At 45.1% G+C, this 125,028-nt stretch overlaps 3 protein-coding genes across 3 annotated transcripts; 2 read left to right on the top strand and 1 right to left on the bottom strand.

Moving 5' to 3' along the window:
• The first annotated feature begins 24,287 nt into the window (after window positions 1-24,287).
• On the top strand, window positions 24,288-27,354 carry fzd10 (frizzled class receptor 10). Its single transcript, XM_041936729.1, has one exon. It carries the CDS (start codon window positions 24,880-24,882, stop codon window positions 26,629-26,631), a length of 1,752 nt encoding a protein of 583 aa, XP_041792663.1. The 5' UTR covers window positions 24,288-24,879; the 3' UTR covers window positions 26,632-27,354.
• A 19,165-nt stretch (window positions 27,355-46,519) lies between these two features.
• Window positions 46,520-55,519, top strand: piwil1 (piwi-like RNA-mediated gene silencing 1). The gene is made up of 20 exons (XM_041936733.1): window positions 46,520-46,588; window positions 47,760-47,862; window positions 48,179-48,307; window positions 48,417-48,631; window positions 49,142-49,263; window positions 49,506-49,586; window positions 49,964-50,161; window positions 50,361-50,469; window positions 51,182-51,302; window positions 51,455-51,572; window positions 52,021-52,135; window positions 52,243-52,430; window positions 52,601-52,673; window positions 52,767-52,967; window positions 54,058-54,161; window positions 54,318-54,388; window positions 54,485-54,638; window positions 54,870-54,995; window positions 55,079-55,226; window positions 55,403-55,519. The coding sequence occupies exons 1-20, from the start codon at window positions 46,520-46,522 to the stop codon at window positions 55,517-55,519; spliced, it is 2,562 nt and encodes an 853-aa protein (XP_041792667.1).
• Window positions 55,520-56,544: 1,025 nt separating this feature from the next.
• Window positions 56,545-124,055, bottom strand: rimbp2b (RIMS binding protein 2b). The gene is made up of 27 exons (XM_041936609.1): window positions 123,971-124,055; window positions 123,276-123,413; window positions 95,889-95,972; window positions 89,876-89,965; window positions 87,083-87,205; window positions 85,590-85,694; window positions 83,326-83,376; window positions 82,930-82,950; window positions 80,567-80,771; window positions 79,551-79,684; window positions 78,724-78,803; window positions 78,074-78,183; window positions 77,118-77,990; window positions 74,163-74,314; window positions 73,463-73,616; window positions 73,393-73,403; window positions 72,945-73,235; window positions 72,570-72,719; window positions 71,603-71,764; window positions 68,091-68,199; window positions 67,468-67,593; window positions 65,922-66,103; window positions 65,565-65,733; window positions 64,989-65,092; window positions 62,990-63,061; window positions 61,335-61,469; window positions 56,545-58,833 (listed from the first exon to the last, which is right to left on the bottom strand). The coding sequence occupies exons 1-27, from the start codon at window positions 124,010-124,012 to the stop codon at window positions 58,636-58,638; spliced, it is 4,071 nt and encodes a 1,356-aa protein (XP_041792543.1). The 5' UTR covers window positions 124,013-124,055; the 3' UTR covers window positions 56,545-58,635.
• Window positions 124,056-125,028: the final 973 nt, after the last annotated feature.

Below are 125,028 nucleotides of genomic sequence, written 5' to 3'. Positions count from 1 at the left end.
GCCTCGACCCAAATTTAATATGTTTGCCAAAAGGACATGTGCATACTCTGCATGAGGAAGTTGTTGGCTGCGCACCTTAACAGTGAGCGCGAACCAAGAATAGATGATAAAGTGATGTCTAGCCTTGTCTGTAATCGGACAAGCGAGCTAAAGGGCAGAGATGACAGGTTATTTAAGTGCAAGGACAGTTAAGTACAATGCAGGCAGGCAGCACAGATATTAATCCACTTTCAGAGTGGCCCGTAAATGCTGCCCAGAGGACCTATGAGGCTGATGAGGTTGATGGAGGGGTCAGCGTGAGTGAATTGTAACACCCCATTGGTTGAACATTAAGGTCATGAGGTAGACCTTGGTACAATCAGATTGTCAAGGATGAGAGGTGCCGGGGGCAACGTTCAATAAAACATGAGAGCAATCTTCTCACCAGGAGTAAAAGTGCTCTGCAGCTCAACTCCAGGCAGCCCAAACAGATTTCCCCTGTGAGCCAAAAGCACCGCAGCCGCTCATTCACCACGGCCGGCAATCCGAGCCGCCATCAAATCGACAGCCGTTGCCAGAAATAGTGCTGAAAATTGGTCAAACTATCACACAGTATCTGACCTCTGACAAAGCTTATCTTGCACAAGAAAACGTATGGAGCTGAAATGATAGTGTCTGTCTGCTCCGGCTCCTCTTTCTGCCTCATTAGCTGCTGATATTGGATAGGTTATCTCAGCTTACAGCACATTTTAAGGTTGTAGCCAGCTTGCCTTATCCTGAAAACGCTGCAGCGGAAAGGTTGCATTTTTGTGAGAATATCACACCCAGAAGTGCTTTTGAATATGATGATTAAATGTATGCCTGCTGCCTCCCCTATATGTCTCCTGTGTAGCGATGAAGGTGCGTCAGTGATGGCTGCAGCCGGAGTTTGTTCCATCACTGAAGACTGCCTGCTACAGGGCATGAAATGAGCAGACAGATGATAAGCTTCTCCCTCACGCTCTGGGGAACACAGTCAGCCATGATGGATTGAATCATGACGTGCAGGAATCTCAGAGTCAGTAAGTATGTACACACCAATACCACGCGATGCGTTCACGACCCGTGGTGTCCCTGCTCGGACCTGGCCTCTGGATGCAGAAACACAAAGTGTGCATGTTTCAGTTCAGTAAATTCCTGCACGTGCACAGAAACAGCAGCCTAAGTAGTAAAGCAGTAAGTAGCTCACGCTGTAAACATCAAACTTCCAAGCCTTCCCCTTCAGCATGCTTAAAGACTCTCTGTGAGACCAGAGGGGCTCTACATCTTAAGCCCAATTTCCCTTTCACTGATAGAGTGCCAAGTTCCAGGAATTACCTGGCGAACTGCGATCGGGTCCAGAGGATTAGCAGGAATATTCTCTTCCAGAAGTCAGACTTTTTTCACATCCAGAGGGCGGTTTAGGAAAAGGCCAATAAGTTGATGTCAGAGCTCAACTTTAATTTATGTATATTTCTTTTCGTACAAGCTCACAACAGCATGACATGCCGGCTGAGCAGTTAGTCAGCCATGTTATTAGATTTTTTTTCCCCCTCTCTTTCTGGAGAGGACGGTAAGCACATGAGGAGTTTCAGGGCAGGCAACATGTCAATCTGACAGCAGGTGAATGGACAGATATGACGCCGTATGTAATCACGTTATGTCAAACAAATGATGGAGTGAAATGTGTGAATGTCTAAAAATTCAATCAGGAGGCGGCGCGACGGTGCAGTTGTGCTGCCATCTAGTGCTGCGAGGCTGCAGCTGCTCGGTGCTGTGGGACGCCAAATGAGTTCAGCTCTGGGCTGCATTCATTTTCTTTTCATTTATCTCCTGTGAGTGAGGTGTGTGTGTGTGTGTGTGTGTGTGTGTGTGTGTGTGTGTGTGTGTGTGTGTGTGTGTGTCACTGGGGACTTCACCGTAGCACACACTTTCATTCAGAGCATCTCACAGCGCAGGAGTGCACGTGTCTCCAGTAAAGGTGATCCCAGAGGGAATCAAAGCGTCGCCATGGCGCTGTTATTGCTGAGCTGCACCTGTTTATCTTCACAGTGTGAATCTGTGCTGCTGGTTTTGTGACTGGCTCAGTCTGACTGTGATGGTTTGTGGTTCACCCACATTTCTTCCCCAATATATTAAAATTACATTTAAGAAAACCTATTTTTTGACTGCTTGTTCTGTGGACTAATTGAATGTCATTCTTCTATGCTTTGAGCACCACTGATGAAATTTGCTTCACCTCATTGTTTTGCAATCTGGCTGCAGAACACTGGACATTAATGAGAAAGTAGGATTTCCTCTATTTTTTAAGAAATACATTAATAATAATGATAATAATCTGTATTTATAAAGCAAAATTCTTACATACAAGTGCTGAACATTAAAAAGTCTATCTGCTAGGCATTGATTAGTGTGGTGGCCAACAAACAATCCTCCCTCTAACTTCATGCATCTCTTAATGCGTGCTCACACTGGACCTGCAGCAGAACGTTGTTCAGTCACGTCAGGTGATACAGATGTCACCTCCAGTTTTGTTTTTTGCTCTCTGTCCTCCACCGGCTGCTGCTGTGCTGTGGCTCTACCCTGTGATCGGCTGCGCGTGCAGCTGGATGAGCCACAGCAGGACAGAGCCACTTATCACTCCGGGAGCAATGGATGACCCAGGAACAGAGACGCAGCCCGGACCGCACACTGCGTCATCTGTTAGCCGGCCGCCGAGGTGAGCCGGGGGATGAGGGGAGATGAGCAGGAGCGAGATTTAGAGCCGGCCCTCCTCAGATTATCTCCTCTCGCACCATTGCTCATGTTTTCGAACCTTCCTGGAGCTGAGAGCCACCTGAGCAGACTTTACAACCGGGGAATGACGGGACAGTTGAGGGATGGGGGGATGCGCACTGTTGTGGCTGTATTTCTAATGAGAATTAGACTCCAAACCACTGGATTCATCAGGTGCAGTGAGAGTCAGGGAGTTTGTCTTGTCAGCACTGATGCAAGGACACATCAACAACTCCTCACCGGTGCAAGCTGGACAAACCTCAGCATGTTTGTTCTCATTCAAGGACAGGAGGTTTACAGTTGGATTATAAAACATCCACTTCACCTTTAGTCTGAGCCTCCTCTGTGCTGCTGCATTGACTGCAGAGCCAACAGATGATGCGAGGGGGTTAAAGAAAGAGTGTGTGATGAAAATAACTCATTTATCCCCTCACACATAAAAAAACAGGCTCTTTCTGCACATGCAGTGCAGTCAGCTGCTCGGTCTGCTGTGCGGGAGGTAGCCGGCCACACAGACAGGCATCTTTCCAGGGCAGCAGAGCAGAGGGAGGGGTGGCGCTCAGTGGAGCTGACAGGTACCTACCTCTCATCCAATGTGATTTATTTCCACGCGGAGCTTGAACGTGGCCGGTGCACCGGCAGGTCAATTTGGTTTGGGTAGAAGAAGAGTTGTCTGATTGATGGAGTGGGGGCCGGCCATGTTCTCTACGCTCGGCTCCCCCTCCATCAGGGCCCCTGCTATGGCTGATTAATCCTCGGCACACAGAGCAGCAGCTCTGGCAGGGATTTTGTGTGTGTGTGTGTGTGTGTTTGGGTAAGCCTCCATCTTTGACCTAAGACTGCCTCCTTCTGGAAGCAAGCTGTCGTCTGGTTCATTCTGGCATCAGTGCATCTTGTTAGTTTGGACGTTTTTGAATATTTCCATAATATAAAGCCAAGAAAATTATCTGGAGTGCTCATTACCTGCAATGGTAATAAGAATCTGCAGAAATGGTAATTAATCAAATACCCTGTTGTCACCACTAGATGGCAATATCAGCTAAAATTAGTATGGTAGTTTTTACAGACATGAGTCAAACACTGCTCTGCCTTCATGAATTTAATGTCTCTGTAAATAAAAATTGGATGACAGCATTTGTTGTTTTCTCTCAGAGGCGTCACACACACACATTTTTAACCGTCCCTTCATTTAAATCATAGGCCTTTTTCGTCAGATGAACTCCTGCAGGCTTCTCCGTCACTGACCCTGCCCGTCTTCCTCTAAATCTGCTCATTTTCAAATTATTACAAAAGTTTTCATTCAACCCTTTATCAGACTGCTGGAGAAACTCTTTTACAGTGATGCTGAATTTACAAGCACATTTTTCAAGTGTGGAGAAGCGTGTGTGCAAGAGGTTGCATGAGTCTGCTGCACTGATACTAAAAACTGTCCTACCAAGATCAGTCCCGCATGAAGAGCCAAAAACAGTAGATTTAATAAAGCATTTTACAGTCTTTTTCACACAGTTTGACTCTCAATGTCAAGTTTCTTCAGTTGCATTTGCACTGCTTCCAGATGGAGAGGCAGAAACTGGGTGTTTAACAGCTAGTTTATTATTTATTATACCATTTTAACTGTTTATCCATCACTTTCAGCTGTCTAATCCGAGGATTCATGCATTACTTTTACTTAATGGTTTGTCCTCAGGCTGTAGGAAGGAAAATTGACTTGACTTGGACACATTTCTGAATCCAGTTGTAATTTCTGTTTTATCAAATTACTGAAGCTACTCCACTTGGACCCCCTGTGGTTGAAGCACTGCTGGTTGGAAATCACTGATCTAAATGTCAGCGTGTTTTTCAAACACGTGATCAATATCACGGTATCTTATAATGTGTGCTTCCATAAGACCACTCCATAGCCTCAAAAGCAGGCAAATGAAGGCGAGCAGAGCTGCTGACTCGCTGCTTTATCAGCCACAGCTGCACAGCCAGCCTGCCTCCCTGTAGTTCGCTTCAGTCTCACTCTCCTGGTGCTTTCTGTCAGTGCTCACCCGGAGCCTGGCTGTGTTGGATGAGACTTAACAGACCCTCGGCCCCTCACATCTTCAAGGCTCGCCGTGGTCAAAGTGCTGCCTGATGTCCCACTGACCCGGCCCACCTCTGAGTATCCGTCCGAGGCCTCCCTTTTCGCCTGAAACCCCCCAAAGGCTTTTTATCCCTTTATCCAGGCATGAGATCAGAATTCCAGATCAGGATTAGGGTCAGTGTCTGGATCAGTTGTATCAGATATCTATTGAAGCATATCTCTCCATCTCTCTCTCTCCTCTCTAGCTTTGCTGGTCCACCAAAAGGCGTTTTATCTCGTGTTCTCCTTCTCCTCTCTCCTGGAGATGAGTGACACATCAGAGATAGCCTTCAACTAATCCCATCCTTTATGCTCTGTGAAAGTAAGTTGCGAGCCTGTAGCCCTTTCGCACTTTATTTGTTGTCGTTTGAAATCATACTTAATGTCATGCTCTGCGCCAGATGGGAGCTCACTGCCTTTTTAAATTTCACTCAGTCAGTGATGTGCCTCTCAGAAACAGAGGAAACTTAAACATCAAAGCAAGACAAGAATTCTTCCAGTCAAGCTGCTGGTTATTGTTGGAGTTGCTCCAGAAAATGGCTGATTAACGCACTGGCAACGTGCCTTTCGAGCCTGCATTGTTTTTGGTTGGTTTTGGTTTTGAAAGCTTCCCACGCTGCTGTCATTACACAACACTGGACTCCAGACACCAGGGTGTGATGCACAAAGCCGTGATGGATAAAAATCAGACTCTCTCCTGCATCTGTCTCTGTAGCATCCAAGAGAAGCGCTTCACAGCTCCGCCTCGCTGATAAAACTTAAAGTTGAACGTCAGGCTTCTTCTTTGTTAACTTTTCTGTTTTGCCATCACCTGAGCTGCTGTGGCTCACGCTGCACAGCTGCGTTTGCTCTTCCGTCCAGCAGGTGGTGCTGGAGAGCTGGTGTTCCCGCAGACTGTGTGGAGGCAGGAGATGGTGTGCATGTGGAAGGCAGACCTATCCCCAGAGCTTTACCTGACCTCCCATTCCCCTCTGCTGCACACACCTTGTCAGCAGGTCGGCCCTTATCTCTCTGCGACTGAGCTGAGCCATTGAGCGCACACTTGACCTTGTCATTATCTTGTACCTGGCTTTGTTTCCACTCTCCTTTCTCCCTTTTGTGTGTTTCCTGACTTTCCCTTTCCACAGTATTTGACCAAAGATAAGGAGAGAGTCTATTTACACCACCCCCCATTACACACACTCACACACACACACCATCTCTTCTATCTTTCTGCTTTGTTTATGAAAAAAGCCTTGTGTTTATTACTGTGAGGCCCTGACCGTGAGCTTTCATGGCGGTTTGAGCTCTGCTAGTCAACACCACTAACTCCTCTTTCTCTCATTTGCAGTATAGAGGAAGGACACGGGATCATATTTTTGTATCCTGAGTACAAAGTGTATTTAATGCTTATATGGATGCTCTTCCTGTTAACATTAGAAACAGACTGCATACAATGAACTTAGACTATAAAGAAAGGCAGGAAGAGGAGGAGCACCTAGGCCGTTAATCTCACCAACTGTGCAGCATAAAGGCCAAATAAAGAGAAAAAAGTCATTTGAAGATCAGCGTGTAGAGCTGAAAAGAATAGAATGTGATTTTGGACAGGTAGATACTCACTCAGGTGTGACTGTAAATCCATTACAGGAGTTAAACAGAGAATATTACAGTCCTGATTCCAGAACAGTTTGGACGCTGTGTGAAACATAAATTAAACAGAATGTGATAACTTGCTTTTTGACATAAACTCAATTGAAAACAGCACAAATTCAATATATTGATGGTATCATGATTGAAAGGCTCAGTGGTTCACAGTGAGGATGGAGTGAGGTTCAACACTTTGTGAACACATGATTGGATAAAGCAGATTAATATCTGGACTCAGGAACACTTTGGGAAAGATTGCACTCTGCTCTTATTTGCCTTTTACGCAGCATCCAGACTTTTTTGTATTCCTCTATCATATCTGTCCGACAGCCGGGAGACTGTTAGCTTAGCTTAGCTCATCATAAAGGCAGGAGGAAACAGTCAGCCTGCACCTGTCTGAAGGCACAAAAAGAAATAATCCTGCACACAACACCTGTGAAATCACAAATGTTTTCACACTCTTGGGCTTTTTCACAGATTAAACATAAAAGATCTAACGTGTTAATCAGCAAGCTCACCTGTGGCTTTCCCGGCTCTGTGCAAAGGTACAGGTACTGTTGCCTCCATGTTAAGCTAATTGGCTCATATTGAACAAACAGTTAATGAACTGCTCCATTAATAGATAATATAGAGTAGAGTATAACTGTAGAGGAATGCTCTAACCTGAACTGAAAGCTGCTGAGGGATTATGAGAACATGAATGTCGGGCTGCAGTCGTCCATAGTTCATACATGCTGCTGCAGTTCATGCTTATTGTATGTAGTATATGTGTTTCTGAGATTTTTAATCCAAGTAGGTTTAACTTCCAGAATATTTAGAGAGAAATGTTGGAAGAACTGATGAACTGCTTTCCACAAGTAAAGTGAACAGTTTCCATCATGCACCAGTCTGATGCACCAAGCACACACATTTTTCGTCTGACATGAAGTGAACGAAGGAAAGCCGTGATGGTTCGCGCTCTCGCTGCAACCGAGGGATGCGGTCGTGTTTCAAAGTCGCTTTTGGAATTACAATACGCATATGTTACCCATAAAGCAAGCCTCAATATATCTGTCCATCAAAAGGCTCACTGACAGCATGAGGAGAGATGTTTGCCTTTGATTTTAATGCTAAGAGCATAATTTATGTAAGATGTTTGAATGGCTTTTTGAGTAAGAATAGATTAAAGGAAGTTTTCATGCTCGAGGAGCCAAAAAAAGTGCCTGCAAAGCACTGTTTTTAAAACTCCTGGGGATGCAAGAGGGTTGATGAGCAGGGCGGGTGCAAATGGTGATTAGCTGGAGCCATTTATTGCGCTAACAAAACAGTGTGCCAATCACGGCCGTCCCTTGAGTTTTCCTCTCTTTTCTGTAAATATGAAAGACCTTGTCCCGACAGTGACTTCAAACGTGGCAGCGGCAGGCCCCATACCAGGCCATGGCGTCTCCCTGAGCCCTTCCCCTCCACACATCAAACCCCAGCTGACAAAAGCAGCTCTAGGTGGCATAATGAGACGCATCGCTCCTTTCAACTGTGTGTGAAGTGTGACATCCTCTGTCTTCTCGTGTCATGTGTTGACACTGCGGCCTGCGTGCGAGGAGCCGACCGGACGGTCCAGACAGCCCCCGACTCCTTGGACGCTAGCTGCTGAGGGCAGCATCAAAGCCCTGCGAGCTGCTCAGGTCAACAGTCAGGCCTGTGTACACACTCGCAGCTCAAAGGGAGAGGAGAGCAGTTTTCATGTAGCCCTCCCCCTCGTAGCTTCCTCTGGAGCACAGAGGAAGACCTGCAGACCAAAACATTCAACTGATAACTCAATTTTCATGAAGCCTTCTTGGGAGGCTGCGCCGGCTAACTGAGAAGCAGTTTTAGGTTTATGTCTCATGCACATGTGCACCCGATCAGATAGGAGACCCTGGAAGGCGTGCTCCTGCCTTGTGACTGACTCTCTGGTATTTTCGGAGGTAATGAAGGCCATTATCAGTGGGTTAACAGAAACTAAGAGGGTGGGGGCTCACGGTGTTAGAACATACTGCCCTAATTCCCCCTCGCCTGCATCCCATGTATCGCCTGTGTCCACTGGCCAGCAGACAAGATCCTTGGAGAAGCTATGCGCCACTCGCCGCACCTCTCATATGACCATAATGCCAGAGCCAAAAGCAAAAGGCAAAGAAGGCCCAGCCCCCAATCCACAGGCAGCTTTTCACTAAAATAGAGCGAACCTGGGCTCCGAGTCCTCCGGAGGCACATAAAGTAAAGTAGCATTCAACATGTCACAACACAGCCAAAAAACAAAGACTGGTTTCTGCTCCCTGCAAGCACACACACAACAGCTGCATTCATATTCACCCGCCATTCATCCCGATTCATGCCATAATACAATTGGACAGGTGGATTGATAATCTAATATGGCTTAGTTTTTTTATCCTATTCCTCTCACTTTTCAAATAGTTTACTTGGAGCCCGAGGGTGTGAGCCATCCTGTTTTCTATGGCCGCCGAATTACCTCAGAGCATGCAGTGCCTAGCTCGCTGCCAGAGAGGGAGGCGAGTATTGTTTTCATGACAGAGATCAATGGGTGGGTGAATGTGCTTTAATTCTGCAGGAGCTCCTCTCCCAGGCTAATAAATGCAAGCCTCCCTGCTGACTGGGCTGTCGTGCTGAGCCCAGCGGGGGTCAGCCTTTTTGTGTTCCTGTGCCCAAATTATGGAACCATCAATACGCTCCCTGGAACCAGTCAATAGAAGCCCGCTTTGTGGCCGAGGGGAGACCAACTTCAAGGCTAATCAAAAAGAAAAAAAAAAGAAAAAGAAAAACCCTAAGCTCTGACACATTTACCAAATAAGATCAGGATCAGAACACAGAGATAGATTATACATTCAAAAATCCAGAATCCCTTGTATTGCTTGTGCAACAGATATTGGGTGTGTCTCCCTGCTTCATGCAGCCAAACCTGTTTTTAAACACTTTCTCTATAATTATTTACATGTTGCAAAGTCATTCGCAGTCCAGGCTGTCAGTGCACCATGAGCACTGCGGAGTCATTTTAGTTGTTTTCTGAGAGTCTACGAGGCTCACATATGATCACAAATGTTGACCTTTCTAAGCACAATTAACGAAATCCGTTTTCGAGCATTTCTTCGCTTTTCAGGATCCCCGAAACACGACTTTTTAACAAAACGGTACATTTGTGGTGCCTTAACCAGGGGTTGTGACACACTTTCTTTTGACAAGGCATGGGCAACGGAATCTGTTGTCATGCACGAGCGTGTTTCCATCCCGCCTTACTGCTGCTTGTAGCATCAAGTGAATTATTGAGCATCCAGCTTCAAAAAGCTTGTAAAACTCTGTCCTCCTCAAAATCTCAAACTTTTTTTTCTTCCCCTCTTCCTTTTTCTCTCCCTCTTTTATTTTTGTTGGCTTCTCGAACATCAAGTTGTCTCCGGATTTTCAAACGGGTTGAAAAATAAGAGTTTCCCCAGCTTGCAAGCGCATTCAAAGGGCGCGTTCTTCAGATGTGCCACCTTGCAGCGTGGTGGTGGCTGTGCAGGAACAGGATCATTCAGATATGCTAATGGATCAGCGGGGTAGCTCCGAGCGCGGCTTACCCCGCTTTAAAAGACAGCTGCCTTCTCCCTTTCTTTTCATGCCCTACTCTCAGCCTGCCTCTCTCTTTCCCACTCTACATTGATAGCAGGTTGAAATTTAATAACCATTAAATTTCCACTAATTAGACAGATAGAGCAATTAGCCGGGTGCATGTAAATCCAGGTTGTGAAATATGTTGGACAAAGAGAGTTCAGAGGATGAGTTTGGCCAGTCGTTGAACGCAGATGAGGTTAGAGTCGGCACGGTGTAATGATATCATGCTCAATGCGGAGAGCTGCAGATAATAGAGCCAATGCCCACCGGCCCTCCCCTTGGTAAAGTGGCCCTCTGTGTCAGTGCCTGTGTATGAGCCGTTGGCTGTGCCGCCGAAGCCCCAGTCCCACACTCTCCTGGGCTATCTATTCTCTCCAGCCAGAGTCATGCTGCGCAGGAATCCTGGGTGATTGGGTTTCTTTCAGGGGCCTTATAGTCAGTCATAAATCGGAGGGGATCCTGCCCGGCCCCTCGCTCTCGCCCCTAACCCTGGCTCCAGCTGGCAGGGGACGATTGTTGGAGAGCCGAGGTCATTGCAGGGTCACTCTCTGTGGCGCTTCTTAACTCCCCTTGCCTATTTTTTTCTACCCCTCCTCTCCACTACCCACCCCCCCCCCCCCCCCCCCCCCCCTCTTTTTTTCTCTGTCTCCCGGCTGAGGTTGCTAGGGCTTGGTATTTGCTTTTAAAGACCATGTTGTAATTACAGAGGAGCTCTACTCCCCTTGCCGCCTCTGGCTCCCTCTCCTCTTTTTTTATCACTGCTGATTGGTGGTAAGAAGCTATACTGGGGCCACCTCACCCCCCACAACGGGCTCTGGTGCCACCTCTTACCCGGGCACACAGACCTGATTCATTCACATCTCCTAACCTTTACAGGAGCAGAAGAAGACCAGGGTGGCCTCCTCACACCAACCTGAGGAGTGGAGGTGGAGTCACCTACAGACAGGAAATGGTAGCATCCCTGCAAAACAAAGTAGAAAACCAGTAGCTGCAGCCTAACCAGTGGTACACGTGCTGCTGGCTAAAAATCTGCTGCGTGTCAGAATCAGAGTGGACAAATGTCATTGCAAAACAATAAAACTATTAACTCAGTCAACAAAACAGGTTGTCACAGGCTCGGGCTGCATTTTTCTCCTGCACAGGCCGACGGCTGCTCGGGGTTTTCTGGAAGGAGGAGTCTGTGTTTGCTGTTTTAGGAGGACTGCACCACAGAGAACATCAGACGCAGCCCTACAGCGTCTTTTCTGTGGGATTGCACCCCTCTGCCAACATCTGGGACCATAAAACCAAGATCAAAAAGTGACAGTGAAAACAGTACCGCAATGACAACAAACAATCATGCCGTTGGACAATAAGTAGAGGAGGAGTTCCCTGAAACCGCACTTTGGCCCGGGGGGGTCCTCACAAAGAAGAGAGTAGTCACAAATCTATCCGGCAAAAAACAGGCTGTAGGTGCAAACTGCAAAACAACGCTTTAACATTTAGTGCAGCTGCTGCTCAGACTGTCCGGGCCTGCAGGACAGAGGCCTGAGATGCAGCAGCCAATCATAAATACGCTGTACGTATAACCACTGAAACACAGTCTGGAACTAAATGATTATATCCGCATCACAAATCCTTCAGAGTGAGCAAAAACATTTGATGCTATGCAGAGGCTTGTCTTTCCCCTAACACACTTCAAAGCAAACGCAACCAAAATATCACAAAAATGCGTACAGTGTATAGCTACAGAAGCATGGCTTGTCTTTCATGTGTATGGAAAAGTGCCACAAACTAAGCATTGTTCCCTATGAAATAGGATACAGGCTTGGAAGCGCCATTGTTCTATTTCAGTTTGCTTGAATCTCCTCGGCTGCATGCTGGCTCGCTGCTTCACCGTTCTGACTTCTGACAAACAGCATCTGCACCAGGGACGCCACTTCCTCCCACGAGGCAGATGGGAACAAACCCAGTATAATCACTTCAAATAAACAGGATGCCATTAATTGTTTGTCCCATCAATTGAAGTGTGTCCCTTGGTATTCGCTGAGAGCTTGATTAATCATTTTAATGGTTTGACTTATTGGATGCCAGTGAGGAAAGATAAATTGTCTGGCAAAGAACGAATCAGTGGTTGAAGCCTGCATTGCTCTGCAGAGGCCAGGCTTATTCATATCTATAGATGGTTAATCCATTTTTACTGTAACTCTACCATAAGCACGTAGACTATAGAGAGCCAAAGTGACCAGAACTTTTCTGTTCAACTGGCGTTTGTAAAGCTAATAACAGAAAACCAGCACAAGTCAGCGTGTTCAGGTTTGACTGTCACTGCTAAAAAGGTGGAAACATGATATCACAGGAGAACATAAGTGGATATCAGAAGCCAGGTTTCCATTCAAATGTAGCTTAAACTTCTGCAAAATTTCCAGAAAATCAACAAGAGAAAATGCAAATTAATGTGCGTCTCCATCCGCTACTGTTATGCAAATATTCAGGACAAACAACTCGTGTCATTAACCTTTTGAAGAAGGAAAGGGAGCAACGAGGTGACGCAATTTAAAATTCCACCTCAAAGTGTGAAAACAATGTAGAAAAAAAGGATATTTTTATGTTTGTTTCGTGTATTAATGAGAGGAGGGTCACAGTCTCCTCATCTCTCCACACGGATCTCGTCTGCTGTGATTTTCAGCCTCTTCACTGGAGCACAATGCTTCATGGAGGCTTATACATGATTTATTTGCCAATTCTGTTTCCTTTACCACTTTGTGGCATTTTGTTTTTGTTGATGCCTCGGCCAAGCTTTAGTACTCTCTGAGATTTTTTAAGATTTTCTTCAGGTTTTTATGTGCATCAAGGTTGCAGATCAGGGGACAGGACAATCCCCTTCAACTCTCTAACAGTTGTCCTCCAATAAAGTATTTCTGAATAAATTATGTATTTTAAAATATACATTTAATAGACATTAATTCATGATCCTGCTCAGTGGTCTGCAGCACTACATGCTCTGTATATGCATGCATGTATGTAAGGATGCCGAGCAGAAATATCTGCATATTTTCCAGCTCTCATGGCCTGCATTGCACTCAGGAATGACACTCGCACATGACAGATATGGTTAACACATATCAGATGTCAGCACCGAGCCATATGTCAACAGACATAAACAAACTCCTCCAGACAGCAGAGCAAACAATTATTAGAGAGGGAGCAAAGAGGAGTCTGCCTCGACGTCGTCACGGCGGCAGGTTAACAGCCCGGCCGTGGTCGGATCACAAGAGCTGCGACGGCCGGATGAAAGGGCTTCGCCAAAAGGTGTTAATGGAAACGTCCTGAACCTGAAACACCAGCCTCTCTGTCAAAACCACAGAGGCAGGGGAGGTGAGAGGGTGAGGGGAGGCAGAGAGGTGTTTGTCCAGACGGAGAGAGTCATGGTGGTGACAGCACGTCCTATTCTTTAGCTGGAGGGTAGAGGACAAGGGTGTCGGTCGTCACAAGGGAGGGGGCACCGACAAGGACGAGGGAAGCCGGGCCGGTGTTGTCTTTCACTCCTGCTGACCTGTGTGAACCACCATGGGCCGTTCAGACAGCGAACAGTCTGCTCGCTCTGCACCCAGACTGTCAACAGCTCTTCACACTCAAGACGACACTTTAGACACAAGTTCTGTTTACACTCCTTTTGGTCTTCCTCTCAGGTGAATGACGGCGCAGATCACCTGCGGGGAACATGAAACGGATAATAATTGCATAAAACTATTAAAAAGCTGCAGCTGTTCTTCTTGGGAGGTTCACGCAGACGTCTTCCTTGTTGTGGTAACAGTTGGTAGATGATGAGCTGCAGAGAGAAGTTACAACATGCAAAAACAAACACGTCTCAGCTGTAAAAGATTGTCCATTACGCAACAATATGGACAGTTAAAAGACGTCAGCCTGATGGGTGTGTCGAGTTTTCAGTGGCGTTCAGAGACCTGAAACAGTCTTGAACACTGAAGCAAAGTGCTTATTCAGATGGTTGTGACTCTAATTCATGAATGAACAGATATCACGAGTTGAGCCGTGTGAAATACCAGCATTAATGGAGGCAAAAATGTCCCTGAGAGGACACCTTCAGTCAAATAACTGGGTGTCAAAAAGGTTTCAGTGTGCTTCCAGCAAAATGGTTCGTACGAAGTATCACGTGATTGTGTTATTCTGCCTCGCCGTTCAGTATAAAACACACAGTGACAGCTGTTTGGTTCAGTCGGTTCAGTCTTCTGTTGGTGCAAAGGTTGCCAGATAGCTGCTGCTCAAAGGAACAGTGTGATAAGATAAGATAAGATAAGATAAGATAAGATAAGATAAGATAAGATAAGATAAGATAAGATATACTTTATTAATCACCACCAGGGGAAATTCAGGTGTTACAAGCAGCAGGTAATGGCAGTTGGATAAAAGAATAGCAACAGAAAAAGAGAAATACAAGATGCAAAATAAAAGCTGACTGTGTATATGTAGATTTTATACAAAGGGCTATGTCAGAAAAAAATATGTAAAAATCTATATATAAAAAATATATGTTGCTGCAAAGAACTGTGAGAAAAATTACCATAAAAATATACTGCCAAGAATCCTGCAGAAATACACAGACTATACACAGATTGCACAGCAAATGGATAAAGTGACTACAGCTTTAATGATATTGCACAAAAATGAATATGAATGTTACAGTAGAATGCTATTATGTATTGATATGTACAGTACTCAGTGGTGTGGTGCTTTCCTCCTCAGCAGAGGGATCGTGTTGAAAGCACTGGAGAAGTCAAAAACACGACCCTCACGGTGCTCCCACTGCTCTCCAGGTGGGAAAGAGAGCGATGAAGCAGGTAGATGATGGCGTCTTTCACGCCAATGCCTGGTAGATATGCAAACTAAATTAATAAATTAATGTAATGTACACTGACACTGTGTGATGTAAACTGGTATTTTAGGAAATATGATTATTCACTTTCTTGCAGAGTTTAATGAGAAGATACCAGATCTTATTTCTGTGCGGTCAATGTGCAGCAGGTTTAACTTTTTGAACTCTTGTTGTCTCCGTGAGGTTGCAGGTGACCAGGAAAGACAGGAAATCGAGATATACTGTAAGGACAGCTGGCTGTTTCCCCTGTTTTCTCTTTAGCTAAGCTAACTAGCTACTGGCTGTAGCCTTATGTTTACTGCACAGATAAGAGAGAGGTATCATCTCCTTTAATAAAAGTCATTTCTCCAAATTCCAAACTATTGCTTTAAGCCTCTTATCAGCAAATGTGTGGACTGTTTGGTTGAAACGTTCCCGCAAACATTCCAGTCAAATTAATTTCTGAACAAAACAAATCTGCATCTTTCTCGACTTTGGGTTCCTGTGATTGGTTGTAATGAGAAACTTTGTTTGGAATGAAATAAGAAAGACTCGAAAAGGCAGGAAAGAACTGCTCTGAGCTTCAGGCCACGAATGCTTTTAATAACGAGCTTAAAAGCTCAAACCTGTCCGGAGACTGTCACGCCCAGTCAGCTCCAGCCTCTCCTACATCGGAGCAACATTCATTTTGCTTTCTTATCAACACCACTGAAAGTGCGTTAAAACCCCTTCACCGAAGCCTCGACATCAGCGTCCTTTCCGTTAACAAGAGGCAGCAGCGGTCTCGTCTGCAGACACCGTGACGCAGAAGAGGAACGTGTGTGTTCGAGATGAACGCGCATCACTTCATGTTTTGTTTAATCGTAGGAAAAACAGCCCTTCCCCAAAGATAAAACCGAAGCGTATCAAACAGGATGCATGAAACTTGCATGTCAAACAGCTCCGACCGGGACGACGTTTGAGCGACTGTCGTCGTGGCTCTTGACAGTGTTGGATATCTCACCGGCTCCCTGTTCCGTCACTCAGGAGTTGCTGATGTGAGGTGGAAATCACCTGGTATTAAGTCTGATGTCGGTGTCTGGGACACCTCTTGAACACCAAAGGCGTAGAAGTCAAGCAGCCATTGCACTTGCTCAGACTGTAAGGGGAGGAAAAAGCCCACGGGCACATTCCATAACTGGGTTACCAGCAGCTGTCTCTTTGACGAGGCCTGAAATGTGTGAAAACAAGATATTTTTACGGCGACTATCATTTATTTTGTTTCCGAGTCATTTTACCGAGTTCCAGACATAAATCTAACTTGATAACGACACTCTTTTATCTCCGGCTTACTGCTCAACTTGCAATGCTTGTTTAAAGGTTAGACCATTGTAGCGTAATTTTCCCTTCAAAAACTGGACCACGGCGAAGTCCACGCTCTGTGGGGGGAGAGTGACGGGTTATTTAGCGCTGTTTTGATATTTGAGCCTGAGAAATTCCTGCAGATACAGTGATCCCTCTGTCTGAGGAGGAAGCTTCGCAGATGAGGTAAGACTGCTTACAGCTATGAAACAATATCTGAAACAGATTAAAAGACATTTTCCTCAGCTTGATTCATGTTCCTTTCAGCTCGCCCAGGTGTTACGCCTCACAACAGAAAGGTGAAGAGAGCATGAAAGGTGTGCAAATGCGCTCTTGCATGCGTTTGGTGGAAGCAGAAAACAAAGAGGGTTCATTTTTTTTTGTCACTTGCTCAAACCTCCAGTGTCACCTGACAGACATTTTAGATTTCTTATCAGCCTTTTCCGACATCTTTGCCACATTGTTCTGCTGTAGATAAAGATTGATGTGCAAGACTGTGTAAAGAGCCGACATGAGAAGAATTACATCAGAAGGAGAGGAACACTCTTGGTCTGCGGCGTCTGATTGTTCCAGCTTGTCTTCATACCTGCTCAGGTTTCACTGCGAGGCTTGTCAATCCCTCCACGGACTTCAAACGCAGCCTTGAATCCCTCACCTGCACCTTCACTCATCCCTTCACACCTCGCCGACAACCTGCAGCGCGAGTACAGCGGCGGTAAATTACCCATAATTACCAAGATTGGAGCTCAGCGTAACAAAGACATTCTGTTTGCTGTTGTGTGATTATTGGAACATCGCATTCGAGCGAGCTCTCTCTAATTAAAGCTGACATCTCTCCAGTGTGCAGTTATCTGCCGTGCAGCGCTGAGAAAACTTCATCTGTGCCTGATTCTTTGTGCTGAACATTAAAGCACATAAAAACGGCCAGAGAAACGTCTGTGCGAGGCGCTCTTCAAGAGTTCTTGCAAATCCAAATAAACTTCAGAGCCTCCACATGTGGTTCCTTAAAAAGGAGATCCACGCACAAGACAATGACAAAACTTGGCTGCACACGCCTGCTTCTATCCAGAGGATCACAGCTAATAACAGCAGAAGACAATGGCGTTCCCATGCTCGCTCTTTATGCCACTCTCATGCTTGCCATTAGATGTTCTCATTATTCTTCCCCATGTCTTAATGCAAAGTGAAAACAGATTTGGACGCCAATGAAAAGTTACCCGATCACTTAGATCTCCTGCGCCCTGCGAAATGCGTTCATCCCCGATCATTATGACGGCGTATTTCTGTCCGTATCGATAGTCATTTCCTCTCTCCCTGCAGCAGCCTTCGAGTCTCCGACGCTGGCGCTGAGCACAGCACAGCCAGCACAGTCCCACGGAGTGCAAGCAAAGGAGGAAATCAATGGAGAAAATATTGCTGCAGGCTCACACATTTTTATCTTGCTTTGAACGAGTCAGCTTTAATTTTGCTTTGATCTCAATTTGCTGCTTTTGGGATAGCTTGGCTGCACATTCAACCAGGAGGAATAAGCTTCCACCAGGGCTTTCTTACAAAGGACCCTTTCAACTGAGGCCTTTATTTTGCCTATATGCGTCAGTGTCCATTACTGCTTTGCACGGAATAAAGATACAAGGAATCAAAACAACTAATACTACAGGACTCCGACACACTGGTGCACATCTCACGCCGACACTTCGCCAACTGCACTTTATCTATTCCAGTCAGGGAGGATTTACGGCTGAGCAGAGCAAATGTTGGACAATGTTAGCGAGGGGCCACAATAGAGAGATCCTTAGTGTTGCTGTCAGAGAGGGCTCGGTGTTGTTGTGGGGTAACAGGTTGACAAGATGCACAGCTGGCGTTGTTCTCACTGCTCTGCCAGCCACACCGCCACACTGCTCTTCTCACCCACACATCATTAGAGCCGACACACCAAAGAGACGGCGATATTATGGCATCACCTAAGGTCTGCTAAAGATATCTGCCCTTCCCTCGTCCTTTTCCAAACCAGTGCATTCTTAGGAGGAGAGTTGTTTGGGAATTTGTTTCTCTTTTATAAAGCAGAGACAAAAGGGGAGGATAAATGACCGGGCAGAGAAAAGACCAGCGCCATGCTGGGGAGAAAGGGAAGGGTCTAATCTAATTTGGTTAGAGGAGGATATGTGTGTGTGTGTGTGTGTGTGTGCTGTGCGGGTGCGTGCACATGTGTGTGTGTGTGCACATGCATGGCCGCGATGCACAGTGTGAGGGGACTGTGGGAATGGGACAGGAGGGCTGTGCTGTTGAATGGAGCCTCCAGAGCCAGAAGCAGTGGGGAGTCTCCCCAGACGCGCTGATTCCAGGCCGGCCACTCAAAGAGGGATTAGACCAGAGAAGGCCTTCCTGATTAGCAATTCACACTCAAGTGCCCCCACGAGGACCTCGGCTAATAATATTGCCATCAGTGTCCTTTATCGATGCAGGCAATAAAATGTTCATCCCCTTTGTGGCTTTTTTTCCTCCTTCATCTATAACGTTTAATAATCGCTCTCATGGTTTTGAGAACTTCTCGATGTGACTTTCTAAAACAAAACCGCCTTTTGCAGGCAGTTTCAGTTCTTCACTCCGTCTCGAGCTGCTGAACTCCAACAACCCCCCCCCTCCTCTTCCTCCTCCTCCTCCTCCTCCTCCTCCACCACTTCTTCCTCCCCTCCTCTTCTCTCTGCTGTTAAACGACCACCACATGAAAGAGTGTGATGTAAGAACGCTAAGCTAATGTTGCTGTTTCAAAGCAGCCTCAACCCAGATGTTGCTGGGCTTCACAGCAAACAAAATTCATTACAGCGCTGTTTATTGCAGATTGGCTGACAGCTTTCCCGATCATATAAAGGTCCACCATGCTCATAATTATACTAATCTACTCTATAAACACTTGAAAGGTTACAATAACGCAGTGACTTCCTCTTATCGAGCACAATACACAATGAACGAGGTCAGAGGGTTAACCTTCAGCTGATGGGACTCAGCAGTGAAACAAAGCAGATTTTAATGGAGCAAAGTGAGAAGAAGAGCGAAACAAATTAGTTCTTATTAATAAGTTCTTTTATTGAACTATTTAACGCACACGAGCAAAGAATACTACAGGCTTTGATGTTGACAGGGCTCTTCAATAATTAATCGCTCGATTCATATGCATTTCCTCAAAACGTCTGACCCTTTGCTAAACTGCTGCTCTTATTCAGGCGCCGGCATTTCAAACAGGACAGAAAAATAGCATGTGTGATATTTAACAGAATTATCTCTGCCAGCAGTTCCAGGACGGACCCTCGCTTTAATATTCAAGCATCTCTCCTGTCCACGCTCGGATACTTTGCCGTCTTTTCTGGCTCCGGCCTCTTCACGAATCGTGGAGTGGCGATAAGAGAGAAAATAACAGATCGTGCTGATAAATAGGATCATCCCGAGCTAAACGCTGGATGCGTGCGATCGGGAGGGAGAACAGGATCCTCGGACAATGTGCAGGGCATGTGGACAAATAGTCTCACCTCCAGCTGAGTGTGTTGTTTCTTCTCATTGTGCCCTCTGAAAGAGAAGAGGAGGGCCTTGGTTAAGAAGATTATAGCCCTACCCCACCCGTACGTTTAATCAACATGCCCTTTCAACGCCGGCAACAATGCCAAACATGTCGAAAACGTCCCCCATTTCTCCCATAGCATACCTCACATGTTGGAACAGCATGCCAGTCATCTAACCACATTACTCTTACTGATGCAGAGCTGGTGTGAGTAGATCATATTTCCATCAAACTGATGCCATTATTTTAATTTATTTAATTTTATTTATCTTTTTTTTTTTTGAGAAATGTCGCCATCATAGTAGCCTGGCTGATACTCATCTAATTTCAGGCTACGCAAACAAAAACGTATTAGCTTCAATTCATTTTTACTGATCAAAATTCCCTGAAGGACCCGAGGAGCTTTGCTTCCTCGCCCTTCATTTCTTTCATCCATGGTTAAATATGTAAATAAAATGTCTAAAGTCATTCTTCAAAGGGGAACAAAAGAAAAAAGGGGGCTGAGGGAAAGACAGCCATAAAATTCCTCCGATTCTCCATAACATTAGCCAGAGGGGGGCCAGCTTCCAGCCAGAGCCTAGCAGCAGGGGAGCGAGCTCGCTCCATAGAATCACACATCGCAAATCCCACACACAAAAAAATAAAATATCTTTTCAGCTTCAGCCATCAAAGGGCCCCCCCCCTTTCACTTTATTAGTTACAGAATTATCTCACAGTTGCTGATTTCTCAGAGATGGAGCTGCGCTGCTTTTCTTCATCGCACTGTTATGGTTGCAAAGATGAGATAAAGTTGCCGTGTGTGTGCGTGTGCGTGAGTGTGTGTGTGTGTGTTCTGCACATGTGTGAGCAGAAATGAGCAAGGGGGGGGTATATGAAACAGGGTGGTAGACAAGGGGAGAAAAATCATAAAAGAGACAGTAGTAGCTGCAGAGGCTACAGATGCTAAAGACTGAACAGGCCTGATTCCTCCCCTTTTCTTCTCCTTTTCAAAGAGATATCATCACGACCAGCAAAACAATCATGAAAGAGAGGGAGGCAGGAGGAAAGACGGGAGCGAGAGCAGAACAAAGGCGACGAATTACAACAAACCAGCAGACTGTGTCTTCTTATTAGACTGTGTGACAGTATTATCATGTCAGCTTCATTACACCAAAGGCAGCGATAATAAGGGCAGATATTTGCTTTAAAATATGCCAGACGGGGTTTCCTGAAAGCCGGGTGATCGGTAAATGGAGAGCAGAACTGGCCCCGGCTCGGGGAACGCATTGATATTACATTATTCTTCTTCACATTAAAGCTGTCGTCTCTTTTTGTTCTACTCCTACACACCAGCTACATAATAAAAGTCTAGTGGCGGAGAGGGAGGGGAGAGCAGGCATGTCAGCTGTTGTCCTTGTCTTTGTGAGGGGTCAGGATATATGAAATGCATGCTGCTGCTGCTGCATCTGGGCCTTTTTCACAAAGGAAAAATGGTTTGCATATGATTACATTTAAACTCCACACAAACATACAAGCAGTTCAGAAGAAAGCGGACTAGCATGGCGGCTAAAGGCATCGCTCACAAGCTGGGAGAACATGAGCAGCTCTACATTTTAAACAGCAATTATACGACTTTCTGAAATGAAGCGAAGAACAGATATTTTCTCCTCAAGCTCCAACCAGACGTCTTCAAACGCTAACAGCTGGATAAGCGGAATATGAGAAGCGTATGTGCTGCATAGGAGCAGGGTATTGTGTTCAGAAGTGTATTCATACCCTATATTTACGCTCCCGCTCCACACACTGAGCGCTAACAGCTGAAAAGCCACCACTAAGATACGCTGCGCCTAAACCATTTAGGCACGCCGGTGCCAGGTTTCTCATCTTGCCCGGACACATTTCTGAAATACTCCTAAAAGCACTTTAGCGACTCTTGTAAAAACGTACTAAAAGCACTCCTGTTTACTTGTGATCAGTATTTCGCCCTTGATGAAGACTATGGCCGGGCGTGGGCATAAATCTCGCCGCCACGCACTTTTTACAAGGTAATGTGAGCGAGGTGTGGAGGCTCGCTCAGAAAAGACAGAAGGCCTCAGACCCTGTTCGTCTCTCAGGCCGTCCAGCTGCAGACAGACATGAAGCCAAGATGGATCTCTGACTCGCTGGAACAACAACACGTCATCAGGGTTTGCTCATGCCGTTTATTACAGCAGTCTATGTGCTGATGCGTGTACTCGCTTTGTTTTATGACACACTGCGACTTTATGTACCGCCGCGTCTTCTGCAGGCCGGCTCTCGAGGAATTGTTTCGCTTTAACAGGCTAATAAAAACCCATCGGTCCATTCATTCTATAAACCACTTATCCTGTCCAGGGTCACGGGGGGCCGGAGCCTGTCTCGTGCAGCAGACAGGAGATATTCTGGACAGTTTATCGCAGGGCTAGCGCACATGGAGAGTGCAGCGCATCCATTCGCCAGACCTGCACGGCTTTGCAGTGTGAGAGGAAAGCACGTGTGAGGTGAACAGCCAACGTGTCATCTTATAATATCTCTAAAGAAAAAACATCTATCCTTCAGGAAGCTGAGGCGAATCGATGCTGTTTATTAGTGCCCTTTTCATGGCTCTAAATGTAACACAGCTAAAGAAAAGGACACCCCATTAAAACGGTGGAAACCCAGATCTGGTGAGACTACATACAGATGTCACTGTGAGGGAGGCTGAGCAGTGTCTGAGTCACTGATGCAAACTCCTCTGAGCTTGACAGCAGAACAATATCAAGGCTTTAGGCTGACATTTGCTAAAGGAACACAGGCTTCTTATTTGTTTACTGCATCACTTCCCTCATTGATAAAGACAGGAAATGACCGCATGGTGCTGTTGAATTTTTTGCTAAGAACATTGTCCAGAACACGCTGACGGCTGCACGGCTAAACTCTAAACCTGGAACATGCTTGTATCACCAGCCAGCATCAGGTTTCATACAGCAAACAAGCACTCGTTTCAACTTTTCATTTTCAGTTGAACCGAATTGAGTTATAAGATGTGCTAAACTCATGTGCATCTTTTATTCACAATCAGTAGGTTCATCTGTCTCATTTACATACGGCCGTAAATACATCAGTGGATATATCAAAACATATTGCATGCATGTAATCGTTTTCATCTTAAACTCATCAGCATGCACTTTGCTGGCCTCATATTGAAGAGTCTGCTCTGTGAACGTCAAGTTTCAGTTTTTCTGCACTGAAAATCACTTTGGCTGATTCTAGTCGTTCCTAAATGAACTCCAGTTCTGTGCTCAGAGACGAATATGAGGTATGTGTACTGTACTGGAATATTTCAGTTTTATGCTGCTCTCTACTTGAAATGTTGTACTTTTTACTCCACTTCATTTAATTGTTTGACAGTGATGTTACAAGTTCATTCGCAGGTTCAGATTTTACACACAAAATAAAATCTGACACATTTTTTCTGAGTAAACAATAATATAGAAAGGAATATTTATAAAATGCAGAATAAATAATGAATTAAATAATAATATAGGCCTACTCCTGTGACAGGGCCCAGTCTGCATGAGTACTTTTGATACTTTAAGTATATTTTGCCACTAATACTAGTGTACTTTTACATTTGCATGCAGTTTTTACAGGTCACGCAGTATTTTAATGTTGAAAAGCATCATTACTTTTACTTTGGTAAAGGATTTGAGGACTTATTCCACCTGGTGAAAAGTGAGCTGCTGATTGTCTCTGGAGAACTGCATCCTCTCTGTTTTTGGACCCATGCATGTTCAGTCACGTCTGCCTGTGCAGCAGCAACATGAAGCTAGTATTGATTCCCTCATCATATTGTGGCATATCCTTAGTTTAAGTAAAGATATTCATTATGTGAAAGCTGTGATGCAAAAATCAAAGGTTGCACTGATCCAAAATGTGTGGAAAAAAAGGAGAAATGAAAGCGGAGCTTTAGTAATAGAAACTGTAAATATGTTGGTGGTTTTAAGAGTTTTTAAGGGAGTTGAGATGAATTCTAAAACTTGAGGAGAGCAATGAAAGAGGATAGAGAATAAAAGCGCAGCAGCTTCATGTGTGCAGTGTAAATGTGAGCTGGAAGCAGAGCTGTGGCCTCAGTGCGCCTCCGGACCGGTGCGCCTCGGAGCCAAATTGCGCAACATTTTGGGAAGCTCATAAAACGTGTCTGTGTCCTGTTGTAGTCGAAGTTTGTGGTCGAGCAGCAGCAAACAGAGCGAAGGAAGTTCGCTGTGAGCCTTTGAAACTGCTGTAATGAACAAGCTGTTCCGCACGATTTGAAAATAATCCGCGTGTCAGTGTCATCTTTCTTATGCAAAGTAGCTGTCTTTGAAGGCGGATCTCTTGGCAGGTTAGACCGGGACGGAGGCTCCGACCAGCTCAGACGAGCGCTGCCGCCAAACGCATCAGCTGCCTGCAGACGGGAGGAGCATAATCCTGCGTTTCTGGGACGCGTTTCTCACCATCAGCGTGGATTTTTATTTCCCTCATCCTGCTGACTGACTAATTGTTCCGGCGCCTCGCGACTGCAGGACATTTATTCTGCCCGTTTTTCCAACTTGTCGCACGAGGACTGAACCCGCGCTGCTGCACGGACAGGATCTCCGGAAAAGTGACATGAAACGCGAGGAGGGACAAGTGAGTCTCCTGGAAACAAGTAGGGGACAGATCGGAGCACAGAATCAGCGTGTTTTAACCTCAGAAGACTGAACAAGTCGCTCCAACAAACTGATCTGGGGAAAGCATGGACCTGAGCGCACGCGTCCCGCAGACACAACACGTTTTCGGACCATTGCGGGATTTATGTGTTCGTTAAACTGTCTGTAAACTGTAAACTAAAATGAGGAAACGGTCCTGCGACAGATAGTTCTGTGAGTTTTTCCACATTTATCTGACACAGGAAGACCAGCCAGGCTCCATCCGAGACTTTTTAATGAAAGAAACTTGTGTGTTGTGGTGAACATTTGGCTCAATTTTTCTTAAAATCGAGAGGAGAGGATGTGTTCAACTGTTCATCTGAGCCTGGTCTCTGTGCTGCTGGTCCTGTGGAGCGACGGGGGTTCAACCATTAGCTCCATAGACCTGGACTGGTCAGGGGAGGGGAGATGTCAGCAGATCAACATCCCCCAGTGTAAAGACATTGGCTACAACATGACTCGCATGCCAAATCTCATGGGCCACGATGACCAAAAGGAGGCAGCGATAAAGCTGCAGGAGTTCGCCACACTGATACAGTTTGGATGCCACAGTCATCTCAAATTCTTCCTGTGTTCACTTTATGCTCCCATGTGCACAGAGCAGGTGTCCAACCCGATCCCAGCGTGCCGAGTGATGTGTGAGCAGGTCAAGCTGAAATGCTCGCCCCTCTTAGAACAGTTTAACTTCCCCTGGCCCGACTCTCTGGACTGCTCCCGGCTGCCGACCAAAAACGACCCGAACAACCTCTGCATGGAGGCGCCCAACAACGGCTCCGACGAGCCCCCCAAAGTCTCCCACACCCAGCCTCCGGATTTCAGGCCACAGCGGCCTCTGAGCGGGCAGGACCTGCACCTGAAGGACAGCGGCAGCAAGCAGACGTGCAGCAATCCTGGCAAGTTCCACTTTGTGGAGAAAAGTGAGTCATGTGCCCCGAAATGCTACCCCAAAGTGGATGTATACTGGAGTCAGGGAGACAAGCAGTTCTCTCTGGTGTGGATGGCCATCTGGTCCATCCTCTGCTTCGTCTCCAGCGCCTTCACCGTGCTCACTTTCCTCATCGACCCGCAGAGGTTCAAATACCCGGAGAGGCCGATCATCTTCCTCTCCATGTCCTACTGTGTTTACTCTGTGGGCTACCTCATCCGACTTTTTGTGGGAGCTGACAGAATAGCCTGTGACAGAGACAATGGGGTCCAGTATATTATCCAGGAGGGTCTGGAGAGCACCGGCTGCACCATTGTGTTTCTCATCCTGTATTATTTTGGCATGGCCAGCTCCCTCTGGTGGGTTATCCTGACCCTCACATGGTTCCTGGCTGCAGGGAAGAAGTGGGGTCACGAGGCCATCGAAGCCAACAGCAGCTACTTCCACCTGGCGGCGTGGGCCATCCCGGCCGTGAAGACCATCATGATCCTGGTGATGAGGAAGGTGGCGGGCGACGAGCTGACGGGCGTCTGCTACGTGGGCAGCATGGATGTCAAAGCTCTCACCGGCTTCGTGCTCATTCCTCTCTCCTGCTACCTTATTATCGGCACTTCATTCCTGCTGTCGGGCTTTGTGGCCCTCTTCCACATCCGTAAGATAATGAAAACAGAGGGGGAGAACACAGACAAGCTCGAGAAGCTGATGGTTCGCATCGGGGTCTTCTCCGTGCTCTACACAGTCCCGGCCACCTGCGTCATCGCCTGCTACTTCTACGAGAGGCTCAACATGGACTACTGGCGCATCCTGGCCGGGGAGCAGAAGTGCGTGGACGGCAGCGGGCCGGAATCGAACGAGTGCGTCATGAAGACCTCCATCCCCGCCGTGGAGATCTTCATGGTGAAGATCTTCATGCTGTTGGTGGTGGGCATCACTAGCGGCATGTGGATCTGGACCTCAAAGACGCTGCAGTCGTGGCAGAATGTGTTCAGCAGGAAGCTAAAGAAGAGGACGAGGAGGAAGGCTGCCAGTGTGTTCACCAGCAGCAGGCCTTACATCAAGCCTCACCCGTCTCTCAAAGGCCACAGTACAAAGTATGAGCCTACACGGCCCCCTCCGACATGTGTATAAGCAGGCTCCCTTTGTTTAAACCCAAAAATACGTGTAAAGCCCTTAACTAAATGAGACCTTGTCATCAGAGTGCCATCTAAAGGTTTATGTTTTATTTATGCAAACTCCATTGAAGATCATGCAACATGGGTTTTTTTTTCTATCTTGAGCCATCTCATGCAACAAGAGCTGCCTTTGTTTGAGAAAAAAAATCTGCTTCTCCTGGATTCACTTATCCTATTGAGGAACTCGGTAGAGAAAAAAATCTCATTGTTCCCAAGACAAAAAGAGTGGAATAAACCATTTGGATGTGCCACGGGGTTACTTGAATTATGTGCAATAGTTGTTTTCCTTACAGGCAAAAAAGACACTTGTACTGTTAGTGACAGATTACAGACAATGAAAGGACCCCATGGACAATGGAGGCAAATGGTCAGAGAGATGAGTGTTTGGAAGCTTTTTAATGGAAATCGAGGCAGTGTCATATATGTTTGAACTGGACTGAGAGCAGCTGTTGAAACGCGCTCCAGACCTTGCGGACTGCCCATTGTGAGGCAAACCCACGCCATAAATTAATCAAGCACTCGTTATTGAAAAGTTATTTGTACACGCAGTTGAGCTTTCCATTTTTCTTTTTTTGTCTTCGCTGTTTTATAGCACAAGGGAACGTTTGTGTATATTTCTAAAAGCTTCAGATTTTATAGAAAAATTAATAAAACGTTCTAGTTTTAAATGTTTGTAAAAGCCGCAACTGTGTGCTGCCACTGTGTTGTTCTTCCCTGAGTGAGTCTCTATTCTGCATGAAGCTCCGGTTTTCAGGACTGCAGCTATTCATCTGCAGACAGTTCGTGTTGCATGCATTTTACCACAGCATAAAAACCTAAATCACTACACTTAATTTGTGAATGTGATGATAAGCAGAGATGGGTCCTAACAAAATGTTTGGTTCATAAGAGCTTTAGGAATAATTGATGGAGAGGCATTTTTATTCAAGTATAAAGTGACTGGTTTTATGACCAGTTCAGATCAGTTCACACACTGTTCATCTCTTTCTATGCACTTTCGCACATAAAAAAGGATGCTTGACATGTTGGTCCTGAACTCGGCAGACACAGGAAGCATAAATAACAGCATCTCCGCTCTCGTTTTTTAATTGTTCATCAGGAAACAATGGGACATTTATGTTTGTCCTGCTGCGGCTGCATCAAGCACAAAGCAAAGAAAGAAAGTGGTCGTCCGTTTTCCTCCGACTGCTGCTTACATTCAGTGCAATAAGTCAGTGAGCTCCACATATTTCATGTGTAGTGAGTGAATTTTAAATATGAAGTCTTGCTTTTAATATCTTTGCCTCTGAGAGGTGATCAGAACGTTCTCAGGTTTGGTTGCTTTTTGCAGGTGGAGCAGAAACATTGTGCACAGTTAATCAACATTTCAGCCAAAGTTCAGTGAGAGTCGATGCAAATTATCATTTGTGTTTATTTGAGCAACGTGTTTAATGTCTCATCAGAATTTTGATCATGTGTTAATGATTTTTTTATTCCTTCCTGCCTTCGTGGTGGTTGTTTATATTGTCATTTGTGTAGTTTTTCCTCTCAGCTGAAGCAGATATACAACTTCATTTTGGTCCAACCTCTCCCTCTCCCCCTCCTCTCCCCTCCTCTCCCTCTCCCTCGCTGTGTTGCATGTGTCGGTGCGTATCAATGAAGGGGTTATACAATAATCCAGCTCTCATTCAGGACAGGATTAGACTGTTTGAAGGGTTTGACTTTGAAAAGAGGATCTCTGCAAACCAAAAATACAGAATATCTGTCATCTCGTCTTATCAGCGGGGCATAGTGACATTTCTAAAGACGCATCTGGGCTGGATTTGAAGTAGTTACATGCCGACTGAAGCGGCTCTCTGAAGCACGAGCAATCTGAATGTGCCGTGTAGCATCCTGAGGCGTTTGGTGTTAAATGATCCGAGCCGTGTCGACAGTTTTCAGGTACATGCTCTGAGAGCCACAAGTCTAGTCTTGAGTCTGAGTAGCAGTGATTGACTTTTGTCATGACGGCGCTGTCAGAGCAGGAAAACGTGGAGACTGAGAAGTCATCGACTACATGTACGAGTACGGCAACCACTCAGCACAGAAACAGGAATATTGATAGATGAGTAAGCATAATGAGCACAAAGTTATCAGTTTTAATCTTTGAAACAAGCTGAGGTTTTGGAGTGTGAGACCTTTTCTGCCGTTATCTGCCTCACTTTCAAATCTTTTTTTTTTTGAGAGTAAAACCTATGGTAGAGAGCCCTCTCTGGCCTAATAAAGTTGCAGAAGTGTAGTAATGCTTTATCCCGCGGGGCATTCAAGTTCCAGCGTCAACCCAACCCGTTTTAACAGTCAAAAGCACATGACTCACAACCTTTATGTGGCTGAATCAAAGTCAGCCAGTGTCTATTGATACTCTGAGTTGCGAAAAAGGTGTGAGTGCTTCTGAGAGCTTCAACAGAGGCCACCTGGATAACAGCCCCCGAGGTGTCTGGGAAGGCTGTAAATATAAATGACAGTTACCACCCCCCTCCAGGGCTTCTTCAGCCAGGCAGGCTTCACTTCTCTTCTTCTCCTCTCTTCAAAGGGAAAAATCCTGCTCAGAGCAAGGGCAAAGTATTGCTGGCAAGAAAGTTTTTTTTTTTTTCTTTTTTTTTGGAAATCACACTCAGCTGTATGCATCGCTGGATTTAGGCTTTTAAAAGTATAGATCTGGCCTCGTCAGATCACAGGTTATGAAGCCAGGCGTGTCTCTCGGCGGAGTGAAACATCTTTCGTCTGGCGTTCCTCGTCATTAAATGTTGTTCCTTGTGATGACATGTTTTACAAGGCAGAGGGGGGAATCCCACCGCGGCCGTGTGACTAAGGCTGACGAATTTCAGACCCACGTATCCACAAACTCCACCGGGACGTAGCCGTCACCCTGCACTCACCCGCTTCCTGCCTCTCGCTCCGTCTGCTGTGCCATGCAGGAGATGGCGGCGTCCGCGTTGGCAGGACGGCGCCTCTGCTTGTGATCAGCGTTGTTGAAACGGCATCAAACCACTGATAATCGCTTGATTTAATTTAATCTGACTGGTTCGCCAGCAAGCCAGAATTTTCGGCTTTTCACGCTCTGTAATTGAGTTGATGTTAAGCGTCTTTGTGGAGCGGGGCCGTTTTGCAAACATAAAGTTGAAATGACAGAACAATTAAGCATGTCGGGTTCAGAGCGGCGAGGAAACATCATTCCTGGTCAAAACTTTAAAACCGTGCGTCCGTATCAGTAAAAGACTCCACCTTCCTCTCCACGCCATGCTGCTGCATGGGAGGAACCTGTGCGCTTTACTTTGTTTGCTGTTGTTGCAAGCAGTCATAAAGTTCTCTGACACAGTGACATAAATCAAGTTGCGGGGATGACTGGCGGCTGAGGCAGCTTCTCTTTGATCAGGCTTCGCGGAGACGCCCCATGTCCTCATCCTCAGCTGCTCCAGCAGCACCTGTTTACCAGTTCAGGCCTGTCTGTTTGGAAAGCGGCGCTTAGCCTCCCAGTGTCATCGGCTCGTACATGACGCGCTCACACAACATACACACAAAGGAATTTGGCTCGTGCTCGGGGGGGTTTCTTCCAACATGTATGCTCCTAATGCGCCAGACCCGTCCTGATTCTTAGCGCTTTGTTTCTCTTATTAGACAGCTGCTCTGCATGCAAATCTGTCGCCTTTTGGGGAGTTCTGCCTCCCTCGGCTGTACCAGAGGAGGAAAATAGTCGGTGCATCATGACAACTGAAACATCTTTGTTTTCCTGCTGAAGGAGTAACATGGAGTAAGAGGGTTATTGAAGAGAAAACTTTACAGAGAGAGCTGCAAGTTTCACACACCAAAGTGTTATCAGAGAATGCAATGAAAGCAGCCTTTCATCCCTTTAAGTTCTGTGGTACATAAATCCAGAGTTGTGAGGATCATGGTTGAAGGAGGTGTGGGTGGGCTTCATGTTCTGAATCGATCCATATAGCGAAGAATCTAGGGCAACGTAAGAGTGGAGTATATATGCCCGATCCGCAGTAACAAGCCATGCTAACAGCTCGCAGGCACACACAGAACTGTTCCCAGCCACCGCTGAAGGTGAGAGTAATTACATAAAAACCTGGCAACAATGAGTCGTCTGCCTGCAAGGCGGGGGCAGGGCACTTTTTCAGATGCATAATGAACTGCCTCGCAGGCCCTCTGCTGATCAAACAAGTGTTTGATAGTGGCTTTGGTTTGAAAGAGGACTGAATATGTTTATTTGCATGTGGAGAAGTGAGCGACTTTGAGGTGGAGATCAGGCAGATTAGTGTTAACTGACAGAGACCTGTGCAAACAGACACTCCCCCTGCATACAAGCAGGGCAGCGGCGCACTTCCTCGGAGGACTAGTTAGGCTGAACGCAACATCAGACAGACCAGAACGCGGCAACTCCTGCTACTTTTCAAACATTGTTCTCTTCGTGCCGGCCCCCTCCCTTAAGCCTGAATCTTCTTTATCCCAGAAATTTTGGCTTGTTTGGTTTGATGCTGGTGAAAGCACGCACACTGACAGCAAGCAAAGTATATGAGGGATGACACACCAGTCACCGGCAGCTACTCATCAGAGATATTTGAAACACACTGAGCACAGTGCATGCTGTGGAACACATGGAAATATGATAATAAGGTGCAAGGAGAGTTTCAGCAGACTGTAAATGATGATGATGTCTGCTGTTTATTATTGTTAACAGACCAATCCATCTGCACGGGCCGTGAATGAACTACAACACAGAACAAAAGCATTAAACTCCTCAAAAAAGTCCTCAAACATGCAACATTATGGGAAATACGCTCATTCACTTTGTTGCTGAGAGTTAGCTGAAAAGATCGATACCGCTCTCACGCTTGTAAATATGAAGCTTCATCTAACAGCGGGCTAAGTACAAAGACAACAAAATCTGCCCACCAGCACCTCTAAAGTTAGGATTTTCTTACTTTCAGACAGCCAGGCTAGCTGTTTGGACACACTGATCAGATAAGCTATGTTTATACATGAGTGCTATTAATCCTCTCCTGTAACCCTGCAAGAAATGCAATGAGCATACTTCCCAAACTGTTAAACTATGACTTTATTTTATTAACAACAGCAAGCAGAACATGATGCTGCACATCTACCATCACAGTGACGGACATGCAACATTAAACACGAAGCTGTCAGATGCGAGGAAGGAGTATCACGAGTCCGGCTGGCATCCGCTGGCTGCGACGTGACTGAGAAGGCAAGAGACGGTGTGGTTGGAGGGATGTGAGTAGCAAGGTTTTCGCCATGGTGATTTAGCAGCAGACTCTAATCTGCCACCTTCCTAATCCACACTGCAAAGAGCTCTGATCATTTTAAAACACAGCTGGATCACAGGGGCGGCCTTCCTTTGTCTCACGCACACACACACACACACGGCCTGTGTCTATCCTCATGCCATAGAAATTCAGATGCATCGATCTGTTTCAGAAGAGTAATGACACTCGCGCGGCATCACATGAGGCACATACAGGTGTTCGAGCGAGTGCACGTGCACACGTGTGTGCAGCCGCGCTCCTGTTTGTCACATGTAAGCTGCGTTTTTTCAGAGACGCTATGAAGGCGGTGACAGGATCCGTGCTGGAGTGGCGAGGACCTGAGACGCGACGGGAGACCGTCTACATGTGTATATATTTCTGTGAGTTTACAGACAGTATAGGAGCTATAGCGGGAGAGACGGAGGGAGAGGGATGATGATGGATCTGGCAGGGCTCATGAACACCGCTGGGAGAAAATGCCTGTGGTTCAAAGACACTCTCAGCAAACTTAACAAAGAAAGATGGCACAGAGGGGGAGAACATGAAAGGAAACTACACAATCATCTCTCACATAGACTCGGAGAAAACATCCTGGCCCTGCCGGCTGAAGAACTGTAAGCAGACATTTGACTATTTTTACATAAACTCAAGACAGCAAGACACACAATAGCACTGCTGCTACTACCTCTACTCATTTAATAATGACTTACCGACATCACTTCAGGTGTTACTTAAAATCCCCCAAAACCTCCCCACTGTTTTTGAATGTGTTTTCTCTTTAAACCTCACACATTTGCTAAAGAGACATTTGATCCTGTTTATTTCCTGTGCTGTCAGACATGCAGAGAACATCAACCCCGTCATTGTGAGCATGCAACTAGATTCATGATGAGAACCAATTACTGATTAATAATGGTTTATTATCCAATCATGAAGTCATTAATCACATGCGAGCTGTTTTCTAAGTATGCTTTAACGTTAAGAAGTGATGCTCAGTTATGTATGTTTGAAAAAAAAAGACATTCAGATTCAGTGTCTTGTGAGTTACAGGTGGCCTGACCTGAAAGCCACATCCTGCAGCTGGACGCCTGCAGAGCAGCAAGTGGTGAAGAAGTATTCAGATCCTTTACTGAAGTATGAGTAGCAGTACCACGATATAAGCACTGTATACAAGTAGAAGCCCTGCATTTAAAATCTTACTTACTTACTGTGTTAACATTCTGATATATTAATGTTTAAGTGTTATTTTACTGTTGTAGCTTGAAGGAATGATATGACATTTTGGTGAACGTGCTTTTTTGCCTTCTAGCTGTAGCTAAAAACTTAGCCTGTAGCCTAGCTTAGCATAAAGAGTGGACACAAAGGGGCACAGTTAGCCAGTTTGTGTCTAACAGTAACATATCCTCAGCTTTAGAGGTGCTGGCAGGTGTCGAGATGAAAGCGATGGCTGCGTTCCCATGGAAACCACGCTCATGCAGGTCCCGCGAAATATAGAGAAACTTGGAAAAAAGCGAAACGATTCACTGAATTAGATGAATTTACTGTTAATCAGACCAGAAATGAGAGAAGAATTAGCCGTCGATGCCTTCAGCACACAGAAGTAAGCATGATTTAATCTGAAGTGGGTTGTAAAAACGATAGACGCAGCCAAGCTAGCTGTTCCCCTGTTTCCAGTCTTTATGCTAAGCTCATATTAAACTGCATGTTTCCCGTACAGACATCTACAGTGGTGTCAATCCTCTTACTGAACGCTTGGAAAGAAAGTGAATAAACACGTCTGTCAAAATGTCATTTTTCCCCCCTTTAATTAAAATATCAAGCAAAAATAAAACTGAAACTCTCAGTACAAGTTTGTCAAACCTGTACTTCAGTACTGAGTAAATGTACTTTGTTCCACCAGTGAAAACAGCACACCAGAGAGGCTGCATTAGACATCTTAATTCCAGTCTACGAACACACGATGACAGCAGGAAGGAGCAAACAGAGAAACGGTACGGCGTCTGTTTTTGGATTTGGCTTGCACACAGTTGGCCGCGGTGTTCAGAGAGGCTACTCGCTATCCACACGATCAGAATTTGCAATTCAAAGTCTTGTTTATACAGTCGAAAAATACGAGGCAGCGCGACACTGTTTGTCAGCTGCTTTTGTTTTTACGGCTCAGGTTTTGGCCACATTCTCCTCGCCGTGGCAAGAGCCCGAGCAGACCATTTCTTTTTTTTTTCTGCAAGCATCAAGCTAATCTGAATGGGCACGCACAACACATAACATGTGTTGCTCTGCAGCGGCCCAGTACAATGTCCCATTTTGCTCCCGGCTCGCTTTATGCAGTGACAGGACTGGAAGCAATTTGGGATAAGTATCGGGGAACAGTTGAGGAGATGATAAATGACTTTATTGTTGGGTTTTGCAACTGTATCTGATACCAGTGCATGTGTTCCTTTCAGTAATCAAGCTGTAGCGTGGCAAAAGAATCTGGGTTTCCTGGACACTGGTGGCGGGCCAGATTGTCTGGTCCTGATAATAGTAATGGGAGTGATGGCAGCAGCAGCTAATCTGCACAGAGAAGGGGTCAGGACCCACTTATCTGGCCTGAGTGGAAAATAACGGCCCACTTAAAGGGCCAATCTGGGATTGTAGTATGACAACTGAAACACAGTGGCCCCTCTGCAGTCTTTGTTTACATAGTGACTGACCGGCTTTGAGACATTTTTTCACACTGAAATTCACCTCCTGAGCTTTTGATGTGAGTCTTGAGGCCGCTCGCAGTTCGTTTATGTCCGTAAACTTGTCAACACTCGAATAAAATGCGCTGGTATTTTTAGTGACGACGGGTTAGGAAAGTTTCCCAAAGATTTACTTCAATCTACACGTCAAAATCTTCAAGAACAGATGTGAGCGGAGCCGGGCTTTACGCGGCCAAATGAAAAGGACTGATTGTAGTCCGTGAAACAGCTGTCATAAGTACAAGTCAGGCCCGAGCCAAAGGCATGCCATTGCACTCTGTGGTAATGGATGTTCCACAAAAGCATGCAAACTATGCGTCCACATATTTACTGCACAACACCTGCACAGTACGCTTATGAATGTCCGCATTATAGTGTATCATGAGCAAGAATGGCTGACGTGGAAGTGAAGAACTAAGTTTAGCTCCCAGTTTGATCGTCGCCTCGGGTCACGACAACACTTTGAACCAACATGGCTCGATTCACAAAACAACATAAAGACAAGCCTCTGTTGTTCCGCTCTTCAAAGGGGAGAAAGGAGCAGCGCTGCAGACAACAAAACGTTCTATTAAGCAGGAAACACATGACTTGATGAATTGAAGGGTGGCGCTGCTGTAGGAATGCTGCTCTGGTTGCAGACAGTACCGGGAGTTTGCTCAATGTGTTCTCTTTGTTTGACTTAAATAACTCGTGGCGTCTGCCATCAGAAGGATTTCTACCACAGCGGCTCCGAACCTTTTTCATCTGATTCACCCAATCAGACCCCTTCACTGACCACATCCCTCATGTTCCAAATGTCTTCATTTCGGTTGAGTTTAAAGTGGATGTTGAGTGACGCTGCATGAAAGTGGATATTCGTGCAGTGTTTTTTGCATGCAATGGACTTGTTCATGTTTACTGGAACTTCCAATCATTTGTCTATTTTGATTCATTTTATGTTTGTTTTGCAATTTCTTTTCTATTTATTTCAAATGTTTATTTTTCGCTAACCATTCATTTCTATTAGTTCACATTTCTTCTCACCTGCTAACTAGTTTTCATGCAAACTCTCTGTCAACATGTGGCTTTAATGTGTGTCTCTATGACGAGTCCTGTGCAGTCAGTCTATTGCAGCTAGCGTTGTGACAATAAATTTATTAAAGATCACCAATTCCTAATCCTGTCCTATACGTAAAAAAAATGGATATCTTTTTATTTCAACTATTATTTAACCCTTCTTCTTTCTAAATTAGCAGAGGTATTCCAGAGTCCAGTGAGAGTCCGCCTGGTTTCTGCAGAATAATCCCCCCCGGGCTACAAATGTCTCTGGTTGGGAATCGGCAATCTCGCAGACAACAAAGTAACTGAGCCGACTTTAAACTGGAAGCAGGAATGCGTGTGCGCTGACTGAGTGTTGTTTAACCCTGTGGAATCAGTCTTTCTGCTCTGAATGCAGCGACGGGCTGGAAGCGGGTCAGGAGGGGTCAGAGAGGACAGCGAGAGCTTCTGATGTGAGGCGGACATTTTTGAGGACCACTGCAAGGGGCACTGAGTCAGTTCATTGATATTCAAGGATTTGACCCGCCGACAACAGGGATGTCTCCGAGGTTAAAACAGCCGCGCCTCTCCGTATTGTGCCGGCCGAAAAGCCTGGGGGTCCCCCGGCCCCCCCGCCCCCCTCTGCGCGGTTGTCATGGTGAGCAAATCGGTCCGGTAGCGCTATGTCACACTCATGTGGGCACATTCTCTCCTTCTTTTCTTCCTCTGACTTTCTATCGTGCTGCTTCACCGAGGGGGCTGCCAAAGAGAGTTTTCTGTCCGCTGACAATGCCCAGTGTGTCATGGACATCCCCGTACATATACAGTGCAAAGAAGAGCCCGCTCCGAAAATCCAGGGGCTTCCCTTCCCGAAGCACATGGCAACAGATAGACTTCCTCTCTGCTGTGGGATCTGAGTGGGTGTTTTGTATCCAAGGACGTGTCGGGTCAGGTGGTGAATCCACACCGCAGGTCACCGAGTCCAAGTAACCGCCAATCATATTTCACCCCACAGCTCGGGCGAAGGCCTGTTGCAGCAGTTACGTCTCACGCCGAGTGAGCTGGCGTCGCGTGCACTATTACTTTGAGCTGCTTTTGTATCCTTGCACTAGTCTGCTTAACAGCACGGAGCCAAAATAAAGCTCACCGATAAGAGCAAAAATCAATCATCAGAAATTCATTCGATTCACATTTTGCAGAGCACGCGTCCCCCATAACGTTACTGCGTCTGCTAATGGAAAACAATTGACTGATGTCTGGCGCTGCGGCGTCTTGTTGTCACACAAATATGTTCCTAGAGCCAATGTCAAGGAGATTAGGCTGAAGGGAAAATTGCAGCTGCATTGAGCGGCAGGGCTGGAGAGTCGCTGCTCTCAGGTGATGGGGCATGTCTGTGCTTCACCCTATCTGAACCTGATGGCTGCTGCGGTTGGCACTGTAATTACAGAGGTTAGGCATAAATCACAGAGCAAGAGGCTGGAGAGAGGAGAGAGAGGCAGTGTGAGAGGGGGGGGAGAGAAAGTAAAGAGAGCGAGGAGCACAGCCTCGGGGCCAGAGGAGGCCCTGACACTCAGAAACATACTGTTCCCTCCTAAACACCCCCCCCCCCCCCAGTCCCTTTTTTGACTTTCTTTCTGTCTTTTTTCTTCCTCTCGGCGCTCCCACACAGTCAAACACAAACACACACTTGTAGTCCGCCTCTCAGGGTTCACATCCTTCCTGTGGCTGTGGCAGTCGGACTACAGCGGGTCCTTTACTGGTCCAGTGGGTTCCTGATTACACCCCGCTCCTTCATCCTGTACACATTAAAGCAGTGAGCACCAGACCACAGGAAGTAACCGGCAAATTTTAGATTCTCTGCAAAATGTTTCACGACAGGCCAGATGAGTCCACGTTTTTATGTTTTATCTTCTCAGACCGCTTCAGGAGAGGAATACAGCGCATAGCATCCTATACCATACTACCATAGCACAGCAGTTATGTTTTAACATAATGTTTTGCTCCTTTGTCTTGAAGCAGGAGAGCAGTGAGCTGAAAAGGAAAATTAATGAAGAAAAAGAGAAGGGCATCAAAGGTCAGGCCAGAATCAAGCCGGCAATCTTGTGATCTGAACATCTTTACCACTCGGCCACCAGATCAGTTGTTTTATTACTTTAAAAATAGTTAAAAATAGTTAAAGATATGGGGCTGCACGGTGGCTCGGTGGGTAGGGTCCCAGTAAGGACGCCTGGGATCTTTCTGTGTGGAGTTTGCATGTTCTCCCTGTGCAGCGTGGGTCTTCCTCCCACAGTCCAAAAACATGCTAAGGTTAACTGATAATTCTAAATTGTCCGTAGGTGTGAATGAGAGATGTGAATGATTGTCTGTCTCTATGTGTAGCCCTGTGGTAGGCTGGCGACCTGCCCAGGGTGTCCCCTGCCTTCGCCCGAGACGGCTGGGATAGGCTCCAGCCCCCTCCCTGTGACCCTGCAGAGGATTAAGCGGCGTATAGATAATGGATGGATGGATGGAGTTAAAAATATACTTCATGCTGCATATCCTGACCTTTAACTTCTATTATGAGTCAAGTTCCAGAAGCACTGGATCCTGCATTTCCCACAATGCAGCTTTCATTAGACCAAAACATCATCGAGCCACAGGAGACATTATACAGCTGTTCATAAAACACTGCTCATGTGGTCCGTGCCCTCCAGACCGACACATACAAGCATCCGTATCTTCATCTGACGCCCGTATCAGCAGGACGACGCTGCTGTGGCAAAAATAAAGCTCTTTTATGATGTGGCGACGTTTAAAGGTGCCCTGTGGACTTGTAAACAAACAGAAGTTATGTTTAGATTCAGTGTTACTCACCCAAACACGCTGCGTGTATCCTTGAGGTCTGCCAAATGTGCTGAATTCATTTCCTTCCTCATAGCACATCTTCAAAGCCGGCTTTTAAAGTCATTTAAATCGAGCATTGTTAACGTGCGTGTTTACTCGCCAGCTTTTGAAGCATATCGTGCCATGACATCAGTGGAATAGAGTTAAACCATCGGCAGGACTGTGTCGGCGCCACCTGCAATACTGGAGGTCAAAATCTCTGCAATCAGCCTTTAACTGCTTAGATTTAAGTACAAACACAGCTTGGTCAGGGCGAGGGAAACAAAAAAACTGCTATGTAAAAAAATAAAAATACTGCTGTGTAAATGTTAGGGGACCTTTGTCATCACGGGCACAATAATAATCACGTGGTTACGGCCGTAAAATAAACCCACGCTGGCGGCCATTAGCAGACGGAAACAGGCAGTGGTCTTCTGTGTTTCGGTCTGATGACTTTTGCCCCCTCCATCCATCCCGACCTCCTCCCTCTGAACTCTAATGAACAACGTGACATCACTTCCTCCTCTGCTCCCTGCAGACAAGAGTCATAACTCCTGCGGCCGTCTCGTTTTCGGGCATTTGCTGCAACAACTGGTGCTCTTGTGTTCGTTGGGAGGGCAGCGTGCCTCGTGACGAGCAACCTGAGCCTCATGAGTAAATTCAGCGGCGTGCCCCTTTAAATGAAACAAAGCCGGAGAAGAACTGCAAAACTTCAAATGAAGAAACGTTTCACATATTATTACGATCATGGGAAGAAAAATCACTTTCATTAAAGTGTGTGCAGTAAAGATGGTGTGTGATCCTCATTGTATTCACAATGGAGCAGACCTCGTCTGAATACATCCCATAAAAGCGGCAAAAACGCTGGATCAGTCAAATACAGTGCGTTCAGAATGAAGGCTTTGATCTCGATCTCTTCCTGCTTTCCATAGGGGCAAAGACTTTTCAAGATATTTTAGAGGAACAATGAGAAAGAAGAAAATAAATTTCTTTACAAGCTCTAAATGTGAAGCGTTACAGACGCGTTCTGTATTTCAGAAACAATTACCGAACCGTTTCAGCGAACAGTAACTGCAACCCACCCCGAGGACACAGCCTGAGGTGTTTCAATAAGGCTTAATTGGTAATCGTGAGATCTGAATTTTCCTCACATTAGATATTTCTGAATATTTTGTTTGCCGGCCAGCTGTGCATTTCCTCTTTATTATCAGATTATGCGCTAGCCTTCTGTTCAACAAGCAATATCTGCAGCTGGAGGGAAAATCTATAGACTGTCACCGCAAAATCCACCGAGTCTGAATCATTTCATCCTCTGAGCTGTGAAATAGGAGTCTGCAGCCTGAATTAGGACATATGGAAATGAACATATCTCCGCCGCAGCTGCAATATGCTCCATCCATATCAGACAGAGATGCAGGCGAGACAGTCAAGGTCAACACTTCTCATGTAAGGATAACGTTGCTGCGAAGACAATCAACACTTCTCACTGCGTTTAGAGCCAAAGAGCGTTAATGTGGCTTTCACTGATCCATAAAATCATTACCGAGAAGCTTTTAACAGGTTCCAAGGACCACGGCTTACTTTTTGAATAAAATATAAACAAGGGAAAATATCAAACCCATTAATCTTTCATTAAGCTCGCCGGATAAAAAAGAATCGCTTAAAGTATCATTCGTTACCATCACTGCGAGTGCAAAAGCCCCCTGCTAACATCAAAGGCTTCTCAAAGAAACAGAGCGGGAGAGAGTCAGTTAGCTGAATTTGGCTGAGAACCAGCTTGTGGTTGGGTTTTAATTTCGACTGACTCATAATGGCACCGAGGAGGAAACGGGGGCCCGGTCTGTAATGGTTTTTGTGGCATCGAGGCCTTTTTGAGCAAACACTCGCATAAACAAAGTGCTGCTGTTATTGAAAGAGCCGCCGATTCAGACTGGATGCTGACAAAGGTTGAGAGCTCATCCTCATCTCGCACAAGTCTTTGTGTCACTGAGAGATCAGAGGCTTCTCATGGCCAAAGAATGGGGAGACTCCATTTCAAACACATATACTGCACACACACACACACACTTGTGCAGCAGCAGGAGGAGGAGGAGGAGGAGGAGGAGGAGTGGTTGGCGTGTTTGTGAGGGCGATGTAACAGCACTCTTTAGTAACAGACTTCTCCGGCTTCATATGTTTGGGTGGGGCATCTCGCCGCTGCAGCGGAGGGTCGTAAAATGATTTGGAAAATTCATGCTCTCGCTGAATTGTTGGAATTTATTTATCAAACCCGTTCGCAGACGCTGCCACTGTTTCCGCAGAGCTGCCCGCCGTGGCATGTGGGCTGAAACCGGCCAAACACTGTTCACCTGAGACAAACGCGATGATGCTCTTGCTGACATCCTGTCTTCTACATTCGCTCTCTCGCTGTCATTTCAAAGCACAAAAAAAAAACAGCCTGGCAGTAATGCCAAGTAGGTTAATAACATGCAGTGGATTAAGGTTTTAGACTAGCTCTGCACTGCTGCTACACTGAACAACTGATTTTGAAGGGAATAGAATAAACCCATCCCGACGTATTTTCCCGACCTGCATCCCGCCGCTGACGTGCATCACCGTCACGATACAGTGACACATTCGTTTCTGTCTCCAGTACACAAAGCGAGCGAAGACGACTTCAATGGACTTCAGAGGCCCAGTATATTACATGAGTTAGTCATGGCTCATACTGAATTAAACATGGGAAGAAGAGTTTCTTTTTATCTACAGCCAAAGTACTAAATCTGACCACTGCAACCGATACTCGCCCACTTCAAATCCTCCCTTTGATACTGAAAGCGTAGGAGCTTCAAATGTATCAGTTTGTCCTCATTTTTAATGGGTTTTAGATGCAAACACTGGTTGATGTTTGCAGCTGAAAACAAAATTATACAAAGCAGCCTTTTCTGCCTTATTCCCCGCAGAGCAAACGTGTCGCGGCTACGTTCTGGTTACTCTTTCATATCTGTGTTTATTCTTTGTTTCCTGCACAGGTAGATTTAATCAGCCAGCAGCAGGGTGACAGTTTCCCTCCAAATCATCCCTGTTAGGTGCAATAATAATTACACCGGACATGAAGAGGCGGGCTTTTGTGATCTCCCACTGTTCTTTGGAGTTGGATGATAGTTAGCTAATGCTCTGTTCGTCTCAGAGATGTCACAGACGCGTGTTTTTGGTTGTGCCGGGCTCATCTTTGCTGGTGTGGAGTTGTGTTATTTTTGGACAAGCAAGGATGAAAGCCTACGGTCCTGCGGCTAATGAGATACCGAGGCAGTGGGAATGATGGTTTTAATTACTGCCCAGCACTGGTCTAAAGGGGGTGATTGCTGAAGAGCATGCTGAGTGTCCTAGGTTGGGAGTTCAGACCGATGCCAGTCATGCTGTGCCTGGCTGCCTTTGATGCTCGCTCCCCTCTGCTTTATTCCCACATTGTGCTTATTAGATTCTTTGCTGCTGATGCTTCACTGCACCTTTGTTCAAACCAACGCTTCGGACAAAGAGAGGCATAACCACTGAGATTTCGACTTCAAACCCCCAGAAAGTTTCAGTGATGCAGAAGGCAACTTAATCTTTTGTGGAAATTAAATCTGCAGCGCTCCCTTTGAGCGGCGGCTCTCCGGCTCAGAGGAGACGCACTGTGGCGGACACGGCGTGATATTTATCATTCAGGAATCAAAACGCAGGCGTCAAAGGGTTCGAGTCCCACCACGTGGCTGAACTAAAGTGAGCTCTAAAAATAGGAATCGCCCCTGAAATGCTGGAAAATGGATTGGGGAAGATTCCTTCCTGCTGTCTGTTTCAGGGGGAGGAATCTACAGCAGATTCACGAGCAGGCGGTGAGTCCTCCATCTCCTCGGCTGCTCCCAGCAGGAGGGTGTTGCTACGTGTCTGCTCTCTGTTCTCCTGCAGCCCAGCTGTGGACCATCCCTTGTTGACTTTTCAGAGATCACATGGCATCCTCACTGTGGCCGGCTTCGAGGGAGCTCTGCCTCTGCAGGACTCTGCTGTGGTCAGCACGGGCCTCCTCCTCCTCCGCCTCCTCCTCCTCCGCCTCCTCCTGCTGCCTTTACCCCCTGCCGCTCCAAAAAAAAAGGAAGGTTGGGCTGGTTCATCAAGCATATTCACAAATACAACATTTAAATTTCTTCTTCATGCAGCAATCAATGTTATTATTTTACTTTTCACCGATGACTTTAATCTCTGGAGAAAATTCATGACTTCTGAATCAAATCTTTTTCTGCCCACGTTTCCTCCATCTGTTTGCACAAATAATCTTCAACAAGTCAAGGCCACCCGCCAGAGGTTTTTGTTATCAAACGAACAGGAAGCAGCGTTTGCCAAATAAATGGAACCTGAATGGGACATGTCCTTGGCGCTCAGGCTTGCAGGAAGTGTAGATAAGGGGGTTGAATCATGATGATGTGTGAACCCAGCTAATATTTTCTTCTTATATATTGTGATTCAGCCACAGAGTGTGTGGATTATTTTTACCTGTTTGATTTAATAGAAAGTGTTCATGGAAGAGGAAGTAGGACTCAAACGTGACAACGGTTACGAGTCTGGTTTTAACCGTTAACGTCACAGGTGCATGCTGGTCTCTAATCCTGACCTCGCCCCGGTTTAGGATCATTCTGAGCCACAAGCTCTTGTCATCTCTCCACTGCAAAATGCAGTTTAACAAAAAAATAAAACACAAATTGACAGTATTGCACATTTCTGTTGATGATTTTAAGATGAAACTAAATGTCCATTAGAAGCCCACTGCTGCAGAACATCTCTCTGAAGTCTTTTCTTTCTGACTCAGATATTTTCCTTTCTCACCTTGGCTGTGTTTAATGTAGATAGAGTAGAGTGTCTTATTAATCACTTAGGGCACATTTTCATCTATAAATGTAGGCCAAACCATCTCTCTTGGTATTTTTTCATTCAGAATGTGTTGCTGGAAGTGAACCTTCAGTGATTTTGATGATACCAGCTGTGCACCATCGCCAGCAAAGCAGGAAACTGTTACGGTGTTTTTCGCCTTCATTATAAATAGAGCACCAGTTTATTTTAGATGTAACCGACCGTCTGCTTGGTTTCACTGCTTATTCTGCATGGGCTTAGAAACCCACAGTGCAAGTGTGTGTGTGTGTGTGTGTGTGTGTGTTTGTGATGCAGTGCCTGCTTCTCTTTAAGGGGGAATACGCTGATGCAGAGCAGATTAGGTTCCACGGCAGGCGAGAGAATAATCTAATTTTCCTAATCCGCTTACTGATATCATGGCACGGTAGATCCTTATTATTCAGAATCCCCTCTTGTTCTAGTTTTGCAATCAGGGGTTCAAGCTTAATGGGACCACTGTGATCCGTGCAGAGCAAAAGCTTTCATCATGTTTTGTTTTTAGCGTTTCAAACAGGAAACACGAGGTCGAATGCCATGAATGTCACACAAATGCTATTTGTTAATACACAAACGTGTTCCTGACAGCGATGACGATGGCGACATTCTCAGGGCGTGATGACAATAATGTACGAATGCAGGGTGTGTGTTTTATGAAAGTGCAGCCGTTTTTGATACACTAACTGTGCTGCGTGTTCCCTTTCATCAGCTTTGGGCCGTAGCATCTCACCGAGCATGATTAGCGTAAGCATGGAATCCACACCGCTGGGGGCTGCAGGGCAAGCTTGAAGCCTGAAGCGCATTCATCAACGTCCCTGGCAGGGTGCACCTTTCTCAGCCTCACACGGCTCAGCTTGCGGCCCTCTCTCTGGCCACGTTTTCGCCTTTTTCTTTCATTTTTACTCTTTTTCAATGGCCTTTGTTGTTTTTTAAGAGATAGCGTGGTTTTTGAAGAAAACCTTTCTTCTTCTTTTTTGAATCAAAGCTTTCACAGCACTGGCCTGTTTGTGTCAGGTGAATGCTGTTCAGCATTTTGACAACATAATATTACTTTTGTGTGTGATGCTGAATTGCATCTGTAACAGTTCATATGACACACACACTCATGTGGATTTCTGTGTGTTGTGTGGATCTGGGTGTGACTTTCCCTTTTTAGGCCTCAATCAGGCTTGATGACACTGATGTCCCTGCCTTTTTCTTCATCTCCCCTCAGTCTTCTTCCAGCAGGTAAACAGTGACTGAAGCAGGTCCTCTCAGACTGGTCCCTCAGGTCTGAATCTGTAATCACTCTTAGATCTCAGACATGAAAGACTTGCGTACATCTTCCTAAAAAATGCCCTCTGAGGTGCCAAGTTCTTTTTCAAATGGTAGGATGTGGAGAAGAGAGGAAAAGTTTGGGAAGAAATAATAGGCCACGATCAGGTCTTAAAAGGAGTGGATAAGAGGAGTTTCTGACTTTGTGAGAGCATTCATTTAAACAACAGTTTTGTTTTTGCTTTGTTTTTGCCATTGTCATAATTAAAATTTAGCAAGAAAGGGAATGCTCAAGTCCACACACAAGGCCTTCCCAAGATCTTGGTGAAAGTTTCAGCCTGAATCCATGTAGGTCTTATTTACAGGCCAACAGTCCTGATCAAGAGTAAAGTATTCAGCCTCTATACCTTCACTTAATCTACCCACTGTTTAAACCTGACATAAATGTACATAATGAAAAATTACCATATTATTGATCATTAAGTTTGTTTCATAATGTTTACAAACTGGAAACCGAAATTAACTCATTTTACTTCTACATTACTATGATAATAGACAGGAAGTGACATTTTGGGTAAATATTCTTACTATTATTGTGGTTCACGCTGAGCTGTGGCCTGAAAAGCTGAACTGGACATTTGTCCGTTTGTTGTTGATTTATAAAACATCCACCATGTGTGTCAGATCCGTGAACTGATGAAATGAAATGAATGAAAAGTATGTGTTGGTAACTCAACACAGCCAGTCTGTCTATTCACTGTAGGGGCGGTGCTGCCATCTAGTGGTCAGAATTGAGATAGCTCCGTTTAAATAAAAAGACACAACGGCGCCAGGTCAAATGTATCACTGCGCTTAAAAAAGTAATTCTTTGGCTTTTACTGATAAATTATGTCAGCAACCCTTCAATAACGTGTTTATCAGATTGATTCTGAATAACTGTGCTCTTAATAGATGATTATGCCTTATGAAAACTGGAGAACTTTTTGATGAAAGCAAAAAACAAAATTTTCAAGCGTACTCATTTTCTCGGTGCAAAGGCCTATAATTAATTTGTCACAAATGGTCTTCCTCGTCTTCATCGTGGACTCAGCTGCTGGATTTTTTACTGAACAGTGTGTTGCAACAAACTTTCTTCAAAAGTGAGTATATCTATTAAAATTGATGCCACATATGTTAATACTGACATTCAATTTTGTGAATGAGTTTTATTTATTAACCAAGTTATGCCCCTTTCAACCAGCCAGTCATACCCATCATATCTGTAAGTTAACGCTAATTAACTAATCTAACGTTAATTATCTACATAAGAGTACTGTAAAGTCATGTCGAGTTTAATTTACTAGACATTTAAAATTCAATATACCAGCGTCATATCCTGTTAAAGGGAAAAAATTAAATTGGCGGTAACTTTTGTTAGCAGTTAGCTAATTACCATATTAGCTTACGTTAGCGTTAGCTAATGTTAACCTAGCTAGCCTGTTGAGCGCTGGGTGTGGCCGCACTTATCGTTAATTAGTAGCCATTATCTTGTCCGCAAGAGACAAACATTGGCAATTAGATTTAAAGGCTGTATGTACTCTTTCTAGAATTTTTGTACTATTGATTAATATGTGTGGAAATATTTCAATGGCGTACGTTTTTAGTGAGCAAATCGTAGGGGTTTAGCTTTCAAATCTTGGTTAAATTACAGGATTAGTGGTGTGAAAATAGTTTACTGTAGTTAATTGCGGTTAATATTGCATACATTTTAACATATGGAGTGTTGTTTTTAAACAGGTGTATCATTTGAAACTGTCTGAAAATGACTGGTCGGGCACGAGCACGATCAAGGGGCAGAGCTCGCGGGCAGGAGACTGCGGCACCTGGAGCGGTAAGAGCAGACCTCAACTTCCTGTAATCTCTGGGTGTCTTTACCTGCCAGTTAGCCATTTTATATCTCCTTGAGCCTTGTGTTAGTTTGAAATATCCAGGACCATGGTCAGGTCCGCTACAAAAACCTTTAAGTGTTTTTGGCTTTATTTGCACAGGTGTTGCGATACATCTTGGAGATTTCTATTACAGTCCAAATGAATGGGAGGTGAATGTTATTTCTGTTGTGATGCAGTGAAACGTCATGTCTAAGTGATTGTACCTGTTAGTGAAGATGATCTCACATTGGAAATACCCCATCAGGACGGTACCTTTCTGCAGGTTCTGACCTGTTCAAATAGCAAAACAGGGCAGACTTTAATGCTGCTTTTGGGTGTTCAACACTAAAGAAATTTCACAACCAAGCAACAGAGAATAACATGACAGGTGCAAAGTAATGTAACAATATTTTCCTGGACAAACATGTTGAATTTGATATCACAATAAATCATTCATATTTTAAGATAATATTACCTCTAAAAATACTAAGTTAAGTGAGTTTATGTCAGATAAAGTAAAGATTATCATTTTTTTTCAGTAAGATGCTGAAAATTATATTTATCAATCATCATTTGTATTATTTGATTAGAGCTAAATTTGTGTTTTTCATTTGTTGTATAACGTGCAGCCCCAAGTCATTTATTTTCAGTTGTACAAAACTTTAAGATCATTTTGTTATTTATATATATATATATATGTTTGTACATAATGTGCGACTTAAAAGATAAATGAGCAAAATCAGAATATTTCAAAAAAAATTATAGAATGAATAAAGTCAATAAAAACAATTAAAAGCAAATTGTGAAGCCTGTCAGGAGCTTACTTAATCTTTTTAATCAAGTCTTTGTTGTAATTATAGTTAAGTGTTCATTTATTTCCAAAATGATAAACACAGTTACAGCATGTCAGCCATGTAGTTTAAAAAAGAGCTTTTTAAATATTATAGAAATGTTATTATTGCTGTCTATGTAAGATAAAGTGTTTTGGTATCTTGTTGTTCCAGTGCAAAATCTTTGGGCAGACACTAATGCACGTGTGTAGTGGGCCACAAAATGCAGCAAGCCAAGATGAGAAAAAAATCTGTTTCCATAATGCTGTTTTCCAACACCGTTATTTTTCCTTCTTTCTTGAAGAGCATGGCTCAAGAGCCTGCAACAGCAGCTCCCCCACCTGCAGAGGGAGAGCTGGTCGGTAGAGGGAGGCAGAAAGGTGCTCCAGGAGCCTTTTCTGCAGAAGGTAACAGTCAAAAAGTCATGACATACATATGATCTTGGCTATTCCTTGCTTTTCCAAGTCCATGTGAAAATGTAATTTGAGATGTGGATTGACAGAAAAGTTTACCAGAGTGCTGCAATTATGAATGAACAGTTTTTCATTTGATTGTTTACAACTTCCTCATACCCAAAGTAAAGTCACATATGGACTCAACCTGCACTGTGGTGATTGGTTAATTTTACTTACCAGTCCCTAAAAGATTACCACTTCATATTGTAGCAATATGCATCACAATGTACGCAAACTGGTCCTGACAGTTTTCATTTGTTTTTATTAGCTGCTCTGCAGATTTCAGTTGGGTTTCAGCAGGTGAAGCTGGGAGAAAGAGGTGGACGCCGGCGTGATTTTAACGATGCAGGGGTTTTCACCAGGCAGGCTATGGAGCATGTTAAGGACTCAAAGACTGGTCTGTCATCATTTTAAACCTATGTACACTAATACATTCAACAAATGTACGTCTTCTAGTTGGTCGAGAGGATCGCAGATGCTCTCTAAAATTGCGTGTACTTCCTCAGGAACAACTGGTTCTCCCATTCAGTTGACAGCAAACTTCTTTCGCATCCTGTCCCGCCCTGAGTGGGTTCTGTATCAGTACCATGTGGACTACAAACCACCGATGGAGTCTCGTCGCCTGAGATCTGCCCTCCTCTTCCAGCATGAGGAAGCACTCGGCTCAGTGCGGAGCTTTGATGGAGCTGTACTTTTTCTGCCCTGCAGATTGCCCAACAAGGTGATCTGATAATTCTAACGTCAAACATTTAGAAGCGCTAACAAAATAAAGCCACGCTTTGTTTTCAACAACTGTTAGAATAAAGAATTGAACAGAAAAAAAGTATCAGTGCTAATCACACCGCTGGCCAGTTACCTATGTTGTGCGATCGCTTGAGAAGAGTTGCTTTGCTCTCTATTTTGATCAGTTAACTCTGACATTTTAAGTGAGATTGCCATCACTAGAGCCTCCATACTGTCACTTGCAAAGCTAAAATCATTACCTTACAGTGAGTTTTTGTATACCTTTCAAATCAGCAGTTATCACATTGTGACAGATCGCCAGGCAGGGAACGTGAGTACGAGTAAATAGCTTTTGGAAGCTAAATTTGTATTGTAATGTGTTCAACCTGCCCCTCTTACAAAACTTCTACTTGGGATTTGAAGGTTCAGTTGCCACTTCATTGGAGAGAAAGTGACAGACAAATGTTGGTGTCCTGACTTGTGCTGCAATGTTTAACCTCATGTTTAGGAGACTGTGCTGCACAGCGAGACAAGGAGTGGAGAAAAGGTTCAGATAACCATCACCCTGACCAATGAACTGCTGCCCACATCTCCAGTGTGCATTCAGTTTTACAACATCATACTCAGAAGGTACATTTTCCAGTTTTCAGGTCTTTTAAAAAGTAAGTCATGCTCAGTAAGTACTGAAATGTGTTATGCATCAGCCAAATTAAATGAAACATCCTCCAATAATCAGATTTGCTTGTTACTGTTGTCTTTGTGGCTATGGGTGTTACATCTGATAACAAAGGTTCAGGCGCCAAGACAATTCACCATTTTTAATCTTTTGAAACTTCAAAACTTCTCATTAATGATGTTTTTTTCATTTAAAGGATCTTGAGAATTCTCAACATGCAGCAGATTGGACGCAACTACTACAACCCCGGTGATCCACTCAACGTCCCACAGCACAGGTACACTCATTTACCTCACTGTGGCTTTCTTTCGTACATCATGCACAAAGTATTGCGTTTTTATAAGGTGTATTTTGAAAATGTGATTATTGGTTAGTGTCTAAAATAAGCTCTAACTTCTCAAAAATGAACACTAATGATGCAAAGCAAACTATTAACAAAAGTAAACACCGAACATTTTAAATGACGTGTCACTAGGAAGCTAGCGGTACGGTCAGATGATTGTGTGACTAAGTCTGTGACTAAGGGTTTTGATTTTGAAGCGTTATCCTGACATATAAAAGCTAACAATATTGTCTCACACGTTTAAATTCAGAGAGAAGATGAGGCAGAGTTCAGTTGTCTGAAGTTGTGTTACTGTGACTTGTTTATCCTAGACTGATCATCTGGCCGGGCTACGCCACCAGCATCTTGCGCTACGAGTCGTCCATTATGCTGTGTACTGACGTGAGCCACAGGGTGCTGCGTAGTGAGACAGTCCTTGACTTTATGGGCAACCTGAGGCAGCAGTGTGGAAATCAACGCTTTGCTGAGATCTGCACTAAGGAGCTCATTGGACTCATAGTCCTCACCAAGTAGGATCCACATTTTATGCACACATTCTTGGATTAATGTTCAGAAGGCTTGCATCTTTGTGACACTCGTCTCAGAAGGGACGTTTATCCGCCCCCCAGATGCATCTGATTCAAAGTCCCTCTATGTGACTTCACCTAATTTAATACCCGTACTGATCTGGACTTTCACTCTTCTCTCGCTACCTCTAAATTTTTTTAGGTACAACAACAAAACCTACAGGATCGATGATATTGCATGGGATCACACTCCCAGCAACACATTCAAGAGGGGAGACACAGACATTTCCTTCAAGGACTATTACAAGACTGTAGGTGTCATGCACTCAACACAAGTATTGTTGTAGCAGGGGCAGTAAGGACTTGTTCAGGCTGCCAGCCCAAATCTTTTTTAACTGTTGGCATATCCAGATTGATTTTTTCAAATCGCGATTCCTATTGGATTTCACGACGCACTGGCCGCTCAGATCGGATTTCAGAGTGTCTTTTGCATCACTCGCAATGCGAGATACAGTGACGACATCAAATCCAGAGTGACAGAAGTGCGTCAGAGCTGCCGAGCAGAATCCATATTGCTACTAGCAAAGCAGAGGGTGAGATGATGGATCTCAATTTCTCATGCTTCCGTATTGGAAAGCCTTTTGCCAGTGTATGTAGTTACTGACACCTACGTCGTTACCACAGCAACCAATGCAGATAGGTTGGTAATGTCTACAAGCACAAATCTGATCTGACCAGTTACATATAACATTGTGTACGGTTGGTCTTAAAAATCTGACTTGAGCAACAAATCTGATTTGCCGGCAGTCTGAACAGATAATAAGTGTTGCTGTGAACTCTGTATTGGCACATACCCACTCTGAGTATTGGGATTGGGCCAAGAGCGACAGACATGTGTTGAAATAACTCTTCTTGAAGTTTAAGTTGAATACTTTATCTTTAGGCTGAATATTGTAAGACAGCGCAGTGATAGACCTGCATATTAATCTTATTCGTGGACTTGTTCATGCTTTCTATTTGAAGCAATATGGTCTAGACATCATTGATGGGAACCAGGTACTGCTGATCAGCCACGTAAAGAAGTTTGCTGGTGCAGCTCCTCTGGGCCCGGCCATGCTCGTCCCAGAGCTGTGCTACCTCACAGGTTACCGTCTTATTCTCCAGTGTGTTCATGCAGATTGAACTTGTTGCAGACTCTGAAATTCCTTATGTGGTTCTTGGTGACAGCAGGTAATTGCCATAAAACCTGTGACTATTCAAATTTGTCTTTACATGCATACTCATTGTGTTTGACAGGCTTGACTGACAAGATGCGGAAAGACACAACCATCATGCGATCCTTGAGCGGCTTTACCAGACTGGCCCCAATGCAGAGGGAGGAACGCCTCAACAGATTTGTCACAAACATACAGAAGTAGGTGATAATCAACGTGTCGCTAAGTTAGTCAGTGAGTGTCGATGTGTTTTATCTGTGTGGCCAAAAGTGTCTTAGTCAGAAATGCTGCAAGCCCCACTCTCGACAGGCGACGTCGCATTTCAGGTGTGAGTTCAAGGCCTTGAAAATCTTAATTACTCTCTATTGCCTCCTCCTTGATGGTGAAGTTGTAAATATCATAAATGCTGCTTGTCAGATGATAATATTGACCCTGTCTCTACTGTTTTTCCCTGCCTCTTTAAATAGTGTGATTTATCTAAATATTAATCTTTTAATCAATTATGAAGGCACCGTTTTCCCTTATCTCAGCAGCTTGTGTGACTCGTCTGTTCATATGCAGAGAAGTTAAAAAAGCAACTTTTTCTGTCAACGTCTTCAGGCATTATAATCCCAGGCTTTGATTTAAATCCTAAAAATGATTTCATAGGAATGCTGACACACAGTTGGAGTTGGATAAGTGGGGACTCAACTTTGATGACAAACTCCTAACTCTGAAAGGCAGAGTCCTCCCAGGGGAGAGGATTTTCCAGGGATCAAGATCGGTATAATGCGCTCGTGGTTACATAAATTTGCTCTTTTGAATTCATTAAAATGGATTTATACATATGATCTTAATTGAGAGATTAACATAATTGTTTGTGTCACCCAGTTTGAGTGCGACCTCCGGAGCGCTGGCTGGTCCAAAGAGATGCGTGGGCTGCCTCTGATCAGCAGCCCCCCGCTGAATAACTGGCTCGTGTTTTTCACCCGTCGCAACAGCAGCGAAGCCCAGTCCTTCCTGCAGGCCCTCGTCAAGGTCTCAGGTCCACTCGGCATCAAACTGCAGAGACCTGGCATGTGAGTACCAGCACGAGGACAATATAACCCCCAGTCAACGACAGGATTTCTGTTCTGCCCAACCTCAGTCACTTCATTACTGGACGTAGTAAATTGTGGTTATGTTTATGCCCTGATTGTGTGATAAATGGTTAAATTATTTATTTATTGTAAGCTGTCCTTTTATTCAGGGTGGAGTATGAGGATCGTCAGGAGTCTCTCCTCAGAGCCCTGCAGCACAATATTGACCCCCACACACAGATGGTTAGTGGCTGAATGTGTGATACACTAACACACAGGAAAAGGTCATCTTCTTCTGAAGCAGCATTAACCCTGCCGGCCACTCCTGTTTGTTAGGTGGTGGTTGTCCTCCCCAGCAGCAGGAAGGACAAGTACGACAGCATCAAGAAGTACCTTTGTGTGGACTGCCCCACTCCCAGCCAGTGTGTGCTCGCCGGCACTCTCGGCCAGACTCGGCCACTCATGACTATAGCCACCAAGATTGCACTGCAGATGGCCTGCAAGATGGGGGGAGAGCTGTGGAGTGTGGAAATCCCTGTAAGCCATGTGCACTCTCAGGGTTTTCCCTGTTGTGTATTTTTTTTGTGTTTAAGGTGGCAAAGGCTGGAGAACGTGCGCTGCATGTGCAGCTTGCACAGTTAGCATCACAGTTTCACCTTTTGCTCATCAACATGAGGGCAGACAAAAGGGACAGAAAGGGGCAGCAGAGCCTGCTGTGAACAGTGAGGACAAGAATGGTGAAGGAAAAGAGCTTTTCAGAGCGACCAGTGAATAGATAATTACAGCTGAGCCACAAAATGCATAATTTCTACAAAGATGTCACAGATAGTTAATATGGAAGAAGCATTCTAAATTGGTGAGTCCTATTTGTCCCTTGTGGAGGTAAAATTACAATCTGCAACCTCACAGCTGGATGCCACTAAACCCTGCACACTGATCCTTAAAGCAAGGCTAGCTTTCATACGGTCGCCTCACCAATAACAGCCGTTCATTGATGAGTTAAAAATTACCTTCACACTCCTCAAGTGTGAGATGTAAAATGCAAACGTTTGGTATAAGCACATCAGAGGTTGACAATAAAAGGCACAATAGTTTTGAGATAAAGTAAAGCGTTTTTCTACTTGTACTTGAGCTATGGGAAACGGGTTGAGTGGTTCTCAGGTGGATTAAGCTGTCAGATGTTTTGGAACCCAGAGAACAAAAATGGCATCATGTAATGTTTCACTGATTTTAATCATGATTTGAACAAGACACTGAACAGCATGTCAGAAGTGGATGAATCAAAGTCTGTTCGTTTATGGCTCGTATGGGCCTGGTTGCACAAATCCAAAGGTCTACATCCAGAGCTCCAGCTGGCTCCAAAGTGGCAAAGAATCCTTTTCTTGCCTTTTTCTTCTTCGCCTGATCTGCTTCGAGGGCTTTATTTGTGCTTGCGTCACACATTTGAGACATTCATATGCGACATTTGCTTTGTCTCTCTCAGGTTTCTAATGTGGAAACGAATCAGTGTTTAGTCTGAAATGTTTTGTGTCCCCTGCTGACGAAGCTGGAGAGGCAGACGATGCTTTGAGTCTGACAGAACAGGAAGATAACACTGTACCGCTCAATGTCCCATGTGTTTGTGCAGCTCAAACATCTGATGATTGTGGGCATTGACTGCTACCATGACACTGTTGCTGGGAAACGGTCCATTGGATCTCTAGTGTCCAGCCTCAACCAGAACATGACCAGGTTAGTTTCTACAACAGAGACGGTATGTGTGTCAGTGTTGGCACAGTTTCTTGTCCTTAACGTGCACAGGTCTGCTTTACAGTAATGGTTTTGATGACCTCCCACTCTTTGATTTGTTGCTGTAGTACAGCTGTTTCTTCCAATTTCTTGGTAAAGGTGGTTCTCAAAGTGTGTGCTGCAGCCTAAAGGTCAGGAAGTCATGGACGGCCTGAAGGTCGCCTTAAGTGGCAAGTCGCTTTCCTTAATCTCACAAATGTCTTATTTGATTATGTGTGTTAATTCTCTATCGAGCTCCACATAACTGTGACAACTTTGTTTTCCAGCTGCGCTGAAAGCCTATCTGAAGTTCAACAGCTGCCTGCCCTCACGCATCGTCATCTACAGAGACGGCGTCGGGGACGGTCAGCTGCACAGCGTGGTCAACTACGAGGTCTCGCAGATCAAGGACTCCATCAAGTCCATGGGGCACGACTATGTGTGAGTTTTTGTCTTTTACAGCTCTCTGGGAAAGCTTCTGCTCTGCTGGAAACGTTTTAAACACCTCCGTGTCCTCTGATCCGCGAGACGTGCGCACACAGATCAGCAGTGTGTGCATGAATCTCCTGCTCGGTGCAGGAGCTCGCTCACCAGAACAACCTTGAATAAATCTTGTATTCCAGCGTAATTTGCCAGTTTTTGATGTTGAGTTCGTCCATCTGCTCTTTGTAGGCCCAAGTTGAGTGTGGTGGTGGTGAAGAAGCGCATAAGCAGCAGGTTCTTCGCCCACATCAACGGCAAGATAACCAACCCTCCCCCAGGCACCATCGTTGACACCGAGGTCACCCGTCCAGAGTGGTGAGTCTTCTAGCTCTTCCTGCATCTCTTCATTTATTTCTGTAGTCATGGCAGCAGTTCACTGCTCCGGTCTGTTTTCCCAGGTATGACTTCTACATCGTGAGCCAGGCTGTCAACACTGGAAGCGTCTCGCCAACCCACTACAACGTTGTGTACGACACCAGTGGACTGAAGCCTGATCACATGCAGCGGCTCACGTACAAGCTGTGCCACATGTACTACAACTGGCAGGTAGGCTGACGTGGCTGCGTGAAGTCTGTCAACTTAAACTTTAACTGTGATACTTGTACTGAGCATTTCCTGATATTTAAGAGTCAACAATCAGAGCCAACATTTAGTGCAGTGTAGTAGTAATAAAGGTCGCAGTGAGTCACTTTGGAAATGACATTTCTCTATCTGTGCTTTAGGGGATCATCCGAGTGCCCGCTCCCTGTCAGTACGCCCACAAGTTGGCTTTCCTTGTGGGTGATAGCATCCACAGGGAGCCCAATGTGCAGCTGGATGAGTTACTCTTCTACCTCTGAGGATAGAAAGATGAGCAGTTTGTTCCCCTCCGACTCAGATTTCCTTCTAAAAACTGTATTCATGTAAACCTTTGTTAGAAAAGTTCTCCTCAGTTTCAATTAATATGAGTAAGATGAGTTACGATGATGCTAACCCATAAATCCCACCGGGCACAGCTGCGTCAGAGCTGATCGCGCCAGGCATTCAGGCTGCACGGAGCAGATCGAGCACGAGCCAGACAGGAAGTCAGACAAAGAAAAGGCGAGAATCCGGCCGACTTTCAAAATAAAACACCCTCTGCAAACTCCCGATCATGTCTCCACAATAAAACACAAAAGAGAAAAAAAGAGAGAGCATTTAAGTATGAAGCCCACCTCCCAGAGGTAGAAAGAAGCAGAACGTGACACATCTGTGCCCGCTGGAGCCTCCGGGTGAGAGTTTGTTTACTTTTCTAGAGCCAGACTGAGTCAGAAGGCCCTGCAGCCCCGTTTAATCACTTTCTGTTCATGTTGAATCAAAAAAAGCCACAGTTCAAAGGTGAAGATCAAGTGTGTGCTCAAATGATCCTGGCTACTGTTGGAAATAAACTCGAGGTTTGCAAGCTAACGTGGATGAAGATGTTCAGAGCGAAATGTCACGTGTAGTTTGATCTGTGAGCGTTGATGGAAGCAGTTTCCCGATTACAAATATGTGAGACTGCAAGTAATTGTTCACACTTATCAGTTAATGTTGGCTTTTAGGAAAAGAGGCTTTTTTTCAAAGCGGGACCTGAAGTCTTTACATGTGTGATTCATAGTTTCTAGCAATGGCTGTCCTCTATAGTGGGGAGTAAAAATTAAGCTGAAATGTCCATTTTTTTTGTTGAAGAGGCTCGGGGGTCGACACCTCGGTCCTCTCACCGCTGTGATTGAAATGGTTCCAATAAACGTTTGTGTGATTCATGTCGTTCCTGGCGTTTTGAGTTAAATCACACATGCAAACATTACAAAATATCAAATTTATTTAGATTTTTTTTTTAAGAAAAGATTGCACATGCACACCCACACAATAATTTGTAACCATCAATATAGGCTGATAATTCTTATCATAAAGCTAGCACACAACTGCAGACTTTTAAACAATATGGTCTTCAAGACACCATGGGGAAAGCTTGCACTGTTTGATTATAAAGTTAAATGTACAAAAAAGGCAGTTTGAAAATCAAGTATAAACATTTAAAAACAATTTTACAAATGGATTAAGTACAAAAAGAGCAACAGTCACTCAAAATGAACAGAAGCAATGTCTGAAGACGTGGTCCAGGAATAGGAAAAGATGTACATTAGTTTACCGTAGGTTGACATGGCTGTTGGCCGAGAATTGTACAGAAAGTATTACAGAATGTTTTGCATACATTCTTTTTTGGCAGTTTCAGTTCAACTCGTGTGTGTGTGTGTGTGTGTGTGTAGAAAAAATAGGCTCGATTTGAAAATACGTGAGGATGACATGGAAAACAGGATGATGTGAGGAAATAAAGGTGGACTGTTTCATTTCACGCACAAAGACGGACATCTGCACAATCCTTTTGGGCAGCTTTGAAAATACATTGGCTTTCAATTCATCATACATTCACTACTCTACATTAAGGTGTAGATAGATTTATATATATATATATTGATATACAGTACTTGTATCCTGCACCAACATAACTCGGGACACACTGAACAGGCATTGATGACAGATTGGCTTGAATAAACATATTTCAGATCAATAGATTTGGGGGTAGACGGGTAGAGGGGCAGCGTAGAGGTAGCCTTGTGTCTCACCATTAACTTCTGTGAAAACAGTCAAACCTTTAGTCTTCTAGCGAAGCCCAAAAGTGTTGCATGTTAGGAATCAAACGCAGTACCGCAGAAGTCAGTCTGCCGATGCTAAATCGCACAGATCGACCACTCGTTTTTTTAAAATCTGTTCGTGTAGCGTCGCTTCCTTTGTAGAGCAGGCTGCTTTAAATCAGATGTGCATCAGTGTGGCATCAAAAACAGTGAACTCAAATCAAAATAAAGTGCCTTCGTTTTCTCAGAGGCCCAAAAAACTGGTGCACAGGGAGAACTTTTGCCCTTTCTGGCTTTTTCAATATTTTCTAAAATAACAAATAACCATTTGTTTTTTGGGCTGAACTGTGGGCGACGGACGGTTAAATGTAAGCTCTGGTCCTATGGGGGAATCACGACAGTCACACGATACCCTGCACATCACGAGTCAGGATTAACATCTGCAAACAGATCTTGTTTTATGAAGTAACAACATAAACGAGCAGTAGGCATGGAAGTGCACGCTCTACCGGACGACGTACTAACCATTGTGCGATTATAAGGCAAATACATGGAGGTTGGATTGACTAGGCATTTCCATTCAGGCTGATTTTACTGCAGAGGCCCTGTAGTAGGTACAGCGTGTGCTTGTTTTGTAGGTGTCTGACATGTTTGCGGGGGAACTCTTGCCTCCGTCACAGTTGTTGAAATGGGGCAGAACAGGAGTTAACTGTTGATTTGTCACAGTATACTGCACAGCAGGTCAGCCACGCCGTTTTAAAGTACTGCACGCTCCAGGGTCCACGCCGAGCCCCTCGCGTGGCACGCACTCGAGGGATCAGGAGGGAATGTGCTGAAGTAAAGCATGCAAACCTCTCGCGTCATTAGCGACCGGCCGTTTTCGAGTCGAGGCCCTCCATGTCCAACTTTCTGTTCGGATCCTAAACGGACTCAGAGGTTGAATTGAGCCCTCTGTGTCTGGATGACATTCTGCTTTCTGTACGCAGAGACACTGGTCACACTCGTAATCTGGTGCATTAAGTGCCGTCAAACTTGACCAAGTGCGAAAAGGAGAATGCCCCGGGCTCGGTGTCTGTGCACGGCAAAACTTCATCAGCCAGAGCCTCGGAGGTAAGACGCTCACGACTACATCGGCCCGCACCGAGAGGTCTCGGGACCATAATATGAAATGTCTTATTGAAAATATGTAGTTGATACTGTTAACAAAATACAAATATAGTATACAACAGATGTAGAAGAATAAAGCATCTGCTAAGCTCACAAATGCCACCTGTCAACTGTTATCTTTTTTGTTTTTTTAACACAAAGTGGATGTCGAGAAATTATTTTACAGCGCCAAGTCTTTGCAAAAGTTTCTTCCCTTTGGAGAGCAGTCCCTTTTTCTTTTTGGAGGAGTACATGTCCAGTGGGGCCCTGATGGGACTGCCGGGCCCCACGGTGGCAGGGCCAGAGCCAGGGATGTGTGGACGCACTGTGGGAGAGGCTGCTCTTCTGGGCGGACCCGATTTTTCCAATGGAACCTAATGGGAGACCCGTAAGGGACAGTTGAGGGTGTTAAAAAGCCAGCCGTCTGTCACACCTCAGTCACTACTCCCCCGCTTCTCTTAAGTCCTTTCTGCCTCTGCGGGGTCACCATAGCTCTGCCGTCTACCTCCCTGGACGCTGTCCCGTGCACTCAGGTATAGATAGCCCCCCCTCCCACCACCCCGCCTCTCCCTCCCCCTCTGCCAGGTACAAACAGCGTTCGTCTTTTTTAATCAAGCTGCTATGAATAAGCTACAACAACACAGAATTAAAGCGTGACATCGACTAACTTCCACATCAATGTAAGGTGACAACATTTCCCAACAGTGAATATCAACGGCAGGGCAGCTTCTCTCACATCAACAGATACATTTGCATTTTGGGACAAGTGGGACATATTTATATCACATTCACTTTCCTTCTCGTATATAGAGACATTTACTGATACAGCTGGGTTACAGAGAAACTACAAGTCACTATTCCTTTTCTGTAATCATGAGCTAAAAGGCTCCTTTAAATTGCACTTTGGGAAGACGGATGGTTAAAGATTCCTTTAAATGAGGCTTTATTAATACACCAGAACATGTAAAATATCAAAATCATTGTGCTGCTTTTGGTTTTTTATTGAATTTAAAGTGAGACTCTGGAACTTTGGAGAGAACAAATAAAAACCTTATTCTTACAGAAGAAAAGCTGAATTGTTAAAATGCACCTCTGCTCAGTTCAGGACCCTCAGGGGGCTTCACTGCTGCAGCCTCACCTGGTCTGATGTGACCTGTAGCTTATGGTGGCTAATGTTAGCAAACTCTGGCTAAGTATTGCTGTGTAACGTTACTGAATGTGTTCTCTGATTGGATGACAGTCAGCATTTCAGTAAAATGCTAAAGTGGAGAAAGCAACTTTTAATAGCTGTCATTTGTAGCCGCTGTGTTTGCTGCAGTCTCACTTTAAATCAATAACTATTAGTTGGCAATTAATTGAGTTAATCTTGGTTCACAAAATGCGAACTGATCTGTTTTGTCTTTTTATTCTTTGCATACAAGAAAAAGGGTCTCAGATTTGGCTCGAACAAAAAGCCAACTTACAAACGAACATTTTGAAAAAGTTTCTGCTTTTCTTTGGGTTTTTGCATAGAATTGGTGGATTTTTCCGCACTTCTTTCGAGGATGCAGCACGTCGCGCCGCACTGAAAGTTACCTTAATGTCAGTGCATTCATTTTAACTGAACCTATTGAGAATTGAGGACAATCGTACAACTATGGCCTTTTAGCTTACCATGAGTTACAGCAGGAGACTTATTGCAGGAGACGGACATTGTCATGTACAACACTCAGAGAAACAACTGAAGATACCATACTTCTTGTCTAATGCATTGGCCAGGGTGACTGTCTCCGACCGACAAACAGCACTGAGTGTTTTGGCGGAACAAAGAAGATTCCTAAAAACGAGCTAAAGGCAGAGCAGCGCTAAAGGAATGTCATACAAAGAGTTCATGTTGCATACCAGAAACTAAGGGTACCCATGTCATCTGCATTAGACGAGGGGGGCGTAATCTTGGTATCCTCAGTTGCTCACTTACGTGACGGAAACAGAGCCTTTAAGGTGTGAAATGAACACTCTTCTTCTGTTTTGCCAAGCGGGTGAGGAAAAGAAATAAAAAAAAAATATGGTGATGGCATTTCAATAGTTTGCACTATGACAATGGCAAATTAGAACACAAGGAAAGAAATATCTGATGACACCTATTCATATTTCAACAGTTGCATTATTTGTTAAACATAAAAATAACATCACATATTTACATTTTAGGAAATAATTACTGGTGGAGTTATTCTCTGACGGGAACATAGGCTAAGTGACCTTTGCGTGCTACTTTACAAGAAAGCAATATACAAAACAAGGCGTTCAGGAGCAGATACAAAAGTTGTACTACACTAGACTTATCTTTATATAAAATGGTCAAGAATTCATGCATCTGGACTATAGAACATGCTGAGCTACAGACTACAGAGTTCATCTTTCAGTACAACAAAACTAGTTACTCTATTAGAAAGTATTTGAGATCAAACACAGAATATATTCATAAAGCATCTGTCAGAATGCTAAATATGCATGTGCAAAAAGTGTTAACTGCTGTTTTTCAAGACATGACAGAACAAGTAAAAAGTCACAGGAGACCCCCCCCCCTCCCATTCCACTCTCATTGAGAATGCTTTATGAATACAATATAACCACGTATTATACAATGCACAACTTCCCCCCTTTCACAGCAGTAAACATGAAAAATAAAAGTACCTCTGTCAAGTATTAGTCTTTAGGTTTTATTTTTTCGTTGATCTTAGACATCTATTTATTTACAGCGTAACGCTCCAAAGTCAGAAATCCAATTGTACTTCAATGAGACACACACACGCACAGACACAAAACTAAAGGAGGAAGAGGGAACTGAAAAGAGTAAATGGATGACAGAGGGCTAGTACTGCGAAGGAGCATGTACCCTTTTGGTCTTTATCCGTGCTGGAGTGTCCTGGGCGTAACGAGATGGTGAGTCCGTGAGAAAAACCTCTACATCATCAGGCACTTCTTCTAGAAAGTTGGAAGGAACAAGTCCCTTGTGTCCATTGAGCTCGCCCTGCAGAGGACACAAGCATTCGACTTTAAACTGTGGCCGCGGTCTGAGGAAGGGGACGGGTTCAGAGCTGCTGAAGGTGAGAGGCGGGAGAGGTCGCTGCGTTGTAGGATGGAGGTTTCTGTTACAGCCACTAATCATTTTGACCTGTCGTTTAGGCTTAGCGGACGGGTCTAAATACTGCAAAAGTCACGAGAATCGGCCAAATCAGAGGTGGAAATCAAAGCGGTGGCGAATCCAAAACGCAGGTGAGAGCGAGAGGTGGCACCATAGTTGAGGACTTCACCAACATTTGAACCAGAATTGAAGAGTGAGCTGATTTAAGCTGCTTCCACTCGCTGGTTTCTTTTCACGAAATCCTCGACACGGAAACATGAGAATCTAACGTGTTGAAATAGGTTTTATTATTTATGTAGTTTTAAAGGATAACTTTCATTTTTTACAACCTGGACCTTATTTGTAGCATTAAATACGACCATTTACTCACCCAGACAACTTTGGTGGCATTTGGAGTCGTTTTGAAGAAATTAGCCCCAGAGGAGCGGCGCGTATATCCATATAATGCGAGTACTCGGGGCATCCATGCGCAGCCTCTATATAACACATAATCTGCGGTGAAACTCGTTCATATTCCAATATTTTGTTATGATATGCTGGTGCTATTCCCCTCTGAGCCCGTGGTGGCATGTTATCAACATCCAGTGTCTCTAGACAACTACCTCTGACGTGGATGATGTCATTACTGAACGCCGCGCGCTGCTAGCAGCCAGCCACAACACGGCTAACTCTGCGGCGGTCGGCTACGAATACGCAATAACGAACCACAGCTGTGCCAAACTACAGCTAAACTAGCCGACCGCCGGCTCAGAGGGGAATAGCACCAGCATATCATAACAAAATATTGGAATATGAACGAGTTTCTGCAGATTATGCGTTTATAGAGGCTGCGCATGGATGCCCCGAGTACTCGCATTATACGGATATACGCGCCGCTCCTCTGGGGCTAATTTCTTCAAAACGACTCCAAATGCCACCAAAGTTGTCTGGGTGAGTAAATGGGCGTATTTAATGCTACAAATAAGGTCCAGGTTGTAAAAAACTAAAGTTATCCTTTAAGTTTTTGCCACCAGTTTTAACTACATCTTTGTTTCTCAAATGCATGTTTTGTAATTGTTAGAAATAAATCTGGTTGATCCACAATCCAAAAACTGTGGAAATACCAGCATCTATAAAGCAGAACTCAGGAGGCCGCTTCAAACGCGAACGTTTCAGCTGGGTGAAACTTAAACTTGCATGTACACTCTTTTTATCAAAGAAACACCTCCTCTCTCGAGCATTGACTCGACTCCTGGAAGTGCTCCAACTCAACTTTTATAGCTGCAGACAATGAACGACACTTTCACTTCCGGGAGCCTGAAGTGAATCCTCCCACCTCACACCTCCATGAGTTAGCCTGCACCGATGAGTTTCTGAGGATGCGCCGTGCTCTGAACAGTCAGGAAAAAGAAACATTCGGTACTCACATAGTAAAAGCCGTCTTCGTCTATTTCACCAAACACGTTGATGACGTCTCCGGCGCAGAAAGTCAGCTCAGCCTGTCGGAGAAGAAACAGTCTTGAGATTGGTTTGTCCCGCTGTTCGCGTCGTCTTGTTGTTTACAGCAGTTTGACTGTGCTGAAGACTTTCCAATATATCAAATGGACTGAGGCCTGATGAGTTTGATGCCGAATTCCTTCTCCAAATCAACGTGATGCATCTCAAACATTAGTTGAGTCTCGGCAGACATACTGCTGCAACTGCGAATGCATCAAATGTCGGAAGTTTGAAGACAGGATTGCGACACAGTGGGCAAATCTGTCCTACAGGATTCTTGAGAACACACAAACCAGACAGAGCGCATGTACAGTACGTAGGAGACGGGTCGACACAAAAGACCAAACCGAGGAGGGGGACGCTGGCTCAGGCAATGAATGAGGGGCTGTATTCATGACCACCAGGGACAGAGGGCCGCGGCCCGTCAATCTGAAGCCCGCCTCCTCGTTTGCACTCCAACAAACGGGGGGAGGAAACACACACAGAGCAGACAGTACTGTACCCTCCTCACCCTCACTCACCTCCTCATTCAGCCTGCTGCCCTCATACTGTGTCGGTGGCAGCCAATAGAAAGGTGAGAGTAAGTGAACGGGGGGAGGGGCAAAGAAACAGCATGGGAAAGTAATTCAATCTTCTAGCTTACACAGTGCTAATGCTAACCCCTCATTCAAGCTCACCTGTGCACAAACTGCACTGAATCGCACTTAAAGGAATAGTTCAACGTTGTCTTGCTGAGAGTCACAGATCCACACGGTCTTACATCTGTCCTGCCTACCTGCACCTCTGACGCTCACCAATCAACACGTTACATCTCTTACAAACACCTGAAAAAACGCGGTCACATGTTGTAAAGTTGCCAGTTAGCCTTCTGTAAAGCCGCAAAGTCGCGTCTGTAGCTTCAGTCCCGATGAAACAAACATATCATACATCAACATACTGAGTTAAAGAGTGAGCTTCAGAGGTGCTGGCAGGGTTATCTGCCATCTTGCCATGAGTTAGATAAGACATGTCTGTCCATTATATACAAAGCTTGCTAGCAGCTAAGTAGCTATGCTTAGCATTTAGACTGGCTGTAGCTGAAAACAGCAGCTAGCTTGCTGTAACTGTAACAAGATAGAACATGCATCATCATTACGGAGCTTTACCGCTGCTGGCAGGTAGCTTATTGAAACTTTTCACAGCTAGCTTTTTCCCCCTGTTTCCAGTCTCTGTGCTAAGCTAAGCTAACCATCTTCTGGCTGAAGTGGTATCAATCATTTAAAGCATAACTTTCGTTTTTTACAACCTGGACCTTATTTGTAGCATTAAATACGACCATTTACTCACCCAAACAACTTTGGTGGCATTTGGAGTCGTTTTGAAGAAATTAGCCCCATAGGAGCGGCGCGTATATCCGTATAATGCGAGTACTCGGGGCATCCATGCGCAGCCTCTATGTAACGCATAATCTGCAGCGAAACTCGTTCATATTCCAATATGCTGTGCCAAACTACAGCTAAAGTAGCCGACCGCCGGCTCAGAGGGGAATAGCACCAGCACATCATAACAAAATATTGGAATATGAACGAGTTTCGCCGCAGATTTTGCGTTATATAGAGGCTGTACTACTCGCATTATACGGATATACGTGCCGCTCCTCTGGGGACTAATTTCTTCAAAACGACTGCAAATGCCACCAAAGTTGTCTGGGTGAGTAAATGGTCGTATTTAATGCTACAAATAAGGTCCAGGTTGAAAAAAACGAAAGTTATCCTTTAACTCTGCAACAAAGCGAATGAGCATCTTTCCCAAAACGTCAAACTATTCCTTTAAATTCGGACTAAACTACTAATCTTTATGTCAAAATATTTCGTTGTGACTGCGTTTCATGATGGTGGTGACAGAATGGTCAAGACAAAGCAAATATCTGGAGCCACAGGAGGACAGTACCTCTACATCAACGTTAGGGGAGCTCTCTCGGGGGTCGTAGTCATACAGAGCCACCATCCTCCGAGTCGACATCGGATGCTGACGGCCGCTCCGCCTGTTCCTCTCTACGGAGAAAAGACAGAGGACCAATCAGAGGGAATGACGTCCAAACTTTACTGAAGGATGTGATGACCGGTGACGCTACACAACAGCCTTGCAAGTCCGACAATCTTTGCAATCTGATCATCTGTCTCGCAAGGTCAACTATTCCTACGCTCATGGTGAGGGAAGGCTTACTGACAGCTAACACAGTGGAAATGAGCTAAAGCACTTCACAGATGAATGGTGAGGAGTGAAAAAAGCAGTACAGATGAAGCAGAAGAAGCATCTCACTGGACACAGACCTCTCTTGGACTTTCTGGACCTGCGATTTATTGAGCGGCCATCTTTGAAACGATCACAGTTCACTTTACAGGAAAGCAGAAAGACATTGTTAAGTGGAGAGAGTAGAGGAAAGAGGCGTGTCAGTGACAGACAGTTCAGATCGGCAAAGAGGAGGCAAAAAGGAAAAACAAGGCGAGGAAGATGAGGTCTCACCTAACTTCTCCACAGGAGTGTTGAGTGGCAGGAAACCCTGTTTGAGCAGCTGGTCCATCATTTCGTCATCCTCCGTTTGGATCTCGGAGACCATGTTACAGGGGATCAGACCCACCCGGTCTCGGATCTCTGCCCTGTAGAAGCCATCCGTGTCTTTATTCCCAAACACCTGAAGGGACAACCGAGCGTCAGCAGCCAGAAACCAACAACGGATGCCTGCAACTAGGAACTGGCAGAGATTCCTGCGATTTATCTGTAATTCTGCAAACATTATCTGAGGCGGCGTTTAAGTGGAGGGGGTTTAATTTAATCTAATTGCTCTACAGATAGACTATCTGTGAGTCCAGGAGCCACCACCTTGATGATCTGGCCCTCCTTGAACGGCAGCTCCTCGTCAGCAGCGTCGGGGTTGGGCGACATGGACATGGGGTCGTAGTCAAAGAGAGCCACAAACACGCGGGTCAGCTCCTCCGGCTCCGACTCCTCGTAGTAATCCAGGGAGCGCCGTCCCCGCCCGTGCCTGCGCCCGCCATAGCCGTCTGAAACATAGAGGAGGCCTCTGCTGCTACTACCAGCCTTATACAGCCACGCTGGCTGTAGAGGCAATGAGAGCAGAAGATGTCTCTCTGTTAGAGCTGACAGGGGAGAGGGCGATGAGATGCATGTGTGAAAAAAGAGCCGGAGATCAAATGCGATCATTTTACTCTCGGTTTTAATCTCTTCCACTTTGAAAAGGACACTCCTGTTGCGTTCACACGCTAAAAGCAAAGGGTGCTTTCACAATAAAGGCTCGGTACAGTCGTAGCACAGCAGGGTTCTTCGTTCACACATCTCTGCTTGCTGGCAGTGACAGTCACTAAACATCATAGACCACAGTACAACACAGCACAGAGGGGAAACACATCAAGCAGTTTTTGGGGTGCAAGGGAAACTGAATGACTGTGCACACCAGGAGGACACAAGTAACACTGCACTGTTGTTCATTGCTGTTTCACTGCCTTATCTCACAGAGGCTGATTAACATGCATGCTTTCACGGGATTGGACGCCATGAGGGAGGCATTCCTACATCAAATGCAGGTGTACCGTCATGCTTTTAGGCCACATTCGGAAACAAAGTGCAGCGAAAAAGGGCAAAGGAGGCACGTTCCCGAGGGAGATAACACATCAAATGCCCCGGCAGTTCCTGGTAACGCAGATATCAGGGACAGTGAGGGGGAAGGGATGAACCTGATATCAGTTTCCCATGCTTCTCATGGATCACCATGTTCAATGTTTCAATGGCAGATTCTGCGAGGCTCAGAGATGCTGAAACAAAAACTAACTAAGCAACTGAAATATGCTTTTTGGAAGGTGTGAAATGTGCTTCAACTGTGTGAAACGTGTTTGATTGTGATGGCAGCAGAGTTAATGAAAGTGCAACTGAGCGATACCAACGAGGCGAGAATGCACCGACTCATCCAGTCATGTGTCTTTCCTTCTCACTGTACTGTTAGCGGCTCATGCAAAATGAAGGAAGGAAACGGGCCGCTGGCTCATGGAGGCGGGGTGGCGGAGAAGCTGAGGAAGAGGAGGGCAGGCTAAGCTGCGGTGGAGTGGGAGAGAGGCCTGGATATGGAGGGTGAATGGGAAGAGTGGGTGAGTTGGGGTTTCTTGGGATTGAAGGTGTAGGAGTACATACAGGGAGGGGTTTTTCATTCTCCAGCAACGGGAAAAGTGGCCAGTCTTGTCTTCCCCCGTCAGCTTTATTCAGCTAAGCTAAGCTAAACTAAACAAAGCAGCTGACTGTCCAGCACAGAACAAAGACCACCATGACATCACTGCATGTGTTCAAGAACGATTCTTTGCCTTTTCTGACCTTGTCAAGGTGAATTGGCATCTTGGAGAGAAGCTGCACCACATACCATATTGATCCTCTGAGGACATAGATCGCCATATCCTGCGCCGAGCTACACTGCCATAGTAAACATCCTCCTTGACGGGTGAGAGGTTCCCCTCACTCCCCTCACTGTTACTGTCCATGGTGATCTCTACAGAAGACACCAATCACAGCGTTACGGTCAGAGATCCCCCGCACACACACTCTGCTCTACCCCATGGCCCATTCACTCATGCTGACACAGTAGGATGATGAGGTTGCCCTGAGGTGGGGGGTGTACAAGGCAACAGGTTTCACTCTGGAGTCACTGGGTGTAAAACAGCAATGCTTGCACTGTTGCGGGGAGGTCAAATTGGGTGGTCATGTAAACATGTTAACCCACAGTAAACACAGGCATCGGGAGTGTGTCTGGATAACTTTCCTGCAAAACTGCGTGTGAACATTTGGCGAATCCAGCTGGTGAGGATGGGCAGCTACAGGGGGTGCAAACACCCCACAAAGTAAGGGTCTACGTGGTTGTTTAAGCTCTATGGGAGAGATGTACAGCTCGGCTCACATGGGTAGGGAAACACATGGTATAAATAGCACAAACATCAGTGGCCCTGCAGGTGGGGATGAGGCGTCTCCTCATGTGGTGACCTCACTAACCAATGGATGGGATGGGCCGTTGCTGAGGGGGGGTGCCGATGTGAACCAGCCTCCTCCCTGAGTGGTCCAGACGATCGGCGCTTCCATGTGACGGCGAGTTCCCAATGATCTTTAGAGTGAAAAACAACAGATACGAGGTCAGAACAACCAACGCGCCTGCATTTTCAATATCAGTAAAAGCTTAAAATCACTTTAAAGAATCCCACAATCCTGTTAAAACAACTAAAAAACCATAAGAGCAAATGATGTAGCTTCCATTTGTCCTTAGGGAGGCAAAATAATAGTAAAAAAAAAAATCCATAAAACAATAATGAAACCCAACAAACCATCAAAACAAGTAAATCAAATCAACCCCAACACAACAACATGGACTGGGGGTTAGGAAGGGTCAGATGTTTAGCTAAAGACCATTTGTTTGGTTTGTTTTGTTCTGTGCATGTCAGCTCCTTGATGAGAAAAGAAAGCGAATGACGCCACATGAGACAGAAACGACGAGCGAAGAGCAGAGAGAAAGAGTGGACGAGGAGAAAAAGAGTGAAGGTGGAGGGCGAGTCTGATCGAGGATGGATAAAGATGTGGTTAGATGAGCAAAGCCATTATAGCCTTGGCCTGGGGGCTTTGTATTCCAACAATCACAACATTTAAAGCATAAAAACTGATGATGAACAGGAGATGTTTTTGCTGAAACAAGCGAAAGAGATAAGCGAGACGTGATGTGTATGGGTGGAAAGCTGAACGAATGGCCGCAGGCTGCAGAAGTCTTGATCTGGCCTGATTCTGTACGTGAAGCAATGAGAGGCGGGAGACGCTGAAATAAAGCTCCAAGCACAAGGTGGCGCTGCAGCTGCGGAGGGCGAGACATGGAGAGCGACAAATGAAGGCGGCGGCGGGCAGGGAGACGGCAGCACGTCCTCATGCACTGCACAGAGGCTTTCCCTTCAATGAACCTTTCCCCTCAAAGACATGAGAAGTCAAAACTTGGTTAAATGGCCTTTAGGTAACCGAAAGCTTTACTTGAATCCACCTGACATTTTGAGTACAAGCAAAGTAAGTCACACAAAATAAAACATCAACCGACCATGAAACGTGTGAGAACTCGTCACGAAATGAGAAACAAAATGCCAACTGAAAAAGGGGGGGGGGGGGGGGGGGGGGGGGGGGGCGTAAAGAAAAACAGACAACATTAAGGAAACAGAATGGCTGCAGCTTGCTGATGGAAAGTACAGCAGAAAGTCTGAATCACACACCAGCGGCTGGTCCCGGTTCAGCCTGGACAAAGACTGGGCCCTAGCCTCCCTGTGGGGGCTGTAATAGACCCTGTCCAGCTCGTTCAGCCTGCCCTCGCTCAGGGCCCCTTCCCTGGAGTAGTTTCGCGGCCCGGCCTCCCGACCAGGCCCAAAGTGGTCCCTGTTCCTAAAGTCACCCGTGTGTACCGACTTGGCAGCAGTCGCTGGGATATCCGAGAACTCCTCCTCCACGCTGCACTGACGGGTCAGGGTTCTTTTACGGCCCATAGCCAGCGCCCGCCTTTCTACCGGCCCTTCACAGTGGATGATGTGCACGGGCCCCCGCATGGGGCTCCCGTGAACGTAGTACCCTCGATGACCCCGGCCTAGAGAGCCTTCTTCCTCGCTGCCGCAGTCTAACCCGCTGTCAGGACTCTTGGTGTTCTGGCGGTTGGGGCGTCCCAAGCTGCGCTCCTCTGGGTTGTAGCAGTAGCGGCTGTCGGTGAAGCGAGGGGAGGAGCGCTGGCGCTGCAGGTGGCGGGAGTTCTTGCCGGGGGCGAGGTGATTGTGCACGTGCGAGTCCTGGGGGTACATCCTCCGCTGAGTGTGCGGCGTTCCCGGCCGGCCACCGTCTTCGAAGCACAGGCGCTGTCCCATGCCGTCCACGCCGTCCAACTCTTCCTCGGCCACCTCGGGGATGCTGTGGAGGCGCTTGCTGCGGAGCGACTTCTGCTTCACCACCTCCCTCTGGAGGTCCCAGCAGTCTCTTTCCTCGGCTAAGTCCTGACGCTTGTAATATGCCTTTAGTCACGACCAGGAGGCAAAGTTCCACAATGTCACAGTTCAGTTAGTCAGTTCAATTCAAAAGGTTTAGATTTTTGTGAGGGGGGGTTGCAAAGTTTTTCGAAGGTTTTAGAACAGGCAGGAAACAACACAGTATGTGAATAGAACAAATGGGGAGGAAAGACAAAATAAAGACAGAATTAGTTATTTGTGGCAATGTAGTAAGACATGCAGTCTCATTCCGTGAGAAGAAAATGACATGCTCTGAACAGGAATCTGTGAAGGCTCAGACATGGAGTGATAACTGAGGAACTGATGTGGCCGCGGAGGTTAAATGTGGAAAAGGGAATTTCGTTTGTGAGAAATTAGAAATATCCAAACAAAAAGGAAGTGGCAGGCTGCGTTAGCGCCACACTGAGGGATGCATGAAAACATCGACGTGGATGAAATGAATGAATCTTAAAAAAAGCCAAAAACAACAACGTGAAGCTGAGTGGATACAACAAGCAGCTGCTACGGACACACTGTGTTAAGACGCTTCCTTAGCAACAGTTTCACAGAAAACAGTAGCAGGCTTCATCTGGAAATTTTCCCTTCACAATATCAGATTCAAATGTTTACATCATTATTATACATACTGAAAATAATTAGTGTTTACAGAAATATAAGTGTGGTGGATAATGTGCAACAGTGATTTACAAGTAGATGGCGATGATGAGAAGGAGATGCAGCATTGGTGTGTTTAAAGAGTAAATATACACCAATGAATGCCGCTCAGTAACACAACATACTGTCACAGGTAACAGGACAAACCTCACAAAGCTGCAGTGATGCACTGACCTCTGATTGCAAATCTGCTGTAATACAGAGGACCAATCAGCCACTACAGCTGCTCTCGCTATCATAACATGGTGCTTTTTATCCTGATGGCAGACCGGCCTCACATCGCACATTTGCGCTGACAGACCGAATGAAGACAGGATCATGTACCGACAATGTTCTACACCGAGCACAGAAGAACTCAACATTAGGACATGACAGACGTAAACAAAAGTGAATATTTCCATTTAAGTACTCACTTAAATGAGATTCCCATATGCACTTCATATGCCATGACCCTTTGATACAGTACAGTATATTAAAATTTGCATTTAAATATCACATTATGCTTTTAGTTTACAGCCTTCCTCTCTCGCATGCTGTCTAGTTACGTATTCACAGCCATTCCCGTGAGCTCGGCCTCGAATGAATAAAGCGGTGCTGGAGGGGCAGGGTGGAGGAGCAAGGCTGGGGTGGGGAGGCTGATTTGGCTAACGCAAGGCAGGGGAGCTCAGCCAGGCAAAGCCACGACGGGCCTGGCTGTGGAGCCTGAGAGAGAGAGCAGGCGCTGAACCTCTGCAGGTGGCGAGATCCTCCCTCCGTCCCTCCCCCTAAAACTCTGTCTTCCCCACCGTCTCCTGTCCTCCCCCAGACCACTACCCACTGAAGGTGTGCAGTGCGTACCTTGAGAGTGTTGTGAGAGTTGATGCTGCGCCTGCGGCCTTCCTCCAGCTGCATCTCAGAGTACAGGTCTTCCTCGTCCTCCTCCATGATGTCAGACAGGTCAGAACCCCGGCTGCTCTCCGTGTGGTACTCCTCGCTGTGGCTGTAGTGGTGATGATGGTGCTGAGGAAAACGAGAGAGAAGGTGAAGTTAGGACGCCGTGTGAAACATGAATAAAACAGAATGTGATAGCTTGTTGATCCTTTCTGACATAAACTGAAAACAGCAATATAAAGTCAAAATTAATGTTCTCCCTCATCAGCTTCACTGCTTTTTGTAAATATCTGCTTATTCTGAATCTGACGCAGCAACACGTTTCAAACACGTTGTGACAGGAGCAACTAAAGACTGGGAAAGATGTGGAACGCTCCAAAAACATCTGTTTAGATCATTCCACAGGTAAACAGGTTGATTGGTAACAGGTGAGAGTATCATGATTGAAAGGCTCAGTGGTTCACAGCGAGGATGGAGCGAGGTTCAACACTTTGTGAGCACATGATTGGATAAAGAGATTAATACCTGGACTCAGGAACACTTCAGGAAGCTGATTTCAGTAAACACAGTTTGTTTGTAATGATTGATTTTGGTTTTATTTGCCTTTCATGCAGCGTCCAAACTTTTTTGGAATCAGATTTGTACAGAAGCAGCTTTAACCTCTGATTGGCTGACATACAGAATTTCCTTTGGCGTTCAGTACTGATTTATGTAAACAAGTGTATTGGCTGGAGGCTCCAGCTATTGGTTGATTTCCAATCCAAGCCAGACTGTGGTGCTAAAAATACTATACAGGACTCTAGAAAATAAAAGTCTACACTTTTGATGCAGTTCAGATACAGTATACATTCAGAGGTGATTTGATTCACTTTGCTCTTCCTAGAAACAAGTGATCACACTCATGATTGGCCAAGCACGGCTTTCTGTAAAGTACCTGTCTGCCCAGCTCGGAGCCTCTGAGGAATTCGTCCACCGAGGCTCCTCTCCTCCTCGCATGAGGAGAGTCATAGCCGTCCTCCTCCTCATCAGAGTTGAGTGGATGCAAGGCGTTACCTCGCTCACTGAAGATATTCCTTTTCTCAACCTGATGAGACAAATGTGAGACATTTACATTGAAAAAAGGAGCCAAATAAATTAGTGTAATATTCCTCAAATCATATTTCTTGTGAATCAAGTCAGAAAAATTTTGTGAGATATTTCAAATTTCCACTTTTTCCAGCAGCACAATGAAAGTCTGACTCTCAGGCTCCGCACTAGATCCTATCACGTGCTGAGATGACTGTTGTTCCATAATCAGATGCCCACTCACCCGGTTGCCCTCAGCAAACACTCTCTGGGCAGCTTCCCTGGCCATGGCCTTGGCAATGGTGTTGGGGATGGGGACTCCCTGAGGCTGCGGCAGGATCCTCTGAGGAGAGGGCGATCGCCGGGGCTGGAAGTGCGGCGGCTCCAGGTTGGATCCGTGCATGGCAGGCAGCGGAGAGGGGGATCGCTCCCAGGGCTGGGCCGATCGCAGGCCCACCTCATGCTCTTTGGTTTCTGGCTCTCTGGCACTTACTAACAGTTTGGACTTGGGCATGGGGTGGCGCTGGAAATGAGGCTGGGCCGAGGGATGAGGAGGCGGGTGGCAGACGGGCTGCGAGTGCGGCTGTGCATGGGGCAGCGTGTGGGGCTGGGCTCGAGGCAGAGGCTGCACCTGGGGCTGAGGGTGGTTCGGGGGGTACGTTGACGGGTAAGGAGGATGGGTTTGTGAGTGCACCGGGTGGGACTGCGGGTGCGGGATAGAATGAGGTGGTGCAGCGGTTCGGTGGGAGAGGCGTGGAGAGCCCAAGAGATTGTGCGGGATGATGGCCACGGGCGAGTCCTGGGACTCTCCTTGTGTTGACAACGTCCTTACAATGACTTCCCTGGCCTCCAGACACTGAATCCTGTTTAACTCCACGGTCACATAGTCTGCTGTGGGGTATAAGACCTCTGCTATCTGCATTCACAAAGGAACCAGAGAGTCCTTACCACAGGGCGACACAGAACGTCAGCATACAGAAGCACTCACTCTGCAACCCTGCCATCATTCAAACATATATATGCATCTGGGGCTGAGGACAAATGTCTGATTATTAAAAAAAGCCTAAAAATCTATTTATAGATGTTAGAGCTCACTACACTGATCATGTTTAAACTCTAACGCCCCCTTTAGGCAGGTTAGAAAATTGTCATTTTGTTTCTTTCTGTCCCTCCAGCTGATTTTTGGTTTAAAATGAATGGTTGAGTGACACATTTGCACAAACACAGACAACAAAAACAGGAAAGGGACGATCCTGGTGACACAGCAGCATGGAGCCTGTTACAGCTCTCTTTCCTGAAGTTACATGTTAAGTAATGCTTGTCCCACGGGGGGGCTGGATATCAGCATTATATCATTTCTCCAGGAGATGGCAACAGAGCACTACTCGTAGAAGTCGCCACCGAGGCAGGCAAAGTCTACCTTTCATAAGACAAAAAAAATAAATGTTCTGACATTTGGTACCTTTTGTCCCTTTGTGCACACGGCATAACCAATCACACTGGCCCCGTTGGAGGTCCCTGAAGACGTCAGAGGCGGCGGCTTCCATCTGACCTGCAGGACCCCGGGCGTCTGACCACACTGGACCTGCACCTCCTGGGGAGGGAGAGGGGGCCCTGGGGAGCACAACACACACACTGGATAAGGAGAGAAAAAAGAGACGGCTCAACAGTGGCTGAACCATTACTGTCTGTTTGATGAAAAAAACAACGTGCTGACCTCGGTACTACAGACTTCTCACATTCAATAACATTTCACAGTGCAGGGGTACTGCATTATAAACTGTAGTGTGTCCCACATCTGTATACTCAAATTCTAAAAAAGCATTTTCAATTCTACTGAATGAGCAGCTGGTATGCGCTGACTCAGTGAATGTGGTATTTATTATATTCAAATATTAAAAATTGTGGGATGATTTTGTTAAAGTTATGCTCATCTCTGCGCAGGTTCTGGTGTGCATCCCGAGATTCATTCATATCCACTGCTTGAACGAAAAAGCCAAGTTTGTCAGCATTCAGCCAGCAGCGTGCATGCAGCAATTTCCTGTTGACAGACTCTCGCTGACAATATTCTATAGAGCGTCAAAACCCCCCCCACACAGTTTGCTATTCCCACAGTCTGAAAGTGCTGCCTGCATGCTAAACAACAGACCCATCTGTGCAGTGCTGCTGCTCCCCTGCAGTCACACAGCGAGAGAGGGAGCAGATGCAGTCAGCAGTATCTCCGAGCTGCAACGTGCAGCTGCTTGTGCGTCCGAGAATCTGCATCAGTGCAATCTTAATCGCATCCTACGCCGACTGTCAGCAGACGCCACGCGCAGTCTTGGAGCAGTAGCGGTGGCTGTTTGCAGATTTCATTTCCTCCTGTCATTTTTAAACTATGCCGGACATGAACAAGCTCCTCTGAGAACTGAAATGAGTGCTTGAATTAATATTTTCACTGGAGCCACTTTCATTAATACTGGACACAAAGAGCAGACACTGATTTCCAGGCAGGGAATTTGACGCTGTGTGACTTAATACTAATAAAGATCGCTAAGAACTGATGAAGTCACTCGTTTCAAGAACACGTGCTGGGTGTAAAAGTCTAATTTAGTGCCTCCAGATACCGTCCTACTTATTGACAAGTCGTCCGCCACCGATACTGAGACTATTTCAGACGCCTCTAATTACCATGCTCAATAGATGGATCATTTAATGAACTCTCAGCATGTTAGCTCTTCAGCTGCCAATAGAAAATGTCAATTCAAACTTCAGCCTCTCACTGTTTGTTCCTCCCCTTTCACCCATTTTCCTCTTCGTTACTTGACTTCATAAACCCTCTTTTATGTCTTGTTTGTCTGTAAACTGCTGTTTTGGTCTCCTTTCCATGTTCAATAAAGGCTAAATAATCACAAACCCCCCCTGAGCGCTTAGCAACAACATGACGCGTCTGAGGCGTATTTTATCTGTGCCATATCTGGCCGACGACACTGTGCCTATACGCTTACACACTCCGAGCAGTGCTATAAATGTAGCTGGCTGTGGATAGAATCACTCTTATTACATTCTCACTTTCCCGTAGCAAGACAGTCGGGCTGTGAGACCCGAGTTAGTGCTGGCAACAGCAAAGCATCAATGAGCCTCATGGGAAAAGAAATCCCAGAGATCTGCGCTCACTATTTACACTCATTTGGCTCTGAGAGACTCTTGTTTCCAATGTTGTGCAAGCTTTATTCAGCAAATGCTTCTTCAATCATTGCACTTTTCTTTTTGTTCCTGTTTGTCTACCATGCATGTGTCTTATCGCAGTGGTACACGCACGAATCCTTGAGGGCAATCTGGAAGCGGCAGGGGACAAAAGAAAGTGGCTGAGATGTTTGTCAGGTTTGTAAGTGTAAAGGCCTTGAAGCGCGTGGCGTGTGAGTAAATAAAAAGATGTAAATTATCAGATGGCTTTCATTGTGAAATATCTGATGACTTTGAAACAGAATATTAGACGACAAGACCGACAATCACATTGAGGGGAACAAAGTCATAAATACACCTTTTACACAAAACTCACAAACTGACTGCATTTGCAGACGCTAACAAAACTAAGACTTCGGTTCAGTCTGAGCGCCGTCGTCAACTTCTTTCATCAACACTTGTTTTCAATGAAGAAACCCTGATAAACCCACTGCAGGTCTGCTCTACCTGCCCATCACCAAACAGCAGACAGACAAAGGTAGTGACTACGTTAGCTAGGAGGCACAATGGAGCACAGGTATTAAAAGAAAGCTAAAAGGAGCTAAAAAGGGACTGAATGTTTGACTTACATCTTGCTAACAAGGTCACCTCGACAACTTTAAAAATCTGATTAAGATCGAGACAAAGAGTCGAAGCCGCATGGACAACTTTGTGAGGCCGCACTTAGCTTTGAGCTAAATGCTGAATGCCTCATGCTAACATGCCCACAATGACAATAAACATGCTGATCTTGTCTTATCTCAAGCAGGCCTAATATTAACCAGGTTCAGCATCTTAGTTTAGTGTGATAACCTGCTAGCATTTGCTATTGCCATTAGCTTTGCAGGACAAATTAAAAATTGGCCCAATGATGGCGTTTGATGAAAACTGAGGGGATCATCAGGAATTCATCCTGAGGGGAATGTGAACGTTTGCACCAATCCATCCAACAGCTGTTAAGATAATTCAATCAAACCCACACATGTCAACCTCGCAGTGGCACTCGAGGAGAAGCCACAGGGTCCCCGGAGTCACCAGGATATCTTCTCTGGGCACTATGGACATCTGTACCAAGTTTAATGGTAATATTAGTGGACCAACCAACAGACCAACACTGGCATTCCTCTAGCCAAGTCAGCATGCCCAAAAATACATAAACCACCACACAACACATTGCAAAAGTGCTAATGTGAGTATTGTCCTGGAGGCTGACCTGCAGGCTGAGTGCAGAACTCCACAGAGATTTCCCTCTTCTCCCTTTGATCCATCGGAAGCTGCCAAGGCACCTGATGCGGCTGCGCCACAACCTTCACCTTGTAAACTGTCATGGGCTTCAAGTTGAAGAACTTGTACTTATAACCCCCCGCCTTGACCATGTCGTACTCTGCACCGTTGAGGAAGATGGTGTGACTGTAGTTGCTGTTGCTGGGCATCCAGGAGAGCTCAGCGGAGACCTGCGTGATGCTGTCCACCCGCAGGTAGTAAGGTGCCACCACCACATCCTTTCCCACGAGCATAGTGCACCGCAGCTCGTCCGACGGGCCACGGTCGGTGATGCTCTGCACTGAGATACGGTAGGTGTTGGTGGCCAGATTGAGCTTTTCAATAAGAGACTTTGTCCTGCCCCCGTAGGGGACACTCATGCGTAACTCCTTATCCACCAAGACATTGTAGCCACTGATGGAGCCCCAGCCCGGTGGGACCACAGGAGGATCCCAGCCAATAATCACACTCTTGGCAAGTTGTTTAATCAGGTTGATGCGGCGGGGATAAGGCACAATGTCTTCACCGACCTCGTCAATGCTGACATCCAAAGTTCCTGTCCCGTTGCTGGAGGAGCCCAGGAGGTCCATGCCCAAGCTGCTGGTGCTCAGACAGTCTAGTTTACTGTCAGACAGCAAGCTGCTTATGCCTGTTCCCGTCCCTGTGCCGACCCCCAGTCTCTGAGGCCCCAGGCTACTGTGGTTGAGGTAGCCAGGTTCTTTAGCTACTGTGTCCCTGTGTTGGACAGACGGCGTCTCCTCATCTTGGACAAAATCCACAAAATTGGATGGGACGAGTCCCCGCTGTCCGTCCAGCAGCTCTCCTGAGAAACAAAAAAAAGAGAGATAGTTGGTATTATGACGATATTAAGCACAAAAGATCAAACACTACCGAGGCAGGTCAGACCTTCGTAAAAACCGTCCTCATCCATCGTCCCGTAAACGTAGAGGTACTTCCCGGCCACCAGGGGGAGCTCTGCCTCAGGATGCTCGTTAGGCCCATCGTAAGGATTGTAACTACAGCGAAAAACAAACAATTCAGCTGCTTATTTATTTTGTTTTTTATAAAGATGAGGGAGCTGAGGATAGTGTGGGTTGAAAGCTTTGGCCCTGTTTCATACATTTGTGCTCTGAGGATTCCAATTATTTTTTGTGCTGACAGGTAATTTTCTTTAGAGATAGAAACACTGAATCATCTTTAAGACCACAGCCTAAAGCTCTGTGAGAGAAAGCAAATAATCTCAGCAAGATCTGTCCATGACTCGTCTACACCAGGCAGCCGGTTCAGTTTGCAGTGAAGAGCTATGTAAAGGACTTCTGGCCACCTCCCTTGTTAATCATTACCCTCTCTTAGGACGTTCAGTTGTTTCACTGTGGTTTCTCTACTGTTAGCACAAAGCTCCTGTTAAATGCATCAAAACCACTAAAAAACTTAAAGATTTATAAGGATGTTTTGGAAACAGTGACAGTTTAATTACAGCAAGAGGTTGCATTTTTTTTTTGCTCGTGAAACGAGACACACTGTGAATTAGCAGGTGAATCAGTAGTTGTACGTACCTGTACCGAGCGATGCACAGACGAACCTTCCCTGTGAACCTCGGCTTGGACCTGGTAGTTGAGCTGAGCTCTTTGTCCATCTACAGAAGGCAAACAAGGAACAAACGATCTCATTGTAAACACCCAGTGCTAACTGTTTTCACCTTTCACCTCGTATTCAGAAAACCAGAGAGGCAAGTTTCCTAAGATGGACTGATTGAGCATCTTATGGAGGAAGAAGCTAATAAACTCATTTGAACATTTAGAATAAAAATGACGTTCCAGGTGCCTGTGCTCTGTAATACATTGAAAATCTGAATCTCATTGTATTAATCAATAAGGACAAACAAACACATGTCTTTTAAGATTTTCACCCATGCACTAAAATATTTTGCTGAATCCCAAACAGCAACCAGGAAGCCTCGTGCATCCCTGCTGCTCAGCTCACACACATCAGATCACAACGAAGCAGCATTTTGTCCTGAAGTTGTTACAAAGTGCTGTCGACACCAAAGGATAACAGAGGTCTGAGAGAGGCAACAGATCTAACAATGGTGAGTTGAGCTTATTAAAGCGTTTTAGGAGACACTGTGAAGCCACTTGCTGCCGGCTGAAGTTCAGGTACCTGACAGCAGGATTTCATTGGTGTGAACAGGGAGGAGTGAAGCAATCACTCCTAAATCACTGGGGATTCATCTCTGTTGCAGCCCCTCATCATCATCAGTTAGGATGTTTACATGGTCTTGCTTTCTGCAGCTGTGTACAGATGTCATGCAAAGTGCAAATGGAGAAATGTGCAATAAATAAAAGCCATTTGGGATGCAGGTAGATACCTCGGAGAGGAAAGCCCGCGCCGGGCTGCGTGCTCGACTGCGAGTGAGGAATGTTGGCTTGACGGAGAGGAGCTCCGGCTTGTCTCCACTGATCTGGAGCGGTCGGATGAACTCAGATATCAAAGATCTGCTTGTTGGAGCCTCATTGCCTGTGGAACAAACAGAACGTCTCTCATCAGATCCTCACATCACAATAACACGACGGATACCAAGCTTCAGAACCTCACGGTACAAAAGAGTTCATTAACTAAACGTGTCAGAGAGACAGAAATCAGTCACTCTGCGTTTTAACATTGTGTAATGATACTGGAATTACACAAACATGTGTTTACGTAATGCCAGTAAATATAAAAATGTGAGGGAGCCATAACAGTGACAGTACACATCCTTAATAACATGCAGATATAGCTGATGTGATATATGCTGCAGTACTTTACCTATATGAGTCAGTCTCCTTTTAAAGGTGCTTTTACTTAAATAACAGTACATGCAACATTTGGTGGCCGTCTCACAGCACTAATGACACAAATTAAAACTTCAGAGCCAAACCTGAACAATACATATGACTGTAATTAGTGAAGCATTTGTACATTCCCAAAAACAAGTCAAAAACAAACAGAGAACAAGTTTAGGCAGCCAGAAGCCATTTCTCACTATGACTGATTCTTTCATTAACAGTTTATGTTTCCTGCAGATTAAGTCAGAAGCCTCCCAGACTTTCCCCTCAGCTGCGATTCTTCCACCTCGTCGTGAGGGAACGGACTCCTCGGCTAATATGCACGCTGTGGAGTCGCTGCCAGCAGCTCTCACATGGCAGAAATGATACATGAATTCAATTGCACAGCACTTCAGTAAGAGTGGGCTCCGTCAGGCCAAATTCATTTGTTGGCCTCTTATTTATTAACTTCAGTCAGAATGAGACACTTGAAAATATGACAATAAATCAATATTAGTATTTTCTTTGCTAAAAACACTTAAATACATACATATGAACTATAAGACACTGTTCATCAGTATGATCCTGCACGTACCTTTTCCTATGGGGGCAGCCAGTCCATTAAGGAGCTGTGACAGGGATTTGTTAGGTGACCCGGGAGATTCACATAAAGTTAAGGGTTCAGTGCTGAGGATGTCGAACTTCCCGGCCTGCAGCCGGAACTTCTCCAGCTCTTTTGACAGGAGGTTGAACTGCTCACTCTGAGTCCGACATTTTTCCTCCAGCTCGCGAACTTTGGCCTGATGACGGTGAGGGAGGAGAGTCATCGAGAGAGGAGTGAGAGACGCAGACAGAGGAGACAGACAGGGAGAGAGAAGATGGGAAACAAAGGAAAACAGCAGAAGAAGAAAATAAGGAAACCATGGGATGCAGGGCGGAACAGAGTGCACACATACTGTATGTACAGACGACATATGTCTACTGTCTACACACAAATAGAACACGGAATGAGATTTACTGCAGACATGTGGATCAGTCATTACAGAGAAAAACTTCTTGAAATGACTTTTTAACTACTACTGACAGTGCACTTTGCAAGTCACATGCACAGCTACAGCTAATGCTAATAACACTGAAAATAAAAAGCCTCTGGCTGCAGGGTAGTATGCGTACCCAGACTGCACAGTGTCTTAGACGATGAGGCTGATGACGTTCTTTCCTCTCATTGTCAAGTAATCCCTTGAAAAGACCAAAACCAACATTAATTTAATCATACTAACAAGTATTGTCTGTGTGAATCAAAAATCAAACGTAGCCTCGTTCCTCTGTGCCTCAGAGCTCCGCTGTTGTCCAAAAACTATTAAAAAACACGTCAATGAGCCACACTGCTGCACTGGGTGACATGCTGTGGTGTGTTTTAAGTCAATTCCACATACTTTACACCACTATGCTGCTGCAAATACTCAGTCGAGGACCAAATGTGTATTAATCCGTTCATGCACTTTTTACTGCACACTAGTTATTTCCTGTTTGAGAAACTACAGTCGCCTTCGTACAAATTAAAATATACACTTGTGAGTATTCAGATGATCTGTTTGTAAAGATTTACTCCTTCACTGGGACTGAATGGACCACAGACAGGTTAGAGTAGTAAGTATCGTTGGTAGAGGTCTTTTCATGGGATTTGATAATAACAAACATACAAATATAAAAGTAAAGAGTATCTTTTGAGAGCAGGAAACTTCATTGCACACACTACCACTGATAGACTGAACACACAGTAACTGTTTGGGCAGGTGTAAAGGAAATTCCAGGCGCTCGAGCGTCGTGTCTCAAGCTGAATGACTGATCATCCGAAATCACTGCTCAGTCTGAACCGGATGCTCTGCAGGACACTGAAGCTGCCGTGGAATTGTTTTAGCACCGCCCAACACCTCTGCTACCGCAGTACTCTGTGTACTGCTCTGTTCAGACACCCAGTCCGTTTCATGCAGACGGCTTGTTGCCGGATAAGACATGCTGTTAGCAGACAGACGACGAAGGAAGTCCTGCATTTGTGCGGTAGGATTAGTAAATCAAAGAGGTTTTGGTTTATTTGCATCATACAGTTCTCATCTGTATGGCAAGTAGTAGTTTCTAAAACACATGCTTGGTAACACACATGCACTGCTACAACGCAAAAGGATCACATTCAGTGTGGCGATGTGATCCTTTGTTAACAATACAAAATCTAATATCTACTATATGCATCAATATATAGATGTAATGGATATGTAAGCACTCACATAAAGACTTTTTATCGTAATTCGTTGATGAATTTAATGGATTTTTCTGCATTCACTCATTGTAATCTGATACTGTTGTTTGTTCACATTTAACAGGTGTTTGGTTTTCTAAAGTTAAATTTGCTTGCCTCAGTGTGTTGATGGGCTTTGATTATGTGGGACTGAGGTCGGTCAGTGAGCCCCCGGGCACTCGCCTTTAACTGAAGTCGATTCATATTCTGAAACTTGACTTCACAAGGAGAATCTTTTCATCAATTGTTAAGCGAGTGTAGCTGAATATTTCTTTATGATCAAGCAGAAAGACCTCCAGTTTATGCTGTCAGTCATGTTCCAGACTCCGCTTGTGAGGCTGCTTTGATGGGAAATGTGAAACAGAGCTGAGCGGGTAGTAAAACCCGACAAAAGGAAGCAGCCCTGAATGTTTTTGAAAAGCAAAAAGCAAAGATCACACATCAGATTAGCTCCTGAATGCTTCATGTTACCTTTCACCTTCTGAGTACCACCTGTACATTTATCGTGTTCATCATCAAAATGAAACTCAGATCGTAACGTGGCGTTACATCAACACTTCCTCGGCCAAAGTCTACACAGAGCCGCTGCATACCCTACTGACTATACGGGGAAAGGTGTAAAAAATATGTCAAATAAATAAATAAAAACAATTCTGAAATACCTGCATGCTGTCCAAGTGGTTCTGTATAAGCATAAACACACACCCATTCAGTAAAGAGATGTAGGAAAGAAATAAAGCACAATTACACATGTGATCACTCATACACATCTTGAAAACACAACACTCTTTGATCACGCTTTGACACTGTCTTGTTATGATTTATTCACCTTTCTGAAAAAGACTCAAGAACAATGTGAAAGGAAATGTCTACACTCAGCCCAGGATTCACATTTTAAAACATGGGAACTAAAAAAAAAAACAAAAAAAGAAGCACAAAGGTTCAGCTTGTGCGGTCAAGAAGAGCAGGAAATGGCTGTAGGTAAACACTCCCCCCCCAACCCCCAGCAGCAACCACATAAACACACACAGCAACCCCCCCAGAGTCCAGACGCTCACCTCTAACAGATGGACAGCGCCTTCATGTTCCTTTTTAGCCTCAACCTGAGCCTGGGAAACACAGGGCGCACCGGTTCAGTTCATTCATATCACAGTTTAGTGTCTGTTCAAAACACCAATGAAAGAACAGAAACAGCTTCTCATTCACTGACGCTCAGAGAGAAACGGCTGAAAAGAAAGCCGCCGCGATGGCCGCGATGAGGGATGAAACTGATCTGCCGCTTACTCACGTCTAACGTCGAGTCATGTGAGCAGACATCAGTTTTCAGGAGGGACGGGCGATTTGACCGAAGCGTCGGCGCTCGGCTGAGTTGGTTTTTTATTTTCCTAATTCAATGTCCTGCCTCCGAAGAAGGAGCGAGAGTGGCGGAGTTTATTTCAACCAAACAGAGCTGGTGATTGTAGGAACAACAGAAAGACGAACCAAGGCGCTCAGTGAGGGAGGGTTAGAACGTGTGCGGCTTATTTTTCTGTTTAATAAGAAAAAAGAACATTTTCCTTTCCTAATTTTTTACATTAACACAACAGGCTCAAGATATTGCAGCTTTTCTTCAATCATTTTCACCTTTTATATTGAAGTTTTTATAGTCGGTGTCCTTCTTTTACCTGTGAAGACCTCTCACTGGAGAGCATCTAAACCAGCGGTCTCACACTCAGCCTGGGGGTCAGATAAGGCCACAGATGAATCTGCATCAGGCCCACAAATACATGTTTGGTTTTGCCCAATCAAGAAATCATCATTACATTTTTTAGAGCTGAAACTGGCTCTTAATTCACCTTTAAAAGAAGAGGTGAAACTGATATTTTGGGAATTTGCTTATTTGCTTTGTGGCTGAGAGTTAAGATGAGAAGATCAACACAGCTCTCGTGTCTGTCAGTTAAATCTGGTCTTTGTGTATTTATATGTAAATCTAAAGGACAGACGTATCAGATGGCACCGATCCTCTCCTCTCACCCTCTTTGACATTTAACACTTCAGCATTGGCCAGCAGGGCTCTTCACAGCACACCTGACACCTACGTAAACCAGCGGCTGACCTGGGGGCAGAATTAATTCTAAGGATGTTGTAGGTGTTTTAGGAGGGAACAGCACGGCCACTGGCTCCCAGGTAAGTTGAGTTTGAGACCCCTCATCTATGTAAACTGTCCTGACATTATAATCCCAGATGCATCATCTGACTGAAAGCAGGTTTATTTGTGGCTGCTGGTCTGAACCTGGCTACTATTTCTCTTTTTATGATGACGGTCATTCAAACAGGGAACATGTTGCCACGGTGAGTGTTTGAATGGTTAAGTTATATCTCCAAAAAATGGGCTAAACTGATGCTCTGTGCAAGCAAACATTTAAAATTGCGTTCCACCTATAATAAATTTAGGAGGCTGGTGCATCCACGAGGACTAAGAGAAGCACTGAGCTGTGTAGAAACGTCGCATAATACACACCACTTTCCTTAGGAGAACTAGAAACATCTGTTGAGAAAAACAAGTGCTCCACGTGAGTATGAGAGCATCTGTGGGCTTTACAATTTCATAAATCTACTTTGCAGGCAATTAATTTGGGAGAATGCAGAGAGCAGCCAGTGTCTGAAGGAAGATAAGGCAGTAATGAGCTTCTGTTAATGAGAGAAAAAAGCCGAGAACTCTGCCTGTGAAAGGCTGACTGTGAAATTAGAGCAACGCTGCAGCAACAGCAACGCCGGGGTGTACACACTGTTTCTGGAGAAGGCAGTGGTGACAATTCCTATCACGTTCACACTATCAGCAATCTCAGCCACTGCCGGGCCTGCTCTGACATTACAGTCAGCTCCAGCGCACAGACGAGGAAGCCGGACCATCAAACGGCCCGGGCCGGCATTGTTTTTGTTTAAGCAAGCCTCGAAAAAAAAAAAAGTGTCATATCTACTCTGGGTTGTGCATGTTTGATTTGCTTGCCTGCAACAAACAAGAGGAGTGCTCCTGAAATGCTCGGCACTCAGAGTTTAGAGAGTGATGGACAGCTGAAGGACGGGGGTGAAGAGGATGCGCTGGGAGAGCTGTGGTGGTGCCAGTGATGAAAATGTTCAGAGAGGTGAGCGCAGAGAGCACTATTCTTTCCTCTGCTCTCTATAATACAGTCTCTGAGGCGACTTTCACCTTTGCTGGACAGTGTGTAACGCACCAGTGCTCGACAAAAAGCTCTATGACCCGGGACATGGCACAGGCCGGGCAAACAAGGAAGCTCAAACCTGCGGTGCTGTGAGTGTTAGGTAACCTGAGTTCCCTTACCTTCTGAAGAAGGTCAATCTCCTGCTGCTTTGCATTGAGTACAGCCAAGGCCTGCTCATGCTCCAACTCTAGCTGCTGCCTCCGCTCCGCAGCCTCGCGCATATGCTGTCCGCAGGGGGTGCAGGGGTGGAGAGCCAGGGGGAGGATGGCGAGGGTGGGGGAGCATAGAGAGGGCCGCTGTTAGTGGAACTAAAATCCAACGGCACTGAGCCAATACAAAATGCATCTCCAGTCTTCTCCTCCACACTCAGAGACAACACAGGTGTTACATGTGCACACACATCACACATACTGAGGCCGGTTAACAGTGTACTGACCTTTAAACCCGTTTAAAAACAAGAAAGACATAAACTGAGCCACAGCAAACGCCGCGTGAGAACAGTTTATGCCCAGTGATCTGCGGGAGAGGTCAGATCAAATTTTGCACAAAGGTGCTTATGGATGAGGACTTGAGATGCTTTGCTGTGTGAACAAAAAAAAACTAACATCAATCCACAGTCAGGTTTGCTGCCCCCTTTAGGTAACACAATACCTGTTAGACGTCTGGTTACTGGGACTGTTTGAAAAGCTGTCCTCAGCGACGTTGTCTTTGCGTGATCAATGCAGGGTTTTACGTTACATGAAAAGGGTGAGCAAACTCGGCAGCGTGCTCACTTATCTGTGGTCATCCATGACAACAAAAGAAGCCATACAATACGAGGGACTGAATGCTAGGCTCTTCATCACACAATATGCCCGTGTCATCCAGTCACATCACTGCTCCCGCTATATGTGAATATTTGTCAGGTGAAAGAAGCAAATGACATTTTCATGCCAGTAATAAATTGAGGTCTAAGATAGGTAATGTCATCACACTGTGTAGGTGACATTATCATCATGAAGGGTGACCCAGTGTCTCCGTCTCCTGCTTCCTCCCCCTCCCGTCATCGTAAAGCCAAACTCTTTGTCCTGCCTCATGCAAAGATCACATTCCACAGTGCTGTGGTCATAGAGCCAGGTGACCATTCGCATGTCTGGTAAGCAGCCCACGGATAAAGGGAGAGAGAAGCACAGCCGCTGAGGTGGACAGAAAGCATTCAGAATGGGACTGAATAGGACTGCTCCCTAACAGATGGACATAGCACTGATACCTTATAAATCTAGCAGGGGGACAGGGGGCAGGAGAGGCGGGGAGGGACAGGTCAGGGAGGGTGGGACAACATGAAAGGGCGGAATAGGAAAGGAAAGGGGGGCAGACTGCTCCAAGCTTCTACTCTTTCACAGCTCCTGGTCAGACCTCCCAACACGACACTGGAAGGCAACAGACATGTCAGGGACGTTAGACAGTACAGCTGCAGAGAACCAAATGGAGGCACAGGTAGGAGAAGGGGTACTGGCAAAGGGTTAGGCTCCACAAAAACACCTGAATTAGGCCCCCGGGATAGACGGACTACAAGAGCTAGTTATGCACGCAGTACTGACAGACAGTGGGGTCTCGGAGCTGGCTTCCTCACCTTGAGCACCTGCTCTAGGTTCTCCAGTTTGTCTTGGAGCTGGTTCCTCTCCCACAGGGCTAAATCTCTCTCCTGCGTCACAGCACCAAGGGTCTCTTTGAGCTTGGCATACTCAGACTTCACCTGTGCAGACACAACAAGCAAGGAGCACAGACACTGAGTTTCACAGTGCAGCTGGACAGTTTATCCCATCTGGGTGCATCCTAATATTTGGCTTTCACACTACGCTCTGCTGATTTTTTGCCTTTTAGGAAAACTAGGTTGATGTCATTCTTTGCAGATATGAGGGAAGTCGTTCTCTGTCTCCTGTATGAAAGACATCACCCTCTCAGGTCTCCCACTTCCTGCTGCCACCCTAAAGCTTCATGAGAAAACCCTCCACAGTCTCCACCCTCTTTGTTCAGTGCTAGAAAAAGGTCAGCACTCATGTTCACCCCATAAAACATTTGCAAAAGCCAGTTGTTTAATTTGAAACATGCATTCTTTACATCCATGTTAGATTCTTTTGCTTCTTCCACTCATTTCCCTCCCGCTCGTGCATTTCTATTTCATTCCGGCCACCTGATGATCAACCTAATAGTGCACAGCCATTAGCAGGAATGTGTATAGCGCCATCCAGATACAAATAAAACAGGGATCCACTCATCAAAACATTGTCAAAAGCACCACAGAGTACCTTTAAGGGTGACTCTAAATCCATGCCATCACTAGCTAACCATGCCATGATGCCATGCTCATTTCAAGAGCTTCACATTAAATGCATCATTGCAGACTATAATAACAGCGTAATCACTGCAGGGTGGTGGCAGGCAAAAGTCAATGTAGCAAAAAAGATGGAGGAGAGAGCGTAACAGAGTCAGCATCTCGCTGCTTGTTAGGTTGTGGTTTTACAACTCTTATAACCAGCTGTCATATCACTAAATAGCTGTGTTGTCTTAAGTTAATTAATGCAGCTAAAACAGTATCCAAGCTATTGCAGCAGTGGCCTAATTAACGGTTAACACTTGTTTCCTTTTTTCCAGCGTGGACAAAATGTCAGGAGCAGCATTCAGTATAATCCAGTCCAGTAACACCACAAAGCTTCAATCCAGGCCTTTTTCATAGAACATCAACAAAAACCGCACATGATTCATTTCATGAAGGTCGAGCTGTTGCTTTGGACTGAATTCAGTTGTACAGCTGTTCCTCTTTTTCAGGTATTCGCTGTTGATTTTAAGCACTATTCTGCTTCAATGTCACCCAAACATTCAAAGCTTTTAAAGCAGGAAGAAACTGTTACAGGTAAGATGTGAGCGCTGCCTGATCTCTGTGATAAAAACCTTTAATTGTTAGAATAATGCAGTAACAGTAACAGCTCATTCACTCCCATGGATGTAGACCAAAACATTAATAAATTATTCATGCTTCATTGTTAACCAAGCAGTAAGCATTCAATTGACTGCAGCAACTGCACATTATATTAACACAGCAGACCAATTCAACGCCAATGAGGTCTTCGCTGCCATTATGAATAAATATTCCACACGTTCTTCATAATCTCTTTTTAAAGGCCCCTAATCGGCAGCGAAACGGCTGGTTCCTGCAGCCGTAATGTGGCAAAGCCCCCTCCTCCGAGCAGCCATGAATGACTAATGATTCCTCGAGGAGGGCGTTTCAACAAACATCAGCAAAGCAAAACACAAACAGAAAGCGGTGAGCCGACCGGCCCGCCTCCACCCAGCAAAAACTCTGCGCATGGACGCCAGCGACTGTCAGGCCTAATGTAGACGGATCGGACGAAACTATATCGGATTCAGCAGAAGCGGGTCAATAGTCTATTATGAGCGGGAGAGGGAGGTGCCGTTCGGAGCCCCTCCTAGTTCATTCAGAGATGATAGAGATCAGAACACGGGGGTGTAAGCGAGGGCTAATATCCGCACTGCCCCGCAGAGTGCTGCTCTCATATCCGTCAGTGTGATAACAGTTCAGGATTGCTGCTCCGAGAGCCACCCCAGCCCCGATAAGACATCAATAACCAGCATCCCGCCCTTCTTCACCCCAACAGCAGCTACCTGCCAATCAGCTCCCTCAGGATATTGCCTTCCTGTCCACAGAGAGCGGCCTGGTGCTCTTTGTTTGTTGATCTGCTTTGACTTTGTGTTATCAGCTCTGAAGGCCTTTGAGGTCTCTGGGCTAAAAGGAAGGTGAGGCTGTTTTAATGGAACTGGAGGCTCGTCGCTTTCATTTATATGCTGGAAATTGGAAAAACAGCTCCATCCATCCAGCATCCTAAGGCAGTTTTGGCCAAGTTATAGTGTGACCCAGAAAGCCATCTGAAACAGTGTTAATATAAAGACCAAAGAGGCCGTGGCCCACAAGGAAACGCGACTGGGAGACCACAGCCACGTCAGCAGCTATAAGTGGACGCTCATGCAAGTGAGCTAACATGCTAAAAAAGACAACGCTAACATGCTTAGATGTAATGTTCAACCTCTGATTTAGCGAGCTAGCATGCTAGCATTTGAGGCGAATGTCATTTGTTTGTGCAAGTACATGTAATAAACAATAAAGTTTTAGCCTGAAGGTAGCGCTAGATGACCATGACAGTCCCTGGAAACTCATCCAATTTACATCAAGACGTGACACTAAAAACCACAATTGTCAACCTCATGGTGATGATAAGTGCCAGAAGGCCGTCTGTCTGATTTCATGCAAATTCATCCGATAATTGTTAAGTTATTTCAGCTTGGACCAAAGCAGCAGCATGGCTAAAAACACAGTGTGAATGGAGGAAATCAGTCAGAAATCTGTTACCTTCTCATACTCAGACGCCTTGTGGCTGCTGTTGAACAACTGGAGGTTCAAGTGCTTGTTCTCCTGGAGGAAATCTTGAAGCTCATTCTCCTAGGCAGAGAGAAAACAACGTTCAGAACCCAAGATTAGACCGGAGCTTAACACCCAAACCCAGCGTGCTGTTAGCGATAGCCCATGCATTATTCATCTGAGGAGACCGCTCGAGGTTTTCCAGTATGTTCTAGAAAGTGTGACTAAAAGATGCCGCCACTTTAGCCGCTACACCAGAACAATAACGCAGTCAGAATATTAGCTTTTGTGCCAGTGTCTTAAACATAATGGAAACGATGAGATGAGAAACCATGAGCATTTTCTTCTTCAATGCTCTCTGTGAATGGATGTAAAGCAAAGATGCATTCTGATTGCAACACACACACACACACATTAAAAGCCTCCTTTCCCCACTCTTTCCTACCAAGTGTGTTAAAAAAAAATCCCTTCATTGCAGAGGAGGAAAACTTAATTACGTTCAATCAGCAGTCGTGAGGCGCGCTGCAGATGCAATTTGCAGTGTCAACTGGAGACTTCTGTTGAGATGTGCAGTCCACTGCAGCTGCAGCAGCATGTAGGCCAAGTGTTGTTCTTGTCAGGAGCTGGCTCATGCATGATACATTTACAGTAAATACATTGCTTCTTAATGGCCAGTGATGGTGCGCCTGCTCCCGCTCCCTTATGTTTTACTTATGAAGGATGTTTCAGAGGGTAAATGCAGGCAGCAGCAAGCACAAAAAACTAACATGCATGCAAGGTTACACACGTCAACAGACTAGAATAATTTTCACATGGACATATAATGCATATATGCAGTGATACAACTGCACACCAAGGAGGAGAAATACTATCAAGGACAAGCAGCAGTTAGTGAGCAACGGCCTGACGACGGTAACAAAGTCACATCTGAGATCTGCTGCTTTTCTATTAATTTCATTTCTGTCACGTCCCCAAAAAAAAACTATTGGCATTTCAACCTGCATCAATTGTGTCCAGTCAATTTTAATGCTTCCCGTACAAGCACTAGATTGAATTGGAATTCCTATTCATATCCATTGATCCCTCAATTCAGAGCTAATGTGGGCTGGCTAAGCCTCCAGGTGTTCATTCTGAAGGACAAACAGAGAAAAACAGCTCACATTTGACTGTATGCACACCGGTGAGAACAACGGTCTGAAACACCTTTGAAATTCAAGCTCGTTGTTGATTTAAGCTTTTTCAACATGACTGCCATCCTCATTTAAAATCCTTTATGGAATTTGGACGTGACAGCACACACGAAGTGATGCAAACCAAATTGTCTTGCACACAGAGAATCAGCTGTTTCTCTGTCCTGTATTGTCAATGTGTTAACGCTTTAAACAGATCAGTATACGTCATAATCCCTTGGCAAGACACATTTTTGTGGCGAGCCTGTGAGCCCAGCGATGGGGAGAATTCCATGCAGAATGCATTGTGGCCTATACTGAGCTCTTTCCAGCATTATTCAGCCGAGGAAACCTGAGATTTTCTGCTGAGGTGTGATTTGCTATTTGAGATTTGCTTTGAATAAAGACATCTATGCACACAGCATAAACTCAGATTGATTAATGATTTGTGATGCTTTAGAGACAGGATAATAATAAGAAATATAACCAATTAAATCCTCCACGACATAAACAGTGAGTGTAACTGATGGAAAAAAAGAGCTCTTTGTTTTACTGTTATATACTGTTTGCAATTCTCATTTCTATATATAATAACACACTATGGGACACCACCACCAGGCCTGGGGTGGAGCACCTGAGTTAATCCCATGTATGAAAGCAGTGCAGAGGCAGGCGTGTGCTTTGTCCAGACATGGTCTGACTCAGCCTCGTGTGCCAGAGCTGTGTGTTTAATTCAACAAGCCTGACAGATGAATCAACTCTGCCATTTAACACGCGAGCAAAGCAAATATTTCACCCACTTCCTCTCTGCTCTGTAGACTCAGTGTAAGCAGCATCATTTGCTCTTGTTCAGTATAGACTACAGCCACTATCACTATTACACTAATGATCAGATAAACCTCTCCAGCCTCACTCTGACTGTATTTCTTTACCCAGACCATCTGCGCCAAGCACGGATGTATACGTATTACAGGTAGTATTGTATGAAAGCACTGAAGATCTGAACCTCCTGACAACTCGCTGCTTGTAACAATGATGACAGCATAATAGAAAAATCGTTAAGCGATGACAACAATAACTTCTGTTTGTATAGAGCCTTTCATTCAGGAGCTGCAGCTCAAAGAGCTTTACAACAAAGAAATCACCTGCACCGAGAGCTTCACTGAGAAAAGACAGAATGGACATAAAAACAGGGATAAAATATTAATGTAAAACAAGGTGGAGAATAAAACCCACTTGATAACGATAGTAAAAGTATGGAAATGAAAATAAAAACAATGAATAACATAAGATGGAAAATAAAACCAGAGAATAAAGTAATAAAATATAGGTAAAATAAATTACATAAAATGCATAAAATCAAGTAAATTCTAGAGCAAGCAAAGTGTGAGTGAAGTGAAGAGATCATGAGTGTAGCTTGGTAGAAATATGACTAAAACTGCTTTCATGTGTTGAAATGGAGTCAGGCTGCACTCCGTAGTGTGAAAGTCTACACTGCATTTATGGCCCCCTGCACCGTTTAAATGGTTAATACCTGAGTTCCCCTCCAGAACTGCTCACTGTGGTTTTACTGACTAATACAAACTGGAAAGAAAAACAAGACATTTCAGTGTTTTTCTTGCGATGCAAGCTGCGAGCCAGCCTTCCACAGAATGTTTGTCAAAGCCGAGCCGACCACAAAGTGTCACACCGAGACCTCGGGTCCACAGTCCGGTCCTTCGACTTGTTGAGTCTGCCTCAGCATCCATTTTCCATTAACGCTGCTTGTCGCCATAGTAACCGGCCTTAAATGCATACTCCTCCGATGGACTGTCGTTACATACACCCGATACCCAGGAAGGTGGAGGTGCCAGATGGTGATGGCGGTGTTTACTGTCACTCACACACTCAGTGTTTATATACACGACAGCTGAACTAACCATGAGGAGACGTGGCATTGATACTAGCTGGGATTTCAAAGATTTAGTAAGAAATCAACGTATACGTGGATCATTTTAAATAAATAAATATTCCCGTATACGTCGTCAGCGTCGTCGTAAATAGACTCCACCAGCAGAGCAGCTGCACCGAGTCGCTAACAGCTGCACCTGATTCTGTACGTGCACTCTTTACCTTAACCGGTGAAGGAGGAAAACAGAGGAGAGACAGAGAGGTGAGCCAGTTTAGACCAAACAGGGAGTGACATCACTGTCAACTCGCCGTCCCCTCACTCCAGCGTTCATCGGTCTTGTCTGTGTTTGTGTCTCTGTTCTCCGAGCTCAGCGCGGGAGGAGATAAGAGCTGTGCTGCAGTCTGTGGAGACCAGCCTGCCATTTCTGCACACCATTTGGGGACAGTTCGTCCTTCGGGTGGCGTCCCCAGGAGTCAGCAGGCTGACAATGGGTGAGGAGCGAAGTGCTGCTGTGGGCAGGGAACGCGAGAGGAGGGCGGCAGAGAAAACAGTACTAATGGAGTGTTTATTTGGGGCACAGAGCCACACACAAAGACAGCTCATCTAAAGAAGAGGGCTCGGGGGCATGAGGGAATGAATTCAAATAGTCCAGGACCAAACAGTGCCATTTAAATCACTGCTGAATCTCTCCAGCTCCTGCCTTTCATAGGAAAAATCTCACTCCGGGCCATCTGCACTACTCTGCGCCTCCTTCTGTTTCTACAGGTTACAAACCAACATGCATCATTTTCATGTAGTGCTAAACTTCAGCTTTCATGAAGAGGCTTTTATATCAGTCATTGCTTTTTCAAACTCCCAGGCCTCGCACCGTAGGCCTACAAACGTCTGTCTGCACTTACGCATTCCCTAAAATTCTAGTCAACTCAACTAAAATGAAACTCAACATTTTGCTGCTCAGCCCACGGGGACCCGTCTTTGACAACGACTACTGGAACATCACAGCAGTAAGATGTCGTTCTCTCTCAGAGTTAACTCCAACAGAAGCTGAGCAGGGCTCTCCATTCAGTATAACATAATATAAAGTCATTAGTCGTTCTGCTTAGTGGAGAAAACCCTCAGACCAGAAGCTTTCACTTAAGCTTTATTTGTGCTGTGATTTACAGCCCTGATGTCTCCCTGCTGTGAGAGACTGATAGAGCCTGACAACTCCTCTTATTTAAGGTACAGGATGTTTCCCTGCTAAAATAAAAACAACATAGCGGGGCCACCGATTGCCATTGCTGGTCGATGGTTACTGACTGTGCAGCACCACCTAACAATAAGTGTTGAATACACGCCGCCTTCTGGCCTTCTGTGACCTGTCAACATTGCATCATTTCAGGCAAACCACACTTAACATGAACACAACACAGCTACAGTGGCCCAAGATGGAAAATTGTTTAACCGCCCAAACCAACAGGAAACACTATCATCGTTGGCTTGTCATGGTAAACATCTGGTATCAGCACTTCACTGCAGTCCACCTTGAACTCTGGAAATGGTGAAATACATGTATTTCAACTTGTTGCAGCTAACAAGAAGCCCGGCGGTGAAACGGTCATTTGGGAGGCTCTGTTATGCTTGTTTGCTTCAGAGGTGCTGATTGGTCGAGTGTGCACGCGAGGTGAAATACTTTCAAATTGCTGACTGCCACTGTAGGAAAGGAAGAAGAGCTTGCAGACATTTGATGCTTCCATTTTCATCCTTAGTTTTATCTTATTTTTACTATTATTATTATCATTATCAAGCAGATTTTATTCTCCATCTTATTTTTCATTCATTTTCAGTTTTATGTTCGATATGTCATTTTTATGTGAAACAGTTGGTGCATGTGACTTCTTTGTTCTTCTTGTATAACAGGTGCTATACAAATAAAGTTTATTATTAGTAGTATTTTTACTATCATGATTATCAGCCATGCATCATTAACATCAGCTTCCAGACTTATTCTTTTCTTCTTGTATGTTGTATTACTATCATTTGTATGGGACCACTGCCACTATTACAGCCCTCTGCAGTTGGTAAAAGAGTGCACAAAATAGAAACACATCGAAACACTGCTTTACAGCTACAGTAGAGGTAAAAAAACGCCAGGTTTAACTAGCAGCGTGCTAACATGTCAATGCAGCATACCACCATTAAAAGAAACAAACATTGCACCATATGTACAACTTTAAATAAACATTGATTTTGATTAATTTCCCATATTATGAGCAATGATGAGCAAAGAAGACGAACATGGGACAAATCCACAGCTTTTAAATAACGCCTACCTAAAATGTCAAGACATGTAAGGAACAAAAAGCATGTTTTTCTTCCGCCTCAGCAGGTCCTCTTTCTTTTCCGTTTCTTTGCCTTTTGTCCTGAGTCAAGACCACTCCAGCAGACAGAATGACATTTCTGGGGCATTGTGAGAAAATGTCCTTCAAAAGGCACCAAAAACTATATGAAAATCCAAGTATTGTGTAATATATCTCTGACCTTTTTACAGCGGTGACCATCACATGAAAACATGCATGCTGTGTTCTGCTTAAACCACCTCAGTGTTGTATGAACTAATGTGTACACAACAGAAACCAACGGAGCCACAGCCTCACATTGTTTACATACATCACTCCTCTGTGCTGAAATCATTACTGCCACAACGTGCATCTCTCATTGGATAATGTATTCCCTGTGCTAACAAAACCAAACCCACAGATGCTGCAACTTGCAGTTAACTGCTCTCATTTTTCAATTTCAGTCATCACGTCCTGAGGAGCGGGCTATCATTACAGTAGAGCGCCACTCGTTTTCTCGGGGGACGTTCGTGCGTGATGATAGCAGGCGAGGCTCTCAGGTACAAATCAATTTTAGCCCCCGTCCTTTCGCTCGGAGGCCGGGGGTGTATTTTTGGAACACTTACCAAAGTCTGACATGTTTGATTCTTTTTCTTCACCTCTGCCTCGAGTGCTTCACACTCCTTCCTTCTGGTGCTGATCTCTGTCTCCTGGGGAGGGAAGAAAAAGCAGAGGACAGCTGCTATGGTTTGTCAGGAACACAAGCTTCGTCATAGAACTCAGTGAAACTCGGCAGGGAGAGAGGAAGCTGGTGCATTTCATTATTCAGCAGTATTTAGGTGTGTGCGTGTGTGTGTTTGTGTGTGTGTGCAACAGAGAGACTTCCAGAGATTATCTAACAGATATTACAAAATGTTTTTGCTGTCAGAAAACAGACAGGAGGCTGGAATGGTTCGAAGGTTCAAATGTTGAGGATGTAGGCTGCGGTCCTCCAGGAATCATGTGATGAAATGGATCAAACTAAAATCTGTTGAAAAAGCTTTAACTCAGTGCGTCCAGTCAAACTGTAGCTGCAAACGAACACGACCGCACAGCCGTGCTAGCAGCTCTGTGAGGCCGAACTCAGGTGATTTAACGTTTAGCAAGTAAAATGTTTACTGTGGGCTACGTGTTTTAGCATGCTAGCATTTGCTAATTAGGATTAATCACAGCTGAGGCTGAATGTCAGTAGATTTGCAAATATTTACCTCTACGCCAAAGTATACCACTAAAGTACCTCTAATGTGGCTAAAAACTTTACCTGGAGTCTCTTACATCTCCACCCTTGTCATATTGTTTTTGGTGTTATTAATGACATTAACGATGTAAGGCTGTAAAGCTACGCTAGCTGGGCAGCATGAGAGTCCTGGACCTGAATCTCCTAACTGGAACACAGAGCATTATTAACATTATTAAAAGTTCCCTGTAGAGCTGCTGACCTCTAGCAGCGCTCTGGAGCAGTTTTTTCTATAAGCGGGTCCCTGTTAGACACAGGAGCTCCACCAGCAACTAACTTTCCCTTTCAAGGTTTATTTAATCCCTATTACGAACAATATGAACCATAATGTGATAAAAGAAGAAAAAATACACAACTTCAACAAGGCTTGCCTTCAATCTGTCTTTTTCCACAGTGTTAGCTGTTGAGTCAGAGGTTTTGAGGTTTTTAGGAAAAGTGCAGGTGTAACTAATAACCTTAATAATGGCTCTGTTCCTTTTAAGGGTCCCAGGAAGGCAGCATGACCAAGAGCAGAGCCCTGACACTGATTCTTACATGGAATGGAGCCTTAATTAAAGTTATTAATTACACTTGCGTTTATCCTGCTGAAGTCTTCTGTTAAAAGCTCTATTCTGTCTCTCATAAACTGGATATAAGTGAACTGATCAAACTTAAAAGATTTAAATATGTTTGCACATGTACTGTAGATCTCAGGCTGTCAGTCTGTGCCCATTCGCTCCTGAGGTTTTTCAATGCTTGTTACGCTTCCATCAAGCTGCCATTTAACTGAGCTGACAGTTGGAGGCTGTGTTTGCTGGAATTACAATGAAAAGAAGTTCAGCTCTCCTCACAATGTGCGATCAGAGCCGGAACACGACTAAAGTCTGCCACAGTTTCCAGGAGAGGCAGACATCTATAAATGTGATCTGCCCGTCAAAGCAGCCCGTGAGTTCTGCTCTGCCGTGGAGATGCTGCATCTTTCTGAGGCTCCCCTCCAATCAGGAGGTTACACACCTTCTGTATGGGCATTCATTGCATAGCCACCTATTGTAGTGCTCTTACAGCATAAAAAACACGAGAGTGTTACATCACAGGCGGATCCTCTATTTATCAGCAGACTGAGCTCTCCATCAGTGTATGAAGAACATCCTGCCTATTGATGGGAGTGAATGTGCGGCTTGATGTTCAAAGCTTAGTGTATAGAATTAAACAGGATTTTATCTGTGTCAGTGTGTGCTGGCAGCGCGTGGACACACACACACACACACACACTCTGGTAGCATGGCACGTGTCCCTGAGCAAGACTAAAATAAGCATCAGTGGAGCAACCAGAAGCCCACAGCACACAATGCATGCTGCATGCATGAATGTGCACTTCATCACGGAAACGCTCACAGCTCGGTCTGACTTTGAACGTATATCGGAATCCATTCAAATGCAAGGCGCTTTTTGTTCTGCTACATCAGCGGGTTCCCCTCTTGATCCTCGAGTGCCGGCAATATTTAATAAGGCGGTGGGCAATGAGGTCAGAGAACAGGACGAGTGGAAGGAGGAGAAACAAGCTCTGACCCTCTCCAGTCCTGTAACCTTGTGCAGACATTCGTTGTGATTAAATCTTTGACCCCTGATCTGTTAGAGCCGGTCCACCAGTATTCCTGCTCAAGTGTACGTATGTGTTAGCATGTGCTCCAGCATTTCTATCCTTTCAAGGACTAAAACCCTGACACGGATGGAAAGATGTGGAAAATATATGTAAAGTCGTCTGAAGTGAGAATTTCATGATTAAACACCCGCTCAGGAGGCTGCGGTTAGGATTTTTAATTCAAATGATGCTCAAGGATTTTTCGAAATGTTTAGTTTCTTTTTAAAGTTAGGTCAAGTTAAAGTTGGTTGAGCATAAAATGGATAACGCTGAGGTTAACTTGCAAGAATGTGGTGGAGTCAACCTCTTAAGCAAACGAGGAGTCAACTTCTTAAGATCTCCAGCTTCCGGCCTTTTTGCTAAAAAGTGGGAAAACTGTGTTGTTTCAGATAAATAAAACAAATACTGTCACATTCATGCTTGACAGATGATACTTATTCAGCTGGGAGTCCACAGTTGTTGCTCACTGTACAGTCGACAGAAGCGCACGCAAACATGAATGAAGTGTTAAAAAGAGTAAAAAAAGATTGCTTGAAAAAAGTCCACATATGCACAACATACAGGAGCAGGTTGAGTGGAGATGATTTCCTTTGACTGAACCACACTGAGCCCCTGCTGACAGCTTGCCATCTCCCATGTGGGCTGGTATCTAATGCGTACAGTGTTCACATCCAGACGGCTACAACACACACGATGAATATTTCACTCACACACTTGCAGACACACACACACTCTCAGGCTTGCTGAGGCCCATTTGTTTGGAGCGCATTTGCCAATGTTCAATTAAAAATCCCTCTGATAAAAGATTCAAATGGCTGCCATTGTGAGTAATGAGCTCCTGTATAAGTGAAGAGGCGTTTACTGCACAGCAGATGAAGACAGATGAGAAAGACCATCCCCTTAGGCTCCATCTAGCATTCGTGCCTCAGTGGCACTAATGCAAATGCATGCAGAGAGGTGCATTCACAGCAACCTGTACTACCCCCATGTCTCTTATGTAGCATATGAGGCAGGAATTTCATGCTTTTATGGCAGAGCGTCGACTCAATATGTTGACTTTTTTCAGATTAATCTGTATTATAAGGTTGTTTGTTGTGAATATTGCCAGTAATTACATTTAGGCCTTTTACTGTATCTGAAAAGATTTGGTGTTTAATCCATAAGACAACTGACAGAACAGGAAAATATAGAAATATTATAGAAATATTCTCAACTGTAAACAAGACTCTCAGTCTTGTTAGTATTTTCCTGTCTGTTGCTAAATAATGATGGTATGTCTGCTACTACCTGAACTAGTCTCGACAACAAAGTGCTAATACACCACCAATGTGCACCTCTACAAATGGCTATTTGCTACTTTTCACACTTCTGTTTTTCCGTTTACAAATAAAAACCTGGCCTCACTTCTTATTCTCATTCACTACACGAGCATGAAATCAAGCTATAGCGGTCAGTAAATGTTTTGCAAAAGAAAGGCAGAGCTGAAAGCGGAGGAGCCTCAGCTGCGAGCTCTGAAAACAGCCGTCTTGGTGTTCAGCACCACGGAGAGTTCCCCCGGGACAACACAACAGCAGCACATGTGTACAGTATGTGCCATATACGGCTTACTTCACCGTTTTTATCGCTGCTGACTCTCCACTGAGACTTCAATGCACAGAAACATCTTGATGAAATGATGTTCTAATACTACAGCACTTTCCTGCAATGAGCAATTAACACAGAAGGCTTTCCCCATCCTATTCTCAGCATCCGGTCTTCTGATCTTTTGTAGTTGGGAAAGCTCTGTGTTTAATCTCTGACGAGCAGGGGTAACCTCATTACTCTCTCTCTTCCCGTCTTTCATCCCTTGTTGTGTTGAATATGCATGATGCGGAATGATGGGTAATAATCCCGCCTATGGCTGAGCAAAAAAAAAAAAAAACTGCTTTGTTTTCTACCAGGGGGTGCTTCTGTGCCAGCAGCAGATATCTGATGGAGATATCAAATAGGGACACATATGCATATATGAGTTAAACTAGCTGCAAGATGAGTTTTAAACCAGCCGCTGTTCTTCTGGAAGAATCATATAGGTTAACATCACATGTTAAAGATGATGCTGAATGCTAATACACAGGCATACAAGTGTGCTACGAATCAGCTGCGTACATTATAATAAAACTGATGGACAACCTGAAGAAGGAGCCCTTTTTTACTGGGAGTAGTAACGCTCAGACACAAACTGGACGTCACCGCTGACTGTGGCACATACTGCAGCTTTAAAGCCAATTTGCTGCCTCTCAAAATGTCAGCGGTGCTCCCAGAGATATGTATATATTGTCCTGAGACACCTTTTTCTTGTTATCACTGTATGTGTTCTTGTTCTCCTGTGCTTCTTTTCTCCAGCCAAGGCGCAGCATGAAAGGCCATTACGGAGGAAAGACTACCAACGCTGAGTGTTGTCGGGGTCTTTAAGAGAGGATTCCCCTCTGTTACTCAACACCCAAGCACTACTTCCACTTAGCATCATGTAGTATATGGATATACTGCATATACGGTGCTGCCAGCCCAGACACACAGTAATCTAGTCCAGCACAGCAAGCACTTGTGATTTCAAATCATTTGAAATGGCAGAGTAAGTTACATAACCCCTACAGCTTAAGTCTGTGCGCGCAGGCACAGATGCTTGCACTCCACTAATACTGTACTAGTCCGCCGCCTGCAAGTGTGTGTGTGTGTGTGTGTGTGTGTGTGTGTGTGCATGCATGTGTATGCACAGCAACGTGCAGACTGACTGCTGAATCACAGATTTACAGGAAAAACAAATGTAACTCCCAGAGGTCAACACATACACACACACATGCACGGACATGCACACAAACACACACACACACACATGCACACGCCCACACAAACACACACACACGGCAAAAGAAATGACAGAAGGAGCAGAAAGGAAAGGGTAAAGCGTGATAGTGAACGAACGTATGATCATGAGAGAGATATGCACAGGCGGCGAGGCCTAGACATGAATGCAAATGAAAAAGGAGGGAGAATGGACAAAATGAAAAATGGGATAGAGGCAGGATTTACCGTCTAAGCTCCTCAGCTCTGCAGCATTTTGTCCCGGGTATAAGACCTCAGCGAGGCGTCCTCTATCAGGCATATTAAGCATCATGCAGCAGTGGCAAAAGGAGTAGCCTAGTCTGGATTCCACTTCCTCTCTTTCTTTCTCTCTCTTTTTTCTCCCCACCAGCATCCACAAGCATCGGCGTGCTGCAGAATAAGAAATGAAGCTGCCACTATCACCGGGGTCTGACCTCGCTGAGCCTACACTGCCTGCCTGCTGATGTCGCACGAGTCGAGCACGCCGCTACCGAAGAGCACAGAGGGTGGAGACGGAGGAGAAGAAGAGGGGATGCTGTAGACAGAGGAGAGGAGAAGGAATGATGATGAATGAAAACAACAGACAGAAAAACAGAGAGAGGAACTCGTCTGCTACTGTCTCAGGCCTGTGTGATAAAAGGAGTGATGAAAGGAGGCTGACAGCAGCAGAACACAAATGATGGGACAGTGGAGTCCATCATGAAATGTAAGATTTTCAGAATATGGGGCCAATTTGAAAGAGCAGGCTCAGTGTGCATGGGAGGCTCCGGGGAGAGGACTGCAAATCTGATAATCCCACTGCATGAATACAAAGATGTCAGATGAGACTTTTACCTTAATGGAAACTAAACAATGACTCATGCAGCCACAACAGACTCCTCCAGAGACAAAGGAGGGTGCTGTGCAGCGTGCTGATATCTATCCATTTCCCTATGACAATGCTGGATTCAATAATGCACCGTTATATAGAGAAACTACTGTGTGATCGGAGAATAAACAGGTTTTATCTTCGTGTTTTGGCAGCTGAGACCATTTCGCTGACTAAAGGTCCACAGAGAACATCTGATGATTACTGCTGCAACCAAGCAAATGCTGGAAGCCCACTGCTGTTGCCCACTCAGACACAGAGGCTTACTCATCCCCAGCTGGCTTTGCTGGCCGAGCTTCTGCAGACTGTCATTCAGTTCGCATGGTAACCTTCATCTGTCACGGCAGTGCAGTCAACACCTGGTAACAAAAGACGGTCCTCGTGAACACAGATCACCTCTGCGGCTTTTACTGTGCTGTTGTCTGAAAACTCATCTGACCAAAACATCAATTGCACAGCACACAGCGTTAGATGATGTGCGTGTGGGCAGGAAGTTATTTTATGATATGAACCGTAAACTTTGGGGATCGACTCTCTGTGCCACAAAGATGAGGAGGTGTGTTGTCAAAGCTGTGTTATTCTTCTTCATTACAGATTGCAATACACATTGCTTTAGAGCTTCAGAGGTTCACAACGCGCTTAGTCACATAAACACACACACACACACGAGCTGAATGCTCTAAAACATAGAATAAAAATGCCAGGAGGACACCCAAACATCTACAAACTACATTCCAGAAAGGTTCAGACTCTGTGTGAAACAAATAAAAACAGAGGAGAAGTTTCCTGAAGTGTTCCTGAGTCCATGTAGTAATATCTTCTATCCAATCACGTGTTCACAAAGTGTTGAACCTCACTGTGAACCACTGAGCCTTTCAATCATGATACTCTCACCTGTTACCAATCAACCTGTTTACCTGTGGAATTATCCAAACAGGTGTTTCTGGAGCGTTCCACATCTTTCCCAGTCTTTAGTTGCTCCTGTCCATAAGCATTTTTTTTTACAAAAATCAATGTAGCTGATGATCTTTGTGCTGTTTTCAGTTGATTATATGTCAAAACGAATCCACAAATTATCACATTCTGTTTTATCTCTATTTTATACAGCTTTAAAACTTATTTTGAATCAGGGTTGTGTAATCCAGCATCTGTAGAGGAGATGAAGAATTAATGCAAATTCAACCAATCCCTGAATATTTGTGAGAGCCTGCAAATTTTTCCAATTCCTTTAACATTTCTGCAAAAACTGGTCACGATGGAAGAATGATTGCATGTTACAGCCATTTTTATCTAAAACTATTATACTACTATTTATTCTAAATTAAAATAAAACCAGCGCTCAACCTGCTCACTCCCAGAATGGGTACCACTCGTTCTCACAAGAAAAGCTGCACACCGCTTCCTGATTTTTCTGAACAGTCTCTGCTAAATCAATCGCTTGTGGCCTGATTCACAATAAGCACAATAAGCATGGCTGAAATAATATGCAGAACTACAGAACTAGACTCAGCTTGCATTCACATTAGAACATTATGACAGAGGTCATATCAGCCTCAGGTGAAGGTCTGTTAACAGTAAGTGCACTGAGCAAAACTAAAATAATGCTGAAAACCTTTAGAGACGTGCAGCATCATCTTCTACACAACACTGCCTCACGGCCGGCTCAGTCTCATTAGAGCAGCCAGTAGCCGTGCAGGTAGACGAGCTACTGAGATGATGGACGGTTCTCTGAGCAGCCCGGACAGAGCGTTCAAACCTCAGGAGGCAGAGTCAACGCTGGAAACTGAGCAGGAGAGCAAACAGGCGAGCAAATGAACCATAAATCAAGACCCACTAATACGATGCAACTGTACACACAGGAAATCAAGGTGCTTGTGGGACACAGCTAGCATATTAGCAGCAGCAGAGGCATCGGCTTATTCTTTTTTATACAGAGAGCACGACTTGGCAGTTACAGACTGTATTAAGGGGGTTCAAATGTCAAAATTACTTTTACTTTAATCTTGTATGGGGTGTACACTTAACATATGTCACAAATCTGCGAAAAAATAATATTGATCCAATGTTAAAAGCTTTATGAAGTACTTTGCTTTACCACATATTTGGGTTTTATTTTGCAATCATTATGCGAAAGGTTAACGGCTAGTGGCGCACAAAAATAAGGCAGATAAGAGATGTGAGTTAAAGGAGCAGCCATCTTTTCCCTCACGCCGTCATGACTCTGCCAGTATCGCTCACTCCCCGTCTGCAGGGAGCTGTGCTCTCACATCTGCGCCCCTCTCAGTCAGAAGCCAGCAGAGGAAGAGAATCTCACAAACCTGCCACGATCAAATTAATTCACATCGAAGCAGGCTGCCTGTTTGTCTGCGCACTTGGGCCTCAACCAGATAAGCTGATTATAACACAAAATATTACATGCTGTCCTATTTGTTCTGATCCAGTGTTATCCCGATGTCCCTGGTAATGCAAAATCACTGACCTATGAGATGTCAAGGTAGACTAAGATGGATAATTACGAGGTATATCCAGTGATCCTTCAGATCCAAACTGGTGCAGGCTTTGGCTCACACGGGACTGTTTACAATTAGCAGTGGCAATTATGCCCAATAACTTCATGTACACCTGTAATTAAAAAAATGATTGGGGAGTCACAGGAGCAGAGAGACTCCCTCTTCCAACCCACTGGATTCCCACCTGTGCTCTGCCGTATCAGACAGCAATAACACCTTTGTGTCGATGCTGGTGTGATTTTGTGATTCATAGCGTCAGCGCTACTTTGACATGCAGTCTCCACCAACCAACCAGAACACGCTCTCATGGTGCTTCCCCTTTCTTTGCCTCAGCTGAATGTAAATGATAAAAACTGCACAAACGCTAATTCTACGCTGGCTGCTGCTAATTTCAGCGTCCTCCTGTCCCGCACAGTGAGAGCTCAGGCCGTTACAGGGGAAGTGGCTGTCGCCAGCTGAGGTGGCTTGTCTCCCACTTTGATCCTGAGCCAGAGCCACACACATATGCTGCTCCATCCTGCAGGGAGGAGCTGTGCTGGATGCAGGGAAGATGCATCTCCATTGCCTTTCCATTCATTAACTACACTTCAACAGCTGGTGACCAATTAGTCTGCTCTCCAGATTGCAAAACTAATATAATGAGTACACCTTAACTTTTATATCCTTTGTCAAAGGGGAACAAACTCACTGCTGGCAAAATGTAGTTTGCACAATGTTGCTGTAAGAGCTGGCATGCATGTTTTCACACTGGGTGTAGTTCAGGTGGAGAGTAATCAGATCCTTGTTTTTCTAACCTGAACCTCGACACCAGGTTTAAACATCTCTCCCTCGGCCCAGTCCTCAATGCTTGCCAAGCAGCTGCTGTCAGCCGGGCCCCGCAGAGGTGTCCATTAATGGGTCTTAAATGCCAGAGAAAGAGGGAAATGGAGAGGAAGGTCGAACATGGCCTTCTGTAGAGCATCATCTGCTTGTAAGCGTAGGAGTTAGAAAGGCTGCCTGTCTGTGAATTGATTATCACGAGGTGTCAGACTTGGCTTTTGGCCTCAACAAAACCAGACAGACTCTGATGTGCGGAGTTTTCACATTAGGGTGTGGGTGAAGAGATCCCGTGTCCAGTAATGTTAGACAGGTGGTGCCCAGGAGGAGATAAAGAACGAGGCTCTCACCCCACAGGAGTCTGGCACAATCGCAGCCGAAACAGACGCCTTTGCCTCCCATCTGGGGGACACTCTCTAACCATCACTGCCAATTTACAGGACGCTCAATTACTGGTCATTACCTGAGCGAGGACTTACTGCCTACAGCGTCCAAGTGCCAAATCACACAAGTGGTCAGACGGAGAAGCTAAATAATGCCAGGACTGGATACAGACACATTTCATTCAGGTCTATTATCATCATCATGTTTGCAATACAATCTGCAGGGAAGGGATAGAAAAACACAACAGGCAAAGAGGTAAATACAAAGACGAGAGACAACAAATAGATCAGACACACATAGTAACAGTGCCGGAGCTTGCACGTGTGTGTGTGTGTGAGTGTGTGTGTGTGTGTGTGTGCATTTCATTGAGCCATCAAGGGCATTTTAGATGCAGAATTGATTGGTTAATTGAACATTGTTGTACATTCATAAATTCAATATATTTGTTTTGTCCAAATGAGAGAAGAGGATGCAGCCATGTGGCTCTGAAAGGCTGTACTAAATGCTAAATGCTAACACTAGCATGGAAACATGCTAACAATGACAACACTGACGTGCAGACACTGAGCAGGTGCAATGTTTAGCATGCTCATTCTCTTACTTCAGCGTGTTACTGTTGCAATCACCAAAGTTATTTCACTGAAATCCACAAATGTCAACCTCAAGGTGGCGCTGGAGGAAAAGTCATCTCAGAATTATGAAAGTCTGCCACAATTCATGGTAATCCATCCAATAGTTGTTATATTTCAGACTGGACCAAAGTAGCATTGCCATTCACAGAAGCGTGACCGAAGCATGGCTACAATCATTTTAATATTAAAAATATCCTTTACAGTCTTTTAATTGGTTTTAAATTTTATAGCAACAGCAATGCTTCGCTAATGGAGCACAACATACATGGAAATGTACACACAAATCTTCACATACACAGACAGACACTGTGGTCACACAGACATAGCAGCTTGGAACAAATGAGGAGGCGCCCCCGCTGAGGCCCAATTGAAAGCAAATTAGTTATTTTTACATCAGAGAGGCCTGTAACTTCAGGGTGAATGAGGACTGCAAATCTGAAACTAATTTTGTGCCTCCCCAGAAGCCACAGCGACGTAGATTTTGTAATCAACGGACCTTTGCTGCTAAACTAAATTTAGCAGGTATCGTGATCTCACAGATGCTCCAGACAGAAGATCATCACCGGTGACATTTTTGTCAAACTGAATATGAGTCAGGATTAATATGAAGCCCGCTGTGCACAACCAGCGGCATATCAGAAAGTGAGTCGGCCGTGCGGGAGACACAGAATACAACATTAGCATATAAACAACAGCCTGGAGTAGATGGCTGCTGCTGCACAAGGCTCGATTGTCAATATGCTCGATGGTCCTCATCCAGAAATCAGAGAGGGGCTGTCAGGACTTTGATTCCTGCACACAGGGGAGAGGATAAACAGCAGAAAAACAGCACTCAAACCTGCCAATCATTGGACTCTTCGTTTCTATCCCTATGAACTCCAATTTGAGCATTCGGGACAAAAAAAGAACTCCAATTTTGTTTTTCGCTTTGAAAAATTGACTCAGAAGGGTCCGAAACAGACGACTGGGTGGGCGACAGAGAGAGGTTAGTCATCAAGATGAATGGCCTCCACGATTTCATGCTTCCAGCCACAAAAGGTGACAGCGTTTACCTGCAGACCGCCAGACAAGAGAGGACCTGCGTGGCCTGTCCTCTTTCCAGGTCTCCAAGGAGAGGAGGTCATGTGGCTCAGGTCCTACCTATTTGACGACACCTGAAGTTGCTCAACATGCTCCTGGGTTGGTATTCTGTACAAACTGTTTCATCATAATCATAAATTGTGTTTACTGTGATGATTTCCTTTGTTGCTCTATTCAATACACATCACATCTATTGCATGTCTGTCCATCCTGGAAGAAGAAGGGATCCCTCCTCTGTTGCTCTTCCTGAGGTTTCATCATTTTTTCCCTGTTAAAGGGTTTTTTTGGGCGGTTTTGAATTAATGGTTGAAGGATCGGGGGTGTCATATGCTGTACAGATTGAGCTATATAAATAAAATTGACTTGACTTGACCTGACGGAGAGCAGTGTGGAATATGAGTGCGTGCTTCTCATTCGCTATCAATTTCTGCTGCCTCCAATCAGCAGGGGTTGGATGATGCTGGTTCAGAGGGAACAGAGCCAACCTGAGTACTGATCCAAGCAGTTTAGCTCACTGGAAGCCACTAAATAACATTCATACAATAACACCGCTAGTATGTTTTAAACGCCTGAACACAACAAGCCGGCCCACTTCAGACACTGCAGAATCCTCTTGCATAGCTGCTAGCATATGACAACAAACAACACAATGCAATGTGCAGCGTTTGATGGTTGCTTCTACCAAAATACAGCCCAATCAGTGAACACACAGTGCAGAATAAGCCATATTCCACCCTTTGTGTAACACAGGGCCACGCTGATTATCTCTCCGCTGAGAACACTTATGCAAATGCTCTGCTCTCAGCAGTTATCATTACATCTTGTGCTGGCAAAGCAAGAGTTTGTATTTGAAACTGAGGGGATGCTGTTTGGTTTTACATCCACATACGAGTTGATACAGAACTTGACTGTGCTGAGATTCTCAGAGTATAATGCCACATCAACAGCGTCTTAACGGGACACAGACTCCACTGATCGTACAGGATGTCTCCACGGCATGCATGCGTGTGTGTGATTATGTGTGTGAAAGACAGCATGAGAGGGTCAACATGACTTCTGATGTCCTCGTTCATTTAATTAAAACTCTGAACTACTTCAAATATCTCTCTGTGGCTCATTTACCACCGTAATAGAGTCTGAGCTAAACGCCGATGTCTGAGGTTCAGCTGGTGTGAGATGTCGAAGCAGACGTCCTCGACACTCTGAGGGGGCTTGAATGGGGCATAATGTGCTTTTAATTTGTGGAACATAATTTGCTTGTAGATTTTCTCTTTGAATTTCAAGGTTATTATGATGCGTGTTGCTTAAATTGCAGAAAATTACAGAGGACGTGGTTTACTTAGCATTTAGGTCATTACAACTTAAAGGAACAGTTTCAGACATTTTGGTAAATAAGCCATGAGGGGATGGATATCACTTCCATGTCTGTCCATTAAATACGATGCTACAACCAGCAGCCCATTAGCTTCAATTAGCACAAAGACTGGAAACGGGGAAGTAACTAGCCTGGCTCTGTCTGTACAATTTAGCATTTTTGCTCTTTGGTTTTAGTACAGATTAAACAAGCAACATACAATGTATGTATTAGTAGAGCTTTAAAGGTTCAGGTACAGCAGTAGTAGTAGCAGCAGCAGTAATAGTCATGTTTTTACTTCTGGACGGAGCCAGGTGGGGTGTTCCCATGACTGTCTTTGTGCTAAGCTAAGCTAACAGCTGCTGGCTGTAGCCTTATGTGTCTGCACACAGCATATAAATGTAGAACCAGCAGCCAGTTTTGCAGTATTTGTACAATCTACACAAACTCACAATCTCATTTTAGTATTATAATGGCATATTAATACTATTATAAACATGCAGTAGTTATGTGCATGGGGCAGCCGTGGCCTAGAGCTTGTGATCGAAAGGATCCCCGGTTCGATTCCCCCACGGACTGGCAGAAAATTTGGGTGTGGTGGAGTATCCCCTCCACCTCCATTAGCCGGCTGATGTGCCCTTGAGCAGGGCACTTAACCCCCCTATATGCTCCACGGGCGCCTGATGCGGCAGCCCACTGCTCCTGTGTGTTCACTGCATGTTGCATGTTGCATGTGTGTGTTTCAAAACAGTGATGGGTGAAATGCAGAGAAGAATTTCTCCGTTCGGGATCAATAAAGTAAATTTAAAAAAAAAAAGATTCACTCTCATGGCCAATAAGAAAATCATCACACGCTGACCTACCAAAGAAATCTACTTCAGTGACAGTGAATTCAAAGCTACAGTATATTTTTCATAAGATTATGATGATCATCTGTGTATTACACTTTATCATATAAATAGATGGGATATCAGGGATTCAAGGCGCATTCAAGGCCCTGTCCAACCTTCCAACAGCACGGTGCAGATCAAACAATTAGCCAAGTACTACGTCCATTCAGAGGTCCAGAGCTTCTGAAAATACAACCCACTACTTTGCATTAAGATAAGGCAGAGCACACTGGAAGGCCACTGACAACAAAGGACAGATCATCCTCTCTTTTTCCACTGGCCCCCATTGACCCGCCTTCACACTCCAGTACACCGAGAGAGAACCACGCTGCATGCCAGTGGTGATCCACAGCTTTTACCCACTCCCTAAAACACAGACTGCTGTAATTTGGTATACAAGCCAATCAGTGCACCATGCATTCTCCTTTACCTTGAGAAATAGGCACGGAGAGGAACAAAGAGGGGGTCGGGGTAACACAGAGCCGGAGAAAGACATGAAAACAGGAGATGAGAGGGAGAGTGATTGGTAGCTGGCTGCCATTCTGGCCCGGTGGCCCCACGGCTGATGCACGGGGTTGCGTAATGGGTCTGCATGCAGTGTGAAGCGCAGCAAACGGCGCTTCAGCACATGTAGCTGAAGAGACCACTCAGGCCTTCTGGGAAAGGGGGGTTATTTCAGCGAGCACATACATACACAGGATGAGACAGTCGTGTTTTGACACAGCGCGCTAAAAATAGCACATTCTTAATAGAAAAAAAGCAGAGTGCCAGTCAAATCCAGACCGGCACGAGAAGGGAGAGATAAAACATTTCTTCCAAAGACAGTCCTGAGAGCCCAGCTAGGGGGCATGGTAAATAAGAGGATCCGTTGCAGGGCAAACCACTCAGAATCTGAAACGGCTCGCATCTCACTGAGACTGTGATAACACCTGACACGCGTGTGTCGCGCCAGGCCACGCGGCCGCAATCGCACACAATAAACGAGCTGAAGCAATTAGGAATCAGCATGAGCAACTTCACAGATCTGTTATGCAATTCTCAGCCTGTGGGGCCGTGTGTTAGGAAATAGCGGCAGACAGGCCTGTTGTGTTTTCTGCTGCACATATATGGCCATTAATCACGCTCGGTCTCTTTGCTCTTTTTCTATTTGCAGAGAAGCGGGGGCCCGAGGCCAGCGGACCTACGGCACTGCAGCACGTGCAGGCTGGACTTCAGCATCACTGCAAATGTCACACAATGTTAGCTCGCTCACTGCAGGTCAGCCCACGGTGAGAGGATCACGAGAACAATCTATAAATGGCACCTTTGCACCTCAGTCTTTATGGATGCAACGTTTGCTAACGCTCTGCTCTGACACTTGACTCCCTCTGAGAAAATAATGACCTCAAATGTGGGCTCCTTTCTGCTTTTTCGAGGTATTAGATGCATCTGATGAATGTAAACACGCTCTTGAAGCCCCTCGGTTGCAGATAAGAGAAAGGGTCGCCCGAATAAATGCAAAATATATTCTAAGGTCTAGCAGTGTGAAAACACCAGCTGCATTTCCACCCTGGAGGGAACCACAGGGAATACTGATGAGTACAGGTATTTCTGTAAACAGACAGACAGAGCAGGTAGATCAGGACACATGAACAGGTATTGTGTTAGAGCCACATAAGAGAACACATCTCTCTCTCTCTCTCTCTCTCTCTCTCTCGGGTGCATGAGAAGAGATTTCTGCAGGGTGTGTTGGAGTGTGAGTCATCATCAGTGCAGGGAGAGGAAGAGGGGAGAGGCATTCTTTAAGTCGAAGGCAGTGCTTATAGCAGCAATGCAGCAAGGAAACACCAGACGCCCCGCCTCTTTAATGGGCTTAAAATCCAGCACAGATATCAAACAACAGCAGGTGAAGGACTCCCAGCTGGTAAATGTGTATGTTATCTCAGCGTTACGCAACAGGTCAGCACAGCAGCTCCAGTGTAGCACCTTGAATGATCAGAGCATCGAACACTGTTGGGCCGGGCCAAAGCCTAAGCTTAATGTTTGAATAATGAGCGACTTTCCAATGTGGTCGTGTTACTGTAATGAAGAAGGCTGTGCACGCACCACTGGAGTTCACAGGTGAAGGGTAAATGCAAAACATTCTTTACAGCAAATTCAGCAAATTACGTCTTGAAAGGTCATTTTTGAACGGATTAGTCGATTAATTGAACCAATTTTGACAATGATTTCATTGTTTAAGTCAATTATCAAGCACAAATTCTTAATTGTCTGGTTCATTCACATTGGACAGTTGGTCAGACAAAATAAGACATTTGAGTCATTAGTTGCAGCCAAGCTCATTTGCATAGAACCTGCACAAAATGCTGCACATTTCTCAAATATCATCAGAGCGAATAAAGAGACAAAACTTCTAAGTCTGCCGGAGGAACCCGCTCCTGTGTGAAGAAGTAACGATGCTTGTTTCTAGAAAGTTCCAGAGACGGAGACGGAGGAGGTGGAGCTGTCTCAGACCAATGGCAGAGCTTCTCAACAGTTTTATATCACAATTAAGAGTGAATTCCAGACTAAATGACCACATTTGCTGCAGACAACAGCTTGCATTAAAATAACCTGAAACCAAATTTTACAAAAAACAAATTGGATAAATTTGTTATCAATGAAACGTTGAATTGTGCAGGATTCCAGCTTTGAGTGTGATGAAAGAACAACTGCTCAAAAAGCAGGTCAGAAGAGCGTCTGACGCTGACAGAGTCTGGCTACTTGTCCCGACGCGAAAACATCAAACAGACACGAATCAATCCACTTGCCCGAACTCTCCACCGACCTCCGGAATTTTCTCACCCACAACGTACAAAGGCGACTTTTTCCAAAGGGCTCTCACTGGCCTGGCCTTACCTTCGCCCAAACAGAGACGGTGCAAGCCTTAAAGACTAGTTCCCTCATGTCCAGACACCCAGCGGGTAACGAACGGCAGGCTTCTGTCTCCACGACTCTGTCCGGACTGTGGCAGAGATGGCGAGATAGACGGATCTCTCTTCACAGAGCTCTGAAGTCTGCAACCTGATCCTGAAGTTCATCTCGAGTCCATGCTGCTATCCAAGCCTGCTGATTAAATTACTGCACGCTGCGAGAGCTCCAGTCGGCCAATAACACACCATCTCAGACTCTAACCGATGAGCAGTGTGTTTGACACAGTAAATTAATAAGAACTCAATGCCAACAGCTGCACGTGGTAACAGACAGGCTGTTTATGCAGCAGCGGTTAAAACAATGCTTTTTTTGGACAACGATCTTCTTTCTCTCAAAGGGGGTGCGAGTTAAAAATTCAGTGGCTCAGTGCCATATTTCACTCTGAAGGACCTCCGTCAGACTACACCTCATGTTTGAAGAGCACATTCGGATGCAGCTCTCGCTGAGAGGTTGGCTCCTTGCTATCTTTCTTGGATGTCGATGATCTAATCGGCACATTCGCAGGATTTTCCCAAACTGGCTGTGATTTCACTGTGAACCTGTGTGATACCTGAGACATCAACAACAACAAAAAAAGAGGGAGCAAAAAGCAGACAAAGAGAGATGTAATCCAAGCAAATGAGCCAGAAAACAACTTTTTGCTGGTGAACTCATTGGACAAAAAGCCATGTCAGTAGTGTGAGTCATCCCCAGTCGGTCTGTCAGGACCACTCGCTCCTCACACTCGTCCCAAAGCACCTACCAAGAACAAAACCTCACAGAGGACGGCATCTCAAATGCAGCAAGAGCCAGGAATCTGAGCTTAACAGTCAACAACAAGCTCCGAGAAAAAAAACGCCTAACCCCTGAACAAAACGCTCGAGGAAGCAAGAGAGGGTTATAGCGGGATACAATAACAACACCCCAGACACTTCTGACACTGCGAGTGGCCAGCTTATCAGTCAGCTCCTCTGTCTGTATGAGAAACGCTGGCAGCCATCGTTGGCCTTTAATTCCACCCAGGCACCAATCTAATTAAGGGGCACTAGACTGAGCACAATCACCCACCTCCTGATGATTTACAATCACACAAACATTTCAAAATAAAGACAATAATGTGTTCACAAATGTGGATATTGATGGAGTGAAGCTAAATAAAAAAAAAAAACATACAGTAGCAGGAATACTGAGCACAAACAAATGCTGCCAAGTGCCTCATCTAACCCTCAGTTTATCACAGCAAGAGTAAATGATGGATGGATGGCGGCCTGGTGATTAAGGCTCTAACCACACCGTCCCCAGTCTGAATCCGGCTTGTTGTATGTTGAGCTTCTCTCCCTCCTCCTGAGTTATTTCTGTGATCTCTACTGTCTGACAAAGGAAAAAAAACTGGATTGGAATGGATGTATGAAAACACTTTAGGTCAAATGTTGGACCACGCAAAGACCATGTTTGTATAGCTCTTGCTGAAAAGCTTGGCACAGTCTGCAGAAATGCTGGATTTAAGCATAGGTATCACATGTGAGGCTGTATTCTGTGCTTTCAGCTTAATCCTAGCATGTGCACTGTCTTCGTTTAGCATGTTAGCATGCTAACATCACACCAAACATAAGGTACTGCTGAGGCCGATAGGAATGACATCAGTTCTGAGGGTATTTGGTCATAAACCAAAGTGTTGGAGTGACCTGTTGATAACACTACATGAAAAGTTAGGGGAACACCAGAGTTATCGCGATACACACTGTGGGGAACATGAATGTCGGCACTAAATTCCATGTCAATCAATGCAGGAGAGACATTAACCTAAAACCACATCATGACCACCCTAATACAATCATATGCACAACATGCTTCAGAGTTTTCATAATATGAAAGGCCCACTTGCAAAACTTGGAACTCAAAATGTAAACTGCACCATTATTAGTCTATATTGTCTTTGGGTTAAAGGACAAAACATGTTTTTATTGTGTGAACTGTTCCTTTAAACTGCTCTTTTACTTGACAGAGCAGCTTGGGGACTTGTAATTAGCCACCATGTAATGGGAATGACCTTATTAAGCTGCTGCTGGGTCACGAGCAGATTGAGGTTACCAAAACACATGAGCCACCAGTTATTCTTCTTTATCAGGTGCTATCTTCTCATAAGTTTCCTCTGAATCTCCATCGGTACACGAGTGCACGGACACAAAAAGTCCGATCTTTCATTAGAAGAGTGGGTATCAATATTTATGCACTGACTGAGTCCATAAATACCAGTGGCCAGTCCAAAAATCAATGCACGCCTGCTACATATTTTAATCTCCCTATGAAGGTCACATTACTCCAGCAACGCCTCGCTCAATACACTCAGCTAAATCAGCCAGCAGCTTTAGCATTCGCGCCACCCCGACCCTGCCCCGGTTCAACTAATGTCACTGAACTACATACTGTATTAAAGACTGTAAAAACAGAGAGAGCTCATCAGCCATAAATGGATTATAACTGCCATCACGTAACAGATGCTGTAGCTGCGTCAGACAAGGCTGCGTTCTCAGGGTTTAGCCCTGTGTAACTCGTGTACATTATAGATGAGGCAGAGGAGAAGGGGAGGGTTCAGTGGAGCGCTATCAGTTACCAGAAGGCCAATCTAAATCTCCCCCCATCATGACTAACCTCTATTTCAGAGCCGCAGGGGTGACACAGCAACAAGCTCAGCCTTCCCTGCAGGCGGACGGAAACTTAGGCACAACTCTGCGGCCTCCGTGGAGCTAAACCGAAAGAGAAGAAATACTGCTCTCATTTCTAAAACTGAGGGACCGCCAAAGTGATTCCTGCCATCGCATGAATTTGTCACTTCGCTAACAGGGCTTATGAAAGTTAGATGAACATTTTACGATCTTGTTAAAACCGGTTACATTATTAAAAGGGCACATTCATCCTGCAAGGCGAGAAAGAGAGCCTGTAGCAGATTGAAATTTTAATAAGCTCAATGCAGTGGCTGGAGATTGAGAAACTTGGCAGAGATTTAGCTTTGAAATCCTGAATATGGGCATGAGATGATTTAGCCTCATTGTATCATGCATGCACTCAAGCGGGTCAAAAGACAGGGGATTCTGCAAACCTGTGATAAACCCATTAACCGGCTTAACTTCAGACACTTCCCCGAGCATTTTAATCTGTGATATGAAGCAACGTTTCAGCTTCTATTTTTAATGTAGTCCCCTTTAGTTCAGCGTAATAAAATACTATCAGGACTACGTATATTTTTATATTACGGATTTTATCTAACACCATCGTACCGCCATGACCCGACGCACCAGATGGTTTGCTACACAGAAGCATCGAGAGGTCGTCCCTGGAAACGGTGTGGAAAAGGGGAAGGCCCTTTCAAAAACACTTGGCGTTTGATTGGATGAACCATCTGTCTGTAACAGGCTGACAACAACCAATCAGATCACAGAACCATGTGACGTAGCCAAAGACAGTCCAGAGAAGAGCAAAAACATCTTTTCTCTTCTTCCAGTGAAGAAATACTCTCCAGCTCTGATGTAACTGATGCTACAGCAGCATCCACGCCACCACACCCGCAGCCACCAGTAGTTCCTCACAGGATGCTGATTGGTCCGACCCATGTGGTTCGGACCCCAAGCGCATAACTTGAAGCCTGGCGAGATGCATTCACATGTGACCATGTGAAACTAGCTGCCTCACGAGCTAAGCACCGGCATGTTGTTATTTTAAATCTGCGTATGTCTCGCAGCGATGGTGATTTTTTTTCTTCCTACGTGGTGCCACACCACTGCTGAATGAATGCAGAGAGCGTGTGATGTTAGAGCCCACGGCCATCACGACAGAGCGGACTGCAGATGAAGCCGGCCGGTGTCAGGAGGCTCGGAAACACCTGACCCTGGAGGAGACTGGAAAGGACTCTCTCTGCTGTCCCTGATAAGGCTGTGATAAACGCTATCTCAGCATCATAAGTGTACCGTTATCTGGTGAGGTAAAGGCCCGACCACTGACTACATACAGCGCTGTGTGTCTACGTGTGTGTGTGTGTGTGTGTTTGCCCTTGTCTGTGTGTGCTGGCACCAGACACCCTGTTTGCTAAATCATGCCGTACATCCCACCAGCTCCTTGCAGACCTGTCACAGCAGAGAGGCAGCGGGCTTTCTTCCAACAGCAACACACTCTTACAGTTTACATTGAAGGTTTGCATCTCAGTCAGGAAATAAGACAAAACCATGTTTACCGTTTGCAGTATGAATGATTTTCTCTGTGCACTGATTAGTGCTGAAACCGTGATTTGATTATTGGATAAAATGTTTCTTTCTTTTTCTGTTGAATATCAAGATGAGTTGGGTGCTTATTGGTTCCTTGGAAAGGTGGAACACAAGATATTATCTGTATGTGTATTTATAAGACAAAATATTTATCTCCATAGCTGGAATCAGAATTCAGAAGGAAGCAGCAGAAGGGCTGACAGTAGGAAAATAAAAGTCTGGGCCATATTGCATTGGTTTTCTTTAAACTGAACTGAACAGGATGTTAACTCAGTCTAAAGTGTCTATGATAAAGAATGAGAAAGCTAGTGCCTAGAAAAAAGCTCTGAAAGCACTTCTGAGACGGTCCCTAACTCCTTTTCACCTTTTTCATGTCGGGGTGGGCTGCTTCTGTTGTTTCAAAGTCTTCTTGCAGTGACACTGTGGTTTGTTGGACATCTGACCTTTTGTAAATAAACCATATTCACTTTTCTGAAGTTTCACTCACCCCTCCACCATGAAGCCATGCTTGCTACGGGATGACATCATTACATCGACAAGTCGGAATATTGGCATTAATATGATATCAATTGTTATTTTTATTTTTATTTTTTAATTGTTATTAATTTTATTCACTTTATTGATCCCAAACTGGGAAATTATTCTCTGCATTTCACCCATCACTGTAAACACACACATGCAACATGCAGTAAAACACACAGGAGCAGTGGGCTGCTGCATCAGGCACTCGGGGAGCATATGGGGGGGTTAAGTGCCTTGCTCAAGGGCACATCAGCCGGCTAATGGAGGGGAGAGGGGATACTCCACCACACCCAAATTTCTTTGCCAGTCCGGTGGGGGGAATCGAACCGCCGACCTTCCGGTCACAAGCCTGTTGAACAATATGATATGACACAACCCTACTGTCACATCTTCAGAGTGTCAGGCTTCAATATCAGATCATGAGGTAAAAATAACACCTGTGCAACACAAATCTGGTCAGGATGGGTAAAAAATGACCGAAGGCAAACTTTGAATGAACATCTGAATATTAGACTAAACTCTTAATATCTAGCCTAGAGCTAATACTGAAGATGTGGATCATATCTTTTTGTTCTTATTGATGCATCTTACTTATTACCCTCCCTGTTGATGTAAGGCTGCAGATTTATTTATAAAATCTCTTATTTTATCTGTATATGTTAAAACAAATCTGCATTTTTCAGGATTCGGTAGCTCCTTGTTTTTGACATCTTACAGTATATAAAAAGATGTTCCAACCATACAGTAGATTCTTACACATGCTGCGCCATGTTAGGGCATGCAAACTACATTTACCATCATCGTAGTAGAGACAAACACAAAGATATTTAACACGCTGACATGAAGGAGAAACCTGACCGACTCCTGTGCAGCAGTAAGACAATGACTGATAACGAGTCAGTCCGCTGGAGAAGCACAAATGGCTGCTGAGTGAATGGTGTGTAGCAAAAGCATAGTGCGGTCCTGGGTCAGCCAGCAGCATCTGAGCGTTAATAAGGGGGGTAATTGAATTAGAGGATCAGTGGAGGCCTGTAGTGTGGGCGCCACGCGGCTCTAATTTCATTACAAGTGATGTAAACATGTGGTTGGCCCTCAGCGCGGGGGCCTCCCACGTCAATACATGCACAAACACACACACACACACAAAAACCCAATCCTCGCTCAACAGGAATAAATACAAAACGACACATCTACACCTGTTTGTCTCACGTAGCATCCTGCCCCACCATACAGAGACTCCAGCCAGTGTGAGCTGGGACACAGGAAGTCAGAAAGATGGATTATGTGGCACAAGTTGAGCCGTTTGTGGTGAAGCATTCAAAGCGTCTCTACATGTGCAGAAGCTGCCGCCTCAAAGCAAGAAGGAGATGATTCTGGGCTGCGTGATGTTTATGTTTTCTGACTATGAATAAGTGATGATCTGGCATTGATGGCGGTGTAGGAGAGAGGACATGAGACATGAAGTTGACACCAGGGAATATATTTAGCTCTGTTTGTTTAGAGGTGCACAATGGGTAGCCACCATCTTTGATATCCATACTGCGAGGTGAGTGTGATTTTTCCAGTCTGCGTGATGCATATTTATGATCAGCACACTAATGTGTGTTGGCCTGATGAGTCACTTGACCAACCGACGGAGCGCAGGCCGAGTAAACCTGCAGGCTTGACTGCGGGCCTTCTCCCACTCATGAATAGTTATGAGTGCAGGAGTTAACCGAGGAGAAACTGCTCACGTCCCCAATAAGTCTTGCCTCTTGCCCCCTCAGCTGCGACAATGAGACACTCTGAGAGACAGATGGGTGATGGGTCACATCCTCAGCTTTTCAATGTGCAGGTGGGCCAATCAGAGCACGGATAGAAAAGTGACAGACACACTTTGAACAGCACATCTGTTCATGTAACTCGCATACATCAAGCGCTCAATGCTGTAAAATGCTCAAACCTCGCTTCGACCGGTCTTTGACAGATGCGCCTGTTTTATTTTTTCACATCCGGGAAAGCCTGCCAATTTACCTCACAAGTTTACCCCTGCAGCAGAGCAGGAGGGAAGCACGGATGAGGACACACTTATCAGGTAGAAAAACATCCCAGCTCTACAGCCATTCCTGTTTTTCAAGAGAATTTAAAGCAAACTGTGACTGCAAGACGCTTTCTTTCTCTTGCAAGTGAAAATTCATGAGCAACTAAAATTACTGCCAATTACTAGAATTTCCACCAACGAGTCAAGTCGCAGTTTACATCCATGTCTGTGCAGGTTTTGGTGAAATAGAAGTTCTCTCTATATTACAGTGAATAATATCCAGAGAGAAACATGCCATCTTCGCTTAGAGACTGTTTTTCCAGAGGAGGACAGAGGACTGACAGAGAGCTTCATCACATGGTACAGCAACAATCACTTGAAGCTCAGCATCAGCACAACCAATCAGCTCGTGGTGACTACGCTGCTGCAGACGAGCAACAACCTGTAAAACGTGGACTCTTCACACACATCTTGAACCTGCAGCACAGAACATCGTTACAATCAGCTCAGTTTCAAGGTGGACGCCCAAGATTATCTGACCAAATGTGAAATATGGTCACACATGCCTTCTGTTCCTGAGCCATGATGCTGAAAAATGGCCAGAAAAAAGCTTCTGCACAACATTATGATGTCACAGTGATGATGACCTTTGACCTTTTGGATATGGACGTCATCACTTCATCACTTTATCCTCTGAGATTTCTCAGAAATTTTGTCATAATTAGCGCAGAAATTCTTGAGTTACCTTTGACCTCTGAACCTAATCAGTTCACGCTCGAGTCCAAGGGAATTTTTTAATGTTTAAAAATTTTATGAAATTCCCTGAGATATCATGTTCACAAGAAAGTACAGACATGAGGACGGACGGACAACCTGAAAACATAAATCCTCCAGGTGACAGGTGACACCCTCCAGCTGCAGCACAGACGCACGATAAAACACCTTCTACAAGCAGCGAGCTGTCTGTCCCGTCTGTTTGAATGCAGATAAAGCAGCACAGTATGAGCAGGTTAATGCTCAAAATGTGGAGCACTGTATGTTATGTCTAAATCTGCTTTAAAAAATAAAACTATCATTATATTCCTATGACTGCAACTGTAGATGCATAATTTATAGGCAGGAAAGTGACTGAAGACAGAGAACTGCTTCTTCCTTCTGCCACTTTGCTTGATCTCGAAAACTCCTGCAGTCATAGACTAAAAAGTCCTGTAACAGAGGAAAACGTTGCATAAATGTCAACTTTTGCACAATAACAACCATAACTCAGTATCTGTGAAAATCCCTCCTCAGCACAAATCTGCATGCATGAAAGGGAACAAGCAACAAAGGTAAAAAAAGGTACAAAATCTCTCAGGCAAAGTTTAAAAAAAGTCACTTTTATCAAGATTGCTCACAGGAAAACACACACACTGCATGAGAAGGAGAGATGTAATGGCTGCAGACAGCTGTGTACACGAGGAAGATACCTTCACCAGGGTGCGTCTGTGGTTTGTTGATTGCATCTCCATCATAAGATAACAGAGCTGCAGGCTAATTAAGCTTGCTGAACAAGTGCCTCATGCTCTGTCAGTTTTTCATTACCACTGCACTCAGTCTTATGTGGGACTATTCAGTATTAGTAATTACTGATGCTGCGCCAATCTTTCAGGATCCATAATCAGCTGTTTTTCCACTTGAGGGGACTAAAAACACCACCCCCAGCCCACCCACGCCCTTGTTCCTCCCAGTCCATTTCTCTGTTGACTGAGCGATGCCAAATACCAGCTTAATGACACAATAGGATGACTTCAAAAACACCCGTTTCCCAGCAACCGCCACAGGTACAAGGGAAGAGCTTTTATGTGACCAGACCTCTTTCAAGGATGTTATAATTATCCGAAGATGCAGTGAATCAGAATGAAGGTAACAGCTGCTTTCATATGTTATACCATAAACGTGATATTTCACATATATCGCATGTGACGTGTCGTGTGCAGGCAAATGCACGATTCAAACGTCCTTCACGCACAATTGGTGTAAGATCTTTAGAGAGTTTGACGGATTAACAAATTTATTTACCTTCCGTTGTGGAAAACTATGTTATTATTCACATTTGGTTGCTTTGAAAAGGCTGCTGCACACGGCTGAAATGGCAGGCGATCCCTAAAGGAATGTTGACAAGCTAATTACCAAGTAGCCCTGTCACGAGCAGGCGGAGAGTTTAAAAATAAAGTTCACACCACCCTCATTATGCAAACAATCGCAGTCAGCAGTGTAACCTCGCACCCCTATAGACTACAGCTGGCGGACTAGAACACGAGGAGGCCGTGCTCGCGGCGTGCGAGACGAGAAGATCTGAGGGTTGGGAAAGTCGAGGGAAAACAGGCAACACCTTTGTTAGTGTCTTACGTTACCATCACATTCAATAGCATGTGTCCCTCTTCAGATCACGACAGGAAGAATGTCAGTGAGTGTTCATTAACACGCAAGAAGAAGCTGCTAATAGCAAAGCTTCAGTTTCTGGTTCAGCCAAAAGATGTCACCCAGAACGTCGCCCTCTGTGAAAACAACAGTCTGGAGAGTGCTGAGGAGACACAGGACAGGAAGCCAGCAGCCACACACGCACACACGCACACACGCACACACACACACACAGACACACACACACACACAGGACTCATCCCCTTTGAGCAAGCACCACACTGAGGTCTAATCGATGCAGCTCATTCATATTGAACCACAGACGTCAGGGGAAGCCGGGGGAATTACAAGCAGCCTCCGCTGTGAGATTGCAGCCTGGAGGAAGCCTGAGGAAGACAAACCCAGCTTCGCTCTGGAAACCTGCTGTTTACTGTCCACCGCATTTTCAACAACACGGCTACCGGGACCCCTCACGACACAAAGGAAATGACACTGAACAGGTACAACAGTACTTCAATCAGACAACAGCACGGAAAGCTCTGTGGATATTCAGACATTATCTTAACAGTGAGAAAATTACCCACTTGGCCCCCCAGCACTCTGTAGTGGCACCAACATGCACAGTATTATCATCAAGACCAAGCTTTCATTTGAAAACTTCTTACTTTGTTGCATCCATACATATTTTGGAACAACTGACGTACGATTTAAGATGAGCAGCAGGGCCGGATTAAACCAGTAGGGGGCCCTGGAGCAAAATGAGATGTGGGTCACCCACCCCCTCCCTCCTGAAGTTAGTTTGTGATCATGTGATTGAGCCTTTAGCTGATATACTAAAAGTATTAAAATAGCATTTACAGTCAGTAAAAATGCAGAAATCACTTTTAGGCCCTTTAACATTTCAGTTTCTGTTGAAGTGGTGCAAATATTACCAAACAAATACAACGATTGCAGCACATTTAATCCAGGGGCTTGGGGCCCCCGGGGGCCAGGGCCTGTTTTGCATTGATGCTAATCCAGCCTTGACGTGCAGCCATGTATTGTTCTGTTTTTGTATATACATGTATAGTTCCTATCAACACCTTCGCTTTCTCTAAAAAACAGGAAACTGTCTTTACAACGCCAACACAGCTTGATGCTACAGACTCTACAGACCTTAGCTGCCTTGCGTCACTGACAATAAAGAAAAGGATTCAAATGACCTCAAGATGACTACTCATGAGGAAAATGTGGATTATTTAATGTATCTACAACTTAAAAGTGTGTTAAATTAGCAAACAACTGCCTGAAAGTTCTCCCTGACATGCTCAGTGGTCATGAAACACAGACAAAACTGCCACTTTGACCCCAATTAATCCCAATGATGATCCCAAATGAGCACGAGCAGAGGCGCACAGCTCATTTCAACACTATACCAACAACTGGAGGAAAAATAACTCATGGTTCACAAGATCACAATCCAAAGCAGGGAGAGGACCATGAAAGCCAGACAACTGCCGAGAGCAAATGCCTCCACAGAAGTCTTGGATTGGCCCTAATGGTCCATGCCCAGTCCGGTTCATCTCGCTGTCGCACACACAGAACTCACCAGTAACTTCTGCTTCTGCCTTTGGTGACTCAGGGTCTCCGGGTCGAGTCTGAGAGCTGCGCTACTGTCCTCTAGAAGACAAAAGCCATCCAAATGCTGCACACCTGGGAGCTGGAAGGGCAGAACTTCATTTCTAAGCTGTGGGAGGGGACAGAAAAGCAGCAGTCATTTAAAACAGTTCAGTCTGAGTTATACAGCAAAAACAACTCTTTGTTTAGCGATTAGTTCTCACTTGAACAATGGCAGTTTGACTGTGCAACTTATTCCAAATAAGCGTGCACCACTGGTTATGATATCTGCCAGCTCTCTACCTCTGAGTGTAGGTGAGGGTCCTCTCAGAGGCAGCAGGTGGTCTGAGTGGAAAACAGCTAACAGCTACACTCACGCTAGGAGAAATAAACTGGTCTACCTGCCCACCTGCTGCTTTGAGCACAGCATTCACGTGAAAATAAAGTCACTGGTGTGCAGTTCAGTTAAAAAAAAAACCTCATGATAGAAAGAGAAGAAGAATGTTAGCATAATGGATAAAACGAAATGAAAAGTCCTGATGGGCTTGTTAATCTGTGCTCGTCACCCGGATGCTTCACACGTCTCGTGTTTACTCACATTCCAAAATCTGCAAACAACCAAGCAACATGTTGATCTAGTGTATCAATGAAAACAACACTTAAGGACTCATTCAACCAGATACTTACAAACCCACACAAGTATAAGATGCCAACGAGGTAAAATAACATCCTCTCTCCATGTTCAACCACTTAGCCAGCGACGCTGATAGCACTACCTAAACTGCTTGTTATTGCCAAGCTAGTGAAGCTGGCTGGAAATAATAATGCCCCATATTAAATTATTCATGGCTCCAGTCAGGTGGAACCAGATGCTGCTTTTGTGTCATAGAGGGAGAGCTGTAACTCGACTCAAGCATGGAAGGCCGTGGCTGCGTGGAGGTAAAGACTTCATGGAACAAGCGTGGACGCTGCCGGGCTGCAAACAAAGCACAGGATGTCATGACACTCGCTTCCACGTGACATTTTCCTGCAAGTGTTCAGACAGAGGACGATGGTTCAGTAGGCTGGTCCAAATGTGGGCGAAGCCTCGGGTGCTGCTCGCAGTTCACCCACCCTGTGCTGGTGTCGCTTTGTACCCCACCCTGACATTTGTGGTCATGGCCAGAAGATGACCTTTTTGTCCACGCCATGCTTTAGTGCTGAATACTAATGCTATGGTGCTGTGTGCCCGCCACTCATGGGAACAAGCAGTGCTATTTTTAGCCAAAAGTCCCCAGCTGCACATCTCCAACCCGGGGCCAATGGGCAATTAGTGTTTGTTTCTAATGGCGGGAGGCAGTGCCGTAACCTCCCTAACGCAAACAGACATCTGGACATAGGCTGTCTCTGTCCTGCCCCGTACCTCCGCCGCAAGGCACACTCCTAAAGCCACGTAGTCCTTCCATCCACCTTAACCTTCGTCCGTGCTGAGAAGCTCTTCTCCCTCACGTCTGCTGCGATTCACCCTGGAAACAGCGTGTTTTACTTATCTACTCATGCGAGAATTCATGGCCTTGGCTGAAAGTGATATCATCCTGTGACTCCTCGATTAGTCCAGACACCGACTTGTTTGACAAAGGGTCCATCAGTTTTAAGTGTTTAACCAAAGAAAGCAACAAGGAGGCATTCACAGAGCTGCAGCTAACGGTTCTTTTCATTCTCAGTCTGCTGCTCAAATGATTGTTCAAACATTTAATCCTCTGCTC

The sequence above is a fragment of the Chelmon rostratus genome, chromosome 5 (assembly GCF_017976325.1).
Source record: "Chelmon rostratus isolate fCheRos1 chromosome 5, fCheRos1.pri, whole genome shotgun sequence".
Lineage (NCBI taxonomy): Eukaryota > Metazoa > Chordata > Actinopteri > Chaetodontiformes > Chaetodontidae > Chelmon > Chelmon rostratus.
Note: the sequence above shows the minus strand (reverse complement) of the source record. Positions and strands in the feature narration are given on the sequence as shown.

Coding starts and splice junctions, on each gene's coding strand:
- fzd10 (XM_041936729.1), top strand. CDS start 24,880: ATGTGTTCAACTGTTCATCTGAGCCTGGTCTCTGTGCTGCTGGTCCTG.
- piwil1 (XM_041936733.1), top strand. CDS start 46,520: ATGACTGGTCGGGCACGAGCACGATCAAGGGGCAGAGCTCGCGGGCAG. Junction 49,264..49,505: donor TACAACATCATACTCAGAAG/GTACATTTTCCA, acceptor TTTCATTTAAAG/GATCTTGAGAATTCTCAACA. Junction 50,470..51,181: donor TCAAGGACTATTACAAGACT/GTAGGTGTCATG, acceptor TTCTATTTGAAG/CAATATGGTCTAGACATCAT.
- rimbp2b (XM_041936609.1), bottom strand. CDS start 124,012: ATGTTATTTTACCTCGTTGGCATCTTATACTTGTGTGGGTTT. Junction 83,377..85,589: donor AGATTGACCTTCTTCAGAAG/GTAAGGGAACTC, acceptor TGTGTTTCCCAG/GCTCAGGTTGAGGCTAAAAA. Junction 66,104..67,467: donor GTCCTCAGAGGATCAATATG/GTATGTGGTGCA, acceptor TCTATGTTTCAG/ACGGCTATGGCGGGCGCAGG.